This window comes from Osmerus mordax, chromosome 13 (assembly GCF_038355195.1).
Source record: "Osmerus mordax isolate fOsmMor3 chromosome 13, fOsmMor3.pri, whole genome shotgun sequence".
In the NCBI taxonomy this organism is placed as follows: domain Eukaryota; kingdom Metazoa; phylum Chordata; class Actinopteri; order Osmeriformes; family Osmeridae; genus Osmerus; species Osmerus mordax.
Genome location: NC_090062.1, coordinates 11,784,520 through 11,926,273, shown reverse-complemented (window position 1 = coordinate 11,926,273; position 141,754 = coordinate 11,784,520). Strand labels below are relative to the sequence as shown.

The 141,754-nt window shown below is 45.2% G+C and overlaps 9 protein-coding genes across 16 annotated transcripts; 3 read left to right on the top strand and 6 right to left on the bottom strand.

The window, feature by feature from the left end:
• Nucleotides 1-23,090: 23,090 nt before the first annotated feature.
• On the top strand, nt 23,091-31,219 carry pepd (peptidase D). Its single transcript, XM_067249539.1, has 15 exons — nt 23,091-23,225; nt 23,991-24,174; nt 24,335-24,462; nt 24,620-24,683; nt 25,676-25,723; nt 25,950-26,011; nt 26,264-26,308; nt 27,392-27,467; nt 27,583-27,629; nt 28,258-28,326; nt 29,045-29,122; nt 29,456-29,604; nt 29,857-30,041; nt 30,251-30,442; nt 30,608-31,219. The coding sequence occupies exons 1-15, from the start codon at nt 23,209-23,211 to the stop codon at nt 30,749-30,751; spliced, it is 1,488 nt and encodes a 495-aa protein (XP_067105640.1). The 5' UTR covers nt 23,091-23,208; the 3' UTR covers nt 30,752-31,219.
• A 651-nt stretch (nt 31,220-31,870) lies between these two features.
• Nucleotides 31,871-60,532, bottom strand: adamtsl7 (ADAMTS-like 7). 6 transcript variants are annotated; one of them, XM_067249317.1, is made up of 19 exons: nt 60,508-60,526; nt 59,544-59,723; nt 59,382-59,433; nt 59,152-59,218; nt 57,325-57,665; nt 56,516-56,966; nt 56,245-56,347; nt 54,753-54,889; nt 39,138-39,342; nt 37,228-37,403; nt 36,909-37,005; nt 36,484-36,672; nt 36,216-36,345; nt 35,782-35,986; nt 35,493-35,666; nt 35,107-35,280; nt 34,745-34,924; nt 34,356-34,500; nt 31,871-34,109 (listed from the first exon to the last, which is right to left on the bottom strand). In XM_067249317.1, the coding sequence occupies exons 2-19, from the start codon at nt 59,572-59,574 to the stop codon at nt 33,964-33,966; spliced, it is 3,003 nt and encodes a 1,000-aa protein (XP_067105418.1). In that variant the 5' UTR covers nt 59,575-59,723; nt 60,508-60,526; the 3' UTR covers nt 31,871-33,963. The 6 variants fall into 6 exon arrangements, with proteins under 6 accessions (XP_067105418.1, XP_067105416.1, XP_067105417.1 ...); XM_067249315.1 differs by having other exon boundaries at nt 60,336-60,514; XM_067249316.1 differs by having other exon boundaries at nt 59,548-59,723; nt 60,336-60,514.
• Nucleotides 60,533-65,281: 4,749 nt separating this feature from the next.
• Nucleotides 65,282-89,917, bottom strand: LOC136955725 (leucine-rich repeat-containing protein 49). The gene is made up of 14 exons (XM_067249452.1): nt 89,828-89,917; nt 88,988-89,175; nt 88,235-88,301; nt 84,744-84,887; nt 80,556-80,617; nt 78,980-79,127; nt 77,404-77,487; nt 75,054-75,232; nt 74,859-74,954; nt 70,034-70,268; nt 69,755-69,940; nt 69,194-69,303; nt 66,579-66,732; nt 65,282-66,456 (listed from the first exon to the last, which is right to left on the bottom strand). The coding sequence occupies exons 1-14, from the start codon at nt 89,915-89,917 to the stop codon at nt 66,241-66,243; spliced, it is 1,959 nt and encodes a 652-aa protein (XP_067105553.1). The 3' UTR covers nt 65,282-66,240.
• Nucleotides 89,918-94,774: 4,857 nt separating this feature from the next.
• Nucleotides 94,775-99,508, top strand: larp6a (La ribonucleoprotein 6, translational regulator a). The gene is made up of 3 exons (XM_067249647.1): nt 94,775-95,493; nt 96,778-96,976; nt 97,522-99,508. Exons 1-3 carry the CDS (start codon nt 94,775-94,777, stop codon nt 98,614-98,616), a joined length of 2,013 nt encoding a protein of 670 aa, XP_067105748.1. The 3' UTR covers nt 98,617-99,508.
• Nucleotides 99,509-102,028: 2,520 nt separating this feature from the next.
• Nucleotides 102,029-104,240, bottom strand: tm2d3 (TM2 domain containing 3). The gene is made up of 6 exons (XM_067249127.1): nt 104,115-104,240; nt 103,437-103,538; nt 103,130-103,290; nt 102,702-102,876; nt 102,490-102,565; nt 102,029-102,323 (listed from the first exon to the last, which is right to left on the bottom strand). Exons 1-6 carry the CDS (start codon nt 104,218-104,220, stop codon nt 102,158-102,160), a joined length of 786 nt encoding a protein of 261 aa, XP_067105228.1. The 5' UTR covers nt 104,221-104,240; the 3' UTR covers nt 102,029-102,157.
• Nucleotides 104,241-104,322: 82 nt separating this feature from the next.
• On the bottom strand, nt 104,323-110,893 carry tars3 (threonyl-tRNA synthetase 3). The gene is made up of 19 exons (XM_067249244.1): nt 110,570-110,893; nt 110,173-110,256; nt 109,817-110,004; nt 109,556-109,679; nt 109,346-109,470; nt 109,092-109,209; nt 108,938-109,002; nt 108,760-108,838; nt 108,538-108,684; nt 107,814-107,912; nt 107,365-107,531; nt 106,968-107,130; nt 106,696-106,833; nt 106,373-106,450; nt 106,163-106,263; nt 105,759-105,863; nt 105,554-105,626; nt 105,356-105,470; nt 104,323-105,147 (listed from the first exon to the last, which is right to left on the bottom strand). The coding sequence occupies exons 1-19, from the start codon at nt 110,891-110,893 to the stop codon at nt 104,999-105,001; spliced, it is 2,442 nt and encodes an 813-aa protein (XP_067105345.1). The 3' UTR covers nt 104,323-104,998.
• Nucleotides 110,894-111,160: 267 nt separating this feature from the next.
• Nucleotides 111,161-119,597, top strand: ulk3 (unc-51 like kinase 3). 3 transcript variants are annotated; one of them, XM_067248972.1, is made up of 17 exons: nt 111,161-111,234; nt 111,578-111,716; nt 111,820-111,960; nt 112,113-112,233; nt 112,454-112,549; nt 112,937-113,080; nt 113,198-113,280; nt 113,508-113,663; nt 113,753-113,858; nt 113,965-114,005; nt 114,211-114,313; nt 114,637-114,701; nt 114,946-115,024; nt 116,141-116,181; nt 117,389-117,436; nt 117,523-117,586; nt 118,470-119,597. In XM_067248972.1, the coding sequence occupies exons 2-17, from the start codon at nt 111,618-111,620 to the stop codon at nt 118,484-118,486; spliced, it is 1,404 nt and encodes a 467-aa protein (XP_067105073.1). In that variant the 5' UTR covers nt 111,161-111,234; nt 111,578-111,617; the 3' UTR covers nt 118,487-119,597. The 3 variants fall into 3 exon arrangements, with proteins under 3 accessions (XP_067105073.1, XP_067105071.1, XP_067105072.1); XM_067248970.1 differs by lacking the exon at nt 118,470-119,597 and having other exon boundaries at nt 117,523-117,687; XM_067248971.1 differs by lacking the exon at nt 118,470-119,597 and having other exon boundaries at nt 111,216-111,427; nt 117,523-117,687.
• A 1,137-nt stretch (nt 119,598-120,734) lies between these two features.
• si:ch1073-459b3.2 (growth arrest-specific protein 1) lies at nt 120,735-123,990 on the bottom strand. The gene has a single exon (XM_067249120.1). It carries the CDS (start codon nt 123,377-123,379, stop codon nt 122,627-122,629), a length of 753 nt encoding a protein of 250 aa, XP_067105221.1. The 5' UTR covers nt 123,380-123,990; the 3' UTR covers nt 120,735-122,626.
• A 2,721-nt stretch (nt 123,991-126,711) lies between these two features.
• On the bottom strand, nt 126,712-130,300 carry cplx3b (complexin 3b). The gene is made up of 3 exons (XM_067249402.1): nt 130,146-130,300; nt 127,294-127,381; nt 126,712-126,936 (listed from the first exon to the last, which is right to left on the bottom strand). Exons 1-3 carry the CDS (start codon nt 130,298-130,300, stop codon nt 126,712-126,714), a joined length of 468 nt encoding a protein of 155 aa, XP_067105503.1.
• Nucleotides 130,301-141,754: the final 11,454 nt, after the last annotated feature.

Below are 141,754 nucleotides of genomic sequence, written 5' to 3'. Positions count from 1 at the left end.
CCATATTTACTTGTGTTTTACAGGATTGCCCCCTGGCGTGGGAACATTTGCGAAATCTGAGTCAGCAACTGCAACCTACCAGGAAACACTGTACCTAATCTGTAAGTGGGTGATTGACAGAAATACCCTTTGAGTTATGATGGCAGAGAGACTCATGCTACTTGTAGCATAACACACCTGTCAGACATGTCTCCTTTCATTTCCCTGTGTATTTGTCAAAAGAAAAATCATATTTCCTCAATCAGGTTTTGTACCTTTCTCTTCTTCAGAAAATATGATTCCGTTGACCCAAGACTCAACCAGAGTCTTGGGTTGAACCTTTTACTCAGACAACCATTGTCTTTGTCATCTTGTCAACAGTATGTCTTTCTTCTGTGGCTCTTACGTGACAGTGTGTTCCTATAACATGCACTTTACATTTTGTCATTTTACTTATTTGTCAAGACAGTATGTACACTATTTGTTTGTAGCCAGAATTACTATTATATCAGTTAGTTGACAACGTATAATTCTGCTACATTTTGGCTTTTGTATTTACAATACCATTTGGATATGTACAAATAGTGAGAACAAATTTGCAATATGCTGTTAACTGTTACAATGATGGGTTCATCTAAATGTTTTCATCCTTAGAAAATATTTTGGTCAGTGATAAAACATTAAATTAAATTTCCCAATTATAGGTAAAAATTAACTAAAACTAGGTTAACGTCTTAATCCCCTTCACAGCATGTATGTAATTTGTTGGATACAGCACATTAAAAATGCACATTAAATACTTGCGTGTCATTAATCAGAGGTTCCTGCTGGACTTCCTAATTCATAATGAAAAGCTGTGAAGCTAAACTCCATTTACTTTGATCTCCTGACAGGTCCTCTGTCAAACACGATACAGTATTGACAGCTTAAACCACACTATTGCTAGTTGGTTTTTGCACTTTTTTTGTCTTTATTGGAAAAAACAACATCTGAAAGATTGTATGATGACCACCATAGAGGATAATGTATATATTCACCTTGAGGTTTGGTAAAAGCATTGTTGTCTAAAGTAATGACATGCTCCACTGCTACTCACTGATTGCTTGTTTCTTTGAAATGTAGTTCTGTTGTACTTTGTGAACATCTATACTAAGGCTCTTCATTCATCGTTACCATAAACATGATCATGTCAGGTCTGTGCTGGCTGACATTTGGGATGTTTGCAGAGGAGTAATAAACAGCTCCAAGCTCATGGTGCTTTGCCATTTAATGAGCCTAGCACCATGGGAGCCATATAGCTACATCACTGTTTATGTGAAAGACTATCTTGTCTCCTGCTCCAGGAGAACTGTACATGCAAGCCATTAGTAATTCAAATTGTGATATTTTGCAATAATTTGGTTGTACTTTGCTCAATAATACAGGTTCTAAGGGAACATTAGTGTTCTTAGGCATTGAGTTATAGGACTTATTGTATTTGTATTCAGATCATGCAATTTGAATAATACTGAGCAACAATGTAGCAAAAAAGTCATATGTGTCAAAACTTACAGGATCTGTACTGAGGGGTGTAATGGACTGTATTTAATTGCTGTTAATTTAGCTTCTTTTAACCCTCCATGGATTTTCGAAAAGGTTGGGACATTCACCAATCCAGACCATTATGTTTGGATGTGGATGGGAACTCACAATCCCCACAGCTTCTGTCATGTTGGGGAAAGGTTGTCTGACTAATCTACGATAGTGGTTTCTCAATAGATATTTTTCCTAGACCAAATTAATTGCTCCAGAGGTCTGATACCAGAGACCAGATTCCTAACTTTTGAAGTAAATTGAGGTAGAGTGCTTTCAGCCTAAAAAGATGCCAAATTGACACTCCAAAGTGACTGCATTTTAAGTTGCAATCTTTTTCTAAATTATGACCATTAAAGTACATTTTAACTTCTGCTTCTTCCTCCTGTTCATTTGCATGGAGCGTGAGATAGAGTATTTTCTATGTGATCAAAGACCAAGCAAATTAAAGGAGTAGTTAATGGGAGTGTTCTGGAAAATCTCTAACCTCAATTTTCCTCTTCAAGCCTCAGTGCCATTTTAAATGAGCGTCTGCATCTCATTTTGTGCACATTATTGTATTTTGTACAGAGATCTCCGTCTGTCTGTAAACCCTTCCCTTGAATTGTCAAAAAAAACATTTGTGTTAATAAGACTTTACTTCATGAACTAATATTAAAAGTTTTGAGGAAATAGTTCAAACTTCCTTAGGCTGAATTGAACTCTTTCCACTAAGAACATTCATAATCAGTCACATAAATCAGGTTTTATTAAATGCACATTTTTTACTATACGTTGCCAAAGGGAGAAATACATTTATACACTTCAGGTACTGTTGTAGGCTAAATATCTGCTCTGTTCTTATCTCTGTGTTTCTGAGATTCCAGGTTCTTGTCTTTTCTACAAAGAATATGTTCCCCCTCTTCCCTTTCTTTTGAAGAACACAATATAGGCATATAGATTGTTGTTTTTACAGGTTTCTCCTATACCTATCCTAACTTGATTCTGTAAAAACATTCCTTCATTTCTGAGGCATTTGTTCAATTTTATAGCAACAGTGAGCAATTGCTGCAACCTCCTGAAGTAATTATGTGGCTGCAGTCTGCAGCAGGGGTGTTCTCTGGGCTGTGGGGCCTCCCAGGCAGAACTTTAAGCCAGTCTGCTCAGCTGTAATGGTCTTCGTGCTTGCCTGGCTGTCCTTGGCATTATTCTCAGGCCCTTATTACTCTGTAGGAAGCCGGTTCATTATGGCTACACCTCTTGCTGCAAACTTTTCATTTCTTCCTCCCTCTGCTTATTACCAAAGATTACCAAAGAGAGTTCAAGGGCTGTACAATCCTGATGAGCTGACATTTCTCAGACGAGCTAGCAACCCTCTTGGGCGCATCTCAGAGGGAGAAGAACGGGCTTTGGCAATTTTCACAAGACGTACCTTTTGGAAACATCCACATTTACAGTACCATGCCAAAACGATGTGTGCTTCAGTAAAATACTTGACTGAGGATTTTAAAATAAAACGTATTAGTTGTGGTATGATTCCAGAATGATAACCAGAAATATCATCCCTGTAACCATTGGTTACTGCAGCATCTGTGTGATGAGGGACTATTTTAAAAGAACCTTATTAGTCAAGTGTGGCTGTTTTCACACTGACTCATCCAAGGCGACTGTTTCTCTAACGTGAGGATGAACAATTTAATGAGAAAAAATGGTGCCGAACAGTGACCAAGAATAGTCGCTTCGCTAACAAGAAGCAAGATGGCAGTTTGGTGTGTGGGTGACATGTCTATCAATGTGTGTGTGTGTGGGGGGGGGGCTTCTCTACCTTGTAGCTGTTACAGTGTGTGTTTTTGCATGATAACATAGATAAATGAACACCTGGCAGGGTAAGCAGTGATGTGACGACCAGAGAGAAGAGCTCATCGTTTCCTCATCCCTGTCTCCTCTTGCAACCGTCTGATTAAGACTGATATGGAGCTGGAGGTCCTGCGCTACACTAACAGGATTTCCAGTGAAGCCCATAAAGAGGTGAGATCCTGCAGGGCCTCATATCCCCGCCGCAGGGGGAAGGAGCTCCACAGTCAGCCTTGCCACATTTTCAAAGAGGTCACGATCTGGCCAGTTAGCTTTGGGATGTCAGGATTCTCTCAGACTCTATAGAAAGTTTACCCTACAGAAAGGTACTGCAGATGGTTAAAATGCAATATTGGCATAGTAGCAATGTACAGTAAGAAGACTTGAGAGCTTAATATTTGGTATTACATCTGCCTCCACTGTGGAAAAGTAAGCTCCAGCTGCGGATAAAGGTGTTAGACACCTGATTGGATCCTACAGATACTGGATTATCCTCCTAAGAATGCAGCATGGCTGTTTGCAATCACTCACTAAAGGTGTAGTAATGCAAGAAATCAGTAACATTTTAAAGACAGATGATTAAAGATGCTGCTCATCTAGTCAACTCCTGGTGGTCCAAACAGTCGTTGCATTGCTCGGGGTTGGGGGTGGGGGGGTGTTTAGGAGCACAAGGGGCAGTTCAGAGGCCCAGCTTCCATATCTACTTTCATTATCCTCCATTACGTGAAGGGTTTTCTCAAGAAAGGCAGCCAAGCAGCAGAAGTGAAATGTGCATTGAGGTGCTCAGAGTAATTGACTAATCCAGATTGATGGTCACACACTGTAACAGAAGCAAATAATTGCTAGTTGTAAATAAAATGTGAAAGGAGTTTCTGGGAAATGGGATATTGCACAGACTTGTTTCTATATTAGAAAAATGAATTAAAGGCCTGATGAAAAACTGACATGTTGAGATGAGTTGTTTTCTTGGTCCCTCTTAAAAATCGAATACAAATAGTTCCTGGCAACTCATCCTGATAGATGGAAAACCGCTTGCTTATGAAAATGGAGTGGGACTTTCCTACTGTGGGTCATACACAGCCTCAATAATATTGTGTTGTATCATAATGCCCACACATAATCTATGTCTGTATCAAAGTTGAATTGTACAGCAACCTTTTGTACAACATCCTGAAACTTCCAAAATGTAGCATCAGATGTTTGACTTTCTTCAATACATCTATGATATACAGTATTCTCTTGATACAACAGCATTTACTCTGAAATATGTTTTCTATCCCACAGAGAGAGATGGCGTCTCAATTGACCAATCAGCGTTAAAGGTGCCCTTGACAGACAAGAACCATCACTCCTGCAGCTTAGCTCGACCTTCAGCTGCTTGCGGCAATGCTGAATCCACTTTGTGTGCCCTCATTTTCTGCAATAAAGCGCCTGATGTATATTAACTGACATTGGTCTTCATAAGTGCCAGAGTCTCATGGGTCTGATAAAGACGAATAACTTCACCTGAGGTTTTTTTCTTCCTTATTGTTGTGAACTGGTTGAGGGACAGGACACCAGAGGCAACAAGGAAGTGAAAACAAATGGATTATGAAAGCAGAAATTAATTTGAAAGTGGAATTTTGCAGGATATAAATCCAGTATGGTAGGGGGTTCAGCAGAGGGGCACCTTACATGCCTGCGTGCACTCTCATCTTGTATAATCAACTGAGCAGTTTACATTACAAAACTGTTGTGGGGAATTATTATGAAGTCCGGAGGATATCTACTGAAACTAAAAACTAAAAACCAACTTGATGCTAAAATGTAGCATATTACCCAGTGGTAAGGGGCACATCCATTGTCATGTAACTGAAGTTGTCTTTTTGTTGTGTAGTATCTTACTTACATCAACATTGGAATTTATAATATTTAATCTTAATTACTGAGTTACACCCCCTGTGTTTTGGAAAAGACAAGAATTTCTGAGTAAACAACAAATTACAAATGAGAAGTCAGCTGCTTAGGCAGTCTTCTCTGCTTTATACTGTAAGAATATAAATGATGTAGCAGCGGTGGTATTATTGTTCAAACAATATGGAACAGAGTGATAAGACATTCCTTCCTCCCCCAAGAGAAGGAAGGAGCTTCCCTCTCTTGGAAAATGCTGTATGGCCTTTGGCACACTTTATCACTACAGTAAAATACAGTACATCATGAATACATTATTTGTACAGTGACAATATGTGAGGCAAGTTCATTTCTGTGAATTCTAGATACCGTTGCATTAATATAATTTGATTGATTCATGCCGGATCTCCATGGATACAGGCGCCTATTTAAGGTGGATGGGGAAGAATGCTCAATAAAGGAGGTGGTGTATTCTGTCACACACTGAGGGATGAGCATGTGAGATGTGTCTCAAGGCCTCCTCACTGTCATAAATCTGACAGGAGAAGGGCCATGTGCAGCTGTTTGACCCTTGGACTCACTTAATGAGAGGGTGGTTTTGCAAGGCAATGTTAAAGTATTTGGACCAGATAGTCCTGACACTATATAAATGTGATGTAGTGTATTGTAACAAAAGCCAGATGTGAGGTCACACCACTTGTACATCCACTGAGCCAATATAGATGGAGTTTTAACCGTTGTTGGCAGTGAAGTCCTTCTCTGTTGTTTTTCCATTTCATGGCTTGTTCAGATGATGTAATTCATCATCCCAGAACCAGCTCCAGGAGTTCAGTGACATGACTGATGCCATGTTTCAATATCATGTTTTAAAGCCTTATTTGGCTAATCGTCCATTAGTGGATCTTCTTAAATCCTCAAACTACAGTTGTGGAAGAAATTGGGATTTCCTGTGTGCTTACATTATTCACTAATCAATAGAACTAGTCATTGGATACTAGTTAGTACGTTCTCATGTAAGCTTGCTATTAATAAGAGTATATTGTGTCTATGTGTCAGGGTTAATAGATGTTCGGGGTCAAGAGAAAGTACTGGCTAAACGTTCCTTGTCATGACTACAAGGAGAGCTCCAACTATGAACTCTCTAGTCTGAGAGTTGTCATGTGTTGGGAGCAGTGAATCTCTTTCTCTGAGACTGTTGAAACGTCATTACTGCCTGACTGTCACAATCTATGTTTACATTCTTGTGCCCTATAAAAGATGGTCCTCTGGCTTTCGGAGCTGAGAGAGACATGATTGAGACCTAAGCCTGGTGTTGTGTTGTCATTTATTGTCAGAGGGCTGGTTTTCTCTCCCAATCTGCAGATTGATAATACTTATTAAAATCCAGAACTCAACTGAACTTAGTCACTCCGTTTATGAAGAGACGGACGAAACACTTTCTTCATCACAGTCAACCTCATCCAAAACTTCCCCCAGACTCGAAACATTTAATGAGGCAAATTATATATTCTAGTCCTAGTCTAGTTTTGTTTTCCATCATCAAGGCCCATTTACATGGACTGTTGTGCCCTACCAAGGTGACTAGCTTCGGTTGGTCTTGACAGGGTCGGCCTGCCTTGGCTGTAGCCTCTCTCGAGACGTCATTAAATTTCTGTTTCCAGCACCTGAGCCTGTTTGAGGCCTCTGGTCACGTCCCTTCCCTGGCTCCACTGCGCTACGTATGATGTCATGTCCTCGTTCCGTGGCCTGGCTCAAATTGAAATCAAAAGTTGTTCCAAAAGGCCGGCCCCATGGTATTCTGGGGGTCTGCAGAGAGCTGGTCTGTTGAGTGATCCTTTCCACACCGCTGCAGCTTTCGTCCCAGATTATTATAAAATAGCACAGTGCAGTATACTGACCTCTCAGGTCATTACAGTCATTATGGTTATGGTCAGGACGTTATTTCACATGGGGTTATCCTGCAGAAAAATGATTGATAGTTGGACCTGCAGTATATCCTTGTCCATCTTCATGCCTCCTAACAAAGACATTGACCTCATGCTAAACTGATGCTTTCCCTGCTTTTCCTTTTGTTGAAGTGTTTAAAATGACAGCCTGCATCCTGGTGTTCAACAGCAGCACAAGTGTTTTTTGACTGTTGCTCACCACAGAGTCAGGGATTGTCAGAGAAAACTTTCAGAATTGAACTGCAACAATATAGTAGAATTGAGCTGTTATTGAACACCCCCCATATCCTGGGTCCATGAGTAAACACTGGTAATGTGTGTTTACCTTGCATCCTCATGGTGTCCTTTAGGCTGGGAAAAGATTTGCCAATAGCAAATACAGTATTGGTGCTGGCAGTTACCACAGTGCAAGATCTAACGTTAATGACGTCAACAAACAAAAACATGTCATTCTGTCAGTTCTTTGGTAATGTATTTCATGTCACATGCTTTCTTTCTTTTGAGAGGAAAAAGCTTTGAAATGCTATCACTACAGCAGCTCATTATCTTCTTCACCAACAGCTACAGTTCTATTTTCCTGTTGCTGTACAGTATATTGGCTTTGTTCTGTGACAAAAGTAGTGCTCAATTGTTTAAAATTGACAGCAATTTGTAAACAACCCTCTTTTGCTAAAGGATTATCACATTTAGATCATCATGACACTTGTCTCAACAGTCAATTGCATGTTATTTGCAGAATATTGCTGCTAATTTTCAGATCAAGGATAAAACACTTCCAGACTCCATCCTGCTCTCAGTTTGCAGGATTCAGCTACAAACATTCGAGTGAAAATATGTATTATTAGCACAAATATCACTGCCAGCTTCAACAAGCGGCTCTGTGTCAGTCTCTGTCCCAGGTTGACACAGGATGGTGTCATCGTTTTTTAAAGGAAATGAAAATGAAGAATCTCTATGATTTAGTATGTAAGACTTCCATGGAAAGGTAAATGAAATGTAAAGCTGTGGGCTCAATCAAGAAAAGAAAGAAATCACAGATAACAGACAATAAAGTATACAACTTAGAGAATTCTTTTAAGGACATCTCAAAATCATCCAGAAATGTAATGTCTATTTAAGGACATGCCAATGTTATGAATCAACTAGATATTGCATTTCTGTGACATTAGTATGTGCTATGACTGGCACTGTCCATGCATTGTATACTGGTGACCTTCTGCCTTTACTGCATTCACACCACCAACAATAAGGAACCATTGTTCCCTCACCAAATAACAGCCAACACATTGACATTTATTTGGCCCCCTCAACAAAGCCGAGATAAGCCAAAGTGTTTTGTGTCAGATATTGATGGGATTATTTTGCTCTATCAAACGGACACAATGTCAACAAAATCTAATAGAGCTGCCAGGGGCTTTAGTTTGAGCAGCAACAGGACAGAAATTGAAGAAGTCTATACGGATGCCAACACTGACAGTGGAAATGCCCCATGTCAGGGAAACACTGGCATTCCTGACATTATTCCTCCAGATCCCAGCCATGGGAGAGCTTAGCCGTGTCTGTGCATTGAAGCATGGAGCCATGGAATTCTTCCTGTGGCCAAAGTGTGTTTTGTCTGTGCTTTTGCCTGTGGGTGGGCTTGCACGTAAATATGCATGCTTGTCAATATGTGAATGTGGAAGTATGTACAATAGGTCTGCGTGTTTGTATGTGTATGCATGTGTGTGAGTGTGGGGGGGGGGGGGTCAGGTGGCTGAGCGGTTAGGGAGTCGGGCTATTAATCGGAAGGTTGTTGGTTCGATTCTCGGCCGTGCCAAATGATGTTGTGTCCTTGGGCAAGGCACTTCACCCTACTTGTCTCGGGGAGAATGTCCCTGTACTTACTGTAAGTCGCTCTGGATAAGAGCGTCTGCTAAATGACTAAATGTAAATGTGTCTCTGCATGCGTACCTATACCACCTGAAGAGGAGTTGCTACTCTGCAGTTCAGCACTGGGGGCCAGTGAAGTTAATACGAAAGGACTGAGTTGACAGGCCGCTGGTCCTTTCATCAGTCTGCCTTGGTTTCCTTGACATCATATTAGGGCAGGATCGCAGGCCACTACCTAATGGTGGCACGCTAATCAGCGAGGAGAGAGGAAGTGAGAGCGGGTGCAGGGGAGCCTTTGTGGACCCCTCCAACCTCCTCTCCACCTGCAGGGGTGGAGAGGAGGTTGGAGGCCGCTGCTGCAGACAAGGTCCTGCAAAGCTTGCAACGGGGGGGGGGACGGACGGACGGACTCTGAGGAATGTTGTGTGACAGAGGGACAGACACACTGACCCCTCACTAACACCGTCACACTCAACTCAGCTCCACCCCCATGACATCTCCTCACCTGGGAGACGTATCGACCCATATGAGAACCAAAACATGCATAATGATTGATTTGAAAGATTCAAATGCTTTTATTTACCATAAAACAGGTCTCCTATTCAGAAAATGGCACTGATACCCTTCATAAGGTTTAGAAATTCTATCGTTTTTGAGCCACTTATAATTAGTTTTTTCCCCTGAAACCTTCAAAGAGGTCTAACAAACAAATATCTTTGATATCGTTTTTGTATGCCGGAGAGAAGGTGGTGGGAGGAGGGAGGGAGGAGTGTATTATCCAGTGGGATTCAATCTGTCAGGATTAGTGAGCACTTAGTGATTTTATTAATTGAGTTTTGTTGCAGTGAGTGATCACAGCCCGAGGCTCTCAACAGACAACAATGCTGGAAATGTAATTATTTTGAAAGTAATTATTCATATGACTTCTGTATGAAGTATGGCATTGAATACTTAATGCTTTTCACCCCTGTGCTTCGTCCTTGCTTTTAGATTAATTGTGATGTGCATTGTCCTCTATATTAATAACTTGACATTGGAGAGTAAACAAAAACATACTGTGTCAACCCAGGGGTGCAGCACCATGGACAGCGTCCTAGTAGACACCACGGGCAGCACTCAGATCAGCACCTTGGGCAGCGGCACTGACAAGCCCGGGGTCAGGTGATCAGGGGCAGGTATGTCCGGGTGCCGCCCCGACAGGAGACAACGAGCTGCCCAGGTGCGGCTCATGAGTGGAATGGAGGGTGGCCACACCGTAAAAGACGTAGTAGGAGTAGGAGCTGTACTCCAACACACATTTATGGCTGTAATCTAACCCTACTGTGTGTTTTGTCAGGTAGGAGTGGGGGTACCAGTCCAGACCAGTCCAGACTGTTCCCTCGACCAAGGAAGAATCTCTTTTTTTTGGTTGGTTATTTTAATAAATGCTTGCTGTTGCATATTACAAACCGTGCTTTTGAGTGGTGCTGTCCTGTTCACGCCTGGCTACGCCCCTTGGTTGTCACAATACATGTAAATCAACTCCCAAATGCAGAAAAGTGAATGATGTCCCTCACTAGTAAACTATTGTCAATCCAAGGATGGATGCGATATTTCAACATGTTGAATCTAACTAACAAAACTTTGAGCACAATATTTCACCGTAAAGGACAACTGAGACTGGGTAGCAAATCTTTTTTGTGTCTTTTGTATTTTTTCAGGGCTGTGCCAGAACAATGTGATGATGCGTACCTGCCCTGAGGATTCTGGGATCACGGTCAGAAAGACAGCCGAGGGGCTAAACAAGCAAAGTATGATGGGAAAGCAGAGATAAAGCTTAAACACTACATCGATACAAGTCCACTGCTCTCAATGTGCCAGCTGTCTTTGCACCATGTTCATGTTCTCAATCACGCCTGAATATGTAAAAGCTGTTTGTCAGACACTGAAGCATTTATTTCTGTGTTCCTTGTTACATTCACAGTAAATCAATTGCATCAACAAATAATTGTAGGGTTGTTAGCAAGTATAGCTAAAATAATTAATAGGCTGTAGACTAACATTTATTTTACCTGGGTTTGTCATACGATAGTAAAATTGTATATTACGTTAAATCAAAATGAAAGCTATCTTATGTCTGCTCATGAGACAACGTTTGGTATATGATCCACTATCATTCCTGAACTATGTAGAGAGATTTATTTTGCTTTGAATTTGGCTGAATTACTTTAGGGCTTTAAGAGTGCCATTGATTATCTCTGAGTAGAGAACGATCCCACTATTTTTGGCTTGTCTTACAGATGCTTCTTTTCATAGATTTTGGCCCTGACTTGACTGTGTAATGCTGCCTGAGTAGAGATATCCCTCTGAGTTTCTTCTTGCAAAGCATCAGAGAAAAGTTCTCTTGGTGAAAAAAAGGAAGAAACACAAAAAGAGAACAGGGTAACTTCTCTAAAAAACATCCAGCTTTGGTACCAGGACTGTCCAGGAAAAGAGGCTGTTGTTTTTCAGATAGCTGGACAAGCTCTCCACAAAGCAGCTCAACTTATTCCCTGTCCCAGAGTCCAGAAACATACTGGCATTAGTCACACAACCTTGGAGAGACATTGTAAGCGATTGGCATCCTCTGTCCTTCAGAGGACAGAGGATAGGAAGACCATTTAATTGAAGCCTTTCTCAACCACTGGTATGTGACTCATCTCATTGTAATATTTTAGGGCACATCAAATTGGATCATAAACAAGCCAAGGTCATTAAAAATTAATAAATAATATGATTATAATAACAATTTTTAATCCTGCTCTGCTGCAACAAAAACAAATGTGTTTATTTATATTTTGATCAGTCTCATTGGTTATGAAGTCAACTGAGTATCCATAGAATAATTAACACTTTACAGTTTTGTATGGATACTTCTGTACTGTAATGTGCTGTACTGTATTGTAGGAGAACTAAGTCACAGTAAGACTGTGTGATTGGACAGTTTGACAAGGAAGTGTAAGAGAACCCAGTACGCATTTGGGTCATGTTCAGGGAAGTGTGACCAGAGGATTGGTCCCTCGGGGAGCAATTAGAACTCACTAAAGTATCCAGGGATGGAGGGAGCAGGAATATATGTCAAATTACAGCTTAGCCTCCCATCAGCTAAACTCATGCTGCACCCATCCCATCCAAACCCACCCCCGCCCCTGCCCACAGGGGGTGAACTAGTGCCATTCAGTGTCATTGTTTCCTAGCAACAGCTATCATTACAGGTCAGAGGTGATTCAGAAACTGTCCCCTGCCTCGTCTGAATAGTTGGTCCAGTTGGAGAAACGACCGGTGCACATAGGAAGATGTCACACAGGAAGATGTCACACATGAATCACAGTGAGAACAAGTCAGTCTGCTCCACATAAAGCTGTATTGTGCACCATAATGTTACCAACACCTCAAACGTGCTGCAAGGTTGTTTAGAAATCTCTGCAGCAAAAGGACTAATAAGAGGATGCCAGATCGGAGCTTGGTAACCACCTGTCAACTCTCTTCCTCCTTGAAAGGTGAAATCTAGAAGATTAAATATTTCACACCAGACACCACTGCTTCTCTTTTCTCTCTGAAAAAAATTACTAAATGTAAACGAATGATATATTTCTCTAATCTTCCACATCCTCCTTCAATCTTGTTTCGCATGAAGGAACATAAAGTTCTTCCTCAGATTTTGCAGATGTCATTGTACTAAAGCCTTTTAATTAACCAACCAGTGAAACTTGTGATTTTCTCCAGCAAATTCCAGCTCCGAGCTGCTGTTGTATTCAAGAACATTGTATTTATCTCTAGCACATCGTATGCATGCTTCACGGCTTTGACAACACTGATGAAAGCTTGGTAAACATTTTAAAAGTGAGGCTTCCGAATTCCCCTAGGAACAAAACAGCCAGTGACAAGACCTCTCCCAGATTAGTGAAGGAATAAAGCAGTTGTTATGGTTACAAGTTATAAATAGAGCCGCTTGGAGTGCAGGTGACAGGGGAACTGAGAGAGATTCAGGATGAAAGACTGCTGCAAAACTTATCCCAGAATGCATTGCTATGGCAGAGGCAAACTCACTGCATAGCTTTCAGTCAGGCATGAGGACAATTTGAGAAAGAGCACTCTGCTGGATCAATTACTTACATTAGCTCTTTCTGTTTCTGCAATTATCAATTTAGATTAGTCTAGTTGATTCCATAATATATAATTATACCCCTGTCAATAGCTACTGGGAACTCCTGTCATTACAGTGCAGTTTTTATTTTAATTTAGAAATTAAATTAATTTACCGCAGACACTCTAAAGGTTTTAGATAGCTATGTGATGAATTTTACTGTAATGTTCCCTTTTTTTATCATAGGGTCCATGTTCCCAGTTGCTCTCCCTGTGGTGTTTGGCATTTGTGTCATGCACATTGTTCTCCAGCCTGCTTCCAGATCTGAGGCACCACTGATACTGCCTGTAATTAGAAGCAGCTCGAGGATTTAATGAAGAGGCGCTCGCTTGATGGCAGCAACGCTTGAGACACTGCCAGTGGCTCCAACTTCAAAGCAGGGAGATATGGCTACACTGCTCAGGCTGGGGAGAAGCTATGAGGAGATAACAAGTTGTGGCTTTCTTTTGATTTGTGGCATGCCAGGGCACTTACTGTATGGGTCCGTGGGATAGAGAGACATGTCAGCGAGGGCCATGCAAATGGATGATCAGGGGAGCGCTGCGTTCGGTGTTGTCAAAAACGAAGCCCCCTAAAATGATGAGAGTGGGTGGCGAGATAATATACGCCACTTGGACTTCCCCCTCCTGCTGAGACCCAGTCAGAAGCTGCTACACAATAACAACCACTCACCCCCACTCGCAGACCACCCCCATTTCCCCCTCCCTTCAGCCCACCTCTTTTCTACCAAGGCAGTTTGAGGGCCGTTTCGAGGGTCAGTGCTCAATCTATAACAACTTCTTTGCGTTTCGACAGGAAAAGAGTCAACTCCTGGCCAGGATAACAGGTTCCAGGGCGACAGCAACTCTTAGCTGGTCTAAAACCGTTCCACGCCCTCTGAACAATGCCAGAGACCTTTTTATATATTTTTGTATATATATATATATATATATATAAATAAAAAAACAGTTCACACTGATTAATATGCATAAGTAAGTAAATGTTTTGATTTCAATAGCAATATATATGAAAACAGGCCATTACAATAATAATAATGCTCTTTTAATAGGCTATATATCCCTTGATATGTACGGATGTACGGTGTATAACAAAATAATAAACTAATCTAGCATAATAAAATCAAAATAAAATCTCCACAATAATACTGGTAGTCACTCCGGCCCATGTCATTTTCTGTTACAGACCGACCTGGCCTCACATTAAAGAAAGGAAAAATTATCTGGCCCTCGCAGAAAAAAGTTTGGGGACCCATGGTTTATGCCATCTTTGATGTTATAAAAGGGGCTAGTTTCTCAATTTTGGATGTGATTAAAACTATTGAGTGCCAATGAGCACTTGGATAACATCATCAACAGCTTTGATGCTTGGTCAGAACTCGGCTTGCGTTGTTGGAAAGATGTGAGACTTTGAGTCTCGCGCTTGCAGCTTCTGGTCCATGATGATCAACTCAAACACTAAGGGGAAAAGCAAGACGTGTTTATTTTTGCCCTCCTTTCACTAGACCAAAAATTGAAACTGCTGAAAACCTGAAAACATGTTTTCTTTTTTCAGGGCTGGGAATAGCTGTTTTCCATTAGTGCACCCCAACAGCAACTTTTGCTAAACATTAGTAGCCTGGTTATTCTTCCATTCCCCTTTTTCAGACTGCAGTATTTTAACTTACTTTACAGCCTAAAGGTTTGAACATTAACATACACTATCTGACTACCTGACTGTACTGATCTTTGAGAAATAATTGAAAAGACTGAGGGTGTCTGTAGGCTACTCTACAGTGTGTGGTGCTATCAATGAATCAGTCTCTCCAGAGAGACGTGTGAGGCAAATCGAACATACCTTATTTACTTTTAAATACTTCCTATTCAGTTCTATGTAATTGACACTGGTTGGCCACCCACACATATTAACTGCCTTTATTCCTCCAGTTCCCCCCGGAGATTACCTCCTCTCTCATTTGTTCACTATGAGATGCTCTCCAATTGCATTCAACTGTTTTATAATTAATTTTGTTATATAAATTGTATAATTAAATCTTTCATGAATGCCCTCTACATGTTTTTGTTACACAGCATAAATAGTGCAGCAATATCGAGTAGTGCAAAACAGTATTTTTGAATGAGATTTCAAAGATAATTCTATGATAAGTGATATCTGGGAGTGATTACAATTTATGTTTCTTAATCTGTAATTGGAAATGGGAGAGACATGCTATAAGTTTCCCTCCCTTATGAAGTCCTACATGAGAAAGCCCTGAAGATGCACTTTTAAGTTTACAGTGATTATTTATCTCTGGCCCTCTTGGCTGGGGTTCCATCTTGAATGACCATTATGTATTTGCGCTAACTTTGAAGTCCTTACGCATGTAAAATAGATAAGACATCTTAATCCTAATCGTTTTGGAAATATCTGTAATAGGATTACTCGGGGGTGTAAGTGTGGGCCTCTTGAATTTATTGTGGGGCTCCTTCTGCCTTATTGCAGCAAGCTTTTAAAAAGAAAATTGATAAAGTATCCCATCTTGTGACATACAAGACCATAGTTGTGGATTTCTCCTCAACTCACTCAAATCTCCATCCATGTTAGCGGGCGAAATATTGCTGCCAAAAGCAGCTGTCAAATGGCCAAAAGCAGATGTCAAATGTCAAAAACGCATTTGAAGTTTTCTGCAAAATTTGCGACTGGAGATTGGAGACAGTGATTATCCATTGAATGTCTTTCTCATTATGCCATACCTACATAGTCCCCCTCTGAGACACTACGCATTCAATCAATGCTGTCATGCATCATCCTAACTTTGAATACAATATTTGGGAGCAAGAAAATGCCTTTCTGATTGGGGAGCACTAGGCTACAGGTCAACATTCCAGTGCATCCTTCATGGAATGTTGTATAACATTGTGTTCTGCACATAATCGCCATGCGTAATGAATGCCACTTGGATTTTTCAAAGGAGACACTGGGCCGCGGTAGTAAATATGATGAATAGCTAAATGGACAAATAAGGGAATTTCACCCACAGCACTGGAAAATAGGGACTATTTAGCCAACATGCTGCTTCCTACGTGGTAAACAAACGCTCGTCATTCCTGCTTCTATCCCCCCAAAATGCATCTGAATCATTGAACCTGGCTGGTATTTGAGAACACGCTGGAAACACCTGTAGGGGTCAGCGGGTGCATGGGCTTGAGGAACACCTAGTATTTGTTAAAGGCCATAAACTACATGTGCCAAGGCGAACAGTATAGCACACAATAGATCTACTATACAGAACACACCAACATGGGCTGCACAGAAGATGACATACAGCCTGTGCCAACAAAAAACTACCATTGTACAGCTACAATATCAATGGTGCCTATCTCTGTACCATGCACTAAAGGCTTTTAATCTAAACACAGTCTAGTGGCTGAGACTCCAGGCTCTTTATTCTCATTAATCTGGCTGTCTCAACTATTTTACACATTCTCCACCTAATGAGTATTTATGACCGGCTACTATTTTCAGTGTTGCCTCACCACCCACTTTACTGTTCAGCCTGCTTTACTTGACAGGGACCAATAAATGGTTGTCTCCATGTGATGGGGTGCAGGTCTAGTCACCACCCACTTCTTCTCTATTTAGAGTCATTTGAGCTGCATCGTATTTCCAGAGTTCTACACTGCATGTATCAACCTTACCACAGATTTGTAACATCATAATTAACTATGAATTTTGGAGTGTACTGTATACTGTAACAATTCAAAGCTGCTGTACTTGTAGTTTCATAACTTTAAAAATCAACAAATCATAGAAATAGTGGCAACAAATTGTAGATCAGCTGACTGCTGTAATAACCTTTCACCTTTCTTCTTGATTGTCAGACTCTAATTAGACTACTCATTTAACAATAAAGGGAAATACAATATACAGTCAATACTTTTTCTGTGCCAGTAGTTGTACAGCTTTTGACCTGACTTGGTCCTTTCATGGCCTTTGAAAGTTTTTTTTTCTATCGGTGTAATCACTCAAGCATCCCCAGTAGTGCTTAAAGCCCTAAAAAGGATCTAGCTACAGAACACTCTATTCTCAGCCTGCTTTGCTAATCATTCCAATTTCCTTGGCTGTAAACAACCGCTTTGATCGTATCTTGTACTCTTAGCTACACTTTGCAACTGGTTCATCTCATTCGCTAGACAAACAAGAGTGGGTGTCCAGCTCATTCCTTTTTAATCCTCAGCATCTACTCAGTTTAATTGGGGTTTGTGTACATGAGGAGGTCTGTTAAAATGGGCAATTAGAGAGTTGTATGAATAGTTGGGTGTGTTTCTGTGAAGTGCTGATAAAGGGTCTGGACAGCCTCAAATTGACAATACAATTATTACCTTTCCCTCCATAAGTTATGACGAGTGCTTATGTGAGAGTGGAAGAGAGAGAAACAGGTGTGTATGTGTTTGTGTGTGTTTGTGTATGCATCCATGTATGTGTGTGCCAGGCGGTCTGATTGACTCCTGAGGGTTCGCCCAGCCTGCACATTCATGTATTACTATGATCACACATGGACAAAGGGCAAATCACAGAACCCCCTCTGCTGGACGCTTTTCAAAACCATGATCAAGAGTCTGTCAGAGCCAACTGTTGAATGACTGAAGAAGAATGTATTACTTTTGTGCTCACCCCAAGTGTTTCCTACAACTACTTTACCACAGAGAAATTATTAAATAGACACAACAGTCAGGTGAGAGTATGGTAATGCACAGTGGCTGTGTGGTGTTCTTCTTCTGTCTTCTGTGTGAAATCTGAAGGGTGTCTGAAGGTTGTGGGTGGGATGACACATCTGTCGTGAGTCTGGAACACTCAGATCTCCTCCCTCACATACGACCTCTGCCTCAAAAGTAGTTGCATAATAATTGAAATGATTTAATAGCTAAACTGGGTGGCTTTGGAGCAATCCATTTCTGAAAAAAAAAAACTGACAAGGATAAATCCAGATGAAATATGAGTGCTTGTCCCATAAACCAAATCCCCCTCACCATCCCCCCACCCGTAATAAACAGCTGTCCTGTGTTATGGATGTGGATATTGCTTAACCTGCAGTGAAAAGGGCTTTGATCAGGATTTGGCTCTGCCCAGATTGCACTGACTATCCTGATCTCTTTAACTCACCATCTGCCCTATTTACATCGCTTTAAACACATTTGCAAGTCAGTCCAAACAGTATTGCTTCAGATACTGGCCAAAGTTTGTTCCAGGATCTTTCTTCTGAAACTCGTGATACAGAATTTCTTCTCACCATGGAAATGAGCTGCCCTGAAGTGAATCACTGCTATGTTGCAGTGACTCATAATAATGACTGAATGTGATCCAGAGCTTACATGGCTGAAGGTCAGGGTCTTTTCATAGTACCAGAGTCACTCTGTCTTGTAACCCACTGAAGACTCCATGCACAATAGCTGTGACGTTGATTTGCTACATCCGATTTCAGGGGGTTCTCATAAAGGAAGAGGAGTGAGAGCAGCTAAATCTGTATCTTGTTCATACAAGGTCAAATTTGATATTCTCATTTTATTTTCTTCATTCTGCCAGTAAAAAAGAATGAATTCATGAATATTGCTGCAGGTAAATCCAAAGTACAGAAAGTTAAGAATATTTGTGTGTGTGCTGGTGGGAGAGTGGTGAGGGGATTGGGAATAACTTCCACAAATAATAGTGTTTACAAATAATATCAAGTCAGGTCTGGACTCCTTCCACAATTTTACAGAAAACTTCTGTAAAAACTAGACATTTCAGCAGTACATAAAACATAAAACAGTTTGATGTATTTTGTGTAGAAGCTATAGTATAGACACTGTGGAAATACTCAGAGGAAGGCTTCATCTTCCCTCCATACAGCACAGTGTTGTAGCCGTGGAGACAGCGGAACAGGCCCGGCCCGGCATCAATCAGCAGCCGGCTTATGCTTGGTACCCATGCAGCAGGGCCCAGACTTGTCCTTTGCTGGATGCAAGGTTATTTACGCTGCTCTGAAGGTTTCCCCAGTATTTCTGCTGCCATGTTAATCTTGTCCAAGTCTCCAGAGCAAACCCCTTAGTGAGTTTCCTGGCTCATCTGGGCCTCCCACAAGGATATTAACAAGATGGAAACAAGCGGATCCGACTATGGGTAGAAAATCCATCTCCTGGCCTGGCATCTTCGTAGCCGGCGAGGGACTAGGAACGTTGTGTTTCAGCCACAGTGCTCGGGAAAGCGCCCAGAGAATGTACCGTCTTGGTTTAAGTCAGTAAAAGGACTGAAAAATGTAAGCAAGGACGACAGTTTGTTTCGAACTTACCTTGATCCTTTTTGTTGTATTGATACAGGCCAGGCTTGTGAAAGCTTGTGTACAACATGTGCGCTTGTGTGCTTGCATGTTTTTCTTTGTGTGAGTGTGTGTGTGTGTGTGGGGGGGGGGGGGGGGGGGGGTGTTGTGTGCATGCATGCATGTGCATCAGTGTACCTTGGCCATGAACATTGTGACAGGTTTACAATTTGGTGCACATGAGGACCCTCTGACCTTGTAATCATCCCCTGGTGTGGACAGATGTGAGTCTCTGTCCATCTATCCTACTGTACGAGCAACAGTAAGATGCCATCACATGGCTATTTCCTCTGTATTAACAGCAGTAGCTTCATTCATTACCGGTAAGAAACAAAGAGGTTTGATGCAGTCATTATTACTTGTCTGCTGCAGCCAAACTACTGAGACAAACAGTGCTTCAAATACATCTCCTGCTGCGTTGGCTTAGTCAAGAGTTTTTTCCAATCCTGGATAACAAGACACCTCTTTAACCTTAATCCCCACCAACCCCCCATCCTGCCCACCTCCCCTATACATTTTGACTAGGTTTTAGGGAGGTACAGTAGGTGAGAGCAATTTGTGAACACTCAAGAAGCCCTTTCGATTTGAAACAAGAGCATTGGCTCTCATATAATTAGAAAACTTTTTTTTAAATTCTTTGTACTGTACAATATTAAAATTATTTTTCAGTCACATCATGTCCCTAGTCACCTCCTGAGCTACATGACTCAAAATGTAAGTCTGTCGAGACTGTGGGAGGTAACTTGGGAAGATAACTTTCTTCATATTTCTTTGGTTGGAGTACTGATACTGTTATTTAACTGTCAGGGATTCAGAGGTGCTTGATGTGTCTTCCGGGTGATGACTGGAGAACGAGAGAATGACTACTTAAAGCAGCAGGTCAGGAGCAGGGTAATGTTTGAACTGCTTTCTGAAAGATCACTTTCCGCTGATAGCGTTAGTCTCTGCCCAGATTTTGTTTGACTGCGAAAACTTCTGAATAAAATTGGCTGACAAATAATTCCTCTTTTAACAGTTCAGTGTGGATTTTCTTGTCTCTTTTCTTGACCTGTTTCTGCTGTCTTGGCAGTCTTCCCTGTAGACCGTGTTTATCTTTAGCTGTTAATGATTATGGGTTGGAATACAGAGAGAACCCCAGGAGTCCCATCTATGGGATGATTACACTAACAGCTTTTGAGGGAACACAGGTAATCTGGTTATCTGACCACCCACATCATCCGTACCTTCTTCCTCTGTGTTGTCTGCTGAGGGCCTCTGTGTCTGAATATATACAGTATTCACTGGAAGGTGTAACAGCAAGCGCCCACTCAGCAGAATCCATTTCCTGTTTCTCGCGGGCAGGATTCTGTATTTTAATTAAACCTTCATCTGGGTGGCAAAGGAGTGTAAATAATCCGAGTTACAGTACGATGGAGCCCCTTGCAAGCTCAGTATCTGCCTAATTGACTGCAGCACATTGGTAACGGTAAAGCCAGACCTGCTTTGCTTCTGGAGACTGTGCTTTCTGCTCTTCTTATCTCCTTTTCTCTCTCTCTCCCTTCTCTCTCTCACTCTCCCAATCTAGCTCTATCCCTCTTTCTCTCTCAGTCTAGCTCTTCCTTTGCCACCTCTCCTATTCTTCCCTCCTACAAGCTAGAGGCTGGTTATCTATGATGCTCTATGATGCTCTTATACGTCTCACAAACTACTGTACTGCCATTCTCCACTGATATTTACATTAAGATGGAGGAGGAAGAATCAGAACAGCTCCAGCCTGTCTTGGAATTGTTGGCTCAGGTTTGGCTCTGCTATTAAACATAGATCATCATCTCAGAAAACTGTCTCTATACTTATCTAGTACATCAACTCAACAAGGCTATTCCCAGTTTGTTGTGTTTCAATCTATTTTTATGTGAAGAAACATACATTTCTCAACAAAAAGAATGTTCCTAGTTTATTCAAACATTACTACATTTATGTTGTTCTGAGGTATCTTCAAACATTTACATTTCCCAAAAAAATGGTGGTGTGCACTTTTCCTTTTTTCACCTTCCTTGTGTCGTTTTCTTGGAGGGCATCCTTCCAGCCACTGTAACACTACCAAACCCTTGAGGAGTCAGGTTTGGAGTTCAAAGCTTTTCAGTTCAACTGTATCATCAGGACATGCAGCTGGCACCAGAGATAAAAAATTTGTATTGCGGGGAAATGGCACTGTACTGTATCAGAGGGTGGCTTTTTCTAGCCCAGGCCTCACAGAATGTTCTGCAACTAGTACAATCCATCAGTGCTTGACTGCCACTGTTAGTGGCATGCAGATGATAGATGATAGTGAAGATGATAATGCTGATTGCTCTCTGGCCTTTCTGAAATCTGAAAAATGGCTAAATTCAAATTATGAGTGTTTGGTCAGGAGAGCCATTTCCCAGTTCAAATTAAATCCTGAATAAACAAGCTCACACAGAGACGGCGTGCGTCTGGTTGAAAGGTCATATCACCAAGAGCCTCACTAATGAAGTTTAAACTCCACCACTTCTCAGCAACACTGTCCCTGCACATACTCAAAAACAAGAGAAATTCTTATTCACTGAAAGTACTGATACCAGGTCAATACCTTTATCGACTGAATGTTTACTTTGTGTCATCTAAAGCACTGATCGGATAAAAAAATATATATATATGATTAACTGTGAAGCTAAGTATGCACCATGTGCAAACTGTATCTTGACCTCTTCTTTACATTGTGAGGTAAATATAAAAAAAATGTCTTGCTTGTTAGTGGGGGGTTTTCTCCAGGGGCAGTTTATATTGCTGCACAATAAAGAAATACTGATCTGTTACTGTTTTGGTCAAAGCAATGTTTTCAAAGTTACAGTCACATCTCCCCCTGTTGTTTGTATTGTAACATTACAGTAAACTTCCTCAGAGCTGCCTCTGCACTTCTGGGGATGCTGGCAATAAGGTCAGCCCTGTTCTGTTCATGTGTGGACATTTAAAATGTGTGTCTATCTGAAAGTCATAATTTGCCTATCGGCTCAAAATGTCAAAGATAACCCACGTTGTGAATTCTCAAAACCTATTCCAAGAAAAACTGAAGCTGAAATAGTCTAGGTGCTAAGCAATCCACTCATACAGCAGGTTATTTGAGTGTGTTTTATTATACATGAGCAGAAAGTGGAGTGTATGTATAACACCTGGGCCATGATAGTTGCTTCTGACGATTAGAATACATTTTCATTAATAATTTTTTTAGTAAAGCAAACAACCTGATAATTAAAATATATAGTATTTTGTGCCTTTTGTAAAACAGACTGGGTCCATATTAAGTATGAAATGATTTTACCCCTTACCCTGGACAGTTCGATTTATGAGTTACTTTACTGCAATATGAGATTACTCAGGTGACAGTGACACTATCACTGATACATGTACGACAGTAAATCCAACTATATAGGTGTAGTGCGAGTGCTCCCTACAAAAGGCTGAGTGATAAAAAATATCTAAATTCGTTCATACCAGTTCATACTAGTTCATACTAACGAGCACGAACATAAGAAGTGTCTGGGGAAGCAAAATCAGCTGATCAGCATTGCTGACAAAACCACGTGACATATCCGCCCAAACGCACATGACCACCAAGTAGAATCATGGCGGCACGTCAGGAGTAAGTCGCAATTTATCCCGTTTTAGTCTAGACTTTAGCTTTTGCGCATCAGATATATTTATGTATACATTTAATTTCAACTCATATTTTAGCGTCATTAGTTATTTCGTATTGACTTGCTTAGCATATTTTGTTTCTACAACGTTAAGGCTTGTTTAGCTAACGCCAGTTTATCAGAATCGGACAGGTTTGTTTTGATTACCTCTTGAATGGTGTCTCACTAGAAACATGAAGGAATTGTTGGACACTGCTAAATGTATTTGTAGTTTCTAAATGTTATTTTTTTGCAATATTTGTCTTTGTTGTCTGTTGCTGTGTTTTGCAATTCATCCATGTAATGCAGGATAAAAAACTACAACAGTCTGTTTTGACCTGTCAAAGTCCTGTGCAGTTGCGTGATAAATTATGCTTACGCAGCATCGTTGTTTGAACTTTGATCGTGTTGCAGCTTCTTATCCAGAGCATCCTTGTTACTCAGTTATAGTTCACAGTCATACTTATCTTTATACATACTTTATCTTGATCATGGATGTCTTGATAAAAAGTACTAGGCCTCCGCCTCAATCAATTGCCCATAGACCTATGTCAAACAGTTTTCCACTGTTGCTTACTTAAAAAGGAATTCAGAGAAGTAATTTGTCTTTTGTTTTCATTAACTAGGCTACCTCTTAGAAGTGTCCAGCTACAGTGCAAGTATGTATAATGCATGGGAAGTCTCTTGGTACTTTAGGTAACCTCTATCCCCCTGTCTTGTGTTGAATCCAGACCTGTGTATTGGCTGGGGAAGGACACCCTAAGGGTGTCAGCAGCCCTGTTTGCTGAGAACCGCAGGCGGCTGTGCCAGGGCCTGAGGGCCAAGAAGGGGCTGCTGCCCAAGTCTGTGGTGCTGCTGCAGGGGGGCGAACAGAAGCAGAGGTACTGCACCGATACAGACTTACTATTCAGACAGGTAGGCTGCTGACAGGTCTCAGCTTAGCAAAAGGCTACTATGTTCAATATCTCTATATAATGCAATATCTGGATATATATATTATTATTTTTGTACACTGACTGATGATGTCTGTCCAGTTAGTGTTAGCTCACAGTGCTTGTTTCGTGTCATTCTGTAGGAGTCCTTCTTTCACTGGGCTTTTGGAGTGACTGAAGCAGATTGCTATGCAGCCATTGATGTGGACACAGGAAAGTCTGTTTTGTTTGTTCCCAAGCTTCCAGAAAGCTATGGAACCTGGATGGGAGAGTGAGTTGCATCTTCATGTTGAAACTTTCTCAGATTTGGCCTTCATGCAGTTTACATGCAGGTCATCTGTCTGAAGTAAAGTAACCATTTAGTCATTTACATTTACATTTACAACCACAGCATTCTATTTAAATTATTTATCTGTATTTGCTGACAGGATCTACCCAAGAGAACATTTCCAGCAGAAGTATGCAGTGGATGAAGTGCAGTACACCTGTGATGTAAGTGTGCTTCAGTGCTTATCCAAGTGGGCTTGTCTGCAAGATCTTATCTTTCCAAAGACCTTATAACCAGACTTTGAACCACCCCTGGTTAGAGACACTGCGGTGTATAACTATAGGAACTGCTTAGGGTACATTGCTTCATACTTTGATCGTAAACAGTGAACAAGGGCACGGGTGATAGGTGAGGCTACTGGTGCATCATAATTATGGTGAGAAATTTGCCAGATCACTCAAGCACTCCTCTCTCAAATGCTTTCCATCACATCTGTCTCAAACCAAACACAGCGAGATGATGAATGTTGGAGTGAAACGGCTGTTATCCCTGTAGACCTGGATGGTGATTAGCTAAATGTTAGCTGTGTCTTTTAGACATATGGCACATTAAGATTCAGTTTTCGTACAGTGGATTTCCACTCTACCCAATGGTCTTTTAAGATGTAGATGTGTGTTTGATACTTAAGTTTGAACAGGGAGAGCAGAAAGTTTGATTCCTTGAACTCTTAATCTTGAGATCTAGTTTAAGAGTAGAATGTAATGTAGATAATGAATTGCCCCTATTACTTATTCACAGTATCAGGGTATGGGATTAACAGGTTTCATATAAAATAATGTCATATTATTTCTACCAAAAGCTGTTATCCTCTTAAAGCTACTGTACAGATGCCTTCAGAATATAGATGGTTTCAAAGTTGTGAAACCGCCATCTTTCATTACATTTCTCCAGTGCACCTGGCCTGCACTAGCTGACATTTGCGTTGGTTTCCGAGGATTAATAAACAGTGCTAAGATTATTGAGTGTTGACGTTTAACACTACCAGTGGAGTCATATCGTCATGTGCACATGAACAGTCATGACCTTCCATTCTGCAGCTCAACTTCATAAGGAACCTCAGGTTGACCATCAGATGGAACCTTCCTCCTCTGGCAGTGATCTCAACACAGATAGTATTGATGCTAGAATGTGATCAAAGTTCTCTGTTGTCCTCCAGATCCCTGATGCCGTGGCCAACATGTCAGCAGCCGTCCTTTTAACCCTGGTATGTCAACTCACCCCATTTTTTAAATAATGCACAGTTACACACTTATCATTATTATAAGTGTCATTGCATTCCTCTTACAGTCATATCATTTGGGATTAGCTCATTTTTCCCTTGTAGGCTATGCTGATGGTATCTGATTCTATGGTTCTGTACCCTTGCAATGTTGAAATATTGATATTTACATGGACTGGAAAACGGCCTCATAAGTGCATTTCTCTTCCAGAGAGGACAGAACACAGATAGTGGGAGTATCTGCCGCGAAGCCTCCTTTGAGGGAATCAGCCGGTATGTTGAATTGGCATCAATGACTCAGTATAATTGTACATTGTTAAAAGGAGGTCTTGTGTTAGCAAGCATGAAGGATGTTGGTTATTAATCAAATTCTGGAACTAATTTGGTGGAAATTAATATGCTAGCTTTAGTAGCTTCTGCTTGTAAGTTATCCATGCATGCCAACATGATCTAGTGTTCTGTTGTCCTGAAACTATTACTACCTCAAATCTTTTTTTAAATGGCCATCTCTTTTTATTTGAATAGATTCCAAGTAAACAACACCCTTCTGCATCCGGTCATTGTGGAGTGGTAAGTAGATTCAATTTCACTTCTTGTTTTCTCTAGTGATCCTTTCAAGTGCTTTTATGGAAAAAGGTGTTAATTCCTCCATAGACATTTACAAAGGCTTCAAATAGCTAATGCAACACAAGTAGTCTACAGAGCTTCATTCCACCTGCAGTGAGCCACTAGCCACAGCTTGAGCCTCCTGAGGTAATTATCTGTCTGTAGTCAGCAGCAGGGCTTGTTCTCTGGGCTGTGGGGCCTCCCAGGCAGGGTTGTAAGCCAGTCTGCTCAGCTGTAATGGTCTTCGTGCCTGCCTGGCTATCCTTGGCATTAGGCTGTCTAGCTCCACCATCCTGATGAAACTGAAATTTCTGAAATAAGGGAGCCATTCAGGCACACCTCCTAGGAGAAAAGAAAATTACATGTCCTTGTGTTTCCAGCTGCATCCCAAAAATATGGAATTTTAAATATAAATATTTATTGAAGAACGGAAATAGAGCATTTAATACCCATTGTGTAATCAGAGAGATATCAATGCAGCCGTAACCATGGGTTACGTGTAAGTCTGTTGGGACTTTTGGTTGAACCATGTTAGACGACTGTGGTTGTTTTTACACTGACTCATCTGAGGTGACTGTTTTTCGAATGTAAGGAAGAATCATTTAATGAGAATGAATAATGAGGGGAACCAAGAATAGACGTTAATGTTAAAAGAAAACACCTCACTAATAAGATAGCATGGCCTGATTTTTTGAGTGAGAAGTGAGCAGTATATTGCACAGGTGAGATACGAGTATAGCTTCTGTAATTTATCAATTTCGAGGTGTTTGCTTAACATAAATCAATGTAGGCCTTTTCAATGGTGTAAACACCAACATTTCCTGTATTAAAGTGATATAAATTCCCTTCCCACAGTCCAACATTTACAGCAACCACATATTCAGATTCCTCTGTGGTTGTTTAGCCTGTGGCTAGATGCTGGGTGCTACAAAATGTGTTTATGCATGACAACATTGATTCATGTACACCTGGAAGGGCACTTAGTTACAGCACATTCACACATTAAAGGAATGCGTTTCTCAAATCCTTGTTCCTCCTGTCCTGCAGCCGCCTGATTAAGACTGATATGGAGCTGGAGGTCCTGCGCTACACTAACAGGATTTCCAGTGAAGCCCATAAAGAGGTGAGATCCTGCAGGGCCTCATATCCCCGCCGCAGGGGGAAGGAGGTTTTAGATTTTACATAGCATGACTGATATGAGATGACCTAAATGAGTGTGTTTTATCCTCCCTCCACAGCTTATGAAGCATGTGAAACCTGGCCAGAAAGAGTATGAGATGGAGAGGTGAGAGAACATCTTGCAATGTTGGTGATGGTGCTGCTGAAACCAGACATTGTGGATTTGTTGATCTGTTTATGCTTGACGCATCTGACAAGAAGCTGTTTTGTTGCTTGGCTATTAGAACACGGGGTGCACTATGAACAAACACCTCTTCAGAAGGTGTAGGAAGTACAACACTGGGCTTCCTGTCAAATTTTGTCATGTGCTTTTCGTACTAGAACTGCAGACTCCCACCACCACTGATGAAAGTCCATGGTAGAAATTGTTTTTATTTTTCAACAACGTCATGTAAAGCATCTTCAGTGACCTTTTATCTGCTTTGCATCCTGATTCTAATATTGAGCTGCCAGAGATGCAGGGGCGTTTGACGGTTCTGCCTGGGTGATGATTAGAGAAGAAGGCTAGTTAAAGCAGCAGGTCAAGAGGAGGGCAGAAGTGTTTGAACTTCCCTTCTAAAAAAAAAAAAAAAACCTTTGAGCTGACCAGCTCCCGATTCCTCTGATCTCCAATAATTGAATGACGTTTTTTTAGGATACAATTTTTTTTATAATTTGATGATTTTTCTATGTTGCATATCTGTTTAGTTCAGTTTGTTGAATGTGTTTTTGCCCGCTGTTTTTCTGGCCTCCAGCCTGTTCCAGCACTACTGCTACACACGCGGGGGGATGCGTCACACCTCCTACACCTGCATCTGTGGGACGTAAGAAACCAAAGCCTCTTCCTCCACACTTTCACAGAGATTACACAGAGGAAAGGCTTTAGCAGCGCATGAAACAATCCAGCCACCAACCCACATTATACACTGCCTACCAAAGGGAGATAGCTCAATCAGAGTTATTAGTAATCAATAAGATGACCACTATTTTACACTTCCAGTGTTCTTGGTGTCCATATTCCTGACATCTCACCTTTCCTTAGAGGTCGTCCATCCAGGAAAACAGTTTTCTGGTTTAATTGTTTCATCACTAACCGAAGATGGCACTGGGAATAAACTAAAATTCAGAGAGGAAAGTTTTTTTGGAGTGCCACTGCAACTCAAGCTTCAATCACTTTGACCTCTGTAAGCTCCAGCCTGGTCCTGTCTACGACCATGGCCGCGGGAACTAGGGGTGCTCAGGGTGCTGCAGCACCCCCTGCTGACAGCATGTGAATTAAAAAATGATAAGACTTGAAAATCCACCACCGCGGCACCGCAACATGAAGCCCCCCCCCCCCCCCCCCCCCCCCCCCCCTGATAAAAAATATGTTCCCGCGGCTATGTCTACGACAACTATTTTCAGAGACTTCTGAGGACTATTCCAAATGAAACACACTGCTGTCAAATGGGCAAATTCAAACTGCTGATTCACAATGCTGATTAGAGGTCACATCTTGATCATGTAGCCTATTTGTGATGGTTGTGTCTGCCTGTACACCAGTGGAAACAACTCCTCAGTTCTGCACTATGGTCATGCTGGGGCTGCCAACGACAAGACCATCATGGATGGAGACATGTGGTGAGTCAGCAAAACCTGTTGTTTAATTTCTTTGGGCAGCTGTCCTTTATCTTTCATGGCCCACTGGTTTCCTTATGGACCGGAGGCAGTGTGCTCTGCGTTTAAGTGTGGAGATTGAAAGTGGTTGTGTGGAGCACCTATTGTGACACAATTTGAGCAACTGGAAAGAAAACAGCCACTGCTCTCAAAATTTGCATTTATAGATTCTTATGTACATGCTGTGAACAATTTCTATGATTTATGTTCAGAAAAAAATAACAGGCCATGAGCCAAGCTGTGGCTCTACTCAACTGTGCGTGCGTGTGTGTGTGTGTGTGTGTTTGTCACCTGCAGTCTGTTTGACATGGGTGGAGAGTACTACTGCTACTCATCCGACATCACCTGCTCCTTCCCAGCCAATGGCAAATTCACTCCAGATCAGAAGGCCATCTACGAGGCTGTGCTGAAGTCATCACGGGACGTCTTGGCTGCTCTCAAGCCAGGTACTGTATGACCACAGAGGACATTAACGCCTCGGCTGAATGGAGGGGTATTAAAATGATTCTTTAATTTGATATTAAAGATATATAAAATTACACACACTACACGTTTATCATTTGTAATGCTACTATACCTGACAAGTTTGACGACAGCCCTAACTAGGGTCACACAAGATATGTTCCAACTTGTTGATTTTACCTATTTTGGCCTAAAGAAATGTGACCTTAAAACTGGTATCAAATGATGTGTTGTAGGGGTGAAGTGGACTGAGATGCATCGTCTGGCAGACCGGGTGCACCTGGAGGAGCTCGTGAAGATTGGCATCCTGAGTGGCAGCGTGGAGGACATGCTGAAGGTGCACATGGGCTCGGTCTTCATGCCCCATGGCCTGGGACATCTGCTGGGCATCGACGTGCATGACGTCGGGGGGTACCCAGAGGTATATCACTGCTTTTTATATGCATTTATGTTAACATGGGTTGTGTTGGTGGAGACAGTGTGAAGCAGCTTCACTGCCTTTGTGATTAGCACAGATGACAACAGGCGAATGCACATTATAAAGTACACAGTAGCATTTTCAAACCTGAGTTGGAAGTTGTGTCAGTGGAATGGTGTGTGCGCGCATGCGTGGTGTCCATCGTCTATCAGGGGGTGGAGCGCATCGACGAGCCTGGCCTGAAGAGCTTGAGGATGGGCCGTCTGGTGAGGGAGCGCATGGTCCTGACGGTGGAGCCCGGCATCTACTTCATCAACCATCTCCTGGACCAGGCCCTGGCTAACCCAGCCCAGAACGGCTTCATCAACAACCAAGTGCTGGCCCGCTTCCGTGGCTTCGGAGGGGTTAGTAGTAATAACAAAGTGGATATCAACATCGTAATATAAGAAATCCAATCCATTTTCAGCCCAGGGTTGTTTTTTATTAATATATTTTTTTTTTACTGATTATTGATGTATAATTATCATGTCATCACAAATGTAATAAAGGCCCCATGTTTATGTGTCCAGGTGCGCATTGAGGATGACATTGCAGTGACTGCTAACGGCGTGGAACTGCTCACCTGTGTGCCTCGTACCGTGGAGGAGATTGAGGCCTTCATGGCTGACACCAGCAAATCCTTCAGTCCCGTTGTGGTTAGCGACAAGTTCTGAAGATCCTATTCCTCATTCAATCACCAAGCCAATCTTACCAGATACAACAGTGTATTTTCACTCCCTGACATGGAGAAAACCTGTCTAAAAAGGATTCAAATAAACTTCCTTACATCACCTCAACCAAAATCAATGATTAATGAAATACATGACTTTTGTAAAAGATTAACCTTTCAATTTAAAGAGGTTTCTGCTCAGCATAGCAACACTTTACTGTATTACCCAAACAAGTTCAACATGCATGTTCAAGCTCTTGCTGTATTCTGCACTCACAATGACTCTTAACACTTTACAGACTTGCTATGGCCAGAAGTCACCCACAGGCTTGCCATAAAACAGTGTTTACGGTCAATAGTATTCCAGTGCCTGATAGATTGCTTTCTGGCTTTTTAAATATATGTTATTCTTGGTATATGCTTTTTATAATTCTCCTTTAACTATTGAACAAAATAAACCCTTCGATTTGCAGTCGTCTATTGTGGGATATGTAGATTAAGAATGAATGTGTGCAGAGAGCCATGTGGTATGTTTGAACAGTGAGCAGCACCAATCTACACAGCCCACTGTGTCAACCATCAAGTGGTTTTGTGTGCCTATTACCATTTCTTGGTAGGTAACTTCTGTCCTCACAGAAGTGTGAAAATGGACACGGCTTCTAGATTCCTTTTCTAATTAAAATGGTATTGTCAAACAGTAGCCTATTATGCCAAATATAAAATAAACCATCAGCGAGAATCCCCAAATGAATCAGGAGGCAACTTTCATTGAAATCCTGACGAGGTATGGTGAATTGCAGTGTAATTTGAGACTCGCAAACCACATGAGGGGATGATGAATGTCAGAGGGAAACAGCTTTTGCCCTGTAGACCTGGATTGGGATTAGTTGAATGATAGCTGTCTCTTTCAGGCAAATGGTTACACATTAAGATTCAGTATTCATGCAGTGGTTTCAGCACTACCCAAAGATCTTTTTTTCTTTCTATCATGGCTTGTTTGTCAAAAATGAGCAGGAGGGAGAGTAGAAACAGGAGAAGAGTGTTTTTTGTAATGTTATTACTCCTGGCAGTCAATGTGTGAAGTGTTTATTTTTCTATAGAAAATGACAGAGGGCACAAATAGTAGTCGTCTACAGAGCTTTATTCCACCTGCAGTGAGCCACTAGCCACAGCTTGAGCCTCCTGAGGTAATTATCTTTCTGTAGTCAGCAGCAGGGCTTGTTCTCTGGGCTGTGGGGCCTCCCTGGCAGGGTTGTAAGCCAGTCTGCTCAGCTGTAATGGTCTTCGTGCCTGCCTGGCTATCCTTGGCATTAGGCTGTCTAGCTCTACATTTCTACATCTGGATGAACAACCGGCTAGTTTCCACTAGGTGGAGTACTTTCCTTACCTCTGAGACAAAAGATGATTTGCAAGAAAACATTTATATAAATCTTTTCACATAGAACTACAACTATCAGTTTGTGGTATGGACATTTCTCAATGGGGCCAACTTTTTCCATCACCATTTTGACAACCATTTGACAATACATTGTTCAGATTTTGTATAAACATCATTAATAGTTTATTCATACTGTCAAAAACACTGCATGTCAATCAAAACCTGAACATAAAACATAAAAAGTAATATGAATAATGATGCATTATTTGCATTAGTAATTCAAAAACAGATGTATCTGTGTGGTGTGTTTTGATAAATAATAGTGTAACATTTATGACACATTCAATATGGTTATTTTCTTAACTATAACATACACTTTATAGACTTTGTTAAGGCGGCTGAGATCATACCAGACTTTGTGACTTTGAATGACATACATAGCTGTCATGGATAAGCTGAACACTACTTGGAGGGTGCTTGACTGGATGGAATCAGAATGGTCATTCTATGTAGAAATATCAAGTTCCACAAGTCTCACATCCATCACACATCAAGTGATGCAATGTTTGTTGTTACGAAAATTGCCTACATACCTAAAAACGAACCTTGCATTTGCACCATTTGTTACGTACCAACATTACAGAATTGAAACAACTTAAAAAATAGGTGAAAATAACAGTTATTGGAAAATATGTTCCAGTCTTCACTAGAGTGTACTCTCTACCCTTCTCTAAAAATGTATCAGCATGCAACAAACCATCTGTTTTAACTATCTAATGAGCTCTGGAATGCCTACATCCATGTAGCGGTTTGGTGGAGGGGCCAGTGGATGCTTAAACCCTGACGCCAGAAGGGCCACTGGTGGCCCATAAAACAGCCCCCAACCCCCGGGGGATCCCTGCAAATAAATAAAGAGGGCTCTCTATTTAGTCACTGGGCAGATTTACTGAACAAGCCTCAAAGTCATCCATCCATCCATTCATTCAGTCATTCCTATCTACGAAATACCCAGAAGGCATTGCTGCAAAACAGATGATAGGGACAGCTCGATCTTAGAGGAGAGCATTGTTGTCTGACATTTGTAAAGAGTATAGAGTAGTAAAGAGACTTTTAAGGAAATACTGAGTTGTGTGAGGATTTGACTCATCTTTGGTCAACTTAAGGGTTTATGTGATGAAGGCAACTGATGCAGCCTTCCTGACACATGCTATATAGTAAGTGGTGATTCAAGAGCAAGGGCAACTTCATACTACATGGATTTATTAATCATCATACCATAAATATGTGGCTGTTTTAGAATTAAAAAAAGCTTATTAGAATGTGTGTACAGTCTATACATTTTCTCAAACACAATGTTTGAAATGTGTTCTGTTTGGACTGCCTGTGATCCACAGGCCAGCAGTGTCTGGGACTACAAGCCCCAGACACTGAAGCCTCCCTCCTTGTCTTTAGGTCACAGGGCAGGTGAGTGACAGCCACAAACTGCTCTTCCATAAACAAGGAGAAGAGACGGATCATTTTTATTGGACGGTTCCGGTTACCGTCCATAAAGTGGTTCCAGATTCTTCTGTTTGATGTCCATCAAAGCTCCACTCGTGCCCCGTAAATCTCCACCATCACAAGCTAGTCCCTTTCTCAATGGCCGTCACCGAGGCTTGTTCATTTTTTTCAGTTTATAGTAATGGGACTTCAATGTAACCATATCCACCAAAAGGCTTGATCCAGGCCATCCCCACCACCCTCCCCCATGCGTCAGCGTATGACCCAGTGACGGAGGACCTTCCCTGGGTACTGTGCTTGCCCCAGGCGGGAGATGGGAGGCCCGCGGGAGGGGAAGGTTAGCTGTTGCGCCCCCTGTATGTGGACTGTCTGTGGGCCACGCGTGAGCAGGAGGCACAGCACGTGGTCTTGTAGTAGTCGTACACACACAGGCGAGCCTGGACCACCACGTTACAGTTGAAGTACTTATCTCTGCAGTTCTCGTCTGGAATCAGTAAAACAACAAGTCAGAATCGCAAACTATTCATGTTTTCTAAGTTGTGCACAGCACTAGATAAAACTATTTTGTATTTCTATCACAACAAAATACAAGTCATTGATGACATCATGATTACGTTATTACATCATGTTTCCTACAGTATTTAGTGGCACTTGTGGAAATGGATTGTTACTGAGGCGTTCAAAAGCGGGGAGACATGTCCAGCTTGTCTCCTTGGTCGTTATGACTGACCTATGTGAGGCACGCAGGGCTCTGGGTGACACTGCTCCCTGTCCGCAGGTCTCTGCTGCTCCCCACAGTCCTCACTGGGCTGCATGTCATCTGACAGACACCGCACCTCCCGCACACGGAACCCCCCCTCACACGTCTTTGAGCACTACAAGAAGAACGGCAACAGGAGAAAACTGAAGCCTCCCGAACAAACGATTATACACAGAACATCACCCTCACACACACATGGACTTCATCAGTTCTGTTTGGGGGACATTTCTAATCCTGTACAGAATATCCTTCAACTTCAGTTACGTGTTAGCCAATGTGTGCTTAAAGGTCAGGAAAACGTCAACTGAAGCTAATGGAGAAGAATGTATGTGGAAGGATATGTGTGTGTAGTTACTCACAGCGCTCCAGTCTGTGTGGTACCACTTGGCCCCGCAGGCCTTTATGTGGCAGGTCTGCTGCCCCAGGGGCCGGTCCAGCGAGGAACATTCATAGGGGGGCATGACGGAGTGGCCTTCATCAGTCTTCATCAGACACACCACCACCCTCTGCTGGCTGCCTGTGCCACACTCTGCTGAACACTAGGGAGACAACAACACACATATACACATCGTTCAGGCTTGTGATATCATGGAAGTAGTGAGGCACCCTCTGTAACAAATTACTGTGAAATCAAATAAGCCCAACCCATAGCTATCCCATGCCGAAACACATACATCCTGTATGTACTGTACACACACATGCACACACCCTCTCCTCTTACCTGGCTCCAGGGGCCTGTGAACCAGTCAATGCGACTCTCACATGGACCCTGGTTGCAAACCTGGGAGTCGGCCGGACGCTCGTGACCACACCCCTCCAGGGGCAGGCTGCTGATGTGATTGGTCAGGCACAGCACACCTCGCGTCCGGACACCCATCCCACACTCGGCAGAACACTACAAGGATCACAGACACGTTATGATGAGGATGAAACTACAGTATATATCTACAGGTACAAAAGTATCAGTACCCCACTAGTACACTAGTACACTACCAATGGAAATGACACAGTATGTACAGTACACATGGGCATATTTCGATGCAGACCAAACAAAACTAAGGAATGAAGAGGAAGTCTAGTGTGTTCTCGGTCCAGTGGCACGCCTACCCTGTTCCCCCACTCGGTGAGGAACCAGCTCTTGGCGCAGGGCCCCATGTCACAGTTCTCCGCGTCACTGGGCCTCAGCTTCATGTTGCACTCTTCGTCTTCCACAAAGTCCCCCATGTTGCTGACGCAGCGCACCTCCCTGGCCCTCTGGCCGACGCCACACGGCACAGAGCACTGGAGAGGGAGACAGCACACAGCTTCAGGACCATACCGGACTTCTCACCGCACATGAACTCCACACGGGCCCATTTTTGGACGCCTGTCCGATGGGCCGAGGACGATCACTTACGGTGCTCCACTCGCTGCGTATCTGCCACTCACTGCAGATTTTCAGCTGGCAGGTGCTGGCCGTCTCAGGCCTCTCCAGGTGGCGGCAGAGGGTGGTGTGGACATTGAGGGTGCGGTTGGCGTACACCTGGCGGCACAGCACCTGTCTGTGCTGCATGCCCAGACCACAGGTTTTACTGCACTCGGACCACTCCCCTATGTCCCAGCTGGAAGGAAAACCCCGTTTCACAATGAGAAGCGGCCACGCGATCTACATCTCTATCCAGAAATACTTTCGTGCTTGTTAGGTCTGAACGTGCGGTGTGCGCGGCAGGGCACGTGTGAGAGGGCGTGCCTGTGAGCGTGTATGTGCTCACACATCTGCTTCTGTGTGTGTCTAAAACACTGCCTGTAACGTGTATGGGTGTCGGAGGGAGGGGGGGGGGGGGCGCTCACAAGGCCGGGCAGGGCTGCAGGCTGCAGGGTTCCTCCTGCGAGCTGGGCCTGGTGCTGCTGTCACACAGGCTCTCTGACACCTGCTCATGACTCAGCCTGTGGACGCAGCGGAAGATGGTGTGCCTGCTACCTGCAGAGCACGATTCACACAGGGGATGGTCAGCTAGCAGTAGTTGACATCAGCACTACCGACCACGGCAATGGCTTGCCTTGGTATATGCGATCTATTGAGGATCTATTTTGGCAAATGGTGCAAGGCTGTTTTCACCTCGGCCACAGGAGGCGCTACACTCTGTTGTCCCAGACAGTTTCCAGTTGTAGTCTCTTTGGCGTCGTGGCGGCGGGGCCAGGGGCACCTGGTTGTCAGGGATTTGAGACGGGTACCTGCCCGTGGGTTCATAGCCCTCAGGGTGGGGGTTACGATGGTTGTACCCACCCTTCCCATCCAGAGTGTTGCCTAAGGGATCCAACACAGTGGTTCAGCCGTGAAAATAATATTTTAAAACCATACACATTGAAATGCAGTACATTTGTTTCCAGCTGGGTATGTTTTAATGGACTGTTTCAACCCCGAATCTCCCTGTGACAGGTGTGTGTGTTTGTCATCTATTTGGTTCTGGCTCGGCTCTGGTTCATATTGTGGTTCTGATCTGGTCTGGTTATTTGTTATGGTTCAGTGTTGCTCTGCCTCACCTCCAGGCCTGTGGTCAGGGTACTGTGGACTGACAGGGTTGTCAGAGGGCAGGATGTACTCATAATGAACTCCTGGGTTAGGCTGCTGGAAGATGACCTGGGAACAGAGACATAGTTATTATATATTTATAATATATCTATCCAAAAGTTCTCAAAAAAATTATCTGATGAGGTTTATAATAAGGTATAGGGATTCACAGTTTTTCAAACACACAAACAACTTTGCTTTTGAATGATGATCCTGGGCAAAATGTCTGATCACTGTGTAAACGTGTACTTGTGTGTGAGGCACCCCACTCCATTCAGATTGGTTACGCACATAGACATCCAGGATCTCATTGGTGGGCCCCTCAGCCAGGAAGGACTCTCCGGCAGTGCTGGAGATCTCATTGGGTCGTCGGTAAGTAAACATGGTGCCCACGCCCTCGTACTTCCCCGGACGGTCGATGGCCCAGTTCCCATTGATGATGGAACGACCGGAACGACTACGCAAAGCTGCAGTACACACGCACACACACACGCACACACACACGCACACACACACACACACACACACACGCACACGCACACACACGCACACACACATATAGTTTTTGTCACCATAAGCTCCACTGCTCCTGCTCCTGAGATAGCTACTATGGCAGCCACATCCACAAAATTGTTCTTCAATGTGAAACAGTTTATCGTAACACGCAATGCCATAAAATGTGCATTTCCATCTTTCTGAAAGTAATTACCGTTAACTGAATAAATGCTGTCATATGGATCTTCAAAGTTGTGTCAGTTATACAAGACAACCTGTTTGTTTAGTACTGGCAGACCTGAATTTAAAACGGATGGCGAAAAAACAGATTTTCCATAGCTGGCTTCCATGAATAGACAGCCACTAAGAGCATAAAATTACTTAGGACAGAAGTGTTTGGATAAGTAATAGAACATTAGAAATGCACACACTACACAAACACAGAACTATTCAGGAGTCAAAGGTGGACAATAAGAGGTTTATGGAATAATCCTTTTAGTGTCCAGTTTTCCTAACCCCCTCCGAATATTTGCATCTATGCCGAGGATGTTGCCTTCTCTGTGAGCTTCTACTCACTGATATACAGTAAGAACTCTTCCAACAATAACGCTGACACACAGAGCAGCACAGTCCTTGAAAGGAGCCATTGTCTGCATATGTATTTCCTTGTTTAACTTTATGTGTATGCATGTATGCGTGTGTGTGTGTGTGTGTGTGTGTGTGTTGCTGAGCTCCAAAAACAAGGTAAGCATGTTTTGGAACCCTGGCAGCTGTGTCTTGAAAGTTAGCCTCAGAGAGATAGAGAGAGAGAAAGAGAGAGAGATAGTGAGAGAGAAAGAGATAGGGAGAGGGAGAGAGAGAGGGAGAGAGAGAGGGTGTAAGAGAAAGAAAGAGTGAGGGAGGGGGTTCCATCAGCGGTGCTGGTTTTCTCGGAAGCAATGAAATTCCTCACCTTAATTAAAAAGGATGGGAAGGCTTCTGGAAGAGGTCTTCTAATGAAAGCTTGTTTATACACTTTCCTTCAGGGGTGCAGCTAAGGAGGGAGGAAAGTGGGGGGGAGAGGGAGGGGGAGGAGGGGGCAAGACGGAGGCACTCCCTCGGTCAGACCCACTGCTGTGCTATGGCACAACCCCTCTCATTAAACTATGTCTCCAACAATAAAACACTGACATTCCAGTAGTAACTCCTAAAATAGCAGTATCCCACTTCTGAGCACACTGGTGAGCTACGTAGACGACAACAATTACTTATCCAGCCCATTTCAGTGATGGGGTTCTATAAATGAGAGGCGTGCGCCCTCATCCAGATCTCACTTCCTCTCGACTTCCTCCACCTTTTAATTAAACAAATGCAATCACGTTTACAAGCAGATGTTCCCATCCTACTGCCTCAAAGCTGCCACTCAGAACAGAAATCCACAGTAAAAGAAAAAAAAGTCTGATGTTTGATATTAATTAGTATGTATTACTTGATGCTGATCTTAAAATGAAACTTTCTTATTGAGGGTGTAAATGTAACATAACATAATACAACATATGACTACAGGAAATCCCTGACATTTTTGTTGCTTGTGTTTTGGGCTCTGCCATGAGGAGAAATCCTGTATATCGGTTACCTTGGAGACAGTGGAGTAAAGAGAGCATGAGAGGCAGCTTCTCTCAGCTCCCACACCACCATCGTGTTTCTGATGAAGACGTGACACTTACCCAGGTAGTTCCTGCTCTTCATCATCTCCGTTACGTTGATCTTGGTGGCCCCCTCGGGTATCTCCACCACCTTGTGGTAGCCCACCTTGGACAGACTGTGCTGGAAGAGACCTGTCACCACCTTGCAGGCTGTGTTGTCCCCTCCGCACACCCCACACTTGTCCATCACCTTCCCAGGGCCCAGGTACTCATCACAGCCCAGGCTCTGGAGAGGAGCAGCGAGAAAGAGAGAAAGACACATAGCGAAAGAGACATATTTTGAAAGGGATCTTGAACAAGTCAATGCATGCCATACCATACAGTACTTATTGGTAGAGGAATAAGTGCCCACTGTCAAAAAATTTCAAAATCATGAAAAGAAAAATACAGCGGAATATCACCATATTCACCTACAAAGTTTAACTGCGTTTCCCATTTTCAGTTAACTTTTCCACAAAGGAGCTGCCTTTAACAGCAAACCATAACACGACAACAAGAAAATTAGCCAAGGCCTTGTTTCATTCCTTAAGGCATATTCTTGGCAAGATGCTCAGGCAGTTTCCAGTCTAATCCCCTAGGCGCTGAGCAAGCTCTCTGTCTCCTATTGGCAGCCACAAATCACAGGAGGCCTGGATATGGTAAGTATACAACACTTAAATCAGCAGTCCATAAATTCTGCCAATCGAGCCGTGAAAGAAGCTGCTCGCTGTGTGAACAGGTGCTGCAGGGTTTGGGACCGATCCCACTGTAGTTCCAGATTGCTGGGGAGTGGTCACAAGCAGGGCAGGACAAGCTCTCACTAGTGCCATGGACGAAAGTGGACATCCTGGGGAGGGGAGTCACCAGAGGATATGAAGTCGTTTGGAATTAATGACACAAAGCTACTCTGTGATTGGACGGCTGCCAATCTCTGGTCTCTCCAGCCCGTGTGCATATCTGGAGGGTTGGAACCACGAGTGCAGCGGCGTTCATGTGAAGCCCTCCAGATCCTAGACATTACACCGTCACAAACAATTTCCTCCTGATCCCAGTTGAGGTATTACCAAGCATACTGCTTTGCAGTAAAAACAAATGTTCTTAGACTGAATGAATATATTGGGTCCCAACATTCATAAAAACATGTTTATGTGAATACACGGTAATGCCTTTCACAGGATATCCAGTGTATGGTTACTAAACAGTAAATGTGTGGTCCTAAAGCATCAAGTATCATTCTAAAGCTGAGTGGGAAGAGAATACATAGTTATTAAACAGGGGTTTAAGCAACAGTACAGCATAGATTTTGGCTGTCTTCACTTCACTAAAGCATCCGTCAGGCTGGACTGCCAGGGCGGGGAGCCAGGTGTCCAGGGTTGGGCTGAGGAGATTGGGCTGAATTGGGATAAACTCAAGAGACTGCAGCCTGGCTCTGGCTCACCCAGAGCCCAACAGTGTGAACTGGTCTAAAGCGGTACTGTGGCCAAAGCAAACCCAGAGCACATCCTTCTTCACAGGAAATGGACGATGATAGAAGTAATAGCAAAGTAAGAAAAACGACAAAACTGGTTACCGCTGCTGAAGCTAAATGGAGAACACTGAAGATGAGGTTTTCTAGTTTAATTGAAAAAAGTTAACATGAACATTATGACAGATACAGTTCAAGGTTGTGATTATATATGACCAAACACTCATGTTGTTTCAGGACCCTACATCATACATACATACAAATTATGGCAGAAATCTCCTAATTTCACACAATAATAAACAAACCAAAATAACTTATCCTCCTTGGCAACAATATTTCTTGTCCCAGTTTGACTGAAAAATGCAGCATGAAAAGCTTATAAACTTAGACCCATACGCCTCAATCTTACTGTCTTCCCATCTCATGAATCACTCTAAAACCAACTGACCAAAAACTAAAGTATCTCTTACATCATTGTAACAGTTTTTGCCTAGTTCTAGTATACAGACATGGTTCTTCCCCTCACACAGCAGTGCTTAACAAACCCAGGTTATCTTTGGCTTCATGCCTGGGAAAGACTCTGAATTAAAGTATATTACCGTGTAAAGATACAAAAAAATCCAAATTTACAAATATCTAAATCTTTGGTGTATAAAACATCACAACTGATGAGTTTGTGGAAAACTTGGGGTTTCAAAGAGAGAGAGAGAGCGATTAGAGCAAGGCCCCTATAATACAGGAAGTGTAAAAGAATCTCTGATTTATTCGATATCCAGTGATTTGGGCAGATCACTGCTTGTACTGTAACAAAGTCACAGTCAAGACTTTGTTCAAGAGAGAGGCCCTTGTTTATCCCCTGACAAAAAAATCCCAAACACTCTACTGTACCTTCCGGCATGTCCTTGAAAAATGTGACCTCTTTCATGAACCAGTCAAAGTGAGGTGCCACAGTTGTCGGGACACATTAACGTACACAGAGGCTTGACTCAGAACAACTATTTTCAAAATCTCAGAGTGGAAGACAAATGAGGATCCAGATTTGGAAGAATCAACGTTTTTCCTCTAATGTGATTTGCTGTGTTCAAGGGCTCACTTATTCCAAGTCCAACCACACTGCTGCTTTTTTCACCTTCACTCCATGGGTGGTTTATGACACTTGGCACCAGATGCCATCCCGTTTTCAAGAAAACAGATCTTAAAATGTCCCTAAAATCTACCTTCATCTGGAAATGGTTAGATGTGTCACTGTGCTAGAGTCGACTGAGGGATGGGGAAAACAACATGAGTCTTCCTGTAATCCCAGAGGTATTGCTTAAGATTTGATGATTGTAGACTGGCTTGTCATCAGACAGACCATGATCATTATTCTAACATTCTAGTGAAATTGTGAAATTTTAAACAACAGCTCAACAGAGTACTCACAAAGATTTACAAAGGCATGCATTGTCCTAAAAAAAAGGTCTTAATCAATATCCAGTTAGTGTGCAGGAGTAAAAGCAAGAATATAAAAAGGAGAGAAAATCAACATTTCTGTAATGTCATTACCCTACACTTACTGTAACATGCACACTGTCAACACACAGTTGTAAAGACAGTGTCCTTGAATGCATTTGCCAGATATTTGGCCCAAACTCCACTTGCCTTGCAATAATCAGTCTTTTAACACTGTGGGGGTTCTGGTTTGTGGTTCCCCCAGAGGAAAGCAAATATGAATAAAAATGAGCGGTCAGAGTGACTTCATGCTTAAATTAACAAGAAAGTCTCTTAACTCTCTCCCGCCGTCAACAGTAAATTCAGTCATGTGGTGGAAAGGAGCTGCTGGGTTTTCTCAAAGGCGTGGCTACATGGTGAGAGTGTGTGTGGACCGCGTTGAAGCGGAGTGTGAGCCTGAGCAGCGTGGGTTGGAGTTGTGTGTGTTCGTCTATGTTGGTGAGATGGAGCAATTTACTGCCGACAGACAGATGAAGCAGCTAACTAAGATACGGACACTGGCAGGTGCAGACGTAAAGAACTGAACCACACCAACACACTCCAAATGAATGAAGCTGTCTGAAAAGAACTTCTACACAAATTATCCATTATCGACCACATACTGTACACATTAAACTCCAGTTCTGGCTCTCAGTTCTATGTGTGGAGAGACAACTCTATCCCGGAATGTAAGTCTTCTGATCCCAGTGTGTCTCTGCCATGTTCACGGCTGGCAGTCAGGGCTCTCTCTGGGCTGGTGGGATCAGTGTTCCCACGCTACGCTATTCTGGGTGCCAGGACCCACCAGGCTAGAAAGCCCAGAGGGAGAACTCAACTTCACAGACCAAATGTAAATAAGGGAGGTCAGGTAGAGTAAGGTTGACATTTCTCTTGCACAGTGCCAAGACACCATGTTCAATTAGTCGATTAAATACTCCCATTGTTGACAATGATGGTACGCTAGGGCGCTAGGCTTTTAGTGTGTTGGCCAGCACATTGCAGTATTCAAGTCATTTTTTTATACATTTAGGACTTAAACTGCACTGTATGTTGATTTTACAGACAACATAAAAATTAAGGCGTCAACTAAATGAATTGAGTGTTTGGCCTGAAATCAGAGATTCTCATAAGAAACGCAGGACAAAGATAATTCACAACTCATCTTCAGGCTTTATAAATCCACTTTAAGATGAAAGAGTCACTCTCTGTAGACCCAAAATTTATGACCAGAGACTAGCAGGGGTTGTTTTGTGAACATTATGGGAACATCTTCAATTCTTAACATACGTACAGCCAGGAAACTCTGGAGAGTTGCCACTACTGTTATCAAGTCTTGGCTCGCAATGACAGGCCAACTCATCTGGAAATGTAATATTTACATTAGTGAGCTTCCAGTGCACAGAATTCTGGGGCACTTTGTCTCAGCCAATAATTTATAGCTAAGGTGACCTTAAAACAAGATGGTCACAGACTGGAAATGATATTACTGAAATGAAAAGAAATCTCACAAATTGAACACAACACAGGGAGGTTGAGAGAAGAGACAGATTATTATACGTTTCCAAGGTAATGTAGACAACAGGTCAAAAATAAATTCTCAGTCTAGTGTTTACGAGTGTAACTTATTAAAGGTGTTGACAGTGAGAAATATTATGGTTAGAAACACTTTAAATCAAACACAATACGGAACGCTATGGCTTATCAGCTGGGACAAATTAAACCCTTTTCTGTTTTCATCCAACACATACAAAAATGTTCACTTGATAAAATACTACTGGTAGGTTTATTGCTACTGACAAAATTTAAAATATGGTGAAGCCATAGATATTTGCAAAAGCCAAGATGCCACACTGTCTGGAGCAAACAGAAACACAACAAGGTCTTACCACTCACTGATGAATCTACTGAATTTTCTTGCTTCTAGAAAGTATAATTTACTTGTTACTTGTATCCATTGCAACTTAGTGTATAGTTTTTCAGGATTTGTAAACATTGGTTCAAATGGGATTTGAACCATGCTAACAGCATCATTTACAATGCTAACATGCTAACAGCCTCATTTACAATGCTAACATGCTAACAGCATCTACAATGCTAACATGCTAACTGCATCATTTACGGTGTGATTCATCGTTCACAGCCCAGTGTTCCAGTAACGGAGCTCAGTTACAGTAAAGGTGATGGTGACTCAAGGTGCCCTCATCTCCATCTTCTTTCCCGGCAAGGCCAGACATCTGACTCCCTCACCCCCAGGACCATCTCAACGGATGTGAGGAAGCCATGCTGCCTGGAGCTGCGAAAGCCCGCAAACCTCAGTCATGCACCAGTCATTCTATTCCTTTCATTTCACCTCCGTGCTGGCTTCCTGTCTGCTGAAACACTACATCACAATAGGGTTGAGGTGCACCCATGGAAGGCTGTGAGCATGACAAGACATATTGTATAAATTCATTACTGTCAAGTAGTAGGATTAGTTACGTTAAGCTAGGCTAGGCCAGGCTACGTTAGGCCAGGATAAACAGGTGGGCTAATACAATTAGGATTAATGATAATTCAATTTGATTTCTGATTTCACAATCAGAACAGACAAATCTTTGTTAATTTAATCTGGCTGCCCTCAATAACCATGACTCTCAGATCACCATGACTCTCAGATCACCTTGTCAGCGAATGTGCATGTGTGTTACAACTGAATCTTGTACCAATCCTTTTCCAAAAAACAGGTCACATCATAGTTTGTGGATTGAGAAACCGCCCTCACTGGTCCGTGTGAAGTTCATGTGGGCGCCATGGCCACAAGCATCTGTGGCCCACATGGTGCAATGTTTTTTGGTCCCAACTGGGCTTGCTAACGACCTGCCTTTGTCACAGTCAGCACCAAGAACACATCTGTAGTTGTGGCAGTAATGCTGAGGACAGATGACGTTGAGGGTGACATTTATCACTTGGGAATTGTGTGGGCAGATTGAAGTATAGTACTGTATACCTTCTGGAGGTTCTAAGACCTAACCACCCCTCTCCCCCATGCAGTAATGAATAAAGCAATATGAGAGATCTAACGTTTGTGTAAGACTGCAGCATCACAAAGTGATCAGAAACTGGCCAGTTTGGACTGCTATGAGAGCAATGCAATTATAGAGGGAAAATTGGCAATGACGACCAATGTGCACCAATGAAACACTGAACCACCTGATGTCCTGCTGTAACCCTCCCAACGGGTCTCAGAAACTTTTTGTTCAACTAAATTATACAGACAAATGGACCATCACAACCCGCTTGTAGATGGAAGTGGTTTGAAGAATCTCACAACTTGCTAGCTTATCCTTACTTTTACCCCCTCCCCCCTCTTTGATTTCAGCTCTGGAACTTGTATCAGGGATAAGCCATGAGGCCCACCAAGCTATGCAGCCACTAATAGAAACACAAGCTCTCGCATTTACAAGACAGTGATAACTCAAGCGCTCTGTCCTTACAGCATGGCATTTCCCAAATATCAATCATAACCATATGTCAAACTGGACTACATATCCCAAAAAAAACAAGAGGGGGAGGGTACCAGTATCAGGAAAGCTGTTGCTCCTGGGAGGAGTAGGCCGATGGATGTCCTTCATCAGCTTTAAAGAGGTCAGCTATATTCAACCAGTCTTTAGTGTACTCTAGTTGAGGGATATAGCCTAGCTATGTCAGGAGGACTGTTATTCTCAAAGTCAGACCAATAACTGCTCCCTCACACCTCCAACCCCCCAGCTCTAGGCCAAGGGCAGTGAAGCACCATAAATGCCCACTGCTTGTAAAGGGCTCTGAAATAGCACACTGGGTGTTGATCCTACTGCCAATAAAATGCATAGGGTTCCTCCTGAGTTGATGATGTGTTTGTACAGGATCTGCTTCGGGGAGAGGTGCTGAATTGTAACAGCTACTTCCCTGTCACTAATCATACTGTCTGACTTCTTAAGACACACTCCAGTGTTTACACTTAGAAATATTGGAACTCATACTGAAAATATCTGGTGAAATCAAGAATGATTAATTCTGCCAGCCAATCAAAACTATGTAGAATACAAAAATTTACTTTATACAAAAAACAATGATTGTGTGTCAGTCAGCACTCCCTGACTGTCCGAAGCGGACTGATAGACACTAAACCAGAACAGCACAAAACAAAGCAACACCAACAACTCATGATGATACATATTCACAGATGAAACAACACAAATCAGACCATCACCAGTCCCGTTATATCTCATACTGCACTGCAGTGGTCTTTAACCCTGGTCATCGACCATTCATTTTATGACCATTCATCTTAATCAGGTGTGTTGGTGCATGGAAACATCTAAAACATACAGGACAATGGGCCCTGAAGACAAGGGTTGAAAACCAGTGCTACTGCACAAACCTCTCCACCACCAACACGTGGATGCTAACTGCTGCTAACGCTAAGCTGCTGCTCATGACAAGCTAATTCAGGATGGCACGTATCCAATAATAGTGTTTCCAACAGTGTTTCCATTCAACGTATTGTCAGTACTATCTTTATGGAACTGTTCCTTCCAATAAAGGTTATCACTGGAGGGGTTGGGGGAGCTGGGGTGCAGTAACATAACACCACGACCAGCTCGTGAATGTGATGTGGAAAAATAACAGCCCACCAAAGAGGAGCTCCTGAGCTGTGAAAACAGTCCCACTTTAAATACCCCCCCTCCCCATGACCTACAGCCTAACTGATCCATTTCACAGTCCCGGCATAGAATAACATCACTCGTTAGTGTAGCATGCAAGTATATGACTACAATCCCACAATTCAGTTTAAACCACATCTAGCACACAAGACGACATCTCCACCACGCAAATTTCAACGATTACGCCCGTCCTTCTCCAAAGTCCATTTGGGACCAGGTGGTAGAGCTACGATCTAGGAGCCAGGGGCTAGGAGCCAGGGGCTAGGATCTACGAGCTAGGAGGGGGTAGGAAGAGTCAGTGTGTCCTACCTGTGACCACGGCTTCCCCTGCGCACGCACGTGGAGGCAGATGAGCAGCAGCAGCTCAGCCAGACCTGGTAGCATTCTCTCATGAAGGCCAACGACCCAAGCACTCAGTCAGTCAAGCATTCACACGCTCCACACGCACATATCACAGCGCCACACACTGTCACACGCACACACAAAACAAACTCCAGGAGCGGCTTTGTTGGGCTCCGATCCCCTGGCTGCTGCTGCTCCTCTCTCCTCTGTCGCTGAAGAGCAGTGAACGCCTGCTCTGCCAGATCTGGGAGAGAAAGGGCTTGTAAAATGAGCTGGAGGAGGTGCAGCTGGGGGAAGGGGGCATGTACGGGTGGGGGGGGGGGTTGTTAAGGAGGGAGAGAAGAGGTGGGAAGAGAGGGTTAAACAGACAGAGAGAGAGAGATTGGTAGAGAAAGACAACGGCAGGGAGACAAAATAAAGAGTGAGAGAGATACTGAAAAGTAGGAAAAGATAGGTACTGTATATCAGAATCAGAATTCAGTTTATTCGCCATGTATGTTATACAAACACAGAATTTACTGTGGCAGGGGAGGTGCAAAACACTAAACATATACGAATCTTAAATTAAGTAAAAATAATAAAGTTGAACTATTTCTAAGAACTATTATAACTTGAAAGTGAAACTTGATGGCTGGGTAAAAGGGCTTAAAGTTTAAATATCATATCTTCAGAAATCAAATCAAATAGCTTCAATACAGAGTATCGAGTGGGGGTTGGATGAGGCCCCTCAGGATGTGATACCCACTAAGGAAAACATATTCTTGAGATCCAAGAGGACAAAGAGACTGAAGTCAGCATATGGTTTTCCTATAGCTGTTTCATTGTTTCCAGAACATTACATCCTACTTCATCAAGACACTGAAGCAAGGAGTGTGCTATCTGACAGAAGTTTTTTTCCTAAAGTTTTATATTTCTACTGAGAGCATGGGGCATTGTAGCTGGATTCGCATGAAGACAAAAGAGAGTTTTTCGACCACGCGTCTGGAGCGACCACAAGATCATATTGTGCTGTTGTCAACAGTGCAGAGAAACCACAATGCATTAGACAGAGAGGGAGAGAGAAAGAGAAAGAGAGAAAAAGAAAAGAGACAAAGTGACAGTACTCTTAAAATTGCAAGAGAGTCAACAATGAATATAGAGAGGTCTCCAGTACAGTAGATAGTGTTGTTGAACCCATCCCCTCCCTTGGGCTACAGGTGCCTGACTTCACACTGTTGAGTGAATTCATATATTTTTAAGACATCAAAAAGTGTGCTCCAGTTTAGTGAAACCATCAGTGTCTGAATGAGGCCTGGGGTTACGTAGCTTGCCTACATGAATTCAATCATTTCACCAAACAACAGGACACAAACTAAAAACCTTCATGGCAAGCCAAAAGTCAGAAGACGAAAACTGAACTGTGAGCCTTTTCCACAGTAAACTAGTAAAGACAGTCTCCACACCTGGAAATGGCTTGGCTTCTGCTGGCACTCGCTTGCCTCAAAACACACACCCACCCCGAGGCACATGCAATGATAGCTAGTAGCTTTCGCACCATGAACACACCTACACAGGCACACAAACAGCTGCACACATGTCGAGTGAAGTATTTTCAACAGCATATCCATCTCCATAGAGTCAAAGACACCAGCTAATGCACCCCTAAATTGAGGACAAAGCTCCTGGTCTGAGAGTTGGGCTGGGGTACGGGGCTGCAAGCTACACTAAATCAACACACACACACACACTGGGGTGGGGTCTGGGGCTGCAAGCTACACTGGAGAAACGATGTCCTTCTGTAGCGCTGTTTCCTTTAACATGGGGGTCAGCACAGCAGACTTGGCTCCAAATGTCTGATTCCTGAAGTCTTGTCTATCCATTCAAACACACACACACACCCACGCATGCACACACATGATATCCATGCACTACAGCAGGTGGTCTTAGCATTACTGTAAAGTATGAGGATGTGTTACAAAGAGAGTCATACAATGGCTGACTGTATTCATGTATTGCCTCTAGACAGATTTCCACACCATTTTGCAGGGCTGTGAGAGCTACACTCTGACGCCTCGTTCCACTTTCTGTCCACAGAGAATTCTGTGTATTCCACCTGTCAAAATGTTTAACTACCATTATTTTCTTGACATACAGTACAATACATACATAGCAACCCTCATTCTACCAGCATGCATATTTGGGAAAAAAATGTCATTTGGACGCTTATTGGAGTGGATTGAATATAAAGCTCTACAGGGATGGAGGACGTAGAGTGAGTTTGGAGAAAGGAGCGAAGGCTCGATTTGAGGATCATCTGGGATACATGTTAACATCTGCAAGGCCGGGCATGTACAGTATGATTGTTTCCTTGCAGGTATGTATCTGACTGGAAAGGGAGGAGCCGGAGTGGTTAATGCAGAAACCAGGTGGGGGTTTGTGAGGGTGGGGGGCGGAGCCTGGGGAGCTGTTGAAGCCAGCTGACAGGGTGAGTGACAGGGTCATGCTAAGGGCCAGTGACACAGAGACCATGGTGGGCCGTACTACACGTTTACGGCTGGTTCATTGTGAGCCATGGGACTGTGGCTGACATAAGGACAGATAACGCCTCTTTGTTGGTGAACTGAAGTCCGCTTTGTTCAAGTGAGGCTTCTTTATACACCTGCTAATGGACTGTTGTTTATGAAAGCATTAGGAACACAGATAACGGTTTAATTTATGACCGTTTGACCCTGGGGAGCAGACCACCAACTGCTCTGACACAGTCACTTAGGCAGTGACAATCTTATCTGTCACTCGCAACGAACCATAAATTCCTGACACACAGTGACCACTGACCACACAGTAAGTAGCCTTCCCTTTAGTCAACACAAACACACAGGTGATCACCTGCTCCACCACCTTGCCCTCTGGTGAGCTGACTGACACAGAGGTATTGTAGCGACCAAAACATTTCGCTGTGTTCTGTGTGTGTCTGCTGATTGCTATTAATACCGCTGCCTAGCCCCGTACAGATTCTCCACGTAAATCAGTCAGAGACCTGGGATACCACCGCCCTCTGACCTACAAACACTGTCTGTATGCTGCCTGGCCCCAGAGGCCGGGGCCAGTCCTATCCCCTGGACGTCTGTACTACCTGTCACTGGAACTGACGGCTCCCGTTGTACGAAGGAGCCATCATTTAGCTGATCAACATCCACAGGAAACCAGCACGGAGGTCCATGTGCCGTAGAGACCCTAAGACACGCAATGTGGACAGCCTACATCTTCATTCAGAAGTCTCACGGCTACCCAGCACTGCAGTAGCAGCAGCTGTCCAACAGGCAGGATAATTTCAAATCGAGTTTAGCCTGCCAAGTAGTGCAAAACTAAATTGTAATACTCATGGCCATTAGTTTTACAAGGCCTTACATGCCAGACAGTGTCAAACTAGAATAGACATCAGACCTTTGAGAATCCTCCAGACTATTTACATCACAATCAAAGGAAGTAAGTCACAGAGGAAGGGGAAAGCAGGAAAACTGTTCCTGTTGAAAGCGGACACTTAGACATTTTTGGCAGCATGAAAGAGTCGCACGTCTCCAAAGATGGTCCAATCACTGTGGACGGATGCCTGTGATGACAAGTCCCTGGTCATCCACAGAGATTGGTGGACACCACGCTGCGAGCCTCCAGCTGGGGCCTGTCGTGAGAGGAGGCCAGGTTGGGATCTCTTCGCCAGTCTGTGCCAGCCGTATTTCAGAGCTTTCATCCCTCCTAAAACAAGTCAGTCCTTCCCAACACGAGAATGCCTAAAACAGATGCAGCTGTCAAAGGAGGAGAACGGGAAAGAAAGCGGGAGAGAGAGAGAGACAGTGGCTAGGAGAGAGAGGTGTGGGCGTTTCTTGGCTGTGTTAGGTTGGGCTTGGGTCTGGGCCTGTCCTGAGGCCTGGCAGAGGGTGGTAGGGAGCAGGCTAGTGGTCAAGCCCCTGACACAGCAGAGGGGGACATTGTTTAGCCAACATAGCTGCCAAACCTGGCCCCTCATCCCTCACAGGAGAACAGGAGAGGGGGGGGGAGGGATGGAAAGCCAGAAGACAAACAAATGAAGGAGCTAAGGGGACTGGAAGCACATGTTACTAGCAGAGTTTTGACAGTTACTGAAATACATTCCCGGAGAAAAACGTTAACAGTCGTGAAGTAACTTTAATAGCTTAAGCATGGAGTAAAACTGTTCACCACGGTCCCATCAGTGTTCTTTAAAATCCAGGCATAAATTAAAGTGTGTCGAGCGTTGACCACCAGGGGATATGGAGATTTTAGGGGGAATTGGTTTACCTTTACAGTAGCGCTACTGAAGCAAAGCCTTCCACCTTATCCATCCGCAGAGTGCTGAGAGATCACCCTCCAGAAAGTAAACCTGGAGTCACGCACATCCAGCCCAGATACATTTCACCAGTTCTCATCCCACCATAGCCAGCAGAAAAGTGTGTGGTCAGAGATCAGGCTTTAAAAACACACACACACCCTTCTCGAGCGCACCTCCCTGGCAGAGAGCGAGCGCTCTCAGAGGCTAAATAGAACTCCCTCCATAAAGGGAGCTTTCTTTTCTGTGTCCATCTAAGATGTGTAACAGCACTCAGCTTTTTTTTAGACCCGGCTCCGGACTTTTCACTCTTGCAGTGTTACGTCTGGCACGGGTGTGAAGCGCACTGCAGTCCCACAGACCGGATCCAAGCTCCTTACATTAAGTGCATGATTCATAGGTAGAACTCAGTCTTTCCACGGCTAAGACAAGAGGTAATCCCGGAGAACCCTTTACTGGCATCTATCCATCAGTCTCACAAAGTACAGAGCAGCTATTGGTGGACTATGGTGAAGACACATTATAGACACACATCTGCTACCAAATATCTTGAAGAGCAGAAGAATATAGAAAGACTGCAGATAAAGACAAAGTAATACTTTCCTTCTGTTGTGTCAGTGCATTTACATGGAGTCGTATTGACATTACACCAAAATAACATAAACAATGCTTTCAGATATTGCTCTGTATGCCGTGCTGCCCTGTGGTTGACCTCCACCCACATCCGCTCTGCCTTGCAGTCCAGTGTACAGCAACAGAAGAGCTGAAGCCACCAGACAAAACCACAGCTTTAAGGATTTGTCCCCTGGATATGTCTCAGATTTGTAGGGGCCCTACAGAATTCCAGGAACTCTACACACACAGCCATCACTTACAGAAAGCAATGAGGAATGTAGCCTACCATGGGTTAGGTCACATTTTCCATTAAAAGTGGTTAAACATATCTCTTGTCTAACAATAAGTATTTACTGCGCCTCAATGGCTCCAGAATTGTGTAATATACTTGTGCACCAGTTGCTACTGGACTGTAACATCACAGGCCATAAACGCTGGACCTGAACCAATTAATTTCATCAGTTGTGTCAGGCTAGCTAATGAAGTGTGCTAAGCTAGCTATGTCACAGTACTGAATAAGCCAAAACAGCACAGCTGGAGACAGAAAAATCTTAAAAGAGAGTACAGTCTTTGAGTGCAGAGGGAATGGAGTGCCCCTAACAGTGACCAACTGTTTAGCCAACTACCGGTAAGCTCTAGATCACTCAGGATATAGGCTGCCTGTCTCACAGTAAGCCCAACGACTCAGCAGGTCATCCAAATATGAGGGCCAACTGAAATTCCAAACCTACACCTGTGTATCTACCAAATCCTTTTTTACACACAATATAGGGCCTCTTGTAAATGAGACGTTAAGTATTTTTTCTTGTGATTCGATTAATTTCAACAACTCACCACTGTTTCAGTTTATAAGGCCATAAACCCTGGCCGAGACTAGTAAGCCTTGAATGTCTGCATCCTTGTGGAACCATAAAACCTGATTGACGTGTGCTAGTACTCCGGTATTGAGTTGAGGCTCTGAGTGCGTCAGAATCCGAAAGGTGAGAGGCACACGATGGTATCCCAGGTCAAAGGTCAAACTGGCAGAGGCTGGCTGTTAGCGAATGAAGCTCAGGGAGCTAGCAGCCTTTGGCCTGGTTAAGTGTGTAGTGTGTCCGGGGCCTATGGTGAGAATAGAATAGAGCTACAGATGTAAGGTTGGGCTATATGCCAGGTGTGTGTGTGTGTGTTCCTAAATAAACACACCTCCTCCTACATTATACGGGCCATTTGGATGAAGGTTATGATTGCTTCCAGCACCACATCTCTTCACACTTACACACATACACTCTTACACACATACACTCTTAAACACATACACTCTTACACACATACACTCTTACACACATACACTCTTACACACATACACTCTTACACACATACACTCTACCATGATGAAGCCCATGTGCTTACTTACACAGCCCACTCAGTGCAAGTCTGTTTTGTGTATTGCAGGACCCAGTCACAGGAAACAGGCAAGGCCTGGCCAGGAAGAACCACAGAACCACACTGCAGCTCCACAGTACAATACACACACATGTACTGTAAATACATACAGTACTACAGTCCACGTTTCTGCAGACCACATATCTACAGTACAACTCGGAGTCAGCTCACAAGAGGCTTCACAGAGAAAACAGCAACACCACAAATTCAACATCAAACAAACACAGGAACTGTGTTCAGGCACTCTCCGCAGAAGCTTAGATCACAATAAAAGTTCGATTTATTTTTCCTTTCACAGCAAATGAGGGCCAAGGTATGAGGAGCAGATGTTTCGGAGAGAGCGTCCAGTCAGTTTGTGTTTTCCAGCATACTTTCTGACACAATCTCCCTGCTAGTCTGCTACTATGGGATGTGCCCCGACCTGTAGGATTCCCTGAGAGAACACCTAGACTAGAGGACTGAGGTCTGTTGTCTTGGTGATGTCTCTTGTGCTGAAGCTCAGCTTCTGGGACGTGGGCAAACCAGGTTAGGGACTGCAGGAGACATAAGGACACACACACACGTTGGCTGCTCAAGTTCCTCCCACCTACAGGGTTAGAGTCCAATGAGAACACACACCGCCCCCCGCCCCCCCCCTACACCCCCCCCCACACCCACATGACAAATCATAATTTCACTGGTATTAGCAGTCGACATTTCACAAAGGCTAATATGGGATCAGAGGGACTCTATCTTGATTAAATCTTAATATGGACTAAATCTCTGGTAGATTACAATGCATGGGAAACAAGAGTGGCAAGCAGAGGAAGATCAGTACAATCAACTGGGAGGAAAACGTTCTTAGCGCATACTTGGACAGAGTTCATTCACAATCATGGCACTGAATCAAAAGAGAAAAAAATAACACAGTCAAATGTCTAAGATTCAAATACAACTGAAAAGGCCACCATACTGTATTCCCCTCACTAATCACTTATCCAGTCAACAGCAATCAACTGGGTCACAGAAGGACTCATGTCTTTTCAAGTCTGGATACAGGTGAGGGTTTAGTGATGTGCATCAAATATGAGGTCAACACATACATACATCTGTCTGTCTGTCTAGCACAAATATCCTATGTCACAGAGATCCTATGTCTCAAAGAAAGAGATCCTGTCACAACTTGGCACGCTGGCCTGGACACACTCTATACAATGCTGCCCCCTGCAGTACATGACCAGAACTGCATTTCTATCGAGCATCTCCTGGCATCAGTTGATATCGATGGCAAAAAGCATTGAAAACTAGTAAGTTAGATGAAGTTAGAAGTCTGGATGACCTCAGGAGGTGGTTCCTACCTGGCACTGCCCCGCCACACACAAGGATGAGTCGTTCTGGCCACACGGGGTCCCGTCAATGACCCGGTCCGACTGCCGCACATAGAATCGAAACCCAATGGCCCGACAGTTGAGTTCACAGTGCTGGTCTCCAGGAACTGTGACATGAGGATGGAGGATAAACAGAAATCAAGGGTTTAGAACAAGGGTGAGGAAACCCTATTTGAATCAAGTATATTTTACATACTGTACAGAGAGAGGGAATACTGTAGGTCAAGCCAGTTATCAACAACCACATCCTCCACGCCATGAGGGGGCAGCACAGAACAAATGTCACATTCAAGTGAAAAAGTCATCTGAGGCCATGTCAAACCATGAGACTAGGAACTTTGTAGTGAAGGAAGTTTTTACAATTTTCTAAAGTAAATCAATCTTCAAATGCTTCTTTTCTTCAATTTAGTACAAAGCTGCTCACATTTACATTTAGTCATTTAGCTGACGCTCTTATCCAGAGCGACTTACAGTAAGTACAGAGACATTCTCCCCGAGGCAAGTAGGATGAAGCGCCTTGCCCAAGGACACAATGTCATTTGGCACAGCCGGGGAATCAAACTGGCAACCTTCAGATTACTAGCCCGCTTCCCTAACTGCTCAGCTACCTGACTCCCTGCTTCATAACCGTTCTCTGCAAAGAGCCAAAATTCATGTTGTGTTTACATAACAGCAGGTTGCCCTGAGATTAGCTGTGGTGGTTAAATCACTTATTTTATTTGCGATATGCCATGTGACTTGTGGTAAAAGGTAATGCCTGTGGATAGGCAATCTTAGGGGAGCTGCACTTGCCAGAGCTAAGATAATACCTTGTAAATCCTCACAGAGTGAGGGAAGAAGGTTGCTCTGCTCCTCCAAAGTCATCAATTAGTGCCTATTAGAGCCCCTCATCTCTGTGGTGTGTAAGAGACAACAATCTCTCACACAATGTGTGGAATGTGTGTGTGTAGGAGTTAGCATGTCACAGAGTGAATTTCTTGCACAGTCAATCAGCTCAGATGTCCAGACATTGCTTAAACACTTGTAATTCCATGTTTGATAGTTTGAGATAGGTATCACTGAACTGTCGCTGACCTCATAAATAAAGGCAGAGGTATTTTAACTTCATTAACTTGATGTGTACATCTGTACATGCCAGCAACCCATGACTACAGACAGGATCAAAAAGTCAAGTCATACATTCTGACAGACATTCGTTTGGCAAACATTTCTTTTTGGGCAAAGCATCATTGAAAAGAAACAATATGTCATTGTGTGTTTTGACTGTTGCTTGGATACCCGAGACACCTAAATCTCTCGACAGAACCCTGGCAGGTCAATAAGACAGGGATACATCACGGTGCGTCCGACAGGTGACACAGTATGGTGCTTACATCACCACACCTAGGTAGGATGAGTTGAACGGAGGCAAGGGTAGTCACTGTCAGAGAAGACTAGGAGGGAGACAGGAGAGTAGCCCTACCTTCGTTGAAGGGTTCCCATTCGTACAGGCGCCCCATGAATGGCTGGCTGTTGTAGGAGGAACACTGCACAGCTCGGATGTGTCTGCTAGCTGGGGGGCAGGCCTGGGATGGAGACACACAAAAACACGGTGTGGGGGCCGGTACACAGACAGACAGACACAGACGCACGCATAGGGAGTAAGCTAAGTAAGTCCCAGAGCGGGTTTGTGTTTCCAGATCATGTCGAGCTGTGACTAATCCGTTTAAATGAGTCATGAGGTCATGTCTTACGTTGGTGTTGCAAATCCTGTACTGGCTGTGCTCCCCAATGCAGGAGGAGGTGGGCAGGGGGTTGTAGGGTCGATCTGGGGGTGTCAGGGGTGCCGGGGCCTGGCTGGCTGGGTAGCGATCCTGCCCGGCCTGGATCTGGGGCTGCTGGGGCTGGTGTGCGGAGCCTGGCTGGTACAATGGGGCCCAGGCTGGGTTGGTTCTGGGCTGGGGGGCTGGGGGCTGATGGTGGGCTGGGCTGTGGATGTTGGGGTTGTTGTAGTGCTGCCAGTAGGAGGACCTGTGGCCTGTGTGTCGGGAAGTGGGGTAGTTGGGGTCAGGGAGCGGAGCACGTCTTTGTCGGTGAGAGCGTGCCCCCTCGGACGCCTGGCCTGTGTCCGTCTTAAGAGGAACTACATATGGCATCCTGCCATAACCATACCTCCCTGGAACGATTTGGCTGTCACTGCCCCTCCTAAACAAACAAGCAAAACACACACACAAACGCTCTATGAAAGAGATATTTCTTTCAGCACCATTACAAATCCTCTCCAGGAACATGACTCCTAAGAAGCGGTTGGGAGTCTGTGGCAAAAAGCTCTGAGCTTTGTTGTTGTTTGGCTGCTTGGATTCCAGTACCAACATCCCCCCATTACTCAACTGTCAGCGCTATTTATTTAAAGTCTTTTTAGTAGGAAGGGGGTCACAAACCTGCCAAACACAAGCCAGGCTATTGACTCCATATATAACAGAATAGCGTTACCCTATAGGGCAGTCAAACAGACCATGGGGCTCCACTGAACTCCCACCACGTGAGGGGAGGGGTACAGTACCTGCGACCAGGCCGAGCTTCCCTCTCTCTCTGTGGACTCCTAAGCTCCCCTCGTCTGCTACCGTTGGAGCTGGGGGGTCTCCCTGCCTCACGATGCAGGGGAACGGAGGGACGCAGGGCGGACACCACATGCCCCGGGTGCTGTGGGTGGACCCCGGGTCTGGAGGGGTAGGAGGAGGCCAGCGAGGGGGTGTACGAGGGCAGGCATGGTCGTGTCTGCTCCTGCACCCCTCCTCCACAAGTCCGTGAGCAGGAGGTCCATGACCCCCATGCCCCCCAGGAGCCCTGGACCGCTCCCTGCCCGGCTACAGCTCCTTGGCGGGTCTCTGCCCTCTGAGGGACCTGCATGGACACACAATATCCTGAGTTAGCATCCTTAAACACACACAGCATGGAAATAGGTCTCAGACACAACAGGGAAGGCAGGGATAACATCCATAGCTCAGTCAGAGGCTACCTAGACCTAACCCGCTAAAAGGACTAAAGCCAATGACCTCATGTGTTTGGAAGTAGTTTTCCACCCCCCTGAGAATGAGATGGGCCTGTATTCAGGGGGCATAAAGCCCAGATTTGGCTGATAGTAGCCGTCTGTTTCTCCCAACACCCCCTATTGGCTACCTGCATTCCCCACTGTTGACTTTATCCCTCTTTGTAACTTTGAGCCAGAAACATATTAGCGGCGATCACTGCTCTCTCTGTCTGAGGACCCAGACGGTGCCAGCCCGATGCCAACCCACCTCCTGTGCCAAATGGCTTTGCCCGTGGACCCTCATGGAAATCCTACTCTTTAAGAAGCACTTTGTCTCCATTGATGCCAACCTCTTTGAGCTAAACACACGAAACACACCAAAGGCTTAGCTCAGCTGTCTTTGGCTTTTAGAAGATGGTAAGAGAATACATAAGCGGTGGGGAGAGTTGGCAGGGCGCTCCCCTTCCTGTCACTCAGCAGCATGGGTCTATTCAGAGAGCCCTCAGGCCAGTCCCCCCACCTCCTACTGCAGCCTTTGTAACTCAACTCCACTGTCATTCCGGGGTCAGTCGAGGGTCAAACAGCTGGACTCCTGGAAACGCACGAGGCCAACCCTGACAAACTCTCTCTGGAAGTGGAATGCCCATAGCCAAGCCCGCCTCCGACCCTCAGTTCTAACCACAAGCTATGGTTGTAAATGTTTGGTTAATCGTTTAATCTGTCTGTCCTCTGTTTTCGGTCTGCCCCCGCCCTCCCTCCCGGCCCCGCTCCTCCTCATAGCTCCGGGGGTCATGGGGAGGTTTACTGACAGCTGGCATGACCCCTGTGTCTTCCCCTCTGCTACCCAGAGGGCTTTTCACTGCTGCTCCCTCGCCAGCCAACAGATTTACACTCAGGTCACATTTCCCTCAGGCATCCTCACTGATTGCTTGTTAACATGCATACAGGGATAGGCTGTGTTGTACAGTACTTAGCGGCTTTGTGGTTTAACAATAACACTGTCGCTAGCAGACCCTATAAACTTTCCCTATAAAGTTAAAAAGGATTATGCTCCCTCTGGGAGCTGAAGGCTCTAACTGTCGGAGTTAAGATTGGAAGGCGCGATTATGCCACGTTTGGGTTCGAGTTCAGTGAGCCTTGTGTCTGTGCCAACCACTGGATGAAGCTGGAAGTAGAAAGTGACACTCAGCCTGCAAACACTCTGGGGAGGTCTCTCACCGTGAGCCCAAGGACATCAAACAGACCCCACATGCTAGAACATAGACAATGTTCCCCCTGCTGCAACCCAAACAGTCGCTTAATTCCCGGGAAAACACACATACACACACTCACACACACTAAATCAAATCATCAACTCACCTTTCTGTGGTCTGTTGCAAGTTGGCAGTCCAGTGGGTATAGCCTAAAGAGCAGGAGTATGGAGACTCTGTGTGGAGCAGAGATACAGCTCTAATACACAAGGGTTGTCTGTGACATTTAAATGCAATATATAAAGATGCATCTAGGGCAACATAATGAATGCTTAGTAAACCGTTGTACAAACATACTATTGAGATAATATGGTGTAGGGTAGGATATGTTTACTGTACCTGAAGCTCCAGACACACACTCCACACATAGCTCCTAATGCTTCTCCAGCTTCTGCAGGGAAGATAAAAGTTGTATTTGCAGCATAAAACATAAGTAAGGTGAGCCATGAATGATCAGCTCACAGCTACAACTAGATCCTTAACCCGTATTAGAGTGTATACCCACGACCCTGACTGCTGTCCACTTGACCATGTGAGTTGACCCCTGACCCCCAGGCTCGAATGAACGACTGAACTGTCCCCCTGCCGAAACGTTACACCGCTCGGAGACAGCAGGTCTGCAGCCTCCTCCCTCACCGGTAAAATCCTCGGTCCTGCGTTCTCTCAAAAAAAAAGAAAAACCTGATGGAAACATGGGCAAGCCTTTAAAAACGCGCGTCCTGACTTTAAAACCAATCATTGACATTAAGTTAGCGGCGTTCAAAGTCGTTCCGAATAGTTTAATCATAAATTAACTTACCGATTTTCTAACTTATTAATTATAGATTGCATAATATATATATTTTAACGTAGATGGAAAAACAAACTCATTCCACTTTCTATTATGGAAATGCGGTAGGCTACAATTAGAAGTAATCTTTGACACAATGACGTTGTTGGGCTTGCCAGCAACATCTGTTGAACATTTCTGAAGCTTATCAAAACGTGGTCTGCCGGACAGCAATCAGAATAAAACAGCTATAGTGAAAAGTTAAATAAAATATTGCTGGTCGATACAAATCTGAGAAAAATATATTGTACCGCAACCTGAAAGGGCGAACGCCCGATTCCAATTACACTAACATTTGTTAACATTGTTAAGGGTTTGGCCACAAAAAATATTTATTAAGGGCTAATGATGCAGTTGAATCAAGAATAAAGGAGTGTTTTTGCTATATCGTCAATACCTGTAAATGTTATCTTTATTATGTGTTGCCATGCAAAATATTGGGGAAATAATGTTTTATTTCCTACCTTGAAAAACTAAATGCGTATGTCAACCTGCTACTTTTTATCAAGTGTGCGGTGCAATATGTCTCCTCAAAGGTATTAAGACTTCAGCCCCGTGAGATTCATAAACAAACGCACAAAGTATCCTCATAATCCGAAAGTAACTTGAAGTCCTTGAGTTAAAATTAACTCCCACCGAAACAATGAATCCGTATCAAAACTTCTGTTCATGTCCACATGCTTGACTGCCTCTGCAGAAACTGCTCACTGGTCATCATGGATGTTATCCTATACACCGTCCACTCGACCTTCCTGCAACACAGTAACACTGGTGAATGAAGTCCATGGGAACGTCATAGAGCAAGACAGCTTGTTGCGCCCCCTGTTGTCCCAATGCCATATGCATGGTATACCATGCAGCAGGGACATGTCTGGAAGTAATGTCTTTAAGTAAGTGTGTGTGTGTGTGTGTGTGTGTGTGTGAGTGTGTGTAGGTGTGTGTGTGTAGGTGTGTGTAATCCAGAGAACAGTAAACAGGCAGATGGTGGAATGTAAAGAGTAAAATAGAGAAAGAGTGAGAGAGAGATTGAGGTATAGAGAGAAAAAGAGAGAGAGCTAGAGAGGGGGACAGTAAGTGAGTGAGAAAGAGTTATAGATAGAGTAGTGTAGGGGCTGATTTAATAAACCAAATAGTCTACAGTAGCCCTATCCTGGTCTGCGACCTTCCTGTATTCAAGTTGTCCTATATGACCTCTTAAAAGCTCCGTCCTGGGTGGTCATTACCGTCCTCAACCTTCTGAATTATGGACCAAGTCATTTCACCATGACTACAGAGTAGGCATGCTGTTACATGCTGCCCAACACAGTAGGCCCGGGGCAGCCTGGGTAAGAACTGTAGAGCCACAAGGCTTTTTACTGCCGTCACTGAGGAGTGCCATAGGCTTAGCAACCGCAACCAACACATGCTAACACATTAGCTACACAGGCTAATGATTTGTCACAGCTTAAACCAATACCAAGGTCAAAGACGAAATCCAACTGCACCAGTCCATCACTCACAAGGAGTAAGGCCAGGGAATAGAAGAATAGAGTATTTACTACTTTTAACAATTATTCATTCAAATGGTTGTGTCACCATAAATAATGAACTGCAGTACAAACGAAACACTGGTTGGCATAAAGTAGAATAATGGTCTTAAATGGGTATTCCAATTCTGGTCAGGCCTGATTTTGTGGGAGGAGAGGAACTGGAACATGTGTGTCTGTGAATCATAAGTCTCGTTCCAAAAAGTAAATAAAACATATCGTCAGGAAAACCCATCCCATTGTTGTCTTTGGCTTGTACATTTGCCTAATTTGAAGGGATTCATTAATGTTCTGCTTGGTTGGGCAGGCATACAAAGCTTGTTCACAGGCTGGTACTGTGTGTGTTTGTGAACTGTATGACACACACATCTCTTTGTGGTTGTATGTGTGTAAAGGTGCTGGCCCCCATAATCATTTCCATTGTAGCCCTTCCTTCACTGTGTCATTGTTGTCAGTCCTGTGGATGGTAATCAATGGTGGGACCATGTTGAGGCTGTCAGGATTCTGCCTTTAATCCCCATGTTTCCACAACCAAGATCACGGGTGACCGCACTCCAATTAAAGCATCTTAATGAACTATTGTTCCGGATGACCCATTCAAACCCTACAAGACCAGGTCTGGAAAAATGAACCGCCTTGAACCGGCACCGGGTCATCACACAAAAATGTGCATGGTCCTGTCATCAGACGACGTCCAGTTAGAGCTCACAATAACCAATGTGCTGAGCTCGTTCAGAGGAGAAAGCAACACTCTGCCCTGTGAGGTGGAGCCCACAGAGAGCCTGAGGGCCAGACTGGTGGACTGTTCAGCGGTGGCAGGTGTTTTCCTAAGCCAGCACACAGGCATGCACACAAACACTCACATTCACAAACACACACAAGCAACACTACTCATCCCCTCGGGTCAACAGCTGCTTCCTCAGCTTTACACCACTTTATGGAACACCAACATTTTGTCCATCTGCTATCACTTACTCTGTTAACACTTAGCCAAAACGTCTTACAATAACCATAACCAAAAACAACATTACAGTAAAAACCTACATTACATTGAGATGTCAGAGTGAACCTATATGATAACCATAGCTTCTTTGGCCTAACAGCCAAGCGAGTGTGTTTGTTTACCGTTCTGTCACGTAGCATCTGTGTCGTGCTTGCAAGTAAACAACAACACAAACAAGACTATGTGCTAGTGCTGTGATCCATCAATACATGCAATTCTATATGAAGCCAGCACAATGGGGGACTTGCATAAGCCTTTCTGTCTATCACTGAAATGATATCACTCTGTCAGTAAGAGAACAGAAAATAAATATTGCCATGGAAATGTAAAGCCTGGTGACATTTTTTTGATTAATTGAGTTCATGAATGAATGAATTGGCTCTCATGGGGTTTATTTGTAAAAGTATCAACAAAAGCGACTAAAATACCACATACATTTTTAGTCTTATACTTCTCTTTGGTCTATTGTAGAATAGAGCCTTTGTCATTATTATATAGTGATATTCAGGACATGTTTGAATAAGTATTGCCTGACACCCGAAGACAGTGTGTGTTAACTCTTGGTGATCACAAATGCGTCTTTAGTACCCCTCGCACTTCTAACAGCTCCTCAGAGGGCTGAATCATTATTTGTGAGGGGAATAATCGTTCACAAGTGCTCCCAACTCCCGTTTATTTGATCAGTTTGTGTTCCTTGGGGCTTTCTCTTCTCTAGCTGGTATGAAGGGATCAAGCAGATTAGAGGGGAGATTCTTCCCTGGCAGCTGTCCGTCATGGAATGATATTCTCAGGTCACAACATTAATTAAACCTTTTGACATGACAGATACTTTGCAGGTCTGCGATACTGCAAACACCCCTGCTGTTTTGCTTGAATCCACTGCAGTGTCAACAGAGAAGCTTACAGGAATAGAAACTTTGTAAGAGTTTGCTTAGCGAGACGCTCCAGTTCCCAGTGTGTCTTTCAAGATGTTTCTTGCTAGATTTCTCTGTGGTCATCCTTTGTTTTATTTTCTGAATTCAGCCGGGCCCGTCTGTCCCAGAGTTCTGTACTCCCAGAACGGGCTTCACGTTAGAAATTGTAGTTCTCACGCCCTTCTGGTCTTTACGGTTGGCAGGGAACAAGTACTCTGTCAGAGTAAAAGTCTGTCCAGCATACAGACACAGTTACTGGTTGTAACTCATTAAGTAGTATGGGCCTCATGATGGACTTCTGCTGGCTGGTTCCTTCCCAGCTCCAGGCCTGGGAAGACAGGCCCTGGCAGCATCTCTTAACACCCCACACGCCAAGAGATACTTCCTTCTTTTCCCTATTCTTCTTCTCTCTCTCTCTTCTGAGCGTGCCGTCACTTGTCATGCCGTGTGTTTGTTTGCATGTCTCAGACAAGAGTTTTGTGGCGACAACCAACCTCCTGCCATTTGAGTGATTACAAGTTGGTATGGTATTGAAAGAGTTACGCATTTTTAGATCAGTCATTATCACTCTACCTTATCATTACCACATCTTTACTTCGTGGAGATGTGATTATTTTGCACTGTGCCTGGTAAATACAGACTGTTCCTTGACTTCTACCGCTGAAATACTATTAGAACTGCGCACTTCTGATCTTTGATTTGCAACTGTACTTTCTATCCGCACCATTGTATGTCACTCTGGATAACAGCGTCTGCACAATGAATGACATGTAATGTCAAAATGTAAACATACCCGTTGATAAGGGAAACAAACAAGGCAGTGCCCTTTCTTGCTCTTATTAGGACTCAGCAGATGTAAATCGCTCTATACTGTGTAAATATGCAATAACAGCAAATGTCAAAAGTGTTTGACAGCTCCAGTTGCTAACTGCGTTTTCATCTCCGAGTAAGGCAGTTATGGAGGAGCCAGGGGCGTGGAGAAATAACTGGGAGCTTACAGTGCACTTTGAATCCCAGTTGGGCATTTAGCATTCCAGGGAAAACCTTTGGGGTACCTCTAATACTGACCTGTCACTCTTCTCTTGCACACATCCAGCTTCCCTTTTCACCACTCCTCTTTAAGGCGACAGATGGCTGCCGTTGATGTTGGACATCTTTGACTTTATGTCATTCTTGACGTACTGTGTGTGTGTGTGCTAGTCGGGGCCTCTTCTTTGGGGGGTTTAGAGAGAGGGGTGTGAGGTGAGCAAGTATAGTACAGGACTGGATTCCATTCCTAAACAAACCCTTGTTCAATATCCTTCCCAGACCTCAGACATGGCTCTGCCCACCTACTCCTTGGTGTATCTACCTTGGCAATTACCCAATCCCAATCCCTATAATCAGATCTGGGAAGGGAAGTGAACAAGGGTACTTACTGTACAAGGAAATGCCTCTCCGGAATGGAACACGTCCCAGGTACTGTATGCTCTCACTATGCCTACAGGGACATTCCAGCCCACAGGACCCTGAGCAGGCCCTGGACCTCCCTGAGCATGGCACAACATGCAGAGGGAGAGCTCCTGTCTCATAGCATAAGCTCAGCTCCAAATCACCTGTGATGTTGTGCAGAGCTGGGAGGGAACATCAAAAGATAATGTCAAAGATAATCAAAGGAGTCGAGAGGTAGCAAGAGGGGTTGAACTGGAGTGCTACAGTGTACTCGAGAGGTGGACCCAAATATAACTGCGCCTCTGGTTGGACTGTCAGCCTGGATAAGTGTTAGATAAGAAACGATCCTTCCCATGGGGCACCAGAAGACTTAAGATAGCTGTTGTGTATTGATGCACATTTTTTGATGAGAAAAACAAACCAAAAGATGAAAGCGACCTCTGGGAGCTTCTTCCTTTGCTGTGTAGAGATAATTGCTCTTTTCCCCCTGCAGAGTCAATAAACAGCCAAATCATATATAGAAAACATTAGCGTTAGGGAATATTTTAATACTAAGGACGTCACAGAAAATAAACGGTCCAAAGAAAACGTGTCATTTGTGCCCTTCGCATCACGCCAGCTTCGCGTCACGCCAGCTTCGCGTCACGCCAGCTTCGCGTCACGCCAGCTTCGCGTCACGCCAGCTCTGCATCATGCCAGCTTCGCGTCACGCCAGCTTCGCGTCACGCCAGCTTCGCATCACGCCAGCTTCGCATCACGCCAGCTTCGCATCACGCCAGCTTCGCATCACGCCAGCTTTGCATCACGCCAGCTTCGTATCACGCCAGCTTCGCGTCAAGCCAGCTTCGCATCACGCCAGCTTCGCATCACGCCAGCTTCGCATCACGCCCACCCAGGCAGGAGAGCGTGGCAGGGAGTGACACAGGACAGGATAATGTAAGACAAAAACAATCCTTCTAGCCTCAATGAGAGACCAGTTACAGTCACCTTCTGCTGGAGATGATGGTGAGGAGGGTCTTTCATTTTGAAAGCTAACAGAAGTCATCTTAAAGTGCAGAGAGTGTTCCCTAAGGGTGGCGATGCGCACACACTCACACACACAATGGCCAGTAACAAAGTCTTTCAGCCGATCCGACCATTCTGAACTGCAAGCCAGTTTACATGGGAACAAACTAAGAACAGACATTGATATAGTAGTCACTTCTGTGAACATGTACATTCAACCATGAGGTTTCTGTCACGTGGTACCTCAACGACAAGTCCATCTCCAGAACACGCAGGTTCAGTTTCGGAAAAAACCTTCAAGACATTTCTAAAGACTCGATCAGGGGACATTGAAGTTAGAAGGGTTAACGAGAGGTTAGACGTGGTACGACGGAGGGGGAGAGTGAGACGGCGCTAGAGTTAAGTGCTCCAGATGGATGTGTATGTGGGACAGCTGTGGGTCTGCATGGAAGAGGCCTGTCTTCCTGGGCGCCCTAATCCCACCCTCCCCTCACTTGCTCTGGGAGAGCCTAGCGAGGGAGGCCTGGCGGAAGGCTGGCTGGTCCTTCATCTCCAGCACGCAGTCCCTCACCATGTCTGTGAACATTGAGGGCCACAGCTTGTGGAGGGCCTCGCCCTTCAGGTTGGTGTCGGAGGCCCTCTGGACCAGCTCACGCAGGTACTGCTCCGCCACAGCGCTGCGCTCCGATGACTCCACACCGCCCTCCTGAGGAGAGGGAGAGCAGGGGGTGGTTACATCTCCTCCACCACGTTACAAACTGTAAACCCCGACTTTATACTACTGCTGTGTGTACTAGTGTGTGTGTGTGCGTGTGTGTCTGGGCTGACCTCGGGACTCTCAGCGCTGCAGTCTCGGCTGGGGTAGTTGAAGAGCGCTCTGCTCAGGCCCTCCCCCAGAAGCCTGCCGTTCTCCCTCAGCTCCTCAGGGCTGAGGCCCGCCCGGCGCCCACGGCCGTCCAGCAGGAACTGCAGCTGACGCTTCCTACGGAGGGGGGTTGAGAGGGAGAAGGAGTGTGAGAGAGAGAGAGAGAGAGAGAGAGAGAGAGAGAGAGAGAGAGAGAGAGAGAGAGAGAGAGAGAGAGAGAGAGAGAGAGAGAGAGAGAGAGAGAGAGAGAGAGAGAGAGAGAGAGAGAGAGAGAAAGAGAGAGAGAGGCAAAGGGTTGGAGAGAGGGAGAAATGGGGAAGGATGCAGAGATATTAAAAAGGTCGGAGGGAAAGTGGAGACTGTGGGTGGTTGAGTGAACACATGGGGATTACCAGTCTCAGCTAGACCATCTTGACATCTGATAACTGTGCCGAGAGCAGTGCCATTGCTCATGTAGGCATCAACATTACTTTTAACAAAGTACCACACTTTAAGCTCAGAGGCATGATAATTGCTCTGACTAACCATGCTGCATTAAGACATTTGTCAAAACTGGATACTAAATACGAATTCCTAGGAAGCCCATCAAATAACACCCACAGAAATGATTTGGGAGTGATAAAACTGTCTCAAGAACAATATCTTGAAAAAAACCCAGATTGGTTAGTGCCCCTCGGACCCCCACCCCCACACCCCCCATGTGTTAAGCTTCATCCTTGGGGAGGAGGGAAAGGTTTATACAGATGTAGAGGAGAGGAGAAACATTATTAAAGGATGTTTTTACATCAGACGCTGCTATCTTGTCTGTCATTATTAATCTCCTGGATTACAGCACTGCTCCAACATGTAGCTGCTGCTGTAGCCTGAACTCTCAAACAGGCATTTTGGGAGGCTGGAGGCTAAAATACCTGCATGTGTGTGGTGAAAGAGAGAGAGAGAGAGACAGACAGAGACAGAGAGACAGAGAGAGAGAGAGAGAGAGAGAGAGAGAGAGAGAGAGAGAGAGAGAGAGAGAGAGAGAGATGGGAATAGTATGCAGAAGATGACTCCACTGACTGGGGTGTGTATCCACCAAACAGACCTGTCTTACTATCAGTGAGAGCAACTATATTACATAAAACCGAACTCATGCGGAGGTGGTTCAGTCCTGTGTGCAGTCAAAGTTAGGCCCATGTGATTACATGCTCCCTCGTGGACGTGTCCACACCTTAACACGACGGTTCCATCCATAACGCAGGGTTCTACATGTCTGGACTAGATCTTCAACCTCCCTCAAAAGGACTACAATATCACATCGAAAAACTTGTGTGGCTGCAGTGGGAGTTTGTCAGAGAGTACATCAAAAAAACTAAGGGGGAAGAGTTGATACAGGCTTCATACACTGCCAGTTGTTCCTGAATTTAATAAACATGGAAGGGGTGGCTGCTCAGTCTGGACGACGTCAATACATTTGAGAAGTCTGCTCAAGGAGAAACTAGGGTTTTCATTGATCAGAAATGTCTTATTCAAAAACAGAAAGAAATGTTAAGTGCATTCCAGCCACCTGGGTGAACAACTACAGAACAATCTGCACGAATGGAGCTGAGTCATCAGATTCATGCTGAAGCCTGCGATACAGCACCTGTCCATACCCATATCGAAAATAAACACGGGGTCACGTTAATATGCAACTAGCCTTTCCTGAGAGGGCAAAGTCTGTTTTCTTTAAACAAACAGGAATTGGAAAAATAATTTGAAGGCACAGTGATTTCACTACTGATCTGAAAACAATCACCCCCTCAGAGCTGTTGTGTGTTCTTCATCGCCGAGTGCGGCGCGGGAGGACAGGAAGCGAACGCCAGGGCTGAGGGGCGACAGGGCTGAGGGGCGACAGGGCTGAGGGGCGACAGGGGCGAGGGGATACAGGGCTGAGGGGCGACAGGGCTGAGGGGCGACAGGGCTGAGGGGCGACAGGGGCGAGGGGATACAGGGCTGAGGGGCGACAGGGCTGAGGGGCGACAGGGCTGAGGGGCGAGGGGATACAGGGCTGAGGGGCGACAGGGCTGAGGGGCGACAGGGCTGAGGGGCGACAGGGGCGAGGGGATACAGGGCTGAGGGGCGACAGGGGCGAGGGGATACAGGGCTGAGGGGCGACAGGGCTGAGGGGCGACAGGGGCGAGGGGATACAGGGCTGAGGGGCGACAGGGCTGAGGGGTTCACTCAGTGTTCTGTTAGGGCACTGGGGGCAGCCAGTCTGAATCTAGGTGGTCTCGGAGCTCCTTCAACAGCATGTCTCACTTTGCTTGGTTGTGCTTCAGTGACCATGAGCAATTTTTAGGTGAACAGCTTTTGGCTACAGGGAGGAATGTGTACAGTGTGTGTGTGTGTTTATGCCAGGTATCCACCCTAACTCCCCTGGCTCCTGCATACCAGGCTTCTCTCACATACACACATACACCCTCAGGCACACAAACAAATCACACACACACTTAGGCACACTTATATAGTTACACTGGCACCTGCACAAGCAAATACACACACAGGCCTGGGGTACAATGCTCTGTGTGCGTGTGTGTCTGTAGAGGTGTGTGTCGCTCACCTGGACTCCTCCAGCAGTAGAAGCAGACGACAGCGAGGGGTCTCTGTGGCGGCGATGTGGCCCAACGTCCCAAACAAACGTTCCGCTGTGATGACGTCATTCATGGTCACCTGGAGCAGACACACAAATAAATATGTTTATCAAAGCATCACACATCAACTGCAACTTACGGTATGCGCTGAGTACTAGCTCCTGGACCCTTGTCCCCCCGGGCCCCAGACCCCCAGACTCAGGGCTCGCAACTAACTTTTTTCCTCACTGTCCCAGTACCACCCCGGAGTGCCAAATCCACCGTCACAAACTGAAATTGACCTGTCCCAAAATGTAAATTCTTGTGTTTTTGCATTTTGACATTCTGACATAGGTCTAGGTTATTTGCAACACTATTTAAGTAATCCATACAGTTGTGGGGCTCAAATCAATGTCTGAATTTCAATGTGAATACATACACAATAGAATACACTATTTTCCTGCTTGTTTCATGGTGGGGCTAACATAATTCTTGGTGTGGCTGTAGTAAAAAAGTTTCTAAAGGTTTATTAAAAAGTTTTGAAAAGATACCTCCAGCCCGTTGACCCTCTGCAGGTTAAAGTGGTGCAGGCGGTAGATGAGGAAGGAGCGCCACAGCGCTAGGCTGACCACGGGGTTGCCCTCGGGGTGGATGGTCAGCTGGTCCAGACGCCTCACCTGGGCGAGCGCTGCCAGCTGGGGCAGACGGCTGAGGCTGGTCTCTAGGAAGACCAGGTGCTGCCAGGAGAGGGAGGAGCAGAGCATCAGTCAGGACCTCCTTATGAAGGCTCCGAAAGGGAGGAATCTCACTGGTTGTGTTCTGTGTCTCACCGCTAAATTGGGGAACTTGACTCTTATGCGTGGCAGTGTTGGCACGATGGCGTCAAAGTGGATGTAGCGGAAGGTTATGACCGTGACGGCCCCGGCTGTCTGGACCCCCCAGCCTCTCTCCAGGGCCTCCAGGGCCCCGGGGCCAAATAGGCGCAGCGTGTCACCGTCCAGCTCTGCCAGGTGGCTGTCGGAGAGGGACAGGCTCTGTACGCTGGAGCCCCCGGCCTCCAGGAGCCTGGAACACACACACACACGCTGTCAGGGAGGGCAGTTATCAAGGTAAGTGATGCCAATCATTCCAAGTTATCTCCCTCTACTGGCCGGCCTTTAGATCAAGCTTCACGGATGATCTGACCTCCTTAAACACGAAACCACCTTTGTTTACACACAATTGGGGGAGAAAAGTGGGACATCAGGCAGACCAGATAACGGTTTAATCACCAGCAAGGCCAGTCTGAATGTCCCCATTGATGTTCCAGCCGGGCCTAATTGCTTTCTATTCTCCCTGATCAGGGTTGGAAGTGCCCTTCCCTGATAAGGGAGCCGTGTGAGAGAGGGGAGCGGGGGCCAGTCACAGGGAGACACGATCCCCCCTCCTGAAGACCCCGGGCAGAGCCAGGCCGCTCTGCTGACACCCCCGGGGGCCCGGGCATACCGGGGATCAGGTGGCTCCAGGTCGACTGCTACTCCACGCCGACCGGGGAAGCTCATAACAAACTAATCAGGGTATTCATATTTCACACCCTTTAGAATCAGGCTCTGGTTGTGCAGGGACGAGAGGAGGGGGGAGAAGGAGCAGGGGAGGCCTCGTCTAGAGACCGCAAAGTAGGTAACCCTAGAGTCTTTTTGGATGGGTACAGAGAAGAGTGAGTTATACAAGGATGAAACTAATGCTACCTTAAAGGCCACATACCAAACCTTATCCCCTAGAGGTGTCTGGCTCTCACTATCCTCCTTTCTGTCTCCCTCTCTCTCTGTCTCTCTCACTCTCTGCAGTACATCCTAGTGAATGGAAGCCCTCTCCTGAATGAGCTGAAAACACTCATTCACTTTAACCTCTGGGTCTCTTGGGCTGTTCCACCAGGACTGAGAGTGTGTGTGCGTCTGCACGCGTGTGTTGTGTGTGTGCACATACACAATCATCTGACAGTGAATGGCCCCGGTCTTCTCGGGGTGCAGCCATTAGTGGCTGTAAGACTGGACTGTAATACAAATCTATTTCCCCTCCAGAGTTTTTAATAAGCACAGGGAGAACCTAAGCCTACCCAAATAACCCAGGCCAATAAACCCAGTTCCCGGGATAACGATGACACACAGTATCAACCTCTTCCAGGAAGCGTGTGACTGACAGGAGTCCATCTCCATCAGGAGTGAAGCATCGGTCTGCCTTGGTACGGCTGATATGTGTTGATCCAGCCCACGACCTCCGCGAGGCCTGGAAAGAACTCAACTCAACCTAACCGTGTCGCCCTTTCAGCGCAGCTCACCGTCTGACACTGGGAGGGGCCAGAGTGGAATGTCAGAGTTGATCTTAGGATGTAGGGGGGTTCATGGGTGGGGGGGGCAGAGACTGGAGACTGGCATCGGGTCTCCTCACACACACACACACACTCTGGGAGCCCGAGGTCGAGTGGAGGTCCTGGCCAGACATGCAGGCGCCAGTCACTCCCAGACAGGCCTCGTCCCCAGGACCACAGTACACACCTTGAAGATGGTGGCTCTGCCAATGCTGCATCACAAACAGTCAACAGGAAAGGAGGGATGGAGGGAGGAACTGACTTGCTAACTCCAGTTAAGAGTTTTGCTCTTTCTGAGATCTGGAAACATGCCACCTACGTGTCATATATTGTTCCCCCTCATCACACGTCAGAATAGACAACCTGTGACCCCCGCCTCATCCTTGAAAGCCACTCAGGTACGATCACCGCAATGGCAAAGGAGAGAAGACCCGAGAGAGAGAGAGAGAGAGAGAGAGAGAGAGAGAGAGAGAGAGAGAGAGAGAGAGGGGGGGGGGGGGGGGGGGCGGAGAGAGAGAGAAAGCGAGAGAGAGAGAGAGAGAGAGAGAGTAAGAGGGGGGGTGGTGTTCCAAGGACCACCGTGTTGGAAAATGTTTCATGGTGTGTGTAGTGTAGTGATCTGGACCCGATCCAGCCATGTCTGTCACCTCTGAAAACAGTTTAATCTTCTGGATATACAGCCTGGCGTGTATTATATGAGCTCGCACATGTCGTTCTGCAATACCTGCCACATGAACAACACATTTATCAAGGCTGTGATGTGGGGAAAATCAAACCAATCAAAACCTGTTTTCAACCCCTTCATTTTAGTTAGCTCTTTAGAATGGCGCTGGTGTGAGGCATACTGAATTATGTCTTGTGGGTTCTTGAAATGTGTCTTCATGATGGCCTCATCCCACAGGCTTCCACATATCTGCTTGGTGAGGATAACTTGAAGATTGATGCCTCCGCCACTCCACCTGCTTGGCACCCCAGCATGGGTCTGGATTAAATGGATGTATATATAGAGATGGGCATTGCTGTCTCCGCACACTGCCCTGCCCCAATATTGGATTTCTAGGCCATAACTCTTGTCGTCTCCTGCCTCCTCCCTAACCCTTTCTGTGCCTCCCTCCCTCATCCTCCCGATAAACGACACCAAGTAAATCCTCCATTGCTCACAAAAGAAATCAAAAGTGCACACGCATGGATGTCCCCAAACCCCCCCTGAGATTCTGAAAGACATCTCTCATGCTAGCCCGGTACAGAGGTTCGGCATCCACCATGCCCAACACACTGTCAACATTCCCTCCTGTCTTTATGCTTCACCTAGTCACACCACTGACTCCAAACAGAGAAGGCAATGGCATCATCTATTTTCCTTCACCTGAGGCATGAAGTGCCTTTCCCAGTCAGCCCACAGCAACCCCCCCTCTGGAAACAAATGAAATCCAGAACTTGAATAGGATACTGTCTTAACAGACTGCCTCACAGCACTAATACATCAATTCTAAACGATAATTGCGTTTCAGAAGGGACGTTTATACCTGAGTGTGCCCTTCTCCCCTGAAAAGGGTTCGGAAATGATGAGGTGTTTGACTTTCACAGGGCACATTCCACCAAGTTACTCTTCAATTACTCCAAAAATAGATCCGTTTAATTAAAACGACAGACCTCCCTATTCATTCCCATCACAGGGAAGCAGAAACCAGTGCCCTCTCCAACAAACCGTTACACAGAACATGTGATAGCCATGTGTTTGGTCTGGGGCTAGTCTTCCAACAGTGTGTTGTTCATCCCATACACAGAGGACATCATGTTGACACAACAGTGGTGTGACTATGAAGACCAGTCTCACGCTGCTTATGTTGTGCATCCATCTATCATGGGAGGTCAGACCCAAAGAACAAGGAGAACCAGAGCAAATTGGTCCTAAGCCTGTGGAGCGAAGGCCTGAGGTTGTGTTGAGAGGGGTTCTCTCTCAGCAGGGTTAGAGATGAGGGGGGGGATCAGAGGGCAGATTGCGGTTCCTCTCACAGGGTAAACCTCCTGACCAGGGGGTCCCCTGCTGCCTGCCCCGCTCCTCCCACCCCTCCCCCCCCCCCCCCCCCCCACAGAGCCAGATGTGGAAAAAACCCAGACCCAGGACTGCCCAGGATGTGGGAACATACATAAGCCTCCGAACTCCCTCTCAATCACCCTCTCTCTCCCTTTCTCTCTCTCTTTGAGGATTAAGGATGAACCGTAGTGCACAGGAGCAGGACTATCAATTCACCCCCCAAGTGAAACGTCTGGTCCTTCACACTGGGATGGCGAGGAGCTGAACTTCATGGGGCCTTCACACCCGGGCAGACACCTCTAATACTCTACGTCATGGTACGGGGGGGGACATAAATCACCTCTCCGTTCATCTATCACCTGGCCTCTCCCCACTCCCAGTGGGGAGAGGCCAGGGGGGCAACACTTCTCTACTTCTCTACTTCTACACTCACCAACCAGCGTAGCAGGATGGGAAGCAAAACTAAAAGAAATTCAGAACATTTTCAAAACACACACACACACACAAAGATAAAACGCTTCATATTCAGCGCAGTAAGATAATAGGATAATACACCCAAAACCGTATATACAGTTTAATGAGTTATGGGAGAGCGCATGTCTTTTTCTATTAGATTCACGGTACAATCCACTCTCAGGTCCTTGGAGCATGGTAAATCACTTGAGTCCTCCTGGCCATGGTCTCTGTTGTGACACACAAGGTTTTAAGGGGGACCCTGTGAGGGAACCGGGCATCTGACAGATTGTGCTTTCGGGACATTTTCATATCCTGGACCAGGAAGCAGCAGGGGCGCTCATTGAAACGGGTAATCATAGCCCTGGACACGACCCCCGCTTTCATCTCAGACTGCTGCCAAGTAAGTCTGGGAGTTGCCTGGGCAACACAGTCCGTCTAGTAGGGCTGGTCTGTGTAAATATATTTAGCTCGTTAACCAACATAAATGTGCAAACACACATGGTCACTATGACGTCCACTCGGACATGCTAATCGGCATGCGATGCAGACTACGCACGCAGGCACGAAGCGCTTGGACAATCACGGCATGTAGAACCCATCAGTTTAACATGTGTGGAAGCAGTCAGGTATGCCCTTTGATAACAGAGTACAGAGTACCTTGGCTCTGATCTGTCTGACAGATATGAGGCCTGGGAGATTGAAACTCGATCCACAATGTGCTCCAACAGGACAGCTCTGCACAGCTTGAACGTGGTGAGAAAGAGAAAGGGACAGTGAGAGAGAGAGGGGGTGGAGGGGGGTGAGTGTGTATTGCCTGGGATCTCGCGGGCTGTTGGGGCGACTGGTGGAGCGCAGCCTGTTCTCGCTGCCCCCTGTTGGTCGTTCCGGGGCTGACACTGGGCTCACTCGCCTGACAACACACAACAAACAACCCTTCAGTCACAGTCCCGCAACTACATTTCCCATCGTCCTTTTGGGCAATGTGGCCCAATAGCATAGCGCCTCTCACCTGGGCTCATCTGGGGAGGGCTCCAGTGTGAGGCCATTGGTCTGCGCCGGGCTGTGGGCAGGGCTGTTCTCTGGGCTGACCTCGTCCTTGGCTCCATTCTGGGACGACGGCAGCTCCAGACAGGCCCGAAGACCCTCCCACTGCTGCGCTGCATTACGAATGGCCAGACGCCTCTTCTCCTGGACGCGCACCCACACACACACACACACCCACACACACACAGGACAGAGCAGCAGAGCAGGAGTCAGATGATAGTGCTCCTCTGCAGTCACACAGAGGACATCTTAGGATACTGACTCGCTGTCTCCTCTCCTGGGCCACAGACAAAGATATGCCACCTGCCTTGCTTGTGTCTGACGTGTCCTGAGACCTGAGTCCTCGTGAGGGGAGACACTGCACGGTCAATGTGTTTGCAGGGCTCTACAAAAACAAACGCACAAGGACTCTGTAACGTCACAAACACTCACACGCGTATGCTTACTCATGGGAGGTCTTATTGGCACAAACACAAGGTTGCTGTTTGGACCTCTTGTAGACTACAGCAGTGCAGGGCCATGTCCACCCTGCAGCACAGGAGAATGCTGCTCACTTCCTTGGCTCCTTTCTCTCTCTCTCCCTCTTTCTCTCTCTCTCTCTCTCTCTCTCTCTCTCTCTCTCTCCCCTCTCCCTCCCTCTCTCTCTCCCCTCTTTCTCGAGTCTCTCTCCCCTCTCTTTCCTTTCACTCTCTCTCTCTCCCCCCTCTCTCTCCCCTCTCTCTCCCCCCCCCCCTCTCTCTTTGTATGCGTTTCCTTTCATCCCAGATCATTCTCCTCCCAACATCCTTCTCTAATTCCCTCCCTCTCTATAACAGAGTTCAGTTTCGATCAGAGCAGGTATGGAATGTGCCACTCCCAGCACAAGAGAGGGGTGAAGCTGGCGTTCACGGTGCAGGATCAGCCCGTGACAGCAGCTCTCACGGAGCGCTCCATTTATCATTTCCTCAACAGGGATTAGTAAGGAGGGGTTGCACAGAGACAATGAGCTCCCAGCAGACCTCCGGCACCAGCCAGTCCACTGCTGCACTGGACAAACACGCACACGCACAGAACACCCATGCGGTTTGTGGTTGTCTAGAATTAGATTAGGAACAGAATTATATCTCTACATCACTTAGTATTTACCTATGTTAGATATTGGGCTTTCCTGAATTGCAGTTGGTTTACAAAAAAAAAGAAAAAAAAAATATATATTGCAAAGTATGAGGAACTCGCAGAGAGAAAAATTGAAACGATGCTGATATGAATAGATCAACTGAACCTGACAAATGAGGCCATTGTTACATTATTGTCCCTGAAACTGAACGGCATAAAGACTAAAAACATTTAGGAGGTTTTGAACACATTAGACCCAGATCCGAGCCAGAGTGTGTGTATGGAGGCGAGGAGGGTTGTCCTAGCTACTCTTCATCTAGCTGGGGGAGACCAGCACAACACTATAATACCCTCATTGATCAACACAGGCTTTGATTGTCTAATGCAGAGCAGAAGAATGAATGGCTAAATGTTAAATAGCTGAACCACCACAGTGCATTTCAAGTAGTTAAATAAACGAGCGGGTGGGCCCCTGTCTAAGAACCCCTCCACAAACACAGCCAGGCTGTATGTGGAAACAGTGAAAGACCACAGCAAAGCGCTACACAGGGATGCAACTGATTTCATAAACAGCAGCAACAGTTACAAGGCAGTTTCAGCCTCTGTTGACAAGAGGTTAGTAGGGTGGAACATTATATGTGTTGGAAGTTAGTATTTCAGCCGTATGGCCAAGCTAAGTATTTAGTGAAATACTGAATACAAGACATAGCAAGATATTAGGTTTTTAATCATTTGTTATTGGTAAAGGGCAATGAACTTGGCTCATCTGTTGAATATTGTTTGGAAGTAAAGGATGTAATGAACACAAACTAAGTGAGCCAAATACATTAGTTATCATCCAAATGAACACGTTTCCTGAATTCCATTTGTATGAGCTCATTAGAATGGTCTGCAAAGGGCTAATATGTATCCCAGGCTGGAAAACTACAAATAATGTCAAACATTCAAGATCTCTAAACAGTCATTCAAATCACCGACCTGGGAGTTCCTGTCAGTGCTAAATGAGTATTTGCCTATATGATAATGTACTAGCTATTAGCAATGACTTGGAACATAATATCAGATGGCCCACTAGGGGTATAGAAAGAGATGTTTGCTCGTCTCAAAAACAAAGCATCCTGAAAGATAATTATGAGTAAATGAGACTCAAACACGCAACCAGAGAACCAAACCGAAAGCTCTGCATTGATGCTTGGCCAGATGTGCTGTGTGTGTTGTACCTTTTGAGAGAGCTGCTTGGAATTCTCCTTTTTCTTCTCCTCCTCCTTCCGGGCCAGCACAAACGCCATGCGTCTCTCCTCCTCCTGCAGAACACAAGCACCAGGCCAATCAGGGCGGCCCCTCGGCTCAGCACCTTTCAATTATTCAGTTTGCTGCCACCCAGCCTCTGATAATGTCTGTCATGCCGTCAAGTCCTCCTCTCCTCTTTGTGGAGGATCAGCAAGAGGGAGAGAGAGAGAGAGGGAGTGAGACGCAGAGAGGGAGAGATATGAAGAGAGAGAGAGAGAGAGAGAGAGAGAGAGAGAGAGAGAGAGAGAGAGAGAGAGAGAGAGAGAGAGAGAGAGAGAGAGAGAGAGAGAGAGAATGAGAGAGGACAGAGAGATCTCTTTCATGCCGTATCACAGGATTATTATTCTGATTCCCAGCTGCAATCTAGCAGAGCCCAGCTGTTTAGAGAAGCCAGGGTTCCCAGAATGCACTGGTGTTGCAGACATTATTTGAGGCTGGCATTCTAGCACTAGGGGTGTGGGGGAGGGAGGGGGTGTCAGTCATGACTGTGGACCCTGGCAGGAACACCTGCTTTCCCCTAACCAGTACACTCACTGACTGATGTCATTCCCTCCACAATTAAACTTCTGTAAAATAAAAAATTAAGATCATAAACAAGATACAAAATACCACAATCCGAAATAATATGGTAAATAAACATTTCCAGTAATAGAATGTTTGTTCTCTTGCTTTTTCTCTCTCGCTGTATTTAGCTGACTACAGTTTTAGCAAGAGCAGCTCTGAATATCAAGTTATTAATGCTGTTGACACATTCCCACTGTTGACACAGACATCCCAGGAGGAGCAATTTTCTGGCATCTATTGATTCTGCCTGGAATCCTGGGTGGAGCTCCTCCACATCTGCAGCCTCTACACGCACACACACACACACACACACTTTCTCTTCATTCATAAATCAGATTGGCCAGCCCCAACGACAGCTGTCCGACTTACGGTCCATCTCTGACTATCTCACTACTAGTCACACGATGAGGGTGTTCATGCCCAGTCCCACATATCACATGGAGAAGGAACTACTCAGATATGTCAACTTGCCCTACTTTACTGGCCGAAAGGGAAATTCCTCTCTAGTACAGAGAGCTATGCTTTGAATGCAGCGCTGGATATGTTTGGAGGGCAAGGTGTGTGGTGGGATTCCTGCTACATGCTCAGACCTGGGAGACGCCAGCGTAAAAGGAGCGCACCGTGAACGGAGACTGTGAAAGCAATGACATCATGTGACACAGACAATTAGGATTTGCGCGCATGTGAATATCAAAGGTGGGCGGAAATGTTCCAAGTGCTGTGTGTTGTCGTGGGCACTCAGGAATGGACGTGCGGCGGTTTACAATAGAGCGTCAAATCTTTGCCTGACGACCGGGAGCCACTAAAGTCCTGAACAACATCAGGTCGGATGTTACGTCATCTGTGGAAAATGTCTATAGTATAGACATTTTGTGTCTCCCTCTCTAACCTAGTATATTTGCCTGTGCCTACAACACCGACAGAGAGGCAGGGCAGTCTTACTGTGATGCGCTTCATGTCCAGCTGTCGGAGTTGAAGAAGGCAGCGCAGGGTAGCCTGCTTGTACCATGTCTCCTGGGCTACTGGGTTCCCATCCAGGGTGAGTTCAGACAGGGAGCAGGACTCTCCCAGGCAGCCTAGGTCATCAAAACTACACACACACACACACACGTACACACATATACACAAACAAACATCCACAGAAAGAAAACGGAGAACATCATCACATAGTTACTAAATTCTATCAAACATGAGTTATTAAATGCAAGTCAACTGGGACAACAAGTCTTGACCTGACTTTTTACTGAATTAACCTTATAATCAAGTAGAGTATTAAAAAGTGAATAACTGACCACCAGGCTGTCTGGCAGGCATGCAGGCTAGAGACAGACAGGCGAGAGAGCAGGGAAAAGGGAGTTTATAAAGCCCACTCACCCCACTAACAAACATGCCCATGGCTAAAGAAGCTGTAGACACAGATATTAACCCAGTGTATCTCTAGTGGTCTGAGATAGCAAGGAAGATCGACCAATCAGGCTGTGGACTTTCTATCATGCTAATTCGTGATAATGATCGCTGGGCTGAATGATTAGCCTAGGATGTCTTATATTCTGCTGGTCTGACTTAACAATAAAATATCGAACTGCTACTGTAGCCATAGCAACCACATTGGCACTCCCACCAAGACCAATCACTGCCTCATAATAAAGCTTGTTTTTTATTTCTCACCTAAAAAATATGAAGGGAAAATCTGTATCAAGAAAAATTTATTTTATCTTTTGCTATCACATCCGGTTAACAGGTTGGGACTGTGGGAAAGACAAACATTGAATTATTTACAGCTGGAGCAGTGGGCTGGCAAGACCTGCCAGGAGAGATCCATCCATGAAGAGACAACAGTAGGCCTGTGGCCAAGCAGCATCACACTCGATCTCTGGACGTCACGGGACATCAACCAGGGAACTCTGAAAACTCAGCGCTAACTTGACTGTTTAGCTTAGCTTTACAGAGGCACAAAGGCAAAACCACACAGCACATTAGGAGAGAAAAAAGTCTCCAGCAACAATACAGACCCTCTACAGAGTGACACACCTTTGCTTAGCAATGCTGCCATAATACTCCGATGCAGTGCATTAAAAAAAAAAAAATTGCGTATGAGAAAGAGTGGGCCAGCCTGCTTCACCTCCCTATTATACAAAGACATCTGTCCTGTTCCTGTGGCAACAGCAGTCCCGGCAGCCACAGAGAGGCTAACTGAGAGAGGCAAACCTGCAGTACAGCTCACCTGCCGCTCAGAGCCAGAGGACTGCCTAGCTCAGCACTCCTTCACCCCATAGTGTGTGTGTGGGAGCTCGGATATGGAAGGCAAGGTAGGGTAGGTTCTCTGCATAATGGAGCTCAGGCCAAGCCCTAAATGAAGCTGAGGGCGGCTGAGGACGGTTGGGGGAGGCCGGGGGATGGGGGGGTGGGGGAGGCCGGGGTCTGACCAGTCCTGTCTGCTCTGTCCTGTCCTACCCTGCCAGGTCCTGTTCTGTGCTGTGGAGAGGAAGGGGTTAAGCAGCCAACGCTGCTCTCTTACCTGCTGATGCTGTTGCAGCTGAGAAAGAGGCGCTGTAGGCAGGGCAGCTGATCCACCTCTGTCTAAGGAGAGAGAGAGAGAGAGAGAGAGAGAGAGAGAGAGAGAGAGAGAGAGAGAGAGAGAGAGAGAGAGAGAGAGAGAGAGAAAGAGAAGGGTGGGGGATGAAGAGGAGAGGAGTCGATGCAGAGACAGAGAGGGAGGAAGAGGGAGGAAGAGGGGGCTTGAGCAGGGACGGTGTAGAGAAACAGCTAGGATGCAGACCTTCCCATCCCTCAGTCACCTTGCAGCCTCCCAGCTCCGGCACACATCCTCATCCGCCCTGCGCGCGCACACACACACACACAGACACACACACACACTCTGCCGCGGCTGCACAGGGAGGGGAGGGGTGAGCCAGCAGGAGGGGAGAGGGGAAAGGAGGGAGAGAGGGCTGGGCTAATGCAGATATCCCCATACAGCAGGAGCTTGCTAGCTCTGCTGCTGACACACACACACACACAGAGAGACTCTACCAGCAGCCCCCGTAAATACAAAAGGAAGAGAACTAACGTGGGATGATGAGGAATTCAACAAGAAGATCATTTCTCCAGCAGGGATGCTGCACAATCTGTTTTTAGCGAATGAGAAGCCAGATCAATGGAGTTGCTCTGGGGCTGAGGGAGAGGGGGAGCAGCTGGCATCCTGACGAGGACACACACACACAGAGGCAATGTCACAGCCTCGCCTGAGAGAGCTGCTAGTGGAGACGCCGGGTTAAGCTTGTCTGTGTGTGTGTGAGTTGAGGGGGGGTAGATGCAATGGTTAGGTGCGGCTGTTAGTTTGTGTGTGTGTGGGGTGTGGAGGGCGTAAAGGGGAGTGGACAGTCCCGGGAGGGCTCTGAAAGCGCTGCGTCAGTGTGAGTCCAGACTGCAGCTCCCAGCTCCTCCCCGCCTCATCCACCTCCTCACTCACCAGGCTGGACTACACTGTCTCCGGCACACCTCAATCCCACAGAGAACTACCTAATACGGACACTCCCATGTTTAGCTATCCATATCAGTATCTTTTGGGCCAGTCCCAAATGAGCAATGAGAGGCAGAGAGAGGCAAAGAGAGGCAGAGAGAGGCAGAGAGAGAGAGAGAGTGAGTGAGTGTGTGTGAGAGAGAGAGAGAGAGAGAGAGAGAGAGAGAGAGAGAGAGAGAGAGAGAGAGAGAGAGAGAGAGAGAGAGAGAGACCTACTTCACCAGGCAAATGAGGAATCTGTGTCAACAGTCAACAAATGCAGGTTGGAAAATTGTGATCAACATTTATTTAATTCAGTTCAAATACCTCGGCTGCCCTTCCCACTTCTAGAACAGTCTCTACAGTTCTCTACAGTGTTGCTGCTATAGATACTCATTCGGTGAAGGTAACGTAATTGCGTCAAATTGGAAAGGAAGTTGTTAAAAAACATGTCGTCATTGTGAAGTGAAAATTGGTTGACTACAACCAGCACAGGTCAAGTTACTCGACAATAGAAAACCTCCAACATTGCTGAGCTGCCAAACAACATCCAATAAAACTACAACTTTGAGTTCACAACATGGTTGCTCCATTTCCAGAGACAGGCAGTATCTGCTTCTGGAATAAAGACATGAGGCGATTATGCATGCTTCTTCTCACATACACGCACACACACACAGCCAGGCTCTCAAAGCACAGGAACAGGCTTCTGCCACACAATATAAACATGTTTACAAGCAGAGAATTCACTCAAGCCATTGTTGCATTATCATAATCCCGGGTTGACGTTTATAATGTGTGCTATAAAAGCATTAATGTGTTATTCTTCTGTAGTCTATAATAGGAATCTGAGTTAAAGATTCCTATCCTGTTCACCCTCTCCTAGCCTGCTCACTCTCTCCTAGTCTGTTCATCCTCTCCTAGCCTGCTCACTCTCTCCTAGTCTGTTCATCCTCTCCTAGCCTGTCTCCCCCTCTCCTAGCCTGTTCATCCTCTCCTAGCCTGTTCACCCTCTCCTAGCCTGTTCATCCTCTCCTAGCCTGTCTCCCCCTCTCCTAGCCTGTTCATCTTCTCCTAGCCTGTTCATCCTCTCCTAGCCTGTTCATCCTCTCCTAGCCTGTTCACCCTCTCCTAGCCTGTTCACCCTCTCCTAGCCTGTTCATCCTCTCCTAGCCTGTTCATCCTCTCCTAGCCTGTTCATCCTCTCCTAGCCTGTTCACCCTCTCCTAGCCTGTTCATCCTCTCCTAGCCTGTTCATCCTCTCCTAGCCTGTTCACCCTCTCCTAGCCTGTTCATCCTCTCCTAGCCTGTTCATCCTCTCCTAGCCTGTTCACCCTCTCCTAGCCTGTTCATCCTCTCCTAGCTTGTTCACGCTCTCCTAGCCTGTCTCCCCCTCTCCTAGCCTGTCTCCCCCTCTCCTAGCCTGTTCATCCTCTCCTAGCCTGTCTCCCCCTCTCCTAGCCTGTCTCCCCGTCTCTGTGGTGTTCCTGTACCCGGGTATCCAGCCACAGCCGAGTCTAAATTTAGCACCCTGTGTTCCAGACAGTGATGTCATCACTGGGCTGATGTGGCGCATTAAAAAAAAGCCCAACATTGTTACATTCTCAGCATCCCTACTGCTGGAACCACAGCTTCAGAGCTGCCGATCCCTTCCCCATCAGTTAGTCTGTGTCACTGCCGCCATCCCCCTGTCTGTGTGCGTGTCCTAGGGTTCACCTCTACATCACAGCGGCATCACAGCCATGCTGGTAGCTCGAGTGTACACTATTTACACACACACACAAACACATACATGCTGAGGCCTGACCCTGATGCAAGTATAAGTTGGCCAACGCTCCTCTCATCACTTCTCTCAATGTCGCACGCAACAACACTCTACAAAGAGAAGAAAACATTCTTCAATTCACAGGTGTAAGTGTGTGAGCGTGTGTGTGTGGGTGTTGGTGTGTGGGTTTGTCGGCTATAGCTTTGGAGAATGACCTTGAGTAAGGACAGGGGCTTTTTCCATGTTACGCAACATACAAAACACACTGTCTTTATCTACAATGTGATACTGTTTCTAGATATGAAGCTGAAAAGCTTATAACAGATCTAAAATTGAGTAATTCTACGTCATTGAGCCAAATGTTTAAGCATGTGTTAGAACTTGCTTTAAAACTGTACATCAATATATTTGTCTTTGGAAGTCCCTTCCAAAAATCCACTTTACATCCCCTGGAATGAAAAAGCAAACCTTTTAAAGACACCTGAAATTATCTTGTGTTTGTGCCTGCAATAAGGACTTGACAGCAATTCAATTTTAATGACAGACTGGAGAAAAAAAGAGTCTCTGAAAAAGGACATATTTTCACTTCCTATGCCTCCAATAAAACATTACATCCAATAATCAACAGTGGAAGACATCCCAAGCTTCTGAAGTGGTAACCAGAGAGATGGAGGGGGGTGTTAGATTTTCTTTGCAATAATTATGCAGTAGAGTTCTGGCAAGGAAGCTGTGTGTGTGCATGTATGGGGGTGTGTGCGGGGAGAGGGGGATTTGCATACAAATGAAGAACCAGTTTAGACTTGTTCATCTATTTATAACATTAACTCAAGGGGGTAAGATTCAGTTTGAAAAAGATCCAATTTCTCTACCTCCGAGTGATAAACAAATAAGTGTGGGAGCATGGACAATGGGCTACCTTTCTCCTACTGGTGTCAACAGAAAATGAAAGAACATGTCTGAGGCTTTAATTGATGTGTTTTGCCGTGAAACACAAGACCGAAAAAATGCTAAATGATATACCAAAGCAAGCATTACAATACGGTAACAAAGCAATGGTTGTGCGTGTGTACGTGTGACAGCTAAATATGTTAGTTATTGTCTGCTACGAACACAGAACACACACCCCTCTCTCGGAGAATAACACACAGACACACACAGAGGGAGTCGTCTTCAGGCCCGACTGATGACAGAGCCGGCGGAGCTGTTTACGATCTCAGTCCAGATCTGAGTCACTCCAGGCCTGAGCCATTACATCTGCACGCTCCGTTAGAGTAAGCCCAGAGGATCAGAACCAGTCCAGCTGCTCCTGTCCATCCTGGACTCTCCCATGGGCCCCCTCACACACACACACACAACACACACACACTTACCAAGGCAGATATAGTGACACAATCGTCCCAGTACAACACAAACCTCACACACACACACACATACACACTCACCACAGCAGAGATGCAGTTGCGTCGCAGGTTGAGCTCCGTCAGAGAGTCCAGGCCTCGCAGACTGTCCACCCTGGAGATGTTGTTGCTGGCCAGGTTCAACACACGCAGCTCGCTCAGGTGGGACACATTCTCTATGCGGGAGATCTGGGGGAGAAGAGGAGGACACACACAGGAACAGGACTATAAACATCAGCTCTAAATATATGGCCACGACAAGGCCACGGGGTACAATGTATGGAGGTGTAGTTTATGTCCAGTTTTGTCTGATGGAAGAGATACAGTCACACAGTTTGAAGGTCTGGATTTTGCATTAATGAGTCAGAAACCTGAGGTCAGCAGGATATTGGCTGCCCAGCCACGTTTGGCGCAGGAGAGGTCTGGACACCTGTCCTAGTGACTTTCCCAAAACCTAGGACTTTGCCATACCAACTGAAACAACACCATGATGTGTTCCATCACTCCAAAAGACCTCATTACAGTATAGTTACTGAAAAATGAACTGTAACACATGTAAGCATCTGGTGTCCCAACACTCAACTCTTACCCCTCCCTAGGCCGTTGACTCCTGTGTGACCCCTCAGATGATTATAATTTCAGCGTCAAAACAGTGAGTCCTCTGATTGAACAAGGGTGTGGATGAAGAAAGCCTCTATGTGAGGGATGAAAAGAGGTTCAGTGGATGGTGAAATGTGAGCCTGGCTTCTTTTCTCGGGTGGGGAGGAGGGGAGGGCGCGGGGGCCTCATTTAAGAATGTAACTAGTCCAGGGCCCGGGGGGGAAACGTCCGTGGCTGTCATTCTGTGTGTGAACCTGAGGTGTTGTGGCTGCACTCCTCTCTGTAAAGAGATACAAGTCAGCACAAAGAGTGGAGCCTTTGGTCTCCCGGGACCCCTACGATACTATGCCTGAAGCTCTACTGAAGTCATAAGGTCAAGATGTGAGACCTCAGAGAGACTCATGTGGTGAGACTGATGCAAAGATTCATTAAACCAGGCTCACTGAGGCTGTGGATGAGTAGATGTTAACGGGGTTGATTTTCGATGAAGTGAAGCATACTGGTTCAAGGACAGGGGCTGAGCACTTGGTTTCGTTTAGTTAAACAAGCCTTGATTTCAGTTTGACAGTGCACAGAAGACAGAGTGTTCTTTACACTGAAAAACATTGCGAGAAGTATTGCAAAGTCTTTCAGCGTCATCACTCCTCAGTTTCCAGCTAACGGCATCAGAGTGCTTTGTCATCGTAGCTGTCTGTGGCTATCTTGTCCAGCTGCCAGTGAGTGTGCAGGTGGCAGCTTAGTTGTAACATCCTGACAATGGCGCCAGTCCATTAAGGTCGGTCTTAAGGCTGTTGTTTTTGGACAGTGACCAGAGAGACAGTCAGGGGAAGATTAACACACCTTCTGTTATGACGGCTGATAAACAGAGTGAGGTCATGTTCCACTGAAGCCTGAAGCTGGGGCCAAACTTTGGTGGCCTTATACAATCCTGCAAAGTTATAGTTCCACATTAGCATCAATGGATAGCTAAAACACCCCATTTGTCTCCACGAAAACTGCTGACAATGATAGGAAAAGTGCCTGGGTGAACAGACAGAGCATAAGCCTGGTTGGGTGAACCTTCGAAATAGTCTTCTCGTCATTAAGGAAACTAAGTATGACCACAGGTCCAGTCTTCACTGATCTTTTTTTCACCAAACACAGTAACATTTTCCTTCGTCATCCATCTTTCGTTAGACCTTGATTAAATCTAAGAATATCTAAGCGGCTAAAATGACAGATAACCGTATGTACTTTCCAATGGGGCAGGTCAGGCATCTAAGATATGTTTGGGTGTTTTCCTCTTTGAAAGTCATCAGATTCATCTTTATTGAGATCCTAGGCTTCTACGAAAGGTATACTGTCTGTACTGGATTACAGGGACAGGATCCAGTTGTGAGCACCTTTGCTCAACCGAAGTGGGTAATATTATACCCCAGTGTCAAAAATACCAAGCTGCATGGTAGAACAGTTGGATACGTTTGCATATTTCAATCAAGAAATCAAAATGTACATGTAACATAGAAAACATGATCAAAATTATTTTAACAATAAATATTATACAGTAACCCAGAGATTCACTCAAGGGCAGTTGAATGTGGCTTGAATGTCCTACACACACTCCCACAGAAAATATCCTCTGAATATTTTCAATGAACTGGAAATATGACAACATCCTGACCTAAAATGAATGTCCCCTCAGGGTAGCTGAGGGGGCAGGCAAGAGGCTGAGCACCAGACAGAGTAAGAGAAAACCAAATCCTGTTTGTGGTCACTGGTGCCTTTGACACTGCTGTGCAATGGGAGGTGAGAATGCAGAAGGGAGATGCGGAGAGAGAAGAGAGGGGGAGGATGGGAAAGACAGAGGCCCATGTTCTGGGGTCATGATTCATTGAAAACAAAAGGTTGCTGGGTAGATCAAAAGACCAAATATGCAATGATTGTGAACCAGCAACATGAAGAGAGCAGATCTGTAGATTCAATGAGACGTCTTGCTGGGGTTCAGGTTAAACCCTCTCTGAGGGATACTGTGTGGGAGAGATGCTGGCAGATTTTTGGAGGATGGCTTTTCACTCAGTCTTCATTTCACTACCACTGATTACTGTTATCTTCTCATGCTTTTAAAGTCATGTGACAATGGCAACAGCCATACAGAGCCAAATATTTGGCAACAGAGCAGACTGACAAATAGTATTGCCCCCTATTCAGGTTAGGCTAGCTGTGTCTCGGCTTCATCAAGTTACACTGTAAAAACATTAGAAATAGCCTAAGTGCGCCTGTTAAAGAAATCATTTCAAATGTAGGGAACACAGTCAGGTAAAAGAGCTGGACATGGACGTGGGACTAAACTGTAAACATGGTTTTGAACGTTTCTGGTCCAATATTCTTCCATTTGAATGGAGAATTATGAGAAAGATCTCGTTACAGCAAACCTCCACAATCCACAGAATGACTTGTCATCACTCACTGCTGAAGAACCCACTTCATCTGTGGGACTCAACCACCTCCACTCATACCACAGGTTGTGATTCACAGGTGTAGATAAAGCTCAGTTCCCACCAGAGAAACAAGGTGTCGGGAGACAGACGAGGAAAGCCACTGACAGCTTGGGGAGAATGACCCTGAATCGGCCATCTCAGTCCTGGCACAGTGAGCGGCCAGAAAATAGAGGAGACTGGAACCAGCTTGCAACACGAGCTAATGTGCTTGTTACTCCCCTGCCGCCAAGCCGGTCAGAGCCTGCCGGTTATAATAGAGTAGATGCCTCTGACGTAGCAGAGTACCAAGCAAGTAAGCAGCAGAGCGGAGGAGGCCACTAAGGCTCCCACTGAGACTCACAGTCAGATATCACAGCCTCCAAACAGTCACAGTATGGGCACACGGAAAACATAGTTGGGCACATTTGGAGCTCAGCTTTACGTGGTTGTGTGCTGTACGATGCTGTATTGATGCTATACCTGATTGCCATGTAGGTCCAGGACATCAAGTTGGTTCAGGTTCTCCAGACTGCACATCCTCTGGATTCTGGGGGGAAAACACACAAACACACATACTTAGCAATTGTATTTCTTCAACCTGTTACAGAATGTTATTATGGCAGCTGGAATGTGATCTGCCAGCTGAAGGGTTGCCAGGTGCTGAGAAAGTGATTGGCATGGAGCTGTAGCTGCATGTCTTTCTTCACTAATGGGAGATTTACTGTAATCCAATGTCCTCCTATCCAACTCTGTCTGTATGGCTCTTTATCAAGGAGTCACCGCCCCTAGGAAATGCCAACTGAAACCTAAATCTGCGGTATGCCAGGCATGAAAGGTACCACAGACGGCTCTGATAGCCATTCTTAAAAGACAAATGTCATGTTTTACAGAGCCTGAAACAAAGCCAGAGCAGTGCTATGATATTCCTATGGCATTTTGCCCTATGATTTGTGACTTTAATCTTCTCCTAGGTGACCTTTGAAAGTAATATGATGTGAAACAAACAAAGAAAGGCATAGTTGGGGACCGAAATTGGGCACCTACAGGAAAACATTTATCAAAATGCTCGGGCGTTTAGCTACGTAGTGGCAGTGATATCACACAGTAGTTTTTAAAAAGGCAGGATGCCCTTGCAGTAACATCATTAAAGTAAACCAAACGGTACATCAAAGACATTTTGAACCATCTACTACATTTTGTATTGTGGATTAACCGGGCGTGAATATGACAAACCTGTTCTTGCCAAGAATAAGAACCCGAAGAGAGCTCAGGACTGAGATACCGGTCATCTCAGAGATGCGGTTGTCATAGAGGTCTAGGAAGACCAGGCACTGAAGATGTGACAGATTCTGAACACGAGTGATGAAATTGTGCTGCAAGTTGAGCAGTCGTAGCTTATCCGTACCCTCTAGTAGAGGGCACTTATCCAGACCACGTCTAATTAAACATAAAATAATAATTTACGGATTAGTATTTTTTGCTTTATGTAATGCATTGGCATGTTTTCGTACTGAAATTTTATGGAACAATGTTGTCCAGTTCAGTGGAACAAGGTAGTCCATCGTAAGGCACTTTGCTGCCATCTTTTGGTGAGCAAACTCAGTTCACAAAAAAAGCTGTTTTTCTTTGTAAGTTCTACTCAAACTAACAATTTTACCCTTTGTAACCCTTTTTCTCCCCTAGTATTGATAAATTGCCCTTTTATGATCCTCAGGATCACAGGCTAAAATGTAATGGGTAAAACTACCTGTCCAAATCTAGTCGCTCTGGACTCGAAGCACAGTCATCACGGGAATGAAAGGCGATGGGAAATCCAGGAGCAGAACTTTTGTGATGTGTCTCAACATCACCTGTAAACGAAAACAACACATTCTGCAACCAATCGCATTCTTTAAGCCCATCATTCGAGCAAGCGAAAAGTGTGATAACACTGCAAGATGAGGGTACCTGCAGTATCAGTTGCTGGATGGATCAGAAGTGATGCACTATGGGAGTAGCTAGCTCCGGCACTGTGGGTAGCTCTCCGAGGCTTCACTCTATGTGCCTGAGTCCCTAGCTCCCCAGTCATCTCACCAGGCACAGCAGCCGCAGGAGGTAGGAGAGTCCGCTCAGGACCCCCAACCTCATTGACAAAGGCCACAGGTGTGTGGTGAAGTCTACCATGTGCATTAAACTTGCTCTCTAGAGTAAAAAGAAAACAAAAGAGCGAGATGGACATGGTGCAATTATGTATAATATAAGCTGTTGAAGTTGTCACTGTTTTGTTGGACAATACTTATTACCTTGTTTTAATGGACTTGTTCTCAGGGCGTCCATGTTTATTTCTTTGGAGGTGTCTTTAGACAACCGTATGTTAAGCTGTTAAATGTAGGTTAACAGATCTTCTGCATTACATTTTTTTTTTATTGATTATGATTGATACAGTATAATCTATTGTATTTGACATCCAAACATATACTTCAAACATGTACTCACCGGCCTCACATATCTATCCGGTATCATGGACTTCACTCCTGCAAGGTGCAGTTTATAGGTGTTGACCTGTGAAGAATGTAAAAGGACTGTATTAGAAAATTAGTTGGTACACATATTCACCAAGCAACCTACAACAAGTACATGTAGAGAATGTTCTTTCTGTCAGTCCTTTTAAGATGTTTGCTTGTTTGTAGTGAGACTCATCCTTTTGACAAATGATGCATTGATTGACAAGTCCGGGCGACAAGCTAAAGACGTTAACTCCACTAGAAAGATAGCTAACTGTTAATTGTAACATTATGAGCACATCTTACCGTGGGGGCAAGAAACCTGCCAGAACTGTTGGCTTGATGTTTTTGAGAACGCATTTTCAATTCGACCAACAAAGCAAGGATGTCTGGCTACTGTAGCTAGCATGTCTTGCGCTATGCAATTACGTTTGCACTCTCAAACGTTATGTAGCTGGTTTGGCTAACGCTTCTGTTTCTGTTAACGTTTGTAAACTGACAAAGAATACAATGTTAAGCTTTGTGTTAATTTAAGGTTGAAGCTTAATGTATTTCTGCTTGCTAGCTAGCTTGTCTTTTGTTCATGAGTTTATTCGTTAGGTAATACACACTTCCTTAGCAACGTCCATAAATTTTTGTTTCTATGGTAACGACAACATCTTTTCTTAGTTACATCCATATCCAGTCTCCATGACGGATCCCGACCTCACTGTTACTTGCTTCTATCTTCAAATTTCAGAAACTTTTTTATTTACTGATTGCATTGAGTTTATATAATAAGTCTTTTGTTCCAACCCAAAACCAGACACATGTTCTCAGATATCCTGTTGTTACTCATTCACATTCCTGATTTGTTTGACAGATCAGACAAGTTTTCTTTCTGAAAAATGTCAATTTCACTGCCTGAATCTGAACGCAAAATACATTTAGTTGATTTTCATAAAATTGCGGGTGTTTAATTAAGTTTTGTAGGCCTACTCGTGTGGTGTGCCGATGTGGAAAGATCCAGTGATGAAGAAGAGGGCCCTTAGGTTGTTAAATTTATTACATTCCGGTCAAAGAATGGGAATCCAGATGTTATTTTGTGCTGCTACTTAAATTTTTGAATGGTTTCAAAACAAATGTCCTTGTTAAACTTTAACACAAAGTAGTCTGTGATAAATAGCACAATATGTTTCATCTGACTGAATGACTACAGGTCTGTTGCCCTGACATCTGTGGTCATGAAGTCCTTTGAGAGGTGTTGTCCCACCTGAAGGTCATCACAGGCCCCCTGCTGGACCCTCTGCAGTTTGCCTACCGGCCTAATAGGTCAGTGGATGATGCAGTAAACATGGGACTGCACTACATCCTGCAACACCTCGACTCCCCAGGGATGTATGCAAGGATGCTGTTTGTGGACTTCAGCTCGGCGTTCAACACCATCATCCCAGAAGTCCTCCTCACCAAACTCACCCAGCTCACTGTGCCTGCCTCCACCTGTCAGTGGATTACAAACTTCCTGACAGACAGGAAGCAGCAGGTGAGGCTGGGAGAAATTACATCCAGCACCCGGACAGTCAGCACTGGTGCCCCCCAGGGATGTGTGCTCTCCCCACTGCTCTTCTCTCTGTACACAAATGACTGCACCTCAGGAGACCCATCTGTTCAGCTCCTGAAATTTGCAGACGACACAACAATTATCGGCCTCATCCAAGATGGAGACAAGTCTGCTTACAGGAGGGAAGTTGATCAGCTGGCCCTGTGCAGTCGCTACAACCTGGAGTTGAACTCGCTCAAAACTGTGGCGATGTCCATCACTGCCCCCCCCCCCTCATCATACTGAACAGCACTGTGTCTGCTGTGGAATCCTTCAGGGTTCTGGGTTCCACAATCTCCCAGAACCTGAAGTGGGAGCCAAACATCAAAACAGTCATCAAAAACAGGAACAGACTACAACCGACAGTCAGGTCTGCAGAAAGGATTATTGGTACCGACCTGCCCACCATCCAGGACCTGTATGCCTCCAGAGCCAGGAAACGGGCAGGGGAAATCATTGCAGACCCCTCACACCCTGGACATAATCTGTTCCAACTCCTCCCCTCTGGCAGGCGCTACAGATCTCTGTACACCAAAACTACCAGAGACAGGAATAGTTTTTTCCCCCTTGCCGTCACTCTAATGAACAGTTGACAAATTATTATATTTTATTATTATATTATATATATTTATTTTATCCTTAACTGTTATGTTATACTGCATATTTTTCAGTTTAAGTACATTGAACAATTCATTGTATGTGAAAATGTACTTGGCCAATAAACATGATTCTGATTCTGATCTAAGTATTTAACATAATCCATACATTCTGCTTTTTTTTTTTTACTCTGCAACAAGTTATATCAGGTCAGGTCAATGAGGCCTAGTGGCCATAAATAGCAAATAGAAGTTAAACTTAAGTTTAAAAATGATCTAACACAACATTAGATGATAATATGTGTATTATCATGGATTCATAATCAGCTATAATGGGGCTATCATTTCGGACCAGTGAAACAAAACACAACAGGAGTGTTGATTCAACAATGATTCAAAAACATCAGCAGCAGTACTGGGTCATCAAGTCCAAAAAAATTATCTGCTCTGATGGCTCACAAGGATCTGTGATTTGGTGTGATTTAAGCAGCCATAAACAGTCTCTCAGATTGAATTGATGAGTGCTTGCGCAAAGAGTAGGCTACTCTCACTCACTCATCAAAGGGGCTTCCCACACACTGCTCATCGAAAGGATCCTCTATTCATGCGGCTGACACATATTTGCGGGACATGGCGTGATGATCAATAACCTGTTTGACAAGTACATAATAGAATAATTCTATGTGAATTCCAGCGTTAATCCAAATCCAGTGTTACTCCTGTTTCCATTATATTATGTAATACAAATGAATTTCCTTCATGCACAAAAGAAATGCAGTAATGATCAATGGAATACCACCTTCAGTCTGTCCAAAACAATGTTGGCTCTATGGTTTTATTATGAACTAGCATTCAAGTCTGTTTTTATTAGCACTCCACTCAACGGTGGATTAAAGTATGGTATTTCTCACATTGGTCATAAAAAAATCCAGATAAGACACTGGGATCAATGTAATTTGTCTGTTGTAATGTATTATGCATGGGGACTTGGCCAGTCAGAACTCTCCTGGGCACAGTGGGTCTATAAATATCATGTCTGACTCAGAATGAGAGAGTGGCGTGGAGCAAAGAGGTAAACTGCAGCTCTCATCAGTTAATCAAAGAATATACGTTATGGCTTCTTGTGTCCAAAAAAATACTGTGTTTGCAAAATGAACCAGTGTCTACGATGTCAGCATTATGAACATGCAGCAGCTTATTATTGTAAAACTGTGCATGTAGTTTTCCAAGAAAAACAAGAACTATCAGACCAAAGACACAAATCCACACAATATGGATGTGAAATGTGGATCTTCATTACCTTGGAACAACTTACCTTCACAATTATGAGGGGTGGAAGTAACAAAGATGTATTGCTAAAAAGGGTGGTGGAGGTGACGATGCAGAAAAAAACACACCAACAATAGAAACACTGATTACAGAAATATTTCAACCATTGAAGAAAAATGAACGTTTTTTATGACAAAATTAAATACAACTTCGACCACATGTACAGTCTGAATCAGTCCTAATGTGAGCCAAGAAAAATGTTGGCACTGACATTTTTCATGTTGTACAGTGTGGTTAGTGCAAGTACAAAGTGGACACACATTGTAAATTCACATTGTCAAATGTGAGGACAGTTCAATGTAAAAAAAACATCTACTCCTGGATAACTTTGCTTAAGCAGCAGCACCTGGTCAGGCCTAACTTAAGTTTGCATGTCTATGTAGCTTTGGGGCCTTCAACTGATTGATGAGGTCAGAGGCTTGCTCAGGGAGGTAAATGGTGTGTACACATCAACAGGGGTGAGGCCAGCCTGTGGTGCAGAGTGACTCAGTGATCAGTCCCCCAGCTGTGTTACACTTGCCAACAAACAGGGAGGAGCACCATGCAGCCATCTCAGAATTGGCAACAGACAGTGTTGTGAGTTGCAGCCAGGGCTGAGAAGGATATGATTAGGCAACACCTATTAGGGGTGTGGAGATTTGCAGATTAATTTAATGTAAGCTATTTTTTTCCTACTGTACTTGCAAGAGAAATGATCCCCCCCCCCCCCCCCCCAATCAGACGCATAACATATCAACATCGACAAATAGTCTAGATAAGCTTTTAATGACGCGTCATGTCACCCGTTAATTTATTTTCGTCCTTCTCTCACAGCAAATCCTTGGACAGCCGCTGCAGTCTCATCGCTAAAAGCCTATTATCCAATTTGCGGTTTTAAAATATGGGTCGGCCTCGGTGATTGGTGCACTGCAATTTCCCAATTGTAAAACAGCACGTGAATTTACACTTTTATTTCCTCTATATAGACACGTGCGATTTGTCAGCCATTCCAACTAGTTAAAGGCTAGTAACAAAACGGAAGACAAGAAAAAACATGCATGCTTTAGTGAATGTATTTATTCGCTGTCTATCTTTCCTCTTTCCTCCCCCCTGGCTTCAGCTTGGGTTTTGCTGTTGGGTTGGGGATGAGTGCGGAGAGATGCCATGGCCCAATCCCAGAGCTCGTTTCAAAAGCAGAAAGCCTCTTACATATCAGGAAGTAACAACACAAGACGGCTCCATCCCCTCGGTCTCCCCAGCTCCTGATTGCGTCTCGCTAGCTGCTGCAAGCCCCACGACACCTCAGGGCTCTCCGTGGGGTAGAATTTGGGAGCTTTGGCAAGCTGTGGAGCGCATCATCGGGGCTCCCTTGACCATCCACCATCGCTGGTGCCAAAAGCGTCGAGGTTTATGTACGGCATATTCTGTCGCTTTTAATTCGAGCACCAAGAATCAAACATTCCAGGAAAGCTCTACAGTAGCTGGGGAAGCGAACGGTGCGGACGGAAACGCGTTCTCTACGGGTAAAATGAGTGCGACCATGGAGTTTCCGAACCCGATTGAATCTATATCAGATTCGTCGGGCGGTCAAGAGGTGGATGAGGTGATCACGGTGGATCAACACCTGCAGGAAATGGGGACTCAAGTCACAATAACAGTGGCTATTCAAGCAGCTGAGGACGAGGAACCAGAGGAGGAGGTGTCCTCCAACAATTTAGATTTCCTTGGTGGCAGCTGTAGTGAAGACGAAATTGGAAGACACGATAAATCCAGGTAACGTTTTTGCTCGCTGTATAATGGCATGTCAAGTGTACTTTCAAGCTTGTTGTAAAACTGGAGACGGACCCATCCAATGTGGTTTGGTAATGTTGCATGGTGGGGGAACAACATTCCACTAGTCATTCAGTTGTCATTCTGCAATTTGACTGTATAACCACCTGTTTGACGGGCGTTGTAGCCTAATCCTTGTGACGTAAAAGCCAAAGAAAGACCTGACCGATAAAGGATGGCACCTCCAGACAGTGCTCTTGGCTAATTCCCCTGCGTCATGCAACAACGTGTCCTGGCTCGTAGCCTGAAAGACCAATGATTTAATGTATTGATTTGGTCAGTTTACAGACCAAATGTCTATTAACAAATCACCCAGCCAACTGTAGCAGTTTAAGTAGTATAGGAGCTAGTTGAAACTGTAGTGTTCGCCATCAGAGCAATATTTTTATTGAAGGCACGTGCTGGGCTCGACAAATTGAAACAATGTGACAACATTTGTAGTTGTCAGGGCGGTTCCAATTTGGAACATTAGCAGTTTTACAAAACATCTAACCCTAAAACCCTTGAAACAATACGTGCAACCTGTTGGACAGTTCTGGAAAGGACAGCCTAGCCTGTCAGATTGGTCTAGATGAGGCATGTGAGTAGGATTTGTTGTGATAAGGCATATGTTTAGTGGTTATTCTAAGTATTTCCCCTGTCCCTTTAGCTTATTTTTTCCCTAGATGCATCTTGACTGTATATGGGGGTAGTAACGCATGTTGTGATCGTTATTGAGGGTGTGGGAGGCTGAAGGAGTGGATGAGTCATCCACATAATTTCATTCAGACCTCTTAGTCTACTCGCTGGCATACCTGTGCTTTTATGTATCTTGCCTTCTATCAATAAAAAATGATAAAACCATGTTCTGTCATTCTCTTTACCATTTGATTCTGAAGTGGGTTTGTTAATCAGCCATGTCCTGCGTGGGAGGCAGAACCTGTGAAGATCAGTGACTCTGCACTCTTCAGATTGGGAGGTCTCAGCAGCTCTGCCAGTGTTGGTGGGACATGTTGAGGTTCTGGGCACCGAGGCAGTGTGACGATGGCCATGCTGTGGTTGCTCTACCTGTCATCTGCTCTCTGTAGAGAGAATCTACATTTTGTAGGAGGGGGAAGCTCTGGTTTATTTCCCTCTACCATGTTGCTATGGTTGAGGCTGCTTCCACTATGCTGTCAAAACAGTCCTGTTATGCTTCTCAATTTTCTTTTGTGTACATGAAGCTGGCATGTTCTTGTCTCCTTACAGTGGTGCTGGCACAAGTGGCGGGGAGCTAGAGGAGGAGAGCTGGCAGCCACCAGACCCAGAGCTTACCGAGAAACTGGTGGCACAGATTGAGTACTACTTGTCTGACGAAAACCTGGAGCATGACGCCTTCCTGCTCAAGCATGTCCGACGTAACAAGCTAGGTTTTGTCAGCGTCAAGTTGCTCACCTCTTTCAAGAAGGTAAAATTCCCTCTTCTGAATTTCCTTTTAATTTCATCCTTTGCTCTGGGGAGAGGGGGCCTTATGGGGCCTAGTATTGGATGAACGGCTGTTCCAAGTGTCAACATGGCAAGCCGTTGGAGGATGTAGTGCAATTCTCACATAGAAAAGCAACAGCTGGTGTGACTGAGACTCATGCATACCCATTGATTTGGTTGGTTTTCTTTCCCATTTACTCTGCCAATGAACTGTTTCTATCCACCTTCCTTTCTATTTTTCTGTTCACAGCTGCAGTCAGAATATTTTTAATGTTTCAATCTCAGATGAAGGAAGTAGCTACAACAAAATAAATGGTTTACTAGATAAAAGTGCTTTGATGTTGCTACCAGTTAATGGATCTTTCTGGGTTTGAATTTCATGTTAGAGCTCACTATTTTCAGAACATGTGCTTGCTCGGTTTCAGAATCAGGAAGTTGGGGCTAGGAGGAAGTCTCATCGTACAGGATGCTGTGAGTAACACTGATTACTCTGCTAATTTGTTTTAACACAGTGTCATCTTCCCTCAGGTCAAGCACTTGACAAGAGACTGGAGAACAACTGCTTATGCACTGAGGCACTCCACCCTTCTCGAGCTCAACGATGAGGGTCGTAAAGTGCGGCGCAGATTGTCTGTGCCTGTATTTGCCAGTGAGTCTTTGCCGAGTCGCATGCTGCTGCTCAGCGAGCTACAGAGTTGGCCAGAGCTGGCTGTGCTGGAAGGCGGGGCCGGAGACTGCAGCGAGGGAGGAGCCACCCAACAGGAACAACTGATGAAGCTATTGCTGAAGGCATTTGGAGTGTACGGTGCCATCGCCTCCGTGAGGGTTCTGAAGCCTGGCAAAGATCTGCCGGCTGACCTGAAGAAGCTGAGCGGGCGCTACATGCAGCTGGGCACGGAGGAGTGTGCCATTGTGGAGTTTGAGGAAGTGGAGGCAGCAGTGAAAGCCAATGAAGTGGTAGGCAGTGAGGAGGGGGTGGGCTCTCTGGGTCTGAAGGTGGTTTTGATTGGCACTAAGCCGCCTAAGAAGAAGGTGCCCAAAGACCGGCAGCGCGAGGAGGGCGGAATGCGTAAGAGCCGCTCGCTCAACAGCCGAGTACGAGAGCTGCAGTACCACGGAGATGACTCGGCCTGTAGCTCGTCAGAAACTGAGAGCAACCCCACGTCCCCAAGACTGGCACGCAAGTCTCGCTCCTACAACAAGCTGAGCCCCACTAGCGGCATCATCGGCACCTTCCAAAACAATCACCTGAGCCCGGCCGTGTCCCCGCGAACCAGCCCCTGGTCCAGTCCTCGTGCCAGCCCCTGTTCTCAACGCAAATCCCACAAGTCTCCACTGGCCAGTGAAGGCAGACTGAGTCCCGAGCCTGGGCGGCGTTGGGCAGACTACTCCTCAGACAGCAGCTTGACTCCCTCGGGTAGTCCCTGGGTACAGAGGCGCAGGCAGGTGGCCTCCCAGGAGAGCAGCCCTGTGGGGAGCCCCATGTTGGGCCGCAAGATCCAGAATGCAGATGGGCTGCCGCCAGGCGTCATGAGGTTACCGCGGGGGCCAGACGGAACGCGTGGCTTCCACTGTGTCGCGACTGGTGAAAGAGGCAAGACTGCTGCTACCCAAACTGGATGAAGAAAGGTCCCTCACTCCCCTACGCCACCCTGCATTATCACAGCAGTATGGAGATGAGATTTGACCCAGTATTTGGCCACCACATGCTTCACGAACCAACATATGAATGACTGACTTTCTTCTTTTGTTTTTTTGTAATTGATGTCTTTGTAATTTTCTACATTTTGTTAGGTTTCATGGACATCTAGTTTGACCATTTGAAGGTTCATTTTGAGTTAATATGTGAATTAATATTCCTTTAAGGGGAAATACGTCAGGTATTGTACTCATCTCCATCTGCTATCTAGAGACATTTTACATTGGAAGGGTAGATGTGGACTTGAGTATCATTTAATTTTATTGGAAAGTGTCTTCTGTCTTGGAAGTGTGTGTGTGTAAAAAAAATCATCACATTGTCTCTGAATGGTGTAAATGTGTAAATGGTGTGATCAGTGAAATGGGCACATGGAGTTGATATTAAGATATCCCCATATGCCTTATGCTATATTGTCTGTTGTGATTATGTTACATGCTCTTGAAACTGTGGCCATAATCTCCCCTGCCATAAGGTTGAAACAATCATCATACATGGAAAAGGATTTCATTTTTGAATTTTTGCCTTTGTTTTAAATTATTTCCATTCCTTCTCAATGCCTTGGCAGTACATAAACCTAAGCTTCCAAAATGAATGGGGATTCTCTCCCAACTCCTGCAAAAGATGATCTCCAGTTTGGTGGGTCACTCTTCCTTGGCTGGTATCTGTTCCTATCAGTGTAGTGCGCTGGTAGCTGGGTCTGAGGGGTGCACTGATCAGGTAGAGTGTGTTGATGCTTGACACTTCCTGGCTTCTTTACATTTGAGCTGGACCATGTACAGTGCATTTCTTATTGTACAAATAAATCACTAAAATTGCTTTTGGTATGATTTTAGTGTCAAGTGTTTAGACAACTGTATGATTTATAATTGGTGCTGTTTCACCACGGTGAGTGGCCTGTTGGAGCCAGACAGACATCATTCCACTATGCTCTACTGTTCTCACATTTGAGATTTACTATACAGATTGGAGTCTCATAAGGAGAATTTAGAGATGTTCTGTGTCGGCTCTGTGAAACCGGGTTTGGCAGACGAGTAGGATGTGATCATAGACACGTTATTATTCAGGTCAATTACATTTCAGGATGTAATCGGTGCAACTGTGCAAGATCGTTCTCAGATGTTACTAAGCAACCATGCAGATTTGCTCTTTTTACAGCCTTGTGACAAGACCCACCAAAATATTACATTTAATCTATGATGGTATAGGCTTAACTTTTAATGAGTGAGCATTTTGTCAGCGACTGCGGTTTCTAAGAATTCTATGAATGAAGTAATTGTACTTGCGTAATACAAGAATGAATGGTCTTTTGTCCCTTCACTCCCTATTTGCAATTTAAATAATTAGGGGCTCCATTTACTTAAGTGGAGGCTGTACTCTAATTCACCTGTTGCAGTTTTCAAAAGCTTGAACAGGCTAATACCCAATTCTGTAACATGACATATTAGTAATAGTTGGACACAACTTTTCCAAAGGTGAGTCTTTATAGTTATTCACTGATCAGCATATAGGCTGCAGTAGTAAGATTGACAATTACATATGTGGTAAGTTATGGTAAGAGTTTGTGAAAAATCCCCACAACCCAAACATTCTGTTTTGAAGACCAGTGTAGCTACAGCACCTTTAACCCTTGTGTTATCTTCGGGTCAGTCTGACCCATCAGTCATTGTGACCCACCGTCGTATTGCGACAACTTTACCGCATACAAAAACAGTGAAGCATTTTCATTTAACCGTTGGGCTGTCTCAGACCCCCCACATTGTGAAAGTTAAAATAAAAATGTTTTAATTTGTTTTTGTATTGGGTAAAATTGGGTAAACACAACCATGGTTCGTTATGAACCTTGGGGTCATGTGACCCGAAGGCAGCACAAGGTTAACAGGTGTGGAAGCAGTGTAGTGGAGAATACCTTGATGGTGCATTGGTGTACAATAGATCTGATAGCCACTGTGACCACTGTCACACGTTCAAAGTAGAGATGGAAAAATGTAGAGGGTCTGATGACTCCTCCCGTACGTTTCCCAAACTGCTGAGTCTGGAGGAGGTATAACGTGTGGGTGGTGTGGGATCAGGGGATGTGTTATGGATTCAGTGCCAATGAATCTACTACACATCATGGAGACTAGCCAATCCTTAGAATTTACACACAGTATTTGTAAAGAGTAAATGATATGGAGATTTTGAATTGACAAAGAGTGTCTTCTATAAATGTATGGAATTGTATAGTCCCTAAGATCTAGCACTGCATAGTCCCAGGAAAAGGCAGGGCTTTAGTGTGAAAAGGAGCAGGCACCTGTGAAAATGATCGTCAGCTCAGAATGTAGGGGTGTATTCTAGGTCACTCAGAGTAAATTGTATTCAATTTGATATTGAAGACAGCAAACTGTGCACTGTTGTTGTACAACAAAATAAATTAAAAGGCAGCAAATATTTTAGGACATTAAGTTATATTTACAACCTTTTTAAAAACATTTAAAACAATATACAGTATTCAAGCAAAAAGAACAAATGTCAGTAACATTGACATTTTCAGAAGAAGAACTGGAAAACGTTTGTTCTCAACATTCTCAGCAGCTATGTCATACAACATACCACCAGGGATACGCTATGCATGGAACAAAAACATGGCTGCAACAAGCCTTGTTGCATGAACAGGTTTAGGAACATTACAACATGTGCACAGCACACCATGTCTGGGCATGCAGATAGTGTCATCTATACTGTGTAATCCTGAGATCCGACAGATTACTGATAATATATAGCAAAAAACATTTGTAGTCATAAATCCAGATACAATGTGCAATGGCAATCAACTTTTTCAATACAAATGTTCTTTCCAGGTGAGCACCCGTTCTTACAAGAGGGCATGATGAAGAACCGTAAAATGATATACGTCCGTCCATCTTCCATCTTGGATAATTGGAAGAACACTGGATGTTAATCTGCACAGCACTTAACTATAATTGGAAAATTCTCTCCACTGGGACCAAACATCTTCTCCAGATTTGTGTCTTTCCAGAATTGTCTGGTAGCCATGGTTACACCTTAACCACCTATGCTTTAATATGCAATGAGGAAGCTGATGCCACAGGGGCCCGAACTCACATCTTGCCTGTGCAGACCACTTGTCACCAAAATCCAACCTCCACTTCACATTTTAACCTCTCACTGTCTTTAACCAACATAAGATCAGACTCATCACCAAAGAACTTAACCTCCAGTTAGTGTACAGTACAGAACATTGGAGGATGAGTGGGCTGGAATATGACACGTGCAACTTGTGACGTATTTGACGAGGCATACGCCGCAGCGTTTCTAGCAGATGGGACAGGAGGGCTGTGGGAGATTGGGCAGGCAGACGTGCTAATGGGGTGGCATCTTGGACGGTTAAAGAGTCAGGCGGTCTCAACCGGAGAGGGCACTGTGTAATCATCCTGTCTTGCCTCTGCAACTCTGAGGCCCTGTGGCTCATATGTAGAGGGAGCCGTCTGCTGGTCCCACGTAGCCCACCCCTATCAGCAGCACGTCGATCAGGGTCCAGATTCCCAGGCCCCCGAAGCTGAAGAGCTTTCCCAGGCCTTCTCTCCACTGGCCTAGATAGAAGCGGTCGGCACCAAACCCACCTAGTGTGATGCTGCAGAGGGAGACAGAGCTTTCGTCTTTTGTGCATGTCATTTTAATAAAGACGTCAGGATTACTGTTGATATGTAACTGTTGAGGAAAGGGGTGTGAACTTAAATCATACACTTCCATGAGTTTGGAATGAGTTGGAGCAGGCTCAATCACATTAGGACAGTTACCTGAGAGCCAGCGCTGTAGACCACTTGTATCCTCCAGTCCAGTTGCAGTATAAGCGTTTCTGGAATTCCCTTTTACCTGTGCACATAGAAATTACCAATTAGCAAACCACACATGCCATTTTCAAGCTGCCATGTATTCATTTAGTCAATTTTGAGACCAAAAATCTATTTAGCAAGAAATACCAGCCCATGTGTATAAGAATTTACAATACCTATGCAATGCATGTGGTCTACAACGTTGCAGGTGGCATTGTAGCGCTTGCGTGGACAGGAGACTGTCATACAACTGGTGGAGGTGTTACATCTGTACTGTGAAGCATCCAGCTGCCAGCAGAACTGACACGTGACAGAGAGGCTAAAATTGGTTTGCTGCTGACCAGTCTCCCCCTATAGGTAAAAAAAAAATACACGTTAAGACAATTTATTACACACTTTCTCTGTCATGGTTTGATGTTTGTTTGTATTGTCACCACAGCAGACACTTGTAATCACAGAGATCACATTGTCTCACTGGTATTCTTCATTTCACAGAGAGTGGGGTTCAGAAGTAAAGCTCTCTCTTGGAAGTCGCTTTGGATAAAAGCATCTGCTAAATGAATACATGTAAATGTAAATAAGTTGTGCCACAAAGCAAACTCACTATGCAGTGGACACCTCTCTTGGGCTTGCAATTGAAAGAAGCAGGTTTGCCATAACTGCAGTTGGGGTGATAGCTACAGCTAATACAGTTAGCTGGCAGTTTGCTGCATAGACCTCCACTGGGGCACTTAGAAGCATAACTGTCCATGTCTGTGGGGGAGGCTAAAGAAAAAATATAGATCAATGAGGCACAACATTAATATACATGTAAACACTGATGGAGGTTCCCCTACAAACCCAGCATAGACATCTCCAATCATATACCAACAAACAAGCACAACATTGTGAAACCAAGGGCACTCTCTCACCAGAGGCTGCAGCAGGGACAACAGGGCTGGTGGTGACAGGGCTGTAATGGGACTCACGACTGTAGGGGGGGTCTTCACCCAAATGTGGAGAGCTCATATACCCTAAAAACACAGATTTGCTGACATAAGCAAGGCTAATATTTAAGCATAGCTTGCTAAAAAGCAGCTATTCCGTTTACCTGACATCAACACACGTATGTTACAAAGGGACGCTGTTATGGTTTATTTTGTAAGCTTACGTTAGCTAAGGTAAGATAGATGGCTGACTGGTTGGATTTTGATTGTTCTGCTTGGTGCGACAATGTATTCACTTAATATAGAGCCAACTAGCGTAGCTAATATAGCTAACTATTTATAATCTTGAACTGTAGCTACCAGTGTGAGTAAGATGGGACAAACAAACAAGCTGGCAAAGGCGTTGCTTGCAAATACACTGCTAGGTAGTACGCCACCATTTCAATCTTACTAACCTCTGATGTCTGTGTATTGACAGTTGGGAATAACTTGCTAACTACGTCGTTACGTTAGCATGTTGGCTGCTAGACTGCTTACAAGCCACTGCACTGGAAGAGCTAGCTTAGGGCTAACACTAGCTGGTTTACGGGAGCGTCCTAGGCTAGCTAATCAGAATGAAAGACAACGTTCCCAAAGATTCGTATGTGGTGTAGGATATCTTACCATTTACATGTTGTACAAAGACATCCGTGAACAAAAGTATGAAGATTCCGTGGGCTTTCAAGCATCGTCCCTTTTCTCCTCTGAAAATCTGAACGCTCGTAGTCATTTTGCCTGATGCTGGCTGACTAGCTATCAAACCATCAGTAACTTCCGCTTAATTTAAAACGCATTTATGCCCCACCCACAAAATACAGGTTACAGACCGCGAGTAGTTTGTCCCTGATTGAACGTCATTTATACAGGCTTTGATACAGGCTTAAACATGAAACATTACACGAAGTAAGTCAGTTTCATTGACCTGTAATTTCACCAGTTTTAAACAAACAATACAAGTTATGCTGCATGGTCAGATATGTGTCAATGGAATCGGTTTGATGAATTTAAGTTACTTTCTTGGTCAGAGGTTGCATTCGTTTTTTCTTGAAAATTGAAATAATCCCAGAATAACAGTATGAACGTTTACACTTGACATTTACATAAAAATGCAGATTGTCAAAACATCCTCATAAATTAGTCGCACTTAGAACATTACACTTTTATTTTTCAGATTCTTGTTGTAAACCAGACCTTAAAAGAAAATGTCCTTCTGACACAGTCCATTTAACTTCATTAAGACTTTTCTCATAGCAACATAATTTTCCAAGTAATGTAATTCCGTAAAACCAATAAGATACCTAAATCTTGAACCAATAAGAGATCTGAACCCTGAAGACGAATCTCATATCAGTATATTACCTTTACTTCAATAAATCAGATGAGCCTTCCCCACACCATCCCATTTTAGACTGTACCATAAATACATTACATTTCCCACACTAGACTATGTTTGAGCAAAACAATCAGATAGTTGTATCAGCTATCTTCCTATGTCCATGGAGTCATCTTCAGAACTCCTCCTCAGCGTTTCGGCAGCGTGTCTGTTTGAGCAGAGTGAGGCGGGCCAGGACTTCTTTGACAGCAAGTTCGCCATGGACTTTGTTGTCTCTCGTACGCACGTTCACACTGTGAGTCATCTTCTCCTTCTCACCGACCACTGCCAAGGCACCAAGCACAGCAGTTCAGCCAAATCACACCACACACAGCTACCCTCACACATTTCCTTCTTGTACAACAATCCCAGTGCTGAAATGCTGATGATGAACCACAGTGGGTTTAGCAACTGGAAACATTTAGCATCTGCTATTCAATCTAGCCCTCAAATAAATAACAATGATAATACAGCTACATTAATTTTCTCTTACCGAGAATGAAGTTGTACTGGGCCAACTGGGCATTGCGGATCTTTTTATTAAGAAGGCAGCTGGAATCAAGGTCAGCGTCAGCCATGAAGCCAGCTTCCACAAACTGCTTGCACACCTGAGGGTTAAGGAATATAAAGGATTGTGATACAATCATCGTGAACCACAGTATGAAGACAGAAAGGTTTGAGGTAGGCTTACCTCCTTGACGTATTCTTCACAGGAGGGGTTGACAGGCACAAACATCACCTGGCGTGGAGAAAGCCACAGGGGCCTGATGGAGAGAGATGTCTCAATGTAAACAAAGATCAAACGACATCACACGGGATGCCTCTGCTAGGTGGGGTTTTTGCTCACACTCACAAACCTGCACATATTCACTGGTTTTAACTGAACACAAACGTACCATTTCCCAGCATAGTTCTCAGTGAGAATGGCAATCATCCTCTCCACTGATCCAAGGATGGCTCGATGGATGATAACAGGCCTATCCTTGTCATCCCCATCCTTCCTACAGGTTACAAAATAAACTGAGTTATGAAAACAGGTAGATCAGTTAAGAAATATTGGCACACTACATCACCAACCTCACTATATTAATCAACAGTGCCAGTTGAGGTTCAAAACAATCCCTAATCAGCGCAATTGTCTAACACAGCTTAGTAGCTCTCCCTATTACTCAGCATTAGGAGTAGGACTCAGTGTTGGTGTACAGCTAAGAAATCTTATTCAACATGGATTACAGAGTAATCTTAGCTCCTATACAGGAAACAGACTCAGCACTGTCACTAGTTCTATTGGGTGACTCACCCCACAAAGGTCAGGTTGAAGCGGATGGGAAGCTGGAAGTCCAGCTGAATGGTTGCACATTGATGATAGCGCCCGATAGCATCTTTGATCTTAATGTCAATCTGAAATGAGGAGGAAAAAAGCAGTGCTGGACAGAGTTCAAGAACTTTATTTAATTGAAGGGTGTTGATGGAGAGGGGGGAAGGGGGAAAGAAAGCTAATCACACAAACCTTAGGTCCGTAAAAAGCCCCGTCTCCTGGGTTCAGTTTCCATGGCTCCCCAAACTCGTTCAGGCTGTTCTCCAATTGCTTGCAATCACAGGGATATGTTAACATGCAATTTCTACCTTCTGTTGAGGCTGTTATTTTTGATGAGTTAAATTGGTCTCCTTTATGTAGGATTTTGTATTTTATCTTCCAAATAACGGATAAAGGATACGAAAATTATCAAATCCCATTATGTGTTGTCATTGTCAAAATGTTTTACCATAACTAATTAAAAAGGCTTCTACATCCCTACATGGGGAACTGTCCAACAAAACTCCATTAGTTACCTTCTCAGCCTCATTCCACACAGCAATGTCCCCTAGATATTTCTCAGGGCGTGTGGAGAGGAACAGTTGGAAGGAGAAGCCGAAGACGTTGTACACGCAGCGCAGGAAGTCCAGACAGCCCTTGATCTCACACTCTATCTACACAAGGGAAAGTTTCAGGGGGTCGTACAGGCACGGTGGCATATACATACAGGTATAGCATAACATCACCCCTATAACCCAAACACCCTCGTTCAAAAGTAAACACTGTTCCTTTAAATGTCCCCAGTCACCTGTTCCATGGTGCAGAAGATGTGAGCGTCGTCCTGCTGGAAGCGCCTCACCCTGGTAAGGCCTGTGAGGGCTCCTGAGAGCTCGTTCCTGTGGAGCACCCCGAAGTCAGCCAACCTGAGGGGCAGCTCCCTCCAGGAGCGCGGCCTGTGGGAGAACATCAGGCTGGAGGAGCAGCACAGAGAGACCAAGGGGGAAGAAGGACACAGGAAAAAAAATAAAGAGGGATTAACAATCAAATCTGATTACACAAAAGCCTCATGAGTGTAATTCCTTGTTGTGAAGTATATAACAGTAAACCACAGCTTCCTTGTCAGGATTCCCTCTAATAAGATGTAACACAACATGATTTCCCAGCAACAACAAAAAAGGAAGGACACCAAGATGTCTTGCCCATACCAGTGTCCTGGGCAGTTCATGGGTTTGAGTGCAAAGATGTCCTGTTCCACGGGGAAGGAGAACATATTCTCGCTGTAGTGCTGCCAGTGGCCAGACGTCTCCCACAGCTTGCTGTTGTAGATGTTGGGGGTTGCCACTTCCTGGAAGCCACGTCTGCAGTACTCCTCCTATGCAGCACAGGCGCCGCACACCAGGAGGCAAGAGAATTCTTATGTCGGTTCTTAAAATTTGTTGAAATGCACAGTGAGAATCGGAGGTTTGTTTCAGAACAGTGATAAGACATTGTTGAGCTACTTCAAATAGTTAGTATGTATCTGCCGACAAGGTCTACACACATGTAGTTCATCAGAGTATGGAGGGAGTTGGATGGTCTTCCATGAACAGTATGATATCAGAGTATCACGTGAGTGTTGAGTGGACAGATGCTTAGAAGGCATGACGTGTCTTACCCTTATGAACTCCGTCAGGGTGCTGTAGACATGGGCTCCACGGGGGAGGAAGAAACAACTTCCAGGACTCAGATCGTGGAAGAAGAACAGCTCCTGTTCCTGCACAGCACATACAAACACGCGGCTTTAATGACTTCACAGATATTCAGCCACTTCTGTTGCTAATGGTGAGACAGATCTTGCACTTCGCAGGGAGCGATATACTCAGGGCTCGCCAGGAAGTCTGTTCTGATGAATGACAGGCACCCACGGATAGCGACCGCCTCGGCGAAAGGGCAAGGGCTTTTAATGGACGGGACTGGGAGCTCGCCACATAACGCCACCTTTCAACATGACGTGCCATTTTGTCACCACTCTCCCTCCGAGTTGAAAACAATGAAAAGGAAAGTGCTTCTTTCCAGGTTTAATTTAGAGCTGGATATGTTCTAACCAGTACTGACTGGGGGGCCTGCCGTCTGTGTCTCCTACTGAGAAAATAGATGGAGTCAGCCTGGGGACCAGCTGGAGCGCCAGCATGACTCACTGCTGCCTAACGCAGATCTGTAGAAACACAGCGCCCCCAACTGGGTGGACCCAGCAACACTGCTGGACATGTAGAACTCGGCTCTAAATGGCAGCAGGATTGTATTGCGTTTACAGGACTTTTGATATCACTCACAGGTCGACACTTCCAGACCAGAGCGAACCTTTTCTCCATCGCTCAACGAGAGACAGGGGGACGCACCTTGCCAATCTTGCGGTGGTCTCGGTTCTTGGCCTCCTCCTGAAAGCGCTCCCACTCCTTTAGCATCTTAGTGTCAGGGAAGGAGATGCCGTAGATACGCTGCAGAGACTCCATGTCCGCACGACCTTCCCAGTAGGTGGAAGAGTTCTGAGGACAAATGAAAAGCGTGTGAGATCTCCGATGTCAGAAGGCCATGGGGTTTCCCTGTGGTTCTTCACGCACCTTGTAGATCTTCATGGCCTTGATCTTCCCAGTGTGCCTGACATGGGGCCCTCGACACAGGTCAATCAGAGGGCCGCATCTGAAGGAGTGCATCATGTTTTACATTACAATTACATTGGCCCATTTAATTCACTGACATTTTCTCTTGTCCAAACTAATGTTCTGCTGTCCTGCTTACCTGTATACAGTTGTAGTTGGGGTAGTAACTTTCTCATTGAGAATGCGACACTTGAATTTGTTGTACTACGAGAAAACATTTTAAGAGCAGGAATACAATGTTAGTAGATGCTCATGTGAATTACAAGAGAAATGTGTGGAGTGACAGGGCTCACCTTGAACATCTTCAGCAGTGTCTCCTTGCTGATCTCTAGTCTCTCAAAAGGCTGCTTCTCCTTCACCACAGCCTTGCACAGTGTCTCCAAATCCCCAAACTCAGTACTGGACACTCCCCTGAAAGAAAAACCAAACAAACACCAATCACCATAGGCAGCACACCAGCACAGTCACTGGGCCACTTAAAAACACCCCCTTCTTATGTTTAAGAAAGCCTGACAGCAGTCAGTACCAAGCATGGATAAGTGCTCACCGTTGGCCTTCAAGGAACATGTCATAGTAGAATCCATTCTCTATGGGTGGTCCATAACAAAGACAGCCTCCATAGTAGTTCTCCATGGCCTCCCCAAGAATATGAGCACTGGAATGCCAGTACACCTGAAACAAGCATCTCATTAAAACCTCAAAGAGCAGAGCCAGATTAATACAGGGGAGTATGGTGGCCCGGAGGGCTCAGACTCACAGCTTGAGCGTCGTCGTTATCAAAGCGCAGGATCTCCAGTGAGCAGTCCTTCTCCAAGGGCCTGTCCAGGTCCCACAGGACCCCGTTTGCTCGCGAGATCACAGCATTGTCAGCGAGGCCCTGACTGGGGGAGGAACCAGTGACATGACACCCTCATACTCTTAGTCAGAAAATGACCAAATTTCTCAGAACAGCCTTGTCTGATGCCTCATTAGATATATCACCTTTCATGTCTTTGAAAACAAAAAAATCAGGGCCTACCTGATGCCACACGCCAATTGATAGGGTGTAGTGATCCAGGACTGGGCCTTGACATTCTGCCCATCCGGAAGCTGGACAGTGATAGGCTGGCTGTCTGCAACTCTCCTTGCCAGCAAGGAATCACTCTCCTTCTTCAGCTCCTCATAGAGTTGCATGCGCTCAGAAATGAACCCAGGCAAAGACTTTGGCTGGAAAGACAGACACCAGAGATATAAATAATAGCTCTGTGTGGGCTGTTATAGCATAACTGTGAAGATAAGCTTGGCATTGTGGATGTCATCAATTGGAGGGTAATGTTCTAGCAAGCAAGCCGTCATAGCAGGCAAGAAGCCTGTATAAATGATAATTAGGCCTACCTCTTTCACTCCACCACCTCCGTGGCCATTATCTTGCTTCTCCTTTTTCTTTTTTTTCTCCACTGGCTTGGCCTGCGCCGGTTCCTAAGTGGAGTAGTAACACAAGCAGTGTGACACATCACAGAAAGTCTTCAACAAAAGGAACAGATAGAACTGAAATAAGCACAAGCGGAATAAATTGGGTGATGAACACGATCTATTTCTAGATACTGACACTGAAACTCAGCCGGGGGTCAATACTCTGCCTGGCTTGCACCCACCCACCCCCAACAACTGTCACACTCAGGGCTAGCTTCCCATGGCTAAATATTAGCTCTAGCTGCTAAATAAATTCAGCTATTATAATACCCAGTTAACAGCACACAACATAGATGACCAAACAGGCAAATTGTATGACCTTGAGTTCAGCACGGTTCTTTGGTGGGTGTTTATTGTCTGGTTTCTTTTCGTGGCTTTTGACAATGTCCCTCTTGCCCTGCTGGGCTTCCAGCTCGAGCTCATTCTCAAGACCCCGGCGAAGGTGTACGAGCCGGTATTTTAGTTTCTCATTTTCGCTCCGCAAGTCTTCAAGCTCTGAAGAACTGGCGAGAGTGCCGCCGCCGTTTAAACCGTCACGAAGGCCACTAATCTCCCGAGTGAGGATCTTAATTTGTTCTTCCTGGGAAGCCAAACGTGCTTTCATGTTCTCCGCCATCTTTAAATTACTATTCCAATTCATCATACATGTCCGGCTCCGTTTCAGCGCCCCCTGTGTAAATAAAGAGATTATCTCCACAAAGTAACGGTGGGGTGAATTTATCAACAGTCAGTATATATATATATGTGCCTAGAAAAAAACAATTTCATCCCATTTCTTTATTATTTTTAAGTGTAAAAGTACCATCAATACATGAGATGTCGAGACCTGAGAGCAGTTAGGAACATGCCATACTTGGTCTAATAGCTAGAGGGCAGCACAGCCTTTGGCCACCACTGTAGAAATGGGTCAGCTGATCATTAACAGCATGCTCACATTGGATGTAAACATTCAGTTTCGACTTTGTTTCTAATAGATAAATGAAGGTAACCACATTTCAAATATGTGCATAATTCCGGCATTCATTATGCATCAATGTTGTCAAACTGTAAATGTATATAGCGTTAGGCAGAATTTTCTTAGACAACAGGTTATGTTGCATGCAACGTACCGTATAGCTAGCTAGTAATCGGCTATTAGCTAGACGCTAGTCGTTTCTGGGAACTGGAGGAGTTGACGGTAGGTTTGCATGCAGGCATTGCTATAGCGAGCTAGATATCTGATTTACTTCTAGAAAGTCCGATTATGTAGATGTTTGTGACAACACTGCACTGAATAAGAGAGTAACAAACTCGTAGTGACTTAGCTGTGGCAAACGTCCTGTTACAGAACGTCCCGTACACAGTGACTTTTGCATGCAGCTGTCAGAATGGCCTCGAGTTTCGCCCCACCGAAGCTGGTCGACTTCATTCTCACAGAAAGACTGGGGAGTGGTACCTATGCGACAGTCTACAAAGCCTACAGCAAGGTCGGTCACTCTCGGCCCTCAGCCAACTCCATCATGTCACAATATTCAGCCATTACAGTTATGTTAATTTCAGGAAGTGAGCTGTGTGTGTGTTTGCTTGCAGGGGGACAGTCGAGAAGTAGTGGCTGTGAAGGTAGTTAGTAAAAAGAGTCTGAACAAGGCATCAATGGAAAACCTGCTGACAGAGATTGAGATCCTGAAGACTGTCCGCCACCCACACATAGTGCAGTTAAAGGACTTCCAGGTAGACCACTGGTCAAAACTGTTTTTGGAAAATAAACTGATCTACACTTCCAAAACGATTGCTGAAAAACACTTATAAGCTGAACTTGCCCGCCCTCCTCCCCACTTGCCCCATTCTCTCCTTCCTGTCACTTCCCTTCTTCCTCTGGACAGTGGGACAGTGAGAACATCTATCTGATCTTGGAGTGGTGCTCAGGAGGGGATCTGTCCCGCTTCATCCGAAGTCGGCGTCTGTTACCCGAGAGGGTGGCTCGCCGTTTCCTGCAGCAGATAGGTGAGGTCCACCACCCAGGCCGGACTCATGCGGGCCTGTATTCTATCTTCATAGCTCTGTTTCACCTATTTACTGCAGTATTAGACAGAATGCGGGTGTAAATGGTTGACTTGACTAAGATTTCCAAGGAGATTTGACACAATTGAGGCCATTTGAGGATGGTCTCCGTAGACAATAATCAGTTGTATCTATCTACCCCTCGTTTGAAAAACAAACACAGCCTGCGCCCTCCAGTTCCTCCATGAGCGAAATATCTGCCATCTGGACTTGAAACCCCAGAACATTCTGCTCTGTGGTTCGGTCCTCAAATTAGCAGGTACGCTGAAGCCAGTTCACACTGTATCTGTGCCCACATATCTATCCATATTAGCTTTCACAGACAGCTCGTTTGCATGTGGTTTTGGTTTGAGATGTCAGAAATGTGTCAGATGCCTTTGCTGTGAATCTGAACCATGTCAGTATGCTGCTTCACTCTGTTGGCAAGTTTTTTGTACTGCTACCACTGTAAACAAAGTACGATTGGCTGTGAGACGTTCATTGTTCATTATCCAAATAATACTGCACTGTAATGTTATATGCCTGATATGTGTCAGTTATTGCTGTTTATAGTATTATTGTTCACTGCCTAAAATGGTTGACTACACAGCTTACGTATTTGCCCATAACCATTATAATGTGCATAGCCTCTCATGCGTGTTTGTAGATTTTGGCTTTGCCCAGTACATGTCTCCCTGGGATGAGCAGAGTGTGCTTAGGGGCTCTCCTCTCTACATGGCACCAGAGATGGTGTGTCGACAGCAGTATGACTCCAGAGTGGACCTCTGGTCTGTGGGGGTCATCCTATACGGTAAGGTCTGCCTCCCCAAACTAATACCATACTTTGAATGCATGATTAAACCATGCAATAAAATACATTAAGCAATACCTAAAACCTTGTTTGTCTGAGATGTGTTTCTTTTTGTAGAGGCTCTGTTTGGTCGTGCTCCTTTTGCCTCCAAGTCCTACACTGAATTAGAGGAGAAGATACGCAGTAACAAGCCCATTGAGGTGAGGTACAGCCCTACGGAACAAAGACTGATGGATAGCAGGCCTGGGGGGTCGTGTTACAATGGAAGATAATAATTTCAGAATGACTGTGCCGTTTCTCTTCAGAATATTGCATACCACTGAGTGGCGCCCTTGCCCAATACATTTGTTAGTTCTTCCCTGTGAAAATGAAGGGCAAACTTGACTGAAGTTGGTTGCCGGAGTGGATTATATTGTGTGTGTTTCAGCTCCCTGCTGGTGGCAGAGTGTCCAGAGACTGCCGAGATTTGCTACAGCGGCTACTGGAGAGAGATCCAGATGCCCGTCTCACCTTCTCACAGTTCTTTTCTCACCCATTTGTGGACTTGGAGCACATGCCCAGTGCAGATAGTTTGGGGAAAGCGGTGAGAGAGAGAAACTGTTACTCCAGGGTCGGGAGGATTGTATCTAAATCAGGATGTTATTTCCCAGAATTCCCTGTGTCCTTTTGCAGAAAGCGCTGGTCCTCCAGGCTGTCCAGAAAGACCAAGCAGGGGAGAGGTCTGCGGCCCTGTCTCTCTACTGCAGCTCTCTGGAGCACTTTGTCCCAGCCATTCACTGTAAGAACACCAACAGCCCCTCTCACTGCCAAACATCTCAGCCCACCATTTCAACTGTTCCCTCCCTACACTTCAACCCAAAACACATCCTTTTTTTCCCTCACAGACGAGACAGACCGACTGCGCAAAGACGCCCTGAGGCAAAAGGTAGGCCGAGAACACGACGACTATTCACATTTGGAGAACGTCTCTACTGTTCGTCCCCCCCCCCCCCCCCGTTTTTTCTTTCACATGCTAACTCCAAAGGAAATGATTTCAGCTCTATGAATTCCATATGGTGTGGATGAACAGCACATGGTGAGGCTGCTGTAATTGGATTAGAGAGGGTGAATGTAAGAGCTGTGCTCCGCAGGTCAGTCAGTATGTATCCAGAGCCGAGGAGCTGAAAGCCCTGGTGGCCACAGACAACAGACTGAGCTTTGAGAAGGCCAAGAACACCAGGGACATCCTCAGAGGTACAGGAACACTCACCTCTGCACCCACTAGAAATATATATATATGCACATATACTGTATGTATATATATATATATATATTATATGTATTTTTGTTGCATTACCTTCCAACACAAGCTGTGGAAAAAGCACCCATGTTTGTCAAGGCCTAGAGTGTTTGTGAAGTTTGTATAGATATCATTGGTGTAATAACGCAGTTCCACCTGACCTTGTGAGTGGGCCATCTCTGCACCTATCCAGCTCTCCCCCATCTGAGTTAATGGTTTGGAGGAAGGTTGTGCGGGACATTGGGACTTACCCCTCCTAACTCTTTCTTTTCCACAGAGATGTCTCGAGACCAACCCCGTCTTCTGGCTGCCCTGGAGCTAGCCTCTGCTGCCATAGCTAAGGTGAGCTGAGGTACCTGGGTGATGTAAGCTAGCCTTTGCCGCCATATCTAATGTAAGCTGGTGTACCTGGGTAATGTAGGCTAGCTTCTGCCGCCATAGCTAACGTAAACGTGGGTACCTGGGTATTGTAGGCTTGCTTCTACTGCCATAGCCTCTACTGCCCAGAAAAACTAAGAGCGGGATGTGTTTCTAGCAGTGTCTGTGGTGGTCTACAAGCATAGTCACAGATGTCTCTTTACCTCAGGAGGAGAGGGGACTGGATGACCAGGACACTCTGGATTTGTACCAGCAGAGTCTAGGAGAACTGCTGCTAGCTCTAGCAGGTAAGCCTATGTCTATACATTACTGTTGTCACATACTGTTTGGCAAAGACAACAGTGACAGTCAAGTCACAGAACGCAAGAGCATTCATTATATCTCATGCAGCTCTGGTACAAACTTGTATAAATACAGATCTGCTTGCCAAGGGGGGAGACGAACAAGCAAGTGCCAGCATTCAGGGACCATGAAATCAGAGGTGTGTGTTTGTGTGTGTGCCCGCGCACACATGGATGTGTGTGTGTGTGTGTGTGGAGAGACTCTGACTCTGGCATGGTATACATTAGCTCTGGCACCACATGACCTCATCTGGTAGAGGGTCCTAATAGAGGAGGTGGGGGGGGAGGGATTAGAGAAGGTGGGCAGAAATGAGGGAGAGGAGGTTGAAGGTTAAGATGAGAATGGATTGGAAGGGTAAAAAGTAGAAAGAGTTATTGGAGAAAAGGTGTGGAGGGGGATAAAATGAGGAGGAGGAAGGGGGATAAGGGGAGGAGGAATCTAGAGGGGAGCCAGATGTGTGTGTGTGAGAGAGAGGGAGAGAGAGAGAGCAGGGGATGCGCCCGGTGCCAGGGCCCTGTGTGTGGTACTGAGCACCAGCATCTGGTTCCCATTCAGACACACACTGTTCATTTCTCAGTGTTATTACACTCTGGAAACAAATAAAAACCATTATCTCTCTAATAGAGGGACTGCTCCGAGCATCTCCCCTTGGATCAGCAGGCTCAGGACCGTGGCACGGCAGTGAGCAGCACAGAGGATTATGGGAAGGGTTGGGAAGTGGAGGGGGGTGTAACTTTGCCCTTTTGTCTGGCAGTGGCCTCTTGTTGCTCATGTTCCCAGCATGCTTTGCTGGGAGGGAGGGAGGGAGATTCTTTCGTTCTCTTTTCTCTCTCCCCCTCTTCCCTCACATTCTCTCTTTCTCTCTGTTTTTCTCTCCTGAGGCTGACTAATTGAGAAAGACTGTCCCACTTCAGTGTTCTCCCCCTGAACTCCCTACAGCCAATCAAAAGCAAAGCTGCAGCTGTAAATTATCTCTCCTGTGCAAACACCATGATTGGAGAAAAAAAGTAATCAATCTCTCTCCCTCTCCCTTTCTCTATATTCTCTCTCTCCCCCCCCAGCCGAGGCACAGGGACGAAGGAGAGATCTGCTCCACAGTGAGGTGAGGAAATGCCGGGAGGGGGTAAACGGGGCGGTACGGGTAGGGGATGCTGGGGAGGAGTTGTGGTTCAGTGCTCACTGCAAGAGCGTACATATATCACCTTCCACCGGGCCTGAACCCCCCACCCTCCCTATCTTTGACCCAGAACAGGCTTGGCTACTGTATATCTCAGACACAACAGCCAGGAGCCAGCCGTCACATGTGGACCTTCAGCTGAGTAGGCGCTAATAACATAATACATCACTGAGACTGCAGCTGCAAGCACACACACTATGTCATCCTCCCATTAAACTGGAATACTGCTTTAAATCATCAGGTAGCGATGTTATAGCTATAATACTGTACTGAATCATACTCTGTAAACTGATAGCAAGATCTACTCAGAAGTCTTATATAATCATTCTGATTTACCACTGGAAAACATACTCATTGTCTTAAGCTCTAGTACTGTTGTCCTTTCTCGTTTTGGTCATCTGTTTTGGCAGTAACTCGGCCAACAAAACACAACAATGTTTCAACAACAAACCCAAGAGAGACAAAGAGAGAGAGAAAAATGGAGAGAGAGAGATTTCAGCAAGCCCTGAGGGCATAGACCTCCCTATTTGAAGTTTTATGGGCGCTTGGCTTAAGTAAATTCAGATGCGGCTGTAATAATCTAACGCTGTGCTGGGGAGGCCTGGCCAATCGAAAGCATGTGTGTGGGTAAAAACCCACGAGAGGCGAGCGGCACAGCTAGCTAGGACTGGCCTCCATGTGTGTGTGTGTGTGTGTGTGTGTGTGTTTGTGTGTGTGTGTGTGTGTTCAGAAATTTGACGTTGAGCTCCGTTCAGCCTCTCCCCTCTCAGGGCCCTAATTCCCGGTTCAATAGCATAGCCTCATAGAATGTGAGAGCCTCAGCCTTGATCTAACTGGTGGGTTAATACTGTGCTATTATGACTGTAATCCATGGCGGGGGTAATTGGGTTGTATTACAGCCTTGGTTCTGTGGTTAATGGGGTATTAAAGGTTGGAGTCGAGGTTGATGCTACGTTGCCATTATTAGTTTACCACAGCAATTTTTTGTCTTTTAAAGAGAGGGAGGTTATGGGGACCTATCAACCTCGCTCTAACCTCCTCTTCATCATCATCCCTTTATCAGCCCTGTGGTTCTGAAGGAGAAGGACAGGAGACCATGTGGTCGACACACTAAACGTGTCTCTCTTTTCAGATTAAAAGCCTCATGTCCAGAGCTGAATACCTCAAAGAGCAAATTAAGGTAGGGCTAGTTCGGTTAGTGTTGCCCGCTCTAAATTCTGAATTCAAGCGTGTTGGTTTGATCTGCTGTTTGTATCTGTCTTGCAGATGCAGGAGACCCAGAAAGATGTATCACTGGACCGGGAGCCCCTTTCAGAGGCTGTGAGAAGTTGTAAGTATAGTACATGTGTGTGTGTGTCCTATACACCCCCCCCCCCCCCCCACCTTCCCTCCCCTCACTTTAGTGAGGCCAGTAGCCATACACACCAGTAGATACAGTATATACGAGGGGTTAAGTGTGAAATGGCCGTCTGAAGCCATAATGACATTTCCCTCAAGCGTAGTTTTTTTTTCCACTAGTAAAATGTGAGCTCCTCTCTTACCAAGCTGTGGAGCCCTTGGGAACGCCTGGCTCTCTGGTTTCATGTCTCTGTAGCTCTGGGCAGATCTGACCTTTGCCCTCTAGTAAAACCCACCTTGTGAAAGTGAGTCTTGGTTTTAGCCAAGAGCAAGCTCCATCCCCCTAACTCACATATCTCACTTTGTAAGAGCTTGGCTGAGATGGTAGATAGTTGATATGTAAAGCCAGACAATATCCTGTTTTTAGTTAGACATTCCAGAGGAATTATACGTGCAAGGCGCGTTATATGAATGTTCTGGAAAGTTCTGTTTTCCTGAAGGTACAGCACTGCTGTTATTGGAGCTCACCCAGACAGGGCGGCAGGCAGACGTGTCTCACTGGCATTTCTCCACTTGCAGCTGGAGGGTCACAGCAACGTCCAAGACTGTCTGCTGACCTTACACTAACGAAGATGTCATGTCTGACTGAGGACTATTACAATCTCTCTCTCAGACTCTCTCAGACTTACCATCATTCACACACACTGACGTAATACAACATACACTTAGACACACACACAGGTATAGTAGCCCACACACACACCCACACACACACAAAACTAACCCTGGGTTAGTTCAGGGTTCAACCAAGCCTGTATGATAATATACAGTAACATGCCAGTCTGTTTCTGCTCTTCTTCCCTCCTCTTCCTCAGCATGTTGCGTTCAGTGAGCTGGCCTCCGTAACCATGGGCACCAGAGGGGTCATCCAGCACGGAAGGCAGACCCCTGCAGGCCAGGGCCAAGTAATCACAGAGATTCCGCATTAATTTCAAACCTGCAAACAAAATGTTTTCTTTAAGGAAGGAAGTCATCCAGCCAACTTCTTATCAGTCCAGTTACCTCACCCCCCCCCCCCCCCCCCCCTTCATCACAATGTACTGTAGTGTCCCCTCAAAGCCCTCCTGCCAACCCATTCATATTGATAGCAGGGCAGCCTGTATGATAATGCTGAACTGTTATGTAAAGCTGGGACAGTGTCATGGTGTAATGTTTGTGAGGGTGAGAGTATGAGGGCTGACTGACATTTGGAAGCTAGACCCCAGAACAAAGGGACAGCTAGTCAGATTCATCACATCAGATGTGTTTAGCAGATGACTGTCTGACTTGACACTCTAAAAGCACGGTCTTTGTTGTGATCTAGTTTCCTTTTATCTATCTCTCTCTCTCTCAAACACACTCTCAAACTCATGCTTGATCTGTATTTCTTGTGTGACACATACAGTACTTCCATGCTCTCTCACACACACACACACACACACACACACCCCGAGTCGCTTTGCTGTGGCCTGACCACAGCTTCACCACGCTCACTCCACTGATGGGGCAGTCCCTACCACTATGAGGAGAAACTGGAGAGGTGTGGCTTCTGCCTTATTTACACAAGCCCTGCATTTACTTTGGTTTGGCACGGTTCAGGATCCAAGCATACAGTAGCATACAGTCAAGACGGGCCTTTAGCAAACTCGTTTACAGCTTTTGTGAATATTGACATTTTTTGCGGTAGCTGAATAATAACTTATGTTGCGGGTCTCTCGGATGTTTTGTCAAGATGTATCGTGCATGAATCTGCTGCTGTATAAGGGACATTTCTGTATTAAACAAATAAGTGGTCGTATCTAACAGCAACCAGGAAATACCTGACTAAGCAGGGAGAGGGAGAAGAAAACATGTCCAAATTGAGGGCTCACATATGTGAATTTGTTGAACTGTTTTATATGGATATGAGGTTTTATAAACTAATTTATTAAATTGATGATCTGAAGGAAGAAATGTGATAAAAATTCTACAAATCATTTCTCCATTGCCTGCTGTTTTTTCTTAGAGTGCTTGTATCTGCATTATCTCAATTTCATCACCAGTGAGAAGCAGACACTATCACTTTAATGAAGCTATATGAATCTCTGCCCTCCATCTTGGTGGCCTCATATGACAATCTGTAAGGAACTGTAACAGCTGGCCCCTCACCATAAGCCCAGAGAAAGATCTGAGGACATTCCATACTTATAACAGAGAGAGGGGGGAGGGCTTTTAGGAGTGTCAGAAAAGATGGGAGGGATGGAAAGAAGATTACAGTTACATATTTTAACCCCAGGCTCCCCCCTTTTTTGTGTCAACCTATACAGCATTGTTGTTTTAATTGGCAGACATTTTACTGCAGCTTCTTCCAGAGCACTTGCAGCCTTTCCACCTCTCCTGGGTCACACGCTCAGAGTCAATGGGATGGTGGTGGAGCTGCATTGACTTCAGCTTTAGTTCTAAAGAGGGGTTGTGTGTTCTGTGTGTGTTATTGGGGGGGTGGGGGTATCCTCAAGGAACTGTCAACCCTCGACACCCGGATAGGATAGGTTGCCACCATGAATGAAACATTCTACAGATGGGGTGACAACACTGACAAAACTAGCCCCTAAATCCTTGTATCTTGGTTGTCACTGCTAACGGGGGAAGGAGGGAGAGGGCAGAGGTTTGTTTCAGAGAAACGTTGAATAAAGATAATTTAGAAAATGGGCTCCAGCACACTGCAGCCTCTGTAAACCCCACCCCCCACTCACCCAAGGCTCCCCTACTTGTGTTTGTTTTGATTTTGTTCCCAGAAGCTGAGTGGAAGGGTTGGGGTTTTTTGGGGGGGCGGGGAGGGGGTGACTGTGTTGGAGAACTTTTGAGATGCATGGCAGTGGTTAGACATATTGGTCAGAGTGAAGCCAAACTCAACTAAGAAGCAGGATGCCAAGAACCACACCCTTTACTTTCAAATCTGCTTAGGTTAAATCATGTTTTTCCAAAAGTAATACAAGTCTCAATTCACATTGTTTGAATAGTTGAATAAAATAGTGTGTTATCAGGTTTGAGGTATCTAATGACGTGAATACGTACGGAAGTAAATAAAATAACTTACAAGTTGTTTGTACTTAAGATTTTAATTTATGAGGGTACTTAGAAAGTCATTCGCAAGGACTTGGTGAACATTATATGCAAGTGAAGCTCTTAAATACTAGTAAGAGTCAACTGTGACACTGACTTCTATTTACATACAAATATGTGGGTATCGTTTACTGCGTCTGTCTCTCTAAAAACACTGAGTGCTGGGAAAGGTAACTTAAACCTAGAATTTGTCAACCGTGCACAGTTCTGCCCTTTCAGTCAAATTAAGACGTATTGTGTAGCGAGACACTTAAAATTCCTTCCCAGGTTTCAGTTACACAGTGCTTAATCCCTAAAGTATTCCACAATGAGGGCATTATGAGAACTACACACACACCAGTCAGAAGGTTACCTCAGCAGATGTTGATGTCTATCCATTCCCTGTGGTCTTTAAGTATCATTTATCTCACAACCAGATTTATGCAGAGTATGTAATTTCAAGTAAACACTCCCATTTGAAATGTTGGAAGACTTGGTAGTAAGGCTTTATCAAGTTACCAAGGAATTGGTTTGTGTTTTGTTGTAAATAGTATATCATTTGGTTCACCTGTTCTAAATGAAGCATACATTACTTTAAAAGAGTTGTATTATACATTGCCTTTATTATATGCAAGTCTCTTGTTCTTTTTTGTAATTCAAACACTTGTTGAGATGAAAAATCAACATACCTTTACAATTGAAGACAATGTAAGATACTGCCATTGATTTCATGAGTGGACTATGGGATTGACTGAGACGTCAAAATATTTGCGCTTTAGTCCACAGCATTCTTCCACACTATCTTTGCATTTATTACTTAAAATTTGTAGGTAAAACATATATTCGTCATTGAGATTTTATAATTTAACATACACTGACAGAACTACTACATTTCATAACTGACCGACAGCTACGTGATAGGTCAAATAACACTGACGAAGACATTCATTACAAAAACAAAGATTAGTTTGAAAAACCTTCAAGTTGCGTACTGCAAAGACAACACATGAACGATTGAAAAGACAAAACGGAGCATTGTAAAGAAAAAAAATGAACATACACATTTTTTTACTCTGAATTATTCTGTCCAGTAAGGAATCTGTTGATAATAATTTATATTATCCAGCATGTATACTTTACTCAAGTTTTGTGATGTATTTCAAGGACAAATATAATTCAGTCAAGTCTTCATAAGAATGCGTCTCCTTCATATATCCACATAAGTCTGTCATGAATTCACATTCACCTTATGGTTATGAGTGAAAAAAGAGGGATAGCTGTTTTTTGGAGGGAGTGGAGGACTCTATGGAGACCTTCCATATAAAACAATCCTGGATGAGGGATGGGTCATGGGTAGGGGACCAGGGGGGCATCTTAAGAGGCACTTCAGTTAAATTAACTACTTGATCCCAAACCCTTGTGTGTCTCCTGGAGGTTCCCACCAAATATTTGAAGTGTGATGGCTTCAACAATGCAGAGGACCCTGGAACTGAAGGGAGAGCAAACAGAGACTGGACCGGTCCAATGTTTATCTTTAGTCTTAATAGAGCCACACTCCAAGGACCATTGAGACGAAACAAAACAAATAGAGTGTTGTAAAGGGAACCCTCAAGTTTAATAGGTGTAATGTTTCCCAAAAAGGAGTCAAGTTGGGTTCACTTCCCCTCAAACAACCGTCCAAAGAAATATTTAGACATATTGGGCGACGATTTTCTGTTGAACTATTATCTTGAGGGTTCAAAGTTCACACTTTGATTCTAATCATGCCCTGTTATGTTGGCTGCACACCATGATTGAGGCTCAAATCAGTCAGCAAAATTCCACCAAAATGGAGACTGGCAAAGAGTCACTGGTCTTTATGGTGTACAAAAACCTGTTTGCTCTACTTGGAAGCAGCACTTTCACCCCGGTCTCAATATAGTATCCATGCTAGAGTAAAGTACACCAGGCCCATGGAGATTGACAATTTGGAAGCAGTGTCTTTCTCGTATTGCTCAATTTCCTCTCTACCAAGTTTTGTATCATAGTCTTCATCTTCATACACATCGTCCTTATCAGCTTGGTCTGAAATGACGCTGTGGTCTCCAATGGAGCAAAGTTTGCTCATGTTCTCCTTCACAACTTCACAGAATGGCCGCTCAACGCCGTCACACACGCAGCGGTTGAGGAGCATGCCATTTGGTATGAAGAGCATCTGTTGAATGGTGGCCTTGCACTTTGACGAGCATTTCCTGCCATTGAACAGTTGTCCACAGTATGACAAGTAGGCAGTTAGGGAGGTGTGGCAGCTGCTGTCCTCCTCACACCGCTGACGGGCCTCTGTGCATCCGATCCCACCAGCATCCCCTGGATACCTCCGGGGAAGGCACGGCTCGATTGACCTCTTCGTGTTGATGCACTCGGCGTCCTGTCCACAGTCGCAGGTCTCCAGGTCTGGCCCACTACGAGTGTAATTCAGTCGTATCAGAGCGTTGATGCAGTGGCTGGGGCATTGTCTCCGGGTCCCTCGAAGGTTTCCTTCGCACGCGGCTACATACTGACTGTATGCAAGCTCACATTCGGGCTCGTCGTGGCATCGGAACAAAGCTTGCCAACATATTAACTGGGCATCTAGTACTACAAACACCCACAACAGTAGCACCACAGCGCTATGCCAACTCTTCATACTTGATTAGAAGTTTAGTTCGGCGAAACGCACCTATTTCTCCAGGTCGAACAGGGCATTAGATTGGTTAAAAAGTAATTTGACTTAAACTAAAAAACACATTCGAGTGGCGTGATCATAGTGATATAAATGTATAGGTTAGCAAATATACTTTGTCCAAGCCGTATATAGATGCTGTACAGTTGGTTAGGCGCTGACAGAAACCTGCATCAGCCCAACTGTCTGAAGAGTATGAGAAACAATGTTGCAATCCTTAGCATTGAAACAGCGCCACTTAGAATCTACCGTTTCCACGACAGACGTATTCTTATTCCATAAATGTGGTGTCGATGAAGAAAAGAGAACAAACACATGCAAGCCTCGGCTGTTGCCTAAATTGTGACGCATTCTATCCCAAAAGTTTCTGTCGTATAGTTTGCCTTGGATTCGCATGCACGTCGTGTTAGCATTCGTTTTCAAAACATCTTCAACTTCGGTGCATGTCTTGTTTTTGTGTATTCCATATCCTGCTTTAGTTGAATTACGGCTCCACTGTCGTATTTTCTCCCGCTATGTGTCTTTGTCCCTCTCATGCAGTTACGCTTCACGCTTCGTTAAACATTTCTCCACAACTCCCCTCCTCCTACCGAAAAGAAAGGAAAGTTTTCCTTCCCCCCTCTCCCATTTACAATTCTGGTCAACGATTGGTCGTCATTGAGGAGTCAGTCTGGGACTCATTTCTATAGCAACGTAGTTTTTGGCAATCTTCATGGCATATACAGGATAAATAAAATGTTTATAAATTTCATGAAACTCACGACCTGTGTGGTCTCTCTCTCCTATTACAAAACACGCCAAAGCTTGGGGAGGTGGTGGGGGCTCACGAGCCCCAGTGCAGTCGACAGAACGCATTCCATAGCTAGAACCTCACATCTGCAACCTACCGCTCCAATTTTAAGTGCAAAAAAACAAATCTGTCCCCTTTTAATTAGGAACCGAGGAGAAAACCTCTATAAAAACCGTAGCACTGTGAGGGTTTCACCTAAAACTTTTACTAATTGTCGCGCGCAGTTTCTCCTCTCCCTCTTGTTCTTTATTCTAGTGAGTTTTTAAGCCTTGATTGATAGCAGAGAAAGGAAGAGAATGGTATTTTCTGGCCCGTTTCACCCCAATTGTGCAAGATTGGCCATGCAGTGGCCCAGTGTCTTTCTGGGCTGAAGATTGTTCACGCCCTGTAGCCTATCAATGGACAAGGGTTTCAGCATCAATATATTTTACAGCTCTCTCCTTTCACTCCGCACTTGAAAACTACCAATAGCTCAGGCTTCCCCGCTATTGAAATGGTAACTAACTTGATTTGGAAAAAAACACCCGGGCTGTCTAGGTTTTTTTTTCTCCAACAAAGTAGTCTAGTTCTCCTAGAACTCTGCTGGTCTTGGACATTAGGACCAGATGGCTGCATGACACAATAGCAAGTAACTGCAGGTTTCACTGTCATGTGGCTGGACACCTCCTAATAAATCATTGTAATGTCATGATGATGATAATGACACATTCCATGATAATGCCATTATATTAATGACAATGATTACAATCTAAACATTCAGTGGAATACAAATTATCATTGTAATTGCCATTCTTGTGTAAATAGCCACCAATCTCCAAATATATATATTTGTATATTATAATGACAATCATAATAGACATACCCATTATAGTAATGACCACATTCATAACCATACACTTTCTAAATATGGGCTGTATTTCAGTCACAATTCTACCATGCAAATGCAAACACAACCAAGTTTTTATCAGCATAACTGTCTGATTTAGCTAAATCTGTAGCCTCAGAGTGATGACATTTGCTGACTTCTTAAATCACTTTTTGTTAGACATCTATTATTTATGTCGCCACCTGGTGTTCAAAAACCCACTACCAGTCTCAATCAGGCCACTACGTGGCCACTACTCTGTGCTGAGCTTTCTTTCCCTGTATTTACAACCCCCACACCTGCTCAGACAAGACAGAAATACAACACAGAAACTTGAAGCACAATTCATAAAAAACTGTTTATTGAAGTTTCAACAGTCAGTCCAAAATCAATAAAATAAGGTTCATACAGCGCTGAACGACAACAATGATGCACTGTAAAATAAATTACAAAATAAAGAGGATGACGAAAACCATGTTCGTGTCTCATTCCTGAAATCACCATGGCCACCCTCATTTAGCTTTTGACAAGGCAACAAAAAAATTATATACTTCGGTGAACAACGTGATAAATCATTGACTCTTGACACACAAAGATAAGGTTAGTTGGCTCATTGAATTGTTGTGTATCTCATGTCTCTTTAAACACACATGGAAGCACACTGCAGTTATCAGGTCAAATAAGCCACAGGTGAAGGTAACCGTACTCCCATTCCACATAGCAAATACCGCAATCTACAAACGGGCTGTTTTAATTATCACACAACATGAACACTGGTAATGAACAATAGTGTAAACTGTAACACAGAATTGACAACCCCACTCCTGGCCTATCTTTACCTAATTTGACTTATAAGACAACAAGTCAGACAAATACCAAGTATATGTTCATACACAGGAGCGTGTGTTGCTTTACACTGTGTTCAGCACGCTCAGCCGAAGGATGACGTTTTTAAAAGACAGCACTTGACACATCATAGCAGCTACATAACACCAAACCACCAGCACAAAACGGCACCACTGAAATGGAGAGGGCAAGGGGACCAAATGGAAATATGAGGACAGGTCAAAGGTCACAGTGTGTGGGTAGGCATGAGGATGTTAAGCTGAGACCTGGATACTGAATGAAAGCCTGTCAGGCTGACAGCACAAATACATTTATATGTAGCCTATATCTCAGAAACAACAAAAACCTAGTATCATACTGTATATGTTCTGAGAACATAGTTCTACAACATCTTACACAACCTCTAAAAATAGTCATATGGAATGCATGTGTTCCATTTTCTAAATGGTGGCAGTGTTGTTTTTGTAAGGGACTTTGGCATTCTATGTAAAGCATAATAAGAGGTTACACTGTTTATGACTCTCTCCATATCTTGATCCCATTGGCCTGTAGACACAGCAAGACACACGCATGTATATTTACTGTGCGCCTATGTCTATGAGTGTGTGTTGTCGCTATTTAACATCAACACCCACAACTGCACATGTTCATGGAGCATACATCATGATGTCATAAATCATGTGAGGTACAGAGAAAATAGGGAGGGAGGGAGGGAGGAAGGAAGGAGGGCGGGAGGGTAGGAGGGCAGGAGGGAGGGAGGGGATGTAGGGGGATGGACCTGGCATCCCCATCACATCACATGAGATTGCACTTCTCGGCTGAGTTTTTCAGGTCCTCCAGCGTGGCTTGGGCCTTGTCCTTCAGCTGGTCTAAATCAACGTTCTGGATGTTGGTCAGCTGACCTAGCACAGACTGTTTGCTCTCTTCCTCCTGGTTGTCCTCAGCGATCATCTTGGCCAGCTCTGTGGGCAGCTCCACGTCATCCCCCGCCTGCTGGATCTGGGTCTCGTCCAGCTCGTTCTGTCACACACACACACACACAACAAGTGAGTGCAAGAGCAGATCAACAGAGGGAAGATGATGGGATAGAGGCAGGGTAACAGAAATAAAGAACAAGTTCAAGTAGTACTCTGAATTCAAATACACATTCCAATGGTCAAAGGAAGTGGCCCAATAAGGAAGAATGACATCACGTTATAGTACATTTACATTTAATCATTTAGCAGACACTCTTATCCAGAGTGATTTACAGTGTACAAAGTACAGGGACATTCCCCCGAGGCAAGTAGGGTGACGTGCCACATGGCCGGAATCGAACCTGCAACCTTCTGATTAATAGCCCGATTCCCTAACCGCTCAGCCATCTGACAAGATTACCTTTGAGAGTCTGTATTTATCTCGGAAGTGACTTCTGACTGTTGCCCTCTCAGCCTTCTTCTGAGCAAAGCTAGCATCTCGTTCTTGTCTGGAAAAGGGAGAGATAATGTTGTTAGGTTATCTAATGGAATTTAATTAGATAGAATCATTTAAATAGTATATGAAAACAACATCAGGGTATTGTCCATACACAGATGTGGCAGAGACGTTTCCACGTTCTTAAAATAAAACATCCTTCATTCCAGTCTTCCTGTTGTAAGACCAAAACAATGTGCTAAAGTGTAACATTTGAAATGACCTTTTGTCATATTATTCATAAAGTTGTCATCAGACATGAGCATGATGTATTTGATTTAACCTGAATGCATCCTATCAAGACAAACCGGAAGGAGCCGGTGCTGACCAGCTCTGATCCGCTCTGCTTTGACTCCAGAGTCTAGGCCAACAGAAGGTGGATGAGCAGCAGCAGCACTCCAGGATAGAGAGTGAGGAAGGGTAGGAAGAAGAGAGATGGAGGGATTGAGTTAGAAAAAGAGAGGAAGAGGGGAAAAAGTGGAGTAGGAAAAGAGAATGAGATAAATGAGGGGCAAGTAAATGGGTTGGAGAAAAAGGAGCGGGAAGGATTGAAAAAGAAAGAGAAAGGGCGGAAAAGGAGGGCAAGAGAAAGGAAGGGATAGCGGGCTGTAGGAAGGCTGGGATCCTGATGAGACCCAGATGTTGTATGCGCCTCTTCTACACTGAGGGACCTCAGTCCTCCGGGACAGGGAGCGCTACTGAGTGACTGGCTGGCTAGTTTACTGACTGATTGACTGTCTGACTGAGAGGCTTGTTCCCTGACTGACTGTCTGACTAGCTAGCTACCACTAACCTACATCAGCAGCTGCCAACCCAGACAACCCATCCATGGGGGCGGGGATCACACCACTCTGTTAATATACATGAGCACACACACGCACGCACACACACACACGCACATCACCGCACACACACACACGCACATCACCGCACATACACGCACGCACATCACCGCACATACACACACGCACATCACCGCACACGCACACACACACACGCACATCACCGCACACACAGACGCACATCCCCGCACACGCACACACACGCACATCACCGCACACACACACACGCACATCACCGCACACACACAGACGCACATCCACGCACACGCACACACACACGCACATCACCGCACACACACAGACGCACATCACCACACACGCACACACACAGCTCCTGAACCCACTGCCTTGTACTATCATACATCATAAATTCTGGCAAACACCCTTACTGACAGTCCATGGCTGTAGCCAGAGGAACTGGGACAAACCCACTCTGAGATCCACCACTGGAAAACCCACCCTTACAGTTCATTGCTTGATATATTAGACAGGATTTCTCTCCGCAATTCTATCTCAAAATGCACCCTCTATTTTGGGTAATGATTGTCCTGGCGATGGCTAATGTGATGGTTTACACTCATCTGATGATTTTGATTACAGCCAATACATGTCCCACATAATTTTTCCAATGAACATTGTGATGGACACATCCTTGATGCACACATAGTAGCGTCCAGTAGAGGGCAGTATTATTGCTGTACAGTTGCACCCTCCTGTGTTCTAGTCAACATGATGGAATTGCTCCCTTTTTTTCTTCATCATATTTCTATGAATTTAGGGGTATTTTGTGGTTCTCCTCTACCATCAAGGACATTAGCCATTCACAGAAACCAATTACACTGTAATAATATGATGAAAGTGACACACAATTACCAAAACATGTCAAAGCACAGACACTGTGAGCGAAGGTGACATTTTGTGACTAGTCTGATCACATCAACTGCAGGGGGCTAAATAAAAATGTGACACAATGACACGCACAAGCTTTGTGGACTGAGAACCATACTGAGATTGTCTATATGAAGGGGCTTCCAGATCTTCCTAGTGAGATGTAGATGAACCCCAGCTGGCTAAGTATCAACATCGGCATACAAAACATCCAATTCCTGAAGCAAACTCTTGCTGGTAGCCAATGGGAGAGATATGATGGCATTGTGAGGACAAGTCTTGTGTTCTCCTCTCCCAAGGACATCAGAGAATCACACTAGCCATTGCATGAGCATGTCACAGTATTTCATGCTACTCCTCTCTCCCAATCCATTTTCTATTGAGCAATATGGTTCTCTGATCTATGACAGCAGTCACATACAGCCACTCACACCCATTGAAGGTCAGTGCATGGGCGTATCGAGAGGGGGGTGGATGAGGATGGATTAGTGACATTGGGGGTGATGTTTTAAATCCCCAAACTACACTCCCACCCTACCCTCACCTTCCCAACCCCTAACCCACACCTCCTCCCAGGAGCATCCCCAGGGAGTCGCACAAACACATTAACCTAGCTCACGAAGGATATTACATATGATCACAAACACGATCATGGACCGGCTTCATACGTTGTTTTATAGGCAAATCTTTCAACGAATACGATGCTAGCAAGATGACCTATGAATAATAGCCTACCTATACACAGCTAATTATAATCTAAACTGCTGCAAGTAAGATACTTATAATAATGTGTACGCACACTTTTACTTGGCCTACTTGCTCCATCATTTGCAGAATTTAAGTAAGCTTCATGAGTGAGAGAAGCAGCTGCAGTTAAACTCGCGCTGTTGATGGCACTGGCGCGTAAAGCATGGCGCACAGATGGCTGAAAAAAGCACGCGCTGTATATGCTCAGATGGGGAATTGACTTTAATGCGACCAATTTCAGCAGTAGCCTACCTTATTGACATATTTCCCCCAATAAAATACATTAACATTTCGTCTTACTTTTCTTCTTCTAACTGTTGTTGATATTGTTCAAACTCCTCCTGGGTCATCCCGTTCGCCGCGGCGTCTGATTTCTCTGCTTCTGGTTTTTCTTCATTCCCCCCCGTGAGGTTTTTCAGCTGGCCTCCCACCATGTGCTTTACCATAAAAGCCATCTTTCTGCCTTCAAGAGACCACAGTACCTGGGTCGAAAATTGGATCTTTACGCGCTCTTGATTAGAGCGGAGTAGGCTAATTCAACGGTTATCTTCCGGAGAGTGTCAAACTGTCTGAAAGTATTCAATCTGTCGATAAAGTTATTTAAACGATACAAAACGTGTAAAAAAAAATCTAAATGTTTTATTCCCAACGCTCCAGCGTCCCCTTACGATCTAGTAGAAAACGTGTTTCAGCACCAATGCCAAAGGACAGCTCCGCGCCGATGGGAAGGGTAGCAAGAAAGGACGAGGCTGCACAAATATGTGAGTCAACAAGTTTGACTCTCAACTCTACCAATCCTGCATTCCCTTCCTCAACCTCCACTCCCTCTGCCCAATCCCATAGACCGCTGGATTAAGTGTGCGCTAGCATGATGCGCCCAGACATCACACATGGGATCCCGTGATTCGCCGTTTAATTATAACTCAGTATTGATTCAGACAAGTGCTGCTTTTATATTCAATATGGACTTCAGCAGGGACATATCCACTCTACGAGCCAGTCTTTGAACTCGTTTGGTGCCAGTATTTATCTTGACTTGTATGTTTTTGTGTCTGATGCATTTTACACTGTAATTCTTCAGTAATTCACAGTGTCATTTTTCTAGTAATTACAGTAAAGCATGGCGCACTGGATTCATCCATCAACCTCTTACACCTTCGTTTATTAAAATTATTTTTATTTGTTTTAATGTGGACAAGGGTATATTGCATTTCCTATACTAGCCTACATATAAAAATCGTCTCAGATGGGGCGGTGGAAGGCAGTTGTCTGCCACTCAAAGAGGGAGCGCTCGCGCCGGCGGACTGGTGTGTAATTGCATTTTAAGGGAAGGCTGCACAAACCTCAATAAACAGTCGCCCACGCGCCTCCAACAACGGCTAGCCTCTTATGCTTATATTACCCACAGAGCCCGCTTGCTTTAAGCAGCTCACCCGCCCTTGAATTACAACAGTTTGATCCTTAACCTTCCCGTCATCCGTTGCGCCTATCCAAAGTATGGGGCTACATTAAGCATAGGCTATAGGAAATGGTGTCCCAACCAATAGACTAGAGAAACATGTCTATACCATGGAAAACATTTAACATTTGAATAATTTAGGTGAATATCTGCATGGCCAATGCTGACAACTTCCCTCTTACTTTTTTGCCCAAAAAGTACCATCACAACTCATGAAACCCCCTCAGTTACTATCTGAAAGCAGTATTTTAAGGGTACAATGGGAAGTCCAAGTCAGATGGATAGCCACTATGTTAGTTATATGGATATTCAGGGTTAGAAAAGGGCCGTACAGTTACAGAGACCCCTCTCTCTATTTTCATAATGAAAAGTAAAGAAACAGACAGTAACGTTCTCAGGCAGCAGGAGCTGCATCCAAAGTCAACAGCATTAGTATCCTGACGTGAGCAGCACGCCTGACTGTTGGAGTGGCCTACTTTCCTGTGGGATCATTTCTCAGTGCTCTCTGTCACAGGCTTACCAGGGCCTACCTGGCTAGTTTCAAATCCCCCTCCACACTTTAAAGCTTGCTCTACATCAAATAAATTGAATTGTAACTTTGCTGAATGAGGATACGAATTAGGGTCTGGAGTGTTATCTATCTAATTTGATCTCCACTCCCATGAGGCCCGCTCTTGTATATTTGCTGTCAACAGAAACCTGAACAAATATCTTCATCATTGAAGTTAGACTGAAAGGGAAAACGGACGTCAAAATACAATAGGAAGACAGACAATCATTAACTCCCTCTCTCTTTATCTCTCTATTTCTCCCTCCCTTCTTCTCTTTTTCTCTGTCTCTCGCTCCCTCCTTATATCTCTACCGCTAACTCCCTCTGTCACCCCTCCCCCTCTATTTCTCTCTATCTCTTTCTCTGAATCATCACCAACCTGCTCAGACGATCATTTTGAAAATATAAAATGATAATAAACTACTATGAAATTTTACGTAACGTAAAGCAGAAATGTACAATTGTGAAAAAACGGAAGCTTGAAGACTTCTTCATGTGTTACTGATTCCGACACTTCTTGTGCTCTGGGCAGTTGACATAAACAACACCAACACTCTGAAAATGACCATTGAGGCTAAATGCAGGAAACACACATGCTGCATGAATGAGTGCAAACCCCTTACACACCCTCTTATATAATGAGCATGCATGGATGCACTCTTCACACACTAAACCCGACAGTGTGGGTATGGATGGGCAGGGAGGAGGGCACAGTTGGCCATACCTCAGTACGGCCCAGCCCAACCCAACCCAACCCATCTCGGTCCACTTCCGATTGGTCTGTTTGTGTGTCTCTGTGACAGTTTGTGCAGCAGCTGTGGAGCTACTTGGCCACATGAGTCAAGTCAGATGTGGAGCAGCTGTCAAGTATACTGTACTTCTGTAGGGGCTGTGTAAAGGAACAGAATATGAAGCTCTCGCCATGGCAGCTGATCTCCATGCACAGCTCAATCTGTCTGTCTGGAGGTCATGTTTGGCTGGGGTCCATGAATTCAGGGCTACTTGGGTGCAGACTGATGTGGAAGCCCTTGGAAACAGGTGAGGTTCAGGGTTCCACAGATGGAGGACAGAAGATAAAGTGAGCGCTGTCATCTCTGATCCACGGTGTCATTCTCAAGCAAGGGATGGTGTCTGAGAGGCCCAGAATAGTTATACATGATACCGGTACTGCTTGCATAAAAAGGCTATTTCTTCTACTTTCCTTTCTAATCTGTTCAACATTTTCTGAAAATAAAAGGTCTTTAGAGCATATGAATGTGTTACATTGAATGTGGCATTGTGTAAAAGGCTAGTGGCATGCACATTTGACACCCCTTAGGTAGTCCTCTAGGTGCTAAATTCCACTCTCAGCTTTGATGACAACTGTCTTCTCCACTCGCATCAGACACGTCATTATGTGGCCTTGGAGGGCAAGAACTCAAAATGGTGGACGGCGCTACCCGTTCCTCTAAAAGGGCTGCCTTGATCTGAAATGACAGATTTGGTGCTTTCTGTGTAGATGAACACATGCTTTCCCCTTGTAAGTCAGGATGGATTACACACATTACCTTTCCTTCCAAGGAAGATTCAGATTTGGAAAAGGAAGAAGAGAACCCTGGTGTTGACACTGCTCTGCCTGTAGACACTGAGCATGCTCTTCCTGCTATGTGCTAGCAGGTTATATGGTAAATATGTGGAAGAGGAGCATGTGTTGTCTTACGTACGGTGTGTTACGTAAGACAACACAGAACTGGTCCATACCAGTACGTTCACGCCATGTCTCCCCTCCTCTCGCTTTCCTTACAATCAAATCGCTCTCCCTCCTTCTCTCCCTCCTTCTCTCCCTCCTTCTCTCCCTCATTCTCTCTCTCCTTCTCTCCCTCCTTCTCTCCCTCCTTCTCTCCCTCCTTCTTTCCCTCCTTCTCTCCCTCCTTCTCTCCCTCCTTCTCTCTCTCCTTCTCTCCCTCCTTCTCTCCCTCCTTCTTTCCCTCCTTCTCTCCCTCCTTCTCTCCCTCCTTCTCTCCCTCCTTCTCTCTCTCCTTCTCTCCCTCCTTCTCTCTCTCCTTATCCCGCCCTGTCTCTTGCCTGATGTCGAGCAGTAGCCTGAGAGTACTGGTACACAATAGGTCAGTGCTGGCTATGGTCAAGTGGAATGCGATGAGCGGAAGACTCTTTTCATCTGAATGACTGCAAACAAACGGCAGTCAGAGGGTGAATGTAGAGAGAGAGGTTAAACAGGGCTGGCTGGGAAGGATGGGTGGAGGGGAAATGGGGTGAGTAGGAGAGGATTGGATTGGTGGGAATGCACAGGGCGAGAGGGAGAGAAAGTGAAGGTCAGAGGAGGAGAGCAAGGCCTTGAGCAGTCCTCGCATTAGCATAACTCTCTGGAGAAGGTTACCCAATTGTAGGAAAGCATTGCATATCTGTGTGCAACATCTATGGTTTAGATTACACTGAGTTTTGTACTGACAAACTATTCTGACACCAAGGAAAAACAAGATTCAGGGTCTTGGCACTGGCCCTGTTTGAGATGTAATCCCACATAAGCAGTATTACAGTGAAGTTGAACACTGGACTTATAATGGAACACATTGAGTTCAATGAAAATCGCCCATCCATCCACTTCTCCATCATCTCCATCTCTTGTGTGCTGTCATCTGGTCCCCACCCTCAGGCCCACCCCTAGAGGCTCTCCGTCTGCTTCCTGTGTCACCCGAGCCCCCCCCCCATCACCCTCTTATGTAAAAACTAGCCAGTGTGCAGTACGTGACCCCCCATGTCTGGCGACAATGGCCGCCCCTTTCCTTACCACTGCCCCCCCGCTTACTCAAACTTGCATGCAGGGCTCCTGCTTCCTTCAAGTCTGTCACGAAGGCGGCGACTGTGCCTTCTACAAGTGACGTGTTCCTCGCTTGAGTCATGGCAGAGCATCCGCACATTCACACAGAGTCAGATGATACACACTGTTCAGGCATGCTTACATTATATGACAAGAGTGTCCTTAGATGGCAGCGTTGGCCCCCCCTCCCTCTGTACCTCGGCTTGGCCCACTCCAAGCACGAGACTTCCAGGATTAAACTAAAATAAAAGAGAGAGGAAGAGGGAGGAAAAAGCGAGAGATAGAGTGAGAAAGATAGGAAGAGGGGGAGAGAAAGAGAGATGGCCTTTGCCTTGGGTCTGAAAATAATTCCCTGTCTTTAGGAAACTCTGTCTCCTCTTCCTCTCTGCCACACTGACCCCTGAGCCTGCAGCCTCAACCAACTCTTAAATGGGGTGTGTTTGTAGTTGGAGCTAATATTGTGTGTGTGTGTGTGTGTGTGGGCATGTGTGTGTGCTTTGCTACACAACGACTGCTGCTCGTCCATTCACTGGGCTTAATTCTCTGGCTGAAATGCTAGGAGCACTCATGCTCACACACTCCCAGCGGACGCATTCAAACTGAGTGCAACTGAACTACCACAAACATTGGACCATGAGGAGTCTGCTTCATCAACATGTGAGGAAGGACTGGATACACACACACACACACACACACACACACACACACACACACACACACCCTTACCTCTGATGACCTCATCTGATCTCTGTCCATGCTACGCCAGTGAGCGAGTGTCCTCAAATAGGTCACACACGCGCTCATGTGCATGCATATTCACACACGCACAGTCATTGACACACACACACATAAACACGCGCAAACATAAATGCTCACACACAAACCCTTGCTAGACAGAGTGTGTTTCTGAGTGAAAAGCAGCGGAGTCCTGCTTTGCCTCTCTGAGCCAGGGAGGCAGGATGAGAGTGTGCAGAGCTCAGCCGGGCGCCCTCATCCTGTCACTTCCAGCCCTCCTCCGCCTCCTCAGGTTCCTGGGCCTGGAGACACACACACGTGTACGCTCCCGCACGCACGCACGCACAAACATGCATGCAGGCCACGCGCACTGCGTGCATGCTCGCACACGCTTACAAACAAATACACACATTTTCAAAATTCACACATGCACTTATGCGCACATGCATGCACACACATGCAAGCACGTACGCACACGCATCCCAGCCAGTATGTACATACAGAGCAAAAGATCTCTTCCGCACTACTGTCGTCCACATCCAAAAGAAATGCTTCTGTCTAGGCTAGACATGGGTTCAATAGAGGAGGGGGGGATCAACCTGGATGATCTGGACTTCCTTATAACCTAAATCCTCCCTTCTCCCTTGGGGAGACGTCCTGCTCATGTCCATAACTGTAGCCTCCCTCCTCTCCTCCTTCTCTCCCTCTTCTGCTCCCTCCTCTTCCCACCTCCCTACGACCCCTCTTCGTGGGTCCCTCGCTTTCTAAACTCGTAATTTCAGTCCAATCAGAACGTGTACGCTAGGTGAAGGCTAGGTGAGCTCCAAACAGGCCAAGTGTGTGTGTGTGTGTGTGTGTGTGGTGTCAGGACTGTATACAGAAGCCATCAAACTACCGGTTGTACTGGACAAGCTCTTGGATTTATGTGACAGGCTGCCTGGAGAAGTTAGCATCGTCGCCTGTGCGTCAGGTCACCACCACTGTGATGGAGTCCCCGACACACACACACCACACACAGACACACGTGACCACCCACCTCCATCGGACTTCCGACACTTGGGAAAGAACACCATTGGCACAGCAGCCCAACACTACCTGCCACCTCCCCTCCCTACCCTACCCCCCCCCCCCCCCCCCCAACCGCAACATCACATGCAACACCACTGTAGGAAGAAAATGTCCACGCACAGACCACCAACCACTCTGTTTCTCACCTGTATCAAGCCCAACCTGTCTCTCTGGAATTTCACAAACACCCAGATAAGAGTAAAAGCATTTTGATTGCCCGTGGTACCACATTTTCCTTTCTCCAACGCAATGGCCCTCCCCTCTATGGGACCCTGATGGTGGCCCTTCTCCACAATCCCCTACTTCTTCTGGCCCTCTGCCCGCCCCCGAGGTACCCTTTAAGGCGTCACACACTAGCCAGGAAGCTGTCAGGGTGGGGATGATTGACAGGCTTCACAACCAATCTCATCACAGCTCTGTTAAGATGGCGCCTCCGCCACACGCTAGCACGTTTCTGTCACGCATGCCAAAGGTCCCGTCACTATCAGCCTCTCCAGGCTAGGAAAGGCTCTCTCTCCTACCATACCCCCCCCCCCCCCCTCCACCTCCCTGCACAATGCCAACACAAAGAGCACCCGTGATACGCAACTGTAGGGAAAGGTTTTTGTTAGCTTAACATCCTTCTCTTCCTAAGACTTTCGGCATTAGCTTTCCTGTATTACAGTGAGTGGAGAGAAAGAGGGGAATACATGATTCAGGCACGTTCATAGCCACCTATGTCTGCACAGGGTCCTAGGCTGCTGAATAATGTAACCTGAGGGTGTTTGCCTAGCTACCTATGAGAGACCAGGGGTCCTTTCTGTTAGCTGTCCCAAAGGTCACATGGTGTAGAAGCAGCAGCTTTACTTGAATACAATTCTCCAAAACTCTGTCTGTCACCCTGACATTGCATACTCACACACATACCCATAAATAAGCACAGACACAAACACATCTATACTTGAACCGGGAGCAGAACACTCCACAGAGTCTGCTGTGTTACACTATGCTAAGCTTAGCAGGCCACACACAACGTACGCTGACGTACATCTGTATGATCAAATGTCTACACATTCTGCCCCCACTCCACTCCTCCCCTCTCTCCCAGTGTTTCATGAAGAACATGTCCTCACCAACAGCTTGCTGCGCTGAGGCTATGGGATTATATATGTCTCTCTGCATGTGAGTTGCCACAACGCATCATCTTAATGAATGTGAATGTGCTTGGAGCCGCGAGTCATTCCTGCCCACGGACGCCACACAGGCTGTTACATCACTCTCTCTCTCTCTCTTTCCATCACACACATACACACTCAGACAGCTATTTTGGAAACATGTTTGTGTGTTTGTATGTGAGGATTCATCTCTCTAACCCCCCACCCCTCTCTGCACCCCTATCAGGGTTAAGACTGGCTCGTGTACAGAGCCATACTCTGACCTCTGGCTGCATCTGTCAGCACTGGACTGAGGGCAGTGGGGGGGGGGGGGGGCACTCTGACTCAGACTGTGCCTTCCCTAGGCTGGCACAGGGAGTGGGGTGGGGGAGGGGGTGTACAGTAGCCTTGGGCGGCCTCAGACTGTGGAACACTGAGACCCAGAGGGACCTGAGTGCACCAAGGTTCGCGTAGCCTTCATCTGCCACTAGTGATGGCTGAAATGTATTGTTAGCAAACACGGAGATATGCATGTATAGGTATGGTTGTTCAAAGACAGCTGCTAAACACGCACTCACACGTACACTCAAAGACAAACAAATAAGCACACAAACACGTTGTTTGGAGAGTATGATGTGCTTCTTCACACACAGACGGGTGTTTAAATACAGGCTGTTATTTCAAATCTGGCAGGCATAACATGAACCTCTGGTGTTACTCACGGTTGGCCGCTGCCTTCCATGTGTCATGAATGTTTACAATCTTTTCTCCGCTGAGTCTGTATGTGGGATGCCCAAGGTACATTTCAAACAACAGCATCTACCACAATCCAAAAGAGGACATGCCATCATTTGGTCAATGACGACAGTCAATACAGCCTTATACAGTACAACACACATGGCATTTTCTTTTTCTACACTAGAATAATGAAAGAGAATAAAAAGTGAAGGTTACAGGCCAGTCACTTGATGAGATCAGCTTAAATAGGTATTTTTTCATGTTCGGTATGGTTGCGTCAAGAACAATGCAGGGTGTGAGGAGAGATATAGAAGCTGTCTGCTCAGAAAGCCAGTCATCAGACTGGTGCTCATGAAGGCAACGTGAGAAAACACACACAAACACACACAAACACACCTACACACATACACACACAAACAAGCCCAGGCTTGCTAATCCAGTCCTCAGTGTTAATGTCTCTGACTCATGCAGAGTCATTAAAGAATCTCCTTCCTCTGCCTGCGGCCCACTGCTACACCCGGCGGCTCCTAAGCCCATCTCCTCCAGCACCAGTCATCCTCCTCCTCCACATCCTGCTCCACCTCAGTCTCTGACGGCTTTATCACTCCGTCGGCAGGGTCTGATCTGGAGGGCGATTTAGAGGGTAACAGGAACCGGGATATGAGGGTGAGGCGGGGTTGGGGAGGGAGCAATGGTGGTTCCTGCTCGGAGAGATGTGTATTGGCACAGCCGCCACACCCCCCGTTCCATGCCTCTCAAACAGACAGACAGTGGGCAAGGGGCGGAAGCCTTGGAGTGGGAGGTGGGGGGGTTGGGGGATGGCGGTGGGTGGTGGGGAAATGTCACAGAGCCGAATGCAAATGTGGCCTGACAAGCGGTGCAGAAAACATGTTCTCTCTGACTCGGGCAACCTTGATATTTCACAAAGTCAAACGAACATGTCCCCGAGGGCTCCAAAAGGGTTATTTAAAGAGGGACCCTGAAATGCAACCCTGGTTGCGTCACTGGATAGTGTTTGTTCGGGCTGTTTTCGCCCTCGTTTCCTCCTCGCGCCCTATCCCTCACTTCATCCTCTCTTGTATCTGTCAATCCCTCCTTTCCACTCCCCCTATCTCCCCTTTTCCTCTGCTCTGTATCATTCGTTCTCTTCTCTCCTTTTCTGGGGCCGGGGAACGGTTCTGTTTGCAGGTCATCAGGAGTCCGGGATGAGGCAGGGCTGTTGACTCAGTCTCTGCCTCAGAGCTGCGCGCTGGTTCCTCTGCGTCACGTCATCCTGCCTCACGTCATTCTGCCTCAAGTTTGCCATGCTGAGCACAGATGACGTGCTGCTTGTCTGCGGCGCGCCACGGTCTCTTCAGTCCCTGATCCGCCATGCTCTGCGTCATCTCCTGAGCTATTTCACTGGGCTTCGCTGGTAGTACACGTGCACATACATAATGCATGGCCCTGGCTACATTATGTGTGATTCAGATCTCTCTTTGAATACCTTGTCAAGCCATTGATCCCAGTCACCCTATGCCGGGGTGACATTAAAGGCACGCCGCTTGCATGTGTATGAACCGTGGAAGGGCGGGTCGATGAAAAGCTGCTGTTTCTGCAAGGTCACGTCGGGCTGGAAATCATACATGGCACAAACACAAGTCAGCCTGACACTGAATATAATTACTCTTAAATTTAGGGGTTAAGTCTTCCAGGGGATTCAAAAATTCTAAATACGTAGGTTTAATGTAGGAGCTGTGGCTGGCAGACTTACGGACACATACACGCACACACTGGGGCCATACTGACACCCATGTCTGCAAAGCTAGTTCTGCTGTCTGCACGCATGGGCCCAAATAGAAGTTAATTGCAGTGGAGTCAACAGATGAAGCAACAACTTTATCGGGTGCTGCTGCTCACTGGAGTGACAAGAGGGAAGAGTGTGTGTGTGTACACGTGTTGAAGGGGGAATTATCAGGAAGAGAAAAACAGATACAGAAATAAAGATGTGTGCGTGTTTGGGTGGGTGGGGGGTAGGGGTGGGGTTTCGAGACGAGGTTGCTGCTGGCCTTGTTAGCGCCCATCACCTCAACACCCCCTCCTGTCGCCAGAATCAACAAAAGAGCAGTGTGCAACGTCCTGTAGTGACTGGAATAATCACCTCTTGGACCGTGGGGTTGCCCATTTGTTCTGAAAACATCCCTCTAGTTGTGCACCACTTACAGCTCATCATCTTAACCCTTGTGCTACCTTCGGGTCACATGACCCAAAGGTTCATAACAAACCATTGTTGTGTTTACCCAATTTTACCCAATACAAAAACAAATACAAATAATTTTCTTTTAACCTTTGCAATGTGGGGGGTCTGAGACGGTTAAAAGAAAATGCTTCACTTTGTTTTTGTATGCGGTAAAGTTGTCGCAATACGACGGTGGGTCACAATGACTGATGGGTCAGAATGACCCGAAGATAACACAAGGGTTAAGTTAACGTCACCAGTTATGCAGGTTGAAAAAGGGTTGATGCCTGGCTGTCATCTGGACAAGTGGATCAGGTGGCAAGCTGGACCGATTCCTTCATTGCTCACACCTGTCAACTCCCTTCAGATCACCAGGAGTTAGGGCCTTCCCACTCAGGACTGCTGACTTGGTACAGGCTATAAGTCTTCCGTACTCACAGCGTGACCAGGTGATCTGATTGTACTAGGCAATCACAGCAGCACGTCGAATTAACTGTCGAATGGCCGTCATGGTGCCACACAGCTGCAGCTCATCTGTGCGCGCGCGCACGCACGCACACACACACACATCTATAAAGCCACCCACTCAGAATGGCCAGAGAGAGGACAATAAACGTGCTATGTCCACTAAACCGCAGACTACCATCAGCATCCTCTAGGATTTGGCCACAAACTGTTGGCGTAATCAGATTAATTCAACGGGTTTAATTTGGAGCTGTCAAGAGTTTTTCTGTATTTTCTCTGGAGACACGTCAGCAGTAGGCATCCGTAACGTATTAAAAGCTGATTAAGTCCTGATTAAGATGATTCTCTCCTCTGCACTGTGCTGGCGGGTAGCACGGAGACGTGTGCGACTAAGGATTACGGCGTTTCACTGTGAAAGTGTGAGTGAAAGACTGAAGTAGGCTATGCGGAACAGTCCTAGAGTGAACTATCGCCCTTCCTGGGTAGGATGACGTCATGCTGATACCTAACCAACTGAGAGATGCGAGAGGGCTGACTCGGGTTTATGTATGGTGCTCCTGGGATCACTGAGCGTGTGCGTACAAGCTACTGTCAGCACCAAGCCAGGATTCGAGCTGTTGTGTCTAAGTCTCCGTCCGTAAGCAGACTGCTCACTGGCCCCAACACACAAACTCCCCCTAGCAGCAAACGACTGGACTCACCGTAAACGTCCATCTTCCTTTGAA

Coding starts and splice junctions, on each gene's coding strand:
- cplx3b (XM_067249402.1), bottom strand. CDS start 130,300: ATGGCTTTTATGGTAAAGCACATGGTGGGAGGCCAGCTGAAAAACCTC. Junction 127,382..130,145: donor CAACAGTTAGAAGAAGAAAA/GTAAGACGAAAT, acceptor TCCCTTTTCCAG/ACAAGAACGAGATGCTAGCT. Junction 126,937..127,293: donor ATAAATACAGACTCTCAAAG/GTAATCTTGTCA, acceptor TGTGTGTGACAG/AACGAGCTGGACGAGACCCA.
- tars3 (XM_067249244.1), bottom strand. CDS start 110,893: ATGATGAATTGGAATAGTAATTTAAAGATGGCGGAGAACATGAAAGCA. Junction 107,532..107,813: donor CCCTGACGGAGTTCATAAGG/GTAAGACACGTC, acceptor TGTGCTGCATAG/GAGGAGTACTGCAGACGTGG. Junction 106,834..106,967: donor TCTTCTGCACCATGGAACAG/GTGACTGGGGAC, acceptor TCCCTTGTGTAG/ATAGAGTGTGAGATCAAGGG.
- tm2d3 (XM_067249127.1), bottom strand. CDS start 104,220: ATGACTACGAGCGTTCAGATTTTCAGAGGAGAAAAGGGACGATGCTTG. Junction 103,539..104,114: donor CTTTGTACAACATGTAAATG/GTAAGATATCCT, acceptor CTGTGTTTTTAG/GGTATATGAGCTCTCCACAT. Junction 102,566..102,701: donor AGACCACATGCATTGCATAG/GTATTGTAAATT, acceptor CTATGTGCACAG/GTAAAAGGGAATTCCAGAAA.
- LOC136955725 (XM_067249452.1), bottom strand. CDS start 89,917: ATGGTAGACTTCACCACACACCTGTGGCCTTTGTCAATGAGGTTGGGG. Junction 88,302..88,987: donor CTTATTCTTGGCAAGAACAG/GTTTGTCATATT, acceptor TTTTCCCCCCAG/AATCCAGAGGATGTGCAGTC. Junction 80,618..84,743: donor GCAACTGCATCTCTGCTGTG/GTGAGTGTGTAT, acceptor CTCTCTCCTTAG/ACAGAGGTGGATCAGCTGCC.
- si:ch1073-459b3.2 (XM_067249120.1), bottom strand. CDS start 123,379: ATGAAGAGTTGGCATAGCGCTGTGGTGCTACTGTTGTGGGTGTTTGTA.
- pepd (XM_067249539.1), top strand. Junction 29,123..29,455: donor ATCATGGATGGAGACATGTG/GTGAGTCAGCAA, acceptor TGTCACCTGCAG/TCTGTTTGACATGGGTGGAG. Junction 29,605..29,856: donor CTTGGCTGCTCTCAAGCCAG/GTACTGTATGAC, acceptor GATGTGTTGTAG/GGGTGAAGTGGACTGAGATG.
- adamtsl7 (XM_067249314.1), bottom strand. CDS start 59,473: ATGTTTTATGCTGCAAATACAACTTTTATCTTCCCTGCAGAAGCTGGA. Junction 56,967..57,324: donor GAAGCTCGGCCTGGTCGCAG/GTACTGTACCCC, acceptor TTGTTTGTTTAG/GAGGGGCAGTGACAGCCAAA. Junction 34,110..34,355: donor GCCCTGCGTGCCTCACATAG/GTCAGTCATAAC, acceptor TACTGATTCCAG/ACGAGAACTGCAGAGATAAG.
- larp6a (XM_067249647.1), top strand. CDS start 94,775: ATGCATGCTTTAGTGAATGTATTTATTCGCTGTCTATCTTTCCTCTTT. Junction 95,494..96,777: donor GGAAGACACGATAAATCCAG/GTAACGTTTTTG, acceptor GTCTCCTTACAG/TGGTGCTGGCACAAGTGGCG. Junction 96,977..97,521: donor TGCTCACCTCTTTCAAGAAG/GTAAAATTCCCT, acceptor ATCTTCCCTCAG/GTCAAGCACTTGACAAGAGA.
- ulk3 (XM_067248970.1), top strand. CDS start 111,618: ATGGCCTCGAGTTTCGCCCCACCGAAGCTGGTCGACTTCATTCTCACA. Junction 113,859..113,964: donor CTTTGTCCCAGCCATTCACT/GTAAGAACACCA, acceptor TTTCCCTCACAG/ACGAGACAGACCGACTGCGC. Junction 114,006..114,210: donor AAGACGCCCTGAGGCAAAAG/GTAGGCCGAGAA, acceptor TGTGCTCCGCAG/GTCAGTCAGTATGTATCCAG.